General features: G+C 37.1%; 2 protein-coding genes and 2 long non-coding RNA genes across 7 annotated transcripts; 3 read left to right on the plus strand and 1 right to left on the minus strand.

The window, feature by feature from the left end:
- Positions 1-48,688: 48,688 nt before the first annotated feature.
- LOC138856036 (uncharacterized) lies at positions 48,689-56,637 on the plus strand (the record flags this gene model as incomplete). The annotated part of the gene is made up of 2 exons (XM_070106481.1): positions 48,689-49,134; positions 54,683-56,637. Coding segments are annotated over 2 exons (1,335 nt in total), but the record flags the coding sequence as incomplete, so codon positions are not given.
- Positions 52,933-54,137, plus strand: LOC138856012 (uncharacterized). The gene is made up of 2 exons (XR_011395170.1): positions 52,933-53,062; positions 53,124-54,137. It is a non-coding gene; the product is annotated as an uncharacterized lncRNA (long non-coding RNA).
- A 2,064-nt stretch (positions 56,638-58,701) lies between the features above and the next one.
- Positions 58,702-111,722, plus strand: LOC106623159 (MTOR-associated protein MEAK7). Of its 4 annotated transcripts, none has more exons than XM_036370385.2 (8): positions 58,702-58,720; positions 58,782-58,924; positions 104,290-104,499; positions 104,555-104,870; positions 104,919-105,173; positions 105,224-105,342; positions 110,977-111,168; positions 111,316-111,722. In XM_036370385.2, the coding sequence occupies exons 2-8, from the start codon at positions 58,799-58,801 to the stop codon at positions 111,427-111,429; spliced, it is 1,332 nt and encodes a 443-aa protein (XP_036226278.2). In that variant the 5' UTR covers positions 58,702-58,720; positions 58,782-58,798; the 3' UTR covers positions 111,430-111,722. The 4 variants fall into 4 exon arrangements, with proteins under 4 accessions (XP_036226278.2, XP_036226275.2, XP_036226276.2 ...); XM_036370382.2 differs by lacking the exon at positions 58,702-58,720 and adding an exon at positions 77,190-77,274 and having other exon boundaries at positions 58,792-58,924; XM_036370383.2 differs by lacking the exon at positions 58,702-58,720 and adding an exon at positions 77,190-77,274 and having other exon boundaries at positions 58,792-58,924; positions 104,925-105,173.
- Positions 111,511-118,622, minus strand: LOC138856013 (uncharacterized). The gene is made up of 2 exons (XR_011395171.1): positions 113,083-118,622; positions 111,511-112,422 (listed from the first exon to the last, which is right to left on the minus strand). It is a non-coding gene; the product is annotated as an uncharacterized lncRNA (long non-coding RNA).
- Between the last annotated feature and the right edge of the window lie 25,557 nt (positions 118,623-144,179).

A 144,179-nucleotide genomic window follows, 5' to 3' on the forward strand; every position in this document is an offset into this window, starting at 1 on the left:
TTGTTCCCAGACGAATTTTAGTTTCTCCTACTGCGGCTTCCGCCATCCTAGTGCGCAGTACGGCTACAATCCATCTGCGCACTGGTGCTGCCACACTCCTTTTCTCCAGTGCTCTTAACACGCACTCGTGAGACGTGTTGTCAAAAGCACCTTCTATGTCGAGGAAGGCGCATAGCGTCCCCTCGCCCCCATCTAACGAATTCTGGATCTCTGAGGTTAGCTGGTACAGAGCAGTGTTAGTTGATCTACCTTCTCTGTAAGCATGTTGCTTCTCATGAAGCGGTGAAGCTTTCAGCACCTTCGATCGTAATTCGTGGTCTATGATCTTTTCCATACTTTTGAGTAGGAAGGAAGTAAGACAGATTGGCCTGAACGATTTCGCCAATGAGTAGTCTTTCCTCCCTACTTTGGGTATGAAGATCATCTTTGCGGTGCGCCATGGTTCTGGGATATATGCCAGCGCTAGGCTATCCCTCATCAGCCGAACAAGGTGGGGCAGTAGCACCTGCTCCCCCTGTTGCAGAAAAGCTGGAAGGATACCATCCGCACCCGGTGACTTGTATTTTTCAAAGGAGGCCAGAGCCCACTTGATGGAGTCTGCAGTGAAGAGCTGTTTTGCGACTGTCCAGTCCAAGCGTGACGGCCTTCGTTCGACCATAGGTCGAATCTGGTCTTCTTGAATCGTCTCCGGGAAATGCGCTAGTAGAAGAGCCGTAGCTCTTTCTTCTGCGCTGGACGTATAGGTCCCATCAGATCGTTTGATCGCTAGTACTGTGTCCGACTTGCCTCTAGCCAGAGCCTTATGCAGTCTAGCTGCCTCTGGGGTAGAGAAAACGCTCTCACAGAACTAAGCTCAGTAAAGATAAGATATAAATACACAAAAAAAATATATATATTAGCCAAACTGTTTAACGTACGGGTAATTTCGAGAAAACCGAATACAGTTTGGTGCATTATATACATCCATATATACAATATATATATATATATATAACATATTTATTTAAAAGAAGGCAAAGCCTATACATGCTTACCTTTGTGTATCTAAACACACAAATTTAATAAACACAAAATAAGATAATTTTTCAAGTACTTACTTGACCACTTTTTGCGGCAATACCCCTTATGTTTAATAAATCATAAGCAGGATTGCGCAAAATAAGTAAGCAAGGCAAATTGGAAAAATAATTAAATTCAAACGAAAGAAAAAGAAGGAAAACATACATACATATCTGCACGATTACTTGCCAAGTACATACATATCTATATACTATATATATTACATTTAATATACGTTTATATATACGTAACTAACAAAGTTACCAAGAGAATAATTTTTAACATACATATATACACGAACGATACGAACTAAATATACGGTGATAAGCCGTCAACTTCCAAAGAGCTCAACTCCCCAAAAGCTCTGTCTAATAGTAATAAGTGTCGCACAATTCCACAGGCTCCCCCTATTAACTTAGTAGCATCAGTTAATAATTTGATAGTTATTCCACCTAAAAAGTCTATATTTATTTCGAGACTTGCCAAAGATACCTTGGTGGAGGACATTAAATCTTACATTTCGTTACGTTTAAAAATCGATGATATCAATATACGTAAATTTAACTTCAATTATGATAGAAGTAAATCATCGTTTAAAATAGACGTATCTCTTGAAACATTCAAAAAGATCTTAGATAGTTCATTCTGGCCACCTGGTTCTTTTTTACGCGAATTTAAACCTAAACCTAGGGAAAACATTGTTAAATTACCAAAAGCAACCACCGATATAAAAAACTGATTGGTAGAAATTCGCTAAGCATTTATTATCAAAATGTTAGAGGTCTTAATACAAAATTAACTGACTTGTATTTGAACAGTTCTAATTTTAATTTCCATATAATTGGATTTACAGAAACTTGTTTAAAACCTCACATTTTTTATAATGAGATTTTAAACAGCGAATTTCAAATTTTTAGATGTGATCGACTGAACAGAATCGGTGGAGGTGTTCTATTTGCCGTGCATTTCTCTATCCCATCTGAAAATATTCTTGTTCCAGGGACCGACTCATTTGAATTTAAATGTATTGCTTTATTTATTTAACCCTATCTTATATACCACCCCATTCGGACTTATCTATATACATGCAGCATGCTTCTTTAATAAATAGTGCTACCTCGATGGCAAATAATGCAGATTCAATAATTGTATTAGGTGATTTCAATTTACCGTGTGCTTCGTGGAAACCTTTCGATGACTATATCGTGCCGATTTGCAATCGGTCATGTTTTAATGAGTTTTTCGAAAAAATGTCCGAGTTGGGTCTGAACCAAATTTATTTGATTCCGAATAAATTTGGTAAATGCTTAGATTTAGTATACGTTGATACCTCTGCAAAGTGTTCCGTTATTCAGAGTAATCCTCTTGTTCTACCAGAGGACTCATATCATCCTGCTTTGGAAATATCTGTCGAAATCTCAGGCAATATATGGGATAATAATCATCAAACTTCGTGCTTCTGTACTCGGTTTAACTTTGCAAAAGCTAATTTTAAAAAGTTAAATACAGAACTTTCTACAATAACATGGCCTAATTATAATGGTGACATTGAATTGAGTGTCTCTCATTTTAATAACATTATTATGAAATTATTTGAAAAGTATGTTCCAATAGTAATTGTTAAAAAAGGCAAAAGTATAAGTCCGTGGTTTTCGAAAGAGTTATATAAATTGAAAAACAGAAAAACTCGAGCCTTTAAACATTTTAAAAAAACCGGTTCACTTGTCGACTATTCTAAATATTCTCTATTGCGTCGACAATATTTTGACCTAAACAAAAAATGTTATAATAATTACTTAAATAAAGTAAAAAAAATATTGTAAGTAATCCAAAATCGTTTTATGATTTCGTCAACTCCAAACGCAGGATTTCCAAATTTCCGTCCGCAATGAAATACAAATCTATCATTTCAAGTAAAAATGATATTATATCCAATATGTTTGCAGAATTTTTCAAGTCAAACTACTGTAATAATTCTTCCTAAACTTTTTCTTATCAGCAAGTGCTGTGTTCGAATACTTTAATTAACGCTCCAATTATTTATGAAGAAGACGTCCTACTTAATTTAAATAAGTTAAAACCATCTTTTAGTTATGGCCCAGACATGATACCCTCATGCTTCCTAAAAAATAGTGCCAAATATATTTACTTGCCTTTGACAAGGATATTTAATTCCTCTCTTAAACACGGTATATTTCCTGCAATGTGGAAACAGTCATTTATAATCCCTTTGCATAAAAGTGGATTTAGATCCAACATTGAAAACTATAGAGGTATCGCAAAACTATCAGTTATACCTAACTTTTTGAAGCTATCATCACTGACCATATAACCTTTTCGATTTCTCCGTTAATTTCCTCATCTCAGCATGGATTTCCTAAAGGGAATTCGACTATAACAAACTTACTTGAATTTGTAAACCATGTATCATTGGGTTTTAGGGAACATAAGCATACGGATGTTATATACACAGACTTTAGCAAAGCTTTCGATAAAGTAAATATCTCGATTCTCATACATAAACTTGATCTGCTGGGCTTTCAGCCAAGATTCCTTCAATGGGTATCTTCCTATCTTTATAATAGAACACAACGAGTGATATTTGAGGATACACCTTCAGATACAATTAATGTTTCTTCAGGTGTTCCGCAAAGTAGTCATCTTGGCCCGATTCTGTTCTTGTTGTTTATTAACGATATTTCTTCAGTAAAAGAATTCTCAAAAATTTTATTATACGCTGACGACGTAAAGCTTTTTAAATCATACACTTCAACTGAGGAAAGGTGTCTGTTGCAAACAGACTTAAACAATTTGGTTGCATGGTGTGATAGAAATGATTTGCCATTGAATCTCAATAAATGTAAGATGATGTGCTTTTCCCGTAGATCTGTGCACCACTCTTCTTATGTAATAAAACACCATTTTCTAGAGCAAGTTTTTAACTATGTTGATTTGGGAGTTAATATGAACCCTAAGCTTAATTTCAGTCTTCATATTGATACCATGGTCTTGAAAGCAAAAGCTGTCCTCAGTTTTGTTAAACGTTAGTCTAAACAATTTAGAGATCCGTATATTACTAAAACACTTTATACAACTTTGGTTAGACCTATATCGGAATATGGCTCTGTTGTATGGAACCCTAGCTACCAAATCCATTCTGACAAGTTAGAGTCGATTCAAAAACAATTTTTACTTTTCGCCTTAGCGCATTTCTGATGGGAGGCTAGGGTAAGTCTACCTCCATACACTAGTCGTTTAAAACTTATTATTCTACCTACACTTTCTAGTCGTAGGGAAATGCTTGGCATAATATTCTTAGTGAAACTTTTGAATGGAACTGTTTGCAGTTCTTTTCTCCTGTCTGAAATTAAATTTAATATCCCGGTTCGCCTTTCGAGGCAGTTTAGACCTTTACTGCTAAAATCCTGTAGATCAAATTTTGAACTAAACGAGCCATTTCGCCGTATATGTCATGATTTTAATTCTCATTCCAGCACATTTGACTTATCTGACTCACTTTTCAAAATTAAAAAGACTTTATTGTTTTCTCTTAATAAATGAAAATGTAACAATTTATTATATTGTAACTTTAGATCTTAGCTGTTGAAATTTTTGTTTCTGTAGCTGAGCAGTTTTAAATCTCAACACTTAAAAAACTCTCTTGCCTTTTCTGACTCGGCTAATTCCGCACGTATGCGGATTGCGCCCCTCGCGTCGGTTGGGCGGGAGGAGGGTAATCGTTGGGTTATTGTGTCAAGACGTCGAAAAAGTGTATAGACAAATAGTCGTACATAAAGACGATAAAGATTTTCAGCTGATTATTTTCCTAAAATGCCCCAATAGTCCACTACGCGAAATTCTATCCTCTGTGACAGAACCTTTCGACCCAGTAGGATGGCTTTGCCAGTTGTGATACAAGCCAAAATCCTAATACAAGAATTATGGCTTGATGGAACCGACTGGGACGAACAAGTAAAACAACTTCGTTTAGAAAAGTGGTCCCAGTTTGCGAGCAATCTAAATGATATCTCACAGATACAAATCCCACGTTGGGTAAAATGTGCTTGGAAAATGCTAGGGAAACTTCCCATGGGAATGGAGAGTTTGGTGCTTGGCCCAGCGACCCCTGCAATAATCCCCTCCTCCGTTTTCGACCCGTCGGTGTACCACTTGATGGTGCAACCCCCCAGCAGCAGGTCTAGTGAAGAGTCCTTCCACTCAGATTTGCTGCCCAGGGTTACTTGGAACTTCCTGCTGAAGTTTACTACTTTGGTAATGCTATCCCTTGGGAGAAGGGCTAGTGGTATTTCCTCACTTAGCTCTTTCATCTGCTGGGATGAGGTTACCTTCCCTTTGCCAGCTCCCTCTGCTGTCATTTGGAGCAGAGTTCGTTTGGCAGTCTGTTTGATTACCAGATGTACCGGTGAAAGTTCTAGCATGGCCTCCAGTGCTGCGGTCGGACACGTTCGCATTGCTCCCGACGCGCAGATGCAGGCAAGTCTTTGCAGCTTCGACAGTTTAAGTCCTACCGAAGTCTGCGATGCTTTCGAACCCCACGATACTGCTCCATACGTGATAATCGGTCAAACAATCATGGTGTACATCCACCTGATAGTGGGAGCACCCCCAGGATTTTCCAGCAAGTCGGCTGCACACCATGAGTGCTTTTGTAGCTTTGGTTAGGGTCTAGTCCACGTGCTGATTCCATCGCAGTGTGGAATCCAGCGTGAGTCCCAGATACTTGACCGTGCTGGACATCTCAACCACTCTGCTGTCCAGGGATATATTCCTGAGGCCCGGCAGTGACCTCCGTCTGGTGAAGGGAATGATTGTAGTTTTAGCGGGGTTGATGTTTAAGCCAACCCCCCTACACCATCCCTTTGCCAGTCCCAATCCCCTCTGAACGATATCGCAGAGTGTGTCTTCAAATTTTCCCCTAGCTAAGATAACAATGTCATCCGCATATCCCTAACAGCGGATTCCATTGCTAGTCAGCCGCTTAAGGAGGTCGTCTACAACTAGGCTCCAAAGTAGGGGGGATAGCACAACGCCCTGTGGGCAACCTCTTGTTGTTCCCAGACGAATTTTAGTTTCTCCTACTGCGGCTTCCGCCATCCTAGTGCGCAGTACGGCTACAATCCATCTGCGCACTGGTGCTGCCACACTCCTTTTCTCCAGTGCTCTTAACACGCACTCGTGAGACGTGTTGTCAAAAGCACCTTCTATGTCGAGGAAGGCGCATAGCGTCCCCTCGCCCCCATCTAACGAATTCTGGATCTCTGAGGTTAGCTGGTACAGAGCAGTGTTAGTTGATCTACCTTCTCTGTAAGCATGTTGCTTCTCATGAAGCGGTGAAGCTTTCAGCACCTTCGATCGTAATTCGTGGTCTATGATCTTTTCCATACTTTTGAGTAGGAAGGAAGTAAGACAGATTGGCCTGAACGATTTCGCCAATGAGTAGTCTTTCCTCCCTACTTTGGGTATGAAGATCATCTTTGCGGTGCGCCATGGTTCTGGGATATATGCCAGCGCTAGGCTATCCCTCATCAGCCGAACAAGGTGGGGCAGTAGCACCTGCTCCCCCTGTTGCAGAAAAGCTGGAAGGATACCATCCGCACCCGGTGACTTGTATTTTTCAAAGGAGGCCAGAGCCCACTTGATGGAGTCTGCAGTGAAGAGCTGTTTTGCGACTGTCCAGTCCAAGCGTGACGGCCTTCGTTCGACCATAGGTCGAATCTGGTCTTCTTGAATCGTCTCCGGGAAATGCGCTAGTAGAAGAGCCGTAGCTCTTTCTTCTGCGCTGGACGTATAGGTCCCATCAGATCGTTTGATCGCTAGTACTGTGTCCGACTTGCCTCTAGCCAGAGCCTTATGCAGTCTAGCTGCCTCTGGGGTAGAGAAAACGCTCTCACAGAACTAAGCTCAGTAAAGATAAGATATAAATACACAAAAAAAATATATATATTAGCCAAACTGTTTAACGTACGGGTAATTTCGAGAAAACCGAATACAGTTTGGTGCATTATATACATCCATATATACAATATATATATATATATATATAACATATTTATTTAAAAGAAGGCAAAGCCTATACATGCTTACCTTTGTGTATCTAAACACACAAATTTAATAAACACAAAATAAGATAATTTTTCAAGTACTTACTTGACCACTTTTTGCGGCAATACCCCTTATGTTTAATAAATCATAAGCAGGATTGCGCAAAATAAGTAAGCAAGGCAAATTGGAAAAATAATTAAATTCAAACGAAAGAAAAAGAAGGAAAACATACATACATATCTGCACGATTACTTGCCAAGTACATACATATCTATATACTATATATATTACATTTAATATACGTTTATATATACGTAACTAACAAAGTTACCAAGAGAATAATTTTTAACATACATATATACACGAACGATACGAACTAAATATACGGTGATAAGCCGTCAACTTCCAAAGAGCTCAACTCCCCAAAAGCTCTGTCTAATAGTAATAAGTGTCGCACAATTCCACAGGCTCCCCCTATTAACTTAGTAGCATCAGTTAATAATTTGATAGTTATTCCACCTAAAAAGTCTATATTTATTTCGAGACTTGCCAAAGATACCTTGGTGGAGGACATTAAATCTTACATTTCGTTACGTTTAAAAATCGATGATATCAATATACGTAAATTTAACTTCAATTATGATAGAAGTAAATCATCGTTTAAAATAGACGTATCTCTTGAAACATTCAAAAAGATCTTAGATAGTTCATTCTGGCCACCTGGTTCTTTTTTACGCGAATTTAAACCTAAACCTAGGGAAAACATTGTTAAATTACCAAAAGCAACCACCGATATAAAAAACTGATTGGTAGAAATTCGCTAAGCATTTATTATCAAAATGTTAGAGGTCTTAATACAAAATTAACTGACTTGTATTTGAACAGTTCTAATTTTAATTTCCATATAATTGGATTTACAGAAACTTGTTTAAAACCTCACATTTTTTATAATGAGATTTTAAACAGCGAATTTCAAATTTTTAGATGTGATCGACTGAACAGAATCGGTGGAGGTGTTCTATTTGCCGTGCATTTCTCTATCCCATCTGAAAATATTCTTGTTCCAGGGACCGACTCATTTGAATTTAAATGTATTGCTTTATTTATTTAACCCTATCTTATATACCACCCCATTCGGACTTATCTATATACATGCAGCATGCTTCTTTAATAAATAGTGCTACCTCGATGGCAAATAATGCAGATTCAATAATTGTATTAGGTGATTTCAATTTACCGTGTGCTTCGTGGAAACCTTTCGATGACTATATCGTGCCGATTTGCAATCGGTCATGTTTTAATGAGTTTTTCGAAAAAATGTCCGAGTTGGTTCTGAACCAAATTTATTTGATTCCGAATAAATTTGGTAAATGCTTAGATTTAGTATACGTTGATACCTCTGCAAAGTGTTCCGTTATTCAGAGTAATCCTCTTGTTCTACCAGAGGACTCATATCATCCTGCTTTGGAAATATCTGTCGAAATCTCAGGCAATATATGGGATAATAATCATCAAACTTCGTGCTTCTGTACTCGGTTTAACTTTGCAAAAGCTAATTTTAAAAAGTTAAATACAGAACTTTCTACAATAACATGGCCTAATTATAATGGTGACATTGAATTGAGTGTCTCTCATTTTAATAACATTATTATGAAATTATTTGAAAAGTATGTTCCAATAGTAATTGTTAAAAAAGGCAAAAGTATAAGTCCGTGGTTTTCGAAAGAGTTATATAAATTGAAAAACAGAAAAACTCGAGCCTTTAAACATTTTAAAAAAACCGGTTCACTTGTCGACTATTCTAAATATTCTCTATTGCGTCGACAATATTTTGACCTAAACAAAAAATGTTATAATAATTACTTAAATAAAGTAAAAAAAATATTGTAAGTAATCCAAAATCGTTTTATGATTTCGTCAACTCCAAACGCAGGATTTCCAAATTTCCGTCCGCAATGAAATACAAATCTATCATTTCAAGTAAAAATGATATTATATCCAATATGTTTGCAGAATTTTTCAAGTCAAACTACTGTAATAATTCTTCCTAAACTTTTTCTTATCAGCAAGTGCTGTGTTCGAATACTTTAATTAACGCTCCAATTATTTATGAAGAAGACGTCCTACTTAATTTAAATAAGTTAAAACCATCTTTTAGTTATGGCCCAGACATGATACCCTCATGCTTCCTAAAAAATAGTGCCAAATATATTTACTTGCCTTTGACAAGGATATTTAATTCCTCTCTTAAACACGGTATATTTCCTGCAATGTGGAAACAGTCATTTATAATCCCTTTGCATAAAAGTGGATTTAGATCCAACATTGAAAACTATAGAGGTATCGCAAAACTATCAGTTATACCTAACTTTTTGAAGCTATCATCACTGACCATATAACCTTTTCGATTTCTCCGTTAATTTCCTCATCTCAGCATGGATTTCCTAAAGGGAATTCGACTATAACAAACTTACTTGAATTTGTAAACCATGTATCATTGGGTTTTAGGGAACATAAGCATACGGATGTTATATACACAGACTTTAGCAAAGCTTTCGATAAAGTAAATATCTCGATTCTCATACATAAACTTGATCTGCTGGGCTTTCAGCCAAGATTCCTTCAATGGGTATCTTCCTATCTTTATAATAGAACACAACGAGTGATATTTGAGGATACACCTTCAGATACAATTAATGTTTCTTCGGGTGTTCCGCAAAGTAGTCATCTTGGCCCGATTCTGTTCTTGTTGTTTATTAACGATATTTCTTCAGTAAAAGAATTCTCAAAAATTTTATTATACGCTGACGACGTAAAGCTTTTTAAATCATACACTTCAACTGAGGAAAGGTGTCTGTTGCAAACAGACTTAAACAATTTGGTTGCATGGTGTGATAGAAATGATTTGCCATTGAATCTCAATAAATGTAAGATGATGTGCTTTTCCCGTAGATCTGTGCACCACTCTTCTTATGTAATAAAACACCATTTTCTAGAGCAAGTTTTTAACTATGTTGATTTGGGAGTTAATATGAACCCTAAGCTTAATTTCAGTCTTCATATTGATACCATGGTCTTGAAAGCAAAAGCTGTCCTCAGTTTTGTTAAACGTTAGTCTAAACAATTTAGAGATCCGTATATTACTAAAACACTTTATACAACTTTGGTTAGACCTATATCGGAATATGGCTCTGTTGTATGGAACCCTAGCTACCAAATCCATTCTGACAAGTTAGAGTCGATTCAAAAACAATTTTTACTTTTCGCCTTAGCGCATTTCTGATGGGAGGCTAGGGTAAGTCTACCTCCATACACTAGTCGTTTAAAACTTATTATTCTACCTACACTTTCTAGTCGTAGGGAAATGCTTGGCATAATATTCTTAGTGAAACTTTTGAATGGAACTGTTTGCAGTTCTTTTCTCCTGTCTGAAATTAAATTTAATATCCCGGTTCGCCTTTCGAGGCAGTTTAGACCTTTACTGCTAAAATCCTGTAGATCAAATTTTGAACTAAACGAGCCATTTCGCCGTATATGTCATGATTTTAATTCTCATTCCAGCACATTTGACTTATCTGACTCACTTTTCAAAATTAAAAAGACTTTATTGTTTTCTCTTAATAAATGAAAATGTAACAATTTATTATATTGTAACTTTAGATCTTAGCTGTTGAAATTTTTGTTTCTGTAGCTGAGCAGTTTTAAATCTCAACACTTAAAAAACTCTCTTGCCTTTTCTGACTCGGCTAATTCCGCACGTATGCGGATTGCGCCCCTCGCGTCGGTTGGGCGGGAGGAGGGTAATCGTTGGGTTATTGTGTCAAGACGTCGAAAAAGTGTATAGACAAATAGTCGTACATAAAGACGATAAAGATTTTCAGCTGATTATTTTCCTAAAATGCCCCAATAGTCCACTACGCGAAATTCTATCCTCTGTGACAGAACCTTTCGACCCAGTAGGATGGCTTTGCCAGTTGTGATACAAGCCAAAATCCTAATACAAGAATTATGGCTTGATGGAACCGACTGGGACGAACAAGTAAAACAACTTCGTTTAGAAAAGTGGTCCCAGTTTGCGAGCAATCTAAATGATATCTCACAGATACAAATCCCACGTTGGGTAAAATGTGCCCCAGAGCACAAAGTCGAACTACACGGTTTCTGTGACGCCTCTGAACAAGCATATTGCGCCACTATATACGTTCCCACACAAAGCGACATTGCGACCACAAGCCAATCACTAGTAGCAAAAGAAAAAGTGGCTCCTTTAAAAACAGTCTACCACGACTTGAACTATGTGGAGCGCTACTACTAGCCAAACTAGAGTCCATCGAACAAACAAATTTAAAAATGACACAATATAAATTATATCTTTGGTCCGATTCCGAAATTGTACTAGTGTGGTTAGAAAAACCACCACATGCATGGAAGACGTATATTTCCAAACGAACGTCTTAAATACTTGAACTAGTAGGATTCGCCACTTGGCGGCACGTAGCCAGTGCTGACAATCCTGCCGATCTAGGTACAATAGGGAGCTAACTCCTGCATCTTGCCAACACCACCTTCTGGTGGAATCGCCGCTGATGGTTAACAGAATCTCCCGATTCTTGGCCACAATCGGCCAAGCGCAATGTAATCGCCCCAGAAAGTCGAAAAATCGACTCTTTTCATGCAACGTTGGATAATACTAACATCCTGGAGCGATTCTCATCATTCCCCCGAGCCCATAGAGTAGCCATTTCTGGACACAAAGGGTTTGCTTCATGCGAATGGTCGGCTTGTCAACTCCAGCCTGACATACAACGAACGCAGTCCCATAATCATACCAGAAAAAGCACTGCTTGCCACGTTATATCTCAATTATGCCCACCTATTAATGCTACACTCCAAAATACAAATAGTTCGCCAAGAGTTTTATATTCCCCGTCTTAAGCTTCAAGTAAAGAAGTGCATTTACATGTGCAAGGTTTGCACAACGTACAAGCAAAAAGGGCAGCACTTCACAACAATAGTTTTCGATTTTGCTGGGCCCTTCCAGATAAAGGCTTCAATGTTAAGGTTTCCACTTTAATGAAAGAATATGTGACAGTTTTTGTTTGTTTTTCCACAAAAGCTGTTCACTTTGAACTGTGTACAAATCTTACGACAGAGGCCTTTCTCGCGGCATTCGCTCTCTTCGTCGGACGATATTACCACAAAAATAATGAGGGACAACGGCAAACCGAAAAACAGTTTGTGGACTTTCTCAAACACGCCCCACCTGAGAAGTACGCTTCCTAAGGCATTAATTGGCAGTTTATCCCCCTAAGCGCTTTTCATATGGGTGGTTTACCGTAAAAAGCTGCAAATACCACTTCAAAAAAAGAGCTGAAAACTACAAGTTTAATTATGAACTCCTGGGAATTTTCTTAAATGAGCACCCATTCTGGCCATACCTGAGCCTGATGTAGTGTCGCTATCCTTATTAAACCGATGGGAAAGAATCAAAATTCTCCATGAAAATTTTAGCCGCCGATGGAAAGAAAATTATCTAAAGGACCTTCACAAAAGGAAAGCTCTCCGGCTTGTCTCCGGCCGTATAGAAAACCTTCACCATGGCTCTGACGGTGACTCCGCTCGACTAGACCGCTCGAAAAGCTATGTTTTTACCCACAGCCGATAATACCGAGCAAACGTAAGTAATAACCCGATAAGAAGAAAAAAACCGCCACAATTAATAAATCATAAAAAATGACAAAAATAAATCCGGTAAAAGGTCGATCAAACTAACGACCCATTTACGCTACATAACGTGTCACAAATATCGAAATCAATCATGCGACAAACTTATAATCTAAATAACTTTTTTCCCATATAAATAATTATGGACGGAGATGCACCAACGCCAAGGCCAGCAAAACGTTCGGCCATTAATGTGCCGCGCCCTGGGGCAAATCCAGTACCCCGAACTACGACTATCACGGTGGCACGCGCCCAATAACCACATCAAAATCGCTGTCCGCGGAGCAGCACCGCCTCTGATGCCGTCGTAGCCACGCTGCAATAACTTAGGCGTCTGCTAGGCTAATACTCGCCTAGGAAGCCGGGATGGCTAAATGGCAGGGCTACGTTGTCCCTGAAAACCATCAACAAACACAATCTACATCGCACATCAACGACACGCAACATTCACCGCATCACCTCACGTAACATACACCTCATACAAAGACACCACCATCAAGGATAACACAACACACCTGAAGATCACCCCACCAAACATCGAATACATGAAGTATTTTTATATCAGCGGAACTGATCCGGTTAATTTAATTTTCTTTGTAAATATATACTCATATATATTTGCCCAGCGTCGGAAGTGACTTTTTATTGAGTGGCTTTTAATATAATTTCATTGTGAATAAAATTGTACAGCGTTATAAACAGAAAAAAGGATGTTAATGAATTAATTTCCTAAAGTTGGAAGAAAAATATACACATATCTTAACAAAATTATTCTGTTTTTACACTCAGTTGAAACGGAAAGAATTACAAAACATAATGCAATATTCCTGTCCTATTTTGTATTATGTTTTTTTTTATTGTTGTTGTATTCTGTTTTCACAACAATTTTTTTTCAACTCTTTCTACATACATATGTATGTCTTTTTCATGTTATTCAGTAAACCGGCAACTTGGTACACATGTTTCTTAGCACCAAAATTCAATAAATAGCCATAACTAAGCTCCACAATAAGATTAAAAGCTGTTATTTGGTATAACAAATCGCATTAAATAGGGGCATCCGCCCTTAAAATTTTTTGAAAGAGTGAGCGTGACACCGGCCTCTAATAGGTTTAATGTTCATATATTAAAGCGTTAAAACTATAGCAACCAAATTCACACAGGACCAATAATTTTAGCACCCCTACTGACGGTGTAAAAATGAGTAAAATAGGATGACTACCCCGCCCACTCCTCATAAAACAATTTTGTTAAAAGCTACTTATAGTGCGACAAATCTATATATACTTGTAAATACTTAAGAGACATAAAATCTTACACCCGAGACGGTACAAGAGAGTTTTATTAAAGCCGCTGTCAAAATTGGACATTGGGGTGCCACCGCCCACATTAACGTGGAAACCCATATCTCGGGACCTAATTGACCGATTTTAAGGAAATTCGGTAGGTAACATTATTCTGATATTTTTATATTACGAAGATGAGCGAAATCGGACTACAACACGCCTACATGACCCCAATCTCTATTGCGAACGTTTTATCGATGTCGTAATATCGCACAAAGATATATTATAGAAATTCTGAAAGAATCCTTTTCGTTTAATAGTATGCCGGTGTATTGAATCAAATTACTAATTATTTTAGTCCCCATAAACCTAATAGAAAAATTCCAACTTCTGGCTGACTTTATACCCAATATATCGGCCAATATGTAAACTATCTTAAATAAATTGAATGAGCGTGGTTTCTGCTAACAGTGCATCTATGTGACTAAAATGTATCAAATCGGGTAAAAACTTGCACTACCGCCCAATTAACTAATATCAGTGGTTAAATGAGTAATTCAACATATCATCCCACACACATTCCACACCAACCCTACCACCACGATCACCCCACACATGAAGACACACTACACACCACACCGAAGGAGTTAAAAAAGGGGCCGACGAGCGACCACCAGCCTCTTTGCGCAACGTCATCGTATGGAATCGCTATCTCCGCTACCGACCGTCAAAACTTTCTGGTATTAATTTTTTATCAAATCAGGTGTTAAACCAATAAAAAACTTGTGAAACATTTAAAAAAAAAATAAACAATTTAAACCTTAAAAGGCGTTTGTGAAAAAAAAGGAAGTAATAATGTCATTGGTGAGTGTTAACATTATAGCAAAATAATCATTGGTCCTTCGAGCCTTACGGAAAGGCACTATTAGGAAAAAAATAATAATAATAAACAATTAAATTAAATAAAGTGCGGAGATCAGATACTTACATATAAAATACATATACCTAAAACAAAAAACAGTGTACAGTGAAACAAGCAAGCGCGGTACAAGTGAATATACATATTATGTACAAAAAAAAAAAAATCAAAAGTGTTCAGTGAAACAAACAAGTGCGGTACAAGTGAATATACATCTTATTTATATAAAAAAAAAAAGTATCGAAGACAAAAATATACATGTATATACATACACAGTGCCGTAAAAATAAATACATATACACAAATTGTGCGGAAAAATATATATAAAGATAAGATATAAATACACAAAAAAAATATATATATTAGCCAAACTGTTTAACGTACGGTTAATTTCGAGAAAACCGAATACAGTTTGGTGCATTATATACATCCATATATACAATATATATATATATATATATACATATATATACATATATATGTATATATAAAACATATTTATTTAAAAGATTGGGTACAATATTTAAAATTATTTTAGTTAAAATTATTGCTAATAATAAAAGACCTTAAACGTAATAATAACAAAATTTCCGAACACTAAGCGTTGCGGTACATAAGTAGGAATTATTAAATTTTTAGACAGAATTAAAATTTATTACAACAAAAAACAAGGGCGCACGAACAATCGGTTTAACAAACGAAAAAACAACGACAAAGTTATACTTGATGGGAATCGCGCATAACTAGTACACACTCAGTTGTACATATATTCAAAGACCGTATCGGCACTTTTCTGGCAATACGCCTTGTTCTTGTTAAAACACCAGCAAGCAAAAAAAAAACCGAGACTAAGAAAAACGAAGTACGCGTTTGTTATTGGCGAAGTCCAGATACAACAAAAAAAAAATAGTATTTATCTAAAAGGAAATCTCTTCATTTATCCAATATCATCAGTGTACACTGAGAGAAAAAAAATAAAATATATCTAAACAAAACAAAAATTAAATTTTGAATTTTACTTTCATCTTTTTAAATGAACGCAGATTCTAAGAAATCTAAAGCAATTCAACTTCTAAAAGTACCAAAAATGATTTCGGACGAAAAGAGTCCATGTACACCTGCAGAAGCTACATGCTCAAAGCAAGGTGCTACAAAACAAAAAAATATAAAAGACATATTATATACCAAATTCATTGCAGAGAGTGACAGTCTAATACGATACTGCACTCGATTTTCATCTTCGCCGATTCAGGACAATTCTGAATCGGTATTAGAAATTAAAAAAGACAATCTTGACAATTTTTGGACACGTCTCCAAGCTGCATATGACGCAATCGTAGAATCTGACGACTCAGATCTACCTGAAAATTTCAAATCTTCGGCTTACGCCAAAAATGAAACTGCTTAGACCAGTTCGAAGAAACAAAAGCTATGATTTCTGACCAATTAAAATTAATCAAAGCAACTGCACCTACTCCACAGCCAAGAGTAGAGCTGCCACAAATCCAATGCCAAGAGGCAAGTTCAGGCATCCATCTGAAGGTGCGCGCATGTGACACAGAAATCTTTCATGGTGGTTATGAACAATGGCCGTCCTTCCGAGACATGTTAACTGCCGTTTACATAAACCATCCAAAATTAACAAATGCACAAAAATTGTATCACCTCCGATACAAAACAAAAGGTCAAGCAGGCGTAATAGTAAAACAGTTCGCATTAAATGACGATAATTTCAATTTGGCTTGGGAAGCTCTTAAATCAAAATTCGAAAACGAAAGAATATTGGTCGATAAACAAATATCGTATTAATGAACTTGCCAAAATTCAAAAGGAAACAAGTGAAGAATTTATAAAACTTCAATCCACTGTTTCAAATTGTTTGTCGGTTTTATCGACACAAAATATTCCCACAGACAGCTGAGACCCTATACTGGTAAACATATGCACTGCCGCATTACCAGAAAAATCATTACTTCTATGGGAGCAATCGCTATCATCACGAAGAAAATGCCCCACGTGGCAACAAATGAAAGACTTCCTAACTACCCAGTACGAAATCGCAGAAAGGGTAGATAAAAAAATGGTCAGAACGAAAACTGTTCAACACAACAAATTAAATAGAAGCTTCTTCAGAAATCAAACGTTCACATCCGAACAGTGCAAATAAACGTCATGCGAACTGTGTACAGGGGGGCATAAGCTCAAAGCTTGCGAGAAATTCAAAAAAATTAATATCCCTCAGATTTGCCAGCCCTAACTCCAGGGCATTTTCTCAAAGTAACACCCATTCTGGTCATACCTGAGCCAGGCGTGGAGTCGCTATCCTTATTAAATATCCACAAGAGGTACCGATGGAAAACTCCAGAAAAAGCGCCAAAGCTTGGAGATTGCGTCCTAATCCATGATGATTGTCTCCCCCCCACAGAATGGCGGCTTGGCGAATAGTAGATCTCCGCACGCAATCGGGAACGCTAACCAGACCGCTCGTAAAACTATGCTTCGTGCCCACCGACCGTACTACCGAAGCTAAAATGATATCCAATTCAAATAAATCGAGTCAATAAACCCGCAAATAAATAATAAAAAAACGTTAACAACAATCACAAACCAAACAGAAATGGTCGATCAATATGCCGACCCACGCGTGCCACATCACGTAGCACAATTGCCCATATTCAATTATATGCCACAAACATATACTAAATCTAATCTTTTCATACAGATTAATATGGACGAGGAAATGCCAACAAACCCAACGCCAACCGTTCGATTGGCTATTAATGTGCGACACAACCTGGGCCGATTCCAGCGCCTCGAGCCACCGCTGCAACAACTGTCCCATCTGTCGCGCGGAACACAGCACAACCACCGCCAGCGTCGCCATTGATGCCACCGGAGCCGCACCGCACGCGATCTCCGCTGTGTCGCCGCTCACACCGGCTACAGCACTGTAGCATCTTAAAATCGAAGCAACCCAGTCAACGTCAGCGGGTAGCCCAGGCGCATGGACACTGCCTCAATTGCATAAGTGTCACCCATACGACGCAAGAGTGTGACTCGGAGTGTTCGCGTCAATTGTGAAGGCTACACCATACGTTCCTTCACCGCACCTCCAGGCGCGACGTTCGGCGACCACCCGCACCACGCAGTCGCGGCGCTGCCAGGCCGCCCAGCCACCCGATGCAACATCAACGCCCAGCTGCCGCTCCACAGTACCGTCCAAGGAATGAAAGGAACGAAACACCTGCACGGCGCCAACGGCCCAGACTATCATCCCGCCGCCCCACTGGCCTCAGCAGTGTTGTAGCAACGTTGCATCAACTGCAGAATTTGCTAGGCTAAATATTTGCCTAGGTGGGCCGGGATGGTTAAATGAGTAATTCAACATATCATCCCACACGCATTCCACACCAACCCTACCACCACGATCACCCCACACATGAAGACACACTACACACCACACCGAAGGAGTTAAAAAAGGGGACGACGAGCGACCACCAGCCTCTTTGCGCAACGTCATCGTATGGAATCGCTATCTCCGCTACCGACCGTCAAAACTTTCTTGTATTAATTTTTATCAAAAAAGGTGTTAAACCAATAAAAAAACTTGTGAAACATTTAAAAAAAAAAATAAAGAATATTTCAATTTAAACCTTAAAAGGCGTTTGTGAAAAAAAGGAAGTAATAATGTCATTGGTGAGTGTTAACATTATAGCAAAATAAACAATCAGGATTTTTAAACATCGGGTTGAATTTACTCCTTATACATGTATGTGAGGTACCTTAATGAACTCAGAGAGCATCTGTTTCTGTAAATAATATGTAGCAATGCTAAAAATAGATAAAATTTGGTCAATACTGCACCTATCTCCCATATGAAAGAGCCCTATATCGTATATATCGGCCAATTTGTAAAGTATCTTTGTCAAATTACTTGAACGTATAATATTGGATATAACGGGTGTTCTTTTTCGAGGTATAGAACTTTAAGTTGGCATTACTGTTCAAGACGGCGACCAAGATCTTGTGATTTAACACCGCTAGACTACTTTCTGTAGGGTTATGTAAAGTCATTGGTCTATGCGCATAAGCCACAAACCTTAACCATTTGGAAGACAACATTCGCCGTGTTATTGCCAATATACGGCCACAAATGTTGAAAAAAGTCATCGAAAATTGGATGTCCAGATTGGACTACATCCGGGCCAGCCGTGGCGGTCATATGCCAGAAAGCATATTTAAAATGTAATGTCACAAGATTATCTTTCGGATAAATAAAATTCATGTCAATCGAATAATTCATCGTTATTTTATTGCAATTTAAAGTTCTATACCTCTAAAAAATACCCGTTACTTTAGTTTATTGCTTAAATATGTGAAATCATATTATACTAGCATTTGTAATATCTTGTTTGGGACGCTCATTTAAAATGAATATATTCGGAAAGGCAAAATTTAATGTTGACTTAATATCTTTGAAAGCCATATAAACTTCATTTGTAAGTATTCCATTGCTTTCAAGTTTGCAAATTTTATCTGTTATAGGTTCCAGTAGTTTTATACAATTTTCTACCATGGTTCAAAACTTTAAATCCAAAAAATTTAACTTTATTTCGTCTGAAATAGTGGCATCTTCCTGAACCGCTAATGCCTGTAATGCAACTTAGAATTTTTTTAACTTTTAACTGCCCTGCCCTTTCCGCTGGCAATTTTAATGTTTCACCTCAACCTTTTTCTTTTACAATCTTAGCTAATAAAGCGCTCATACTTTGGTTTGTTGTTATTGCTTTTATCAATCAAAAGTTCACAAAACAAAATCCAACTCATCAATTAAACCAACAAAATAGCATAAGTGCGCACAGTACGAAGCCAAAACAAAGTGTGAGATTACTTGAATGTGAACTTGTGAATGTTTAAAAATTTAAAAATAATTTTAAAAAAAGTTGTAAATGTAAAATCGGACTCCAAAGTACAAATATGTAAACTTCTAAATAAATTTTCGATGTTTTCATTTACAAGGTAACAGGTGACTGATATATTAGTCAGTGGTAATCAATATCTAAAAATATAACCTATCGACAGTGACGAAGTAACCGAGGCGCTCGATCGGTATGTGTGCAAGTGAGGTTTACTCGTGTATGGGCTTGTGTGCATACGAATCCATGATGTTATTCACTGCCACGTGCTGATAATAAATGCTGGCGGAGCAGGTAGACGATTCAACATTCTGCACAAGAAATGACGAAGCCCCTACCAGAATTATGGGCACCTGTAACAACTCGCTTATATAAGTATCGCTAGAGGTAGTGTGATAAACAGCACTACCTGGTGACCTTTACTAACTAGCGAAACAGGCAACCTGCCCATAATAATCTCGGTGGAGAAACCCCCAGACCTCATTTATGTGGACAATCGCACCTACGTTAACTTAAACAAAGCTTACTAGGTCGGCTTCACACAGTTCATTAAGAGCACCTTCATCGCACTACCCATTTAAACCTTAAAAGGCGTTTGTGAAAAAAAGGAAGTAATAATGTCATTGGTGAGTGTTAACATTATAGCAAAATAAACAATCAGGATTTTTAAACATCGGGTTGAATTTACTCCTTATACATGTATGTGAGGTACCTTAATGAACTCAGAGAGCATCTGTTTCTGTAAATAATATGTAGCAATGCTAAAAATAGATAAAATTTGGTCAATACTGCACCTATCTCCCATATGAAAGAGCCCTATATCGTATATATCGGCCAATTTGTAAAGTATCTTTGTCAAATTACTTGAACGTATAATATTGGATATAACGGGTGTTCTTTTTCGAGGTATAGAACTTTAAGTTGGCATTACTGTTCAAGACGGCGACCAAGATCTTGTGATTTAACACCGCTAGACTACTTTCTGTAGGGTTATGTAAAGTCATTGGTCTATGCGCATAAGCCACAAACCTTAACCATTTGGAAGACAACATTCGCCGTGTTATTGCCAATATACGGCCACAAATGTTGAAAAAAGTCATCGAAAATTGGATGTCCAGATTGGACTACATCCGGGCCAGCCGTGGCGGTCATATGCCAGAAAGCATATTTAAAATGTAATGTCACAAGATTATCTTTCGGATAAATAAAATTCATGTCAATCGAATAATTCATCGTTATTTTATTGCAATTTAAAGTTCTATACCTCTAAAAAATACCCGTTACTTTAGTTTATTGCTTAAATATGTGAAATCATATTATACTAGCATTTGTAATATCTTGTTTGGGACGCTCATTTAAAATGAATATATTCGGAAAGGCAAAATTTAATGTTGACTTAATATCTTTGAAAGCCATATAAACTTCATTTGTAAGTATTCCATTGCTTTCAAGTTTGCAAATTTTATCTGTTATAGGTTCCAGTAGTTTTATACAATTTTCTACCATGGTTCAAAACTTTAAATCCAAAAAATTTAACTTTATTTCGTCTGAAATAGTGGCATCTTCCTGAACCGCTAATGCCTGTAATGCAACTTAGAATTTTTTTAACTTTTAACTGCCCTGCCCTTTCCGCTGGCAATTTTAATGTTTCACCTCAACCTTTTTCTTTTACAATCTTAGCTAATAAAGCGCTCATACTTTGGTTTGTTGTTATTGCTTTTATCAATCAAAAGTTCACAAAACAAAATCCAACTCATCAATTAAACCAACAAAATAGCATAAGTGCGCACAGTACGAAGCCAAAACAAAGTGTGAGATTACTTGAATGTGAACTTGTGAATGTTTAAAAATTTAAAAATAATTTTAAAAAAAGTTGTAAATGTAAAATCGGACTCCAAAGTACAAATATGTAAACTTCTAAATAAATTTTCGATGTTTTCATTTACAAGGTAACAGGTGACTGATATATTAGTCAGTGGTAATCAATTGGTAGCTAAAAATATAACCTATCGACAGTGACGAAGTAACCGAGGCGCTCGATCGGTATGTGTGCAAGTGAGGTTTACTCGTGTATGGGCTTGTGTGCATACGAATCCATGATGTTATTCACTGCCACGTGCTGATAATAAATGCTGGCGGAGCAGGTAGACGATTCAACATTCTGCACAAGAAATGACGAAGCCCCTACCAGAATTATGGGCACCTGTAACAACTCGCTTATATAAGTATCGCTAGAGGTAGTGTGATAAACAGCACTACCTGGTGACCTTTACTAACTAGCGAAACAGGCAACCTGCCCATAATAATCTCGGTGGAGAAACCCCCAGACCTCATTTATGTGGACAATCGCACCTACGTTAACTTAAACAAAGCTTACTAGGTCGGCTTCACACAGTTCATTAAGAGCACCTTCATCGCACTACCCATTCCTACGGACGTTCTCATTGGCAAATGTCAATTCCACAAGATGATCGCTACTACAACTGTTCGTTCCATTCCCGCAGGCAGAAATCAAGAGCAACGCCGAAATCAACCTGCTAAAGCAACAATTTTAGCAAATGGGCGCGACTCCTAACGCCTAGTCGATCTGCATAAGGGATCTCAATTTGGAGATTCGACAACTGGTAGATCAACATAAGCGGACGAAATGGATGGAACATCTGACGTCATGTAATCTCCCTGCCGGAGTGGATAAGCTTTGGACTACTGTCAAATCCCTGTCCCAAACGGTATAAATATGCTGACGTTAAAACACCTAGACTCGTCGGGAGTAAGCAATGTTACCAAGTCAACTTGTCACTGACCACCATTCACATACCAAATGTGTGGAAGGGTGGTCCCACAGCCAACTTAGAGAAGTCTTATCGCCCGATAACTCTACTTTCCCCAATAGTGAAAACACTTAAGGAATTGCTACTTGCCTAGCCGAACACCAGCATGGCTTCCGTAAAAAGCAGAGCTTTACCACTGCACTTAGCGTCATATACGCCCAGAGCGCTCGTGCATTGATCAGAAACCGCCCTTTGAGAGGACTGTCCTCGTAGCGTTGAACTTGTCAAAAGCTTTTGACACAGTCAACCATACAACTCAGCTTGAGGACATCGAACAAACTACGCTCGCTCTAAGAGATGTACCATGAACTATCTGAACGGTCGACAATCATCGGTATTGTTTCGAGGTGAACAATCTAAATTAAGGAGAATTAAACTGGAGATTATTGTACGATAATGAGGTCAGGCAATGGAATTGATGACATATGTTCAAAAGTGAATGACTATCTTCTAAAACTTGTTCACTGTAAGGAGCCTAAAACTCTCCCCTATAAAACTTACCACCCTATCTACAAACTAGGCAAAGGAGTACAGACTAGACCTCAGCATTTACGTTGACGATAACAAAATTCCGACGATAAAAAACCGTAAAAGTTTAATTGTTACATTCGACAGTCTGCACTTTGCACACAACCGCGATGGTTACGCAGCCCCAGCATAACGTACTTCTTTCCAAGCAGTTTCTGAAGGGGGAATGTTTTTTAACACGTCGGACATGACCAATTTGAGATATTTCGATGACAAATAGTCAAGGCGATGATCGCTTTTAGCTAAAGAGTAACAGATAGAATTCCAAGTTAGTGAGCAAATTAGAACAGCAAAATATATGTAGCCTTTGCTAAAGCATTGAGAGTAAGATAATTAGACCAAAATGTAGTAGAAAAGGCTAAAACAAAAGTAAGCTACTGAATAAAAAATGCATTAATTACTGGTTACTACATAAATTAGCGGTAATAGGCTAGCTAACCTTTACCTGTCTTGTAGGGATGTTACTGGTTATCTATCGGTAATAGGTTAGCTCATTTTTACCAGAGAATGTTAATAAATAGCGAAGGCGCAAATGTTAGCTGTGCTAAAATGTAAATAATTAAAAGAGAACATCGAAAATGTGCAAATTCGAAAGTTCAATTACACCACGTCAAAAAGGGACCTTCCCTCATGATAATCGAACTCAACAAACTACACCACTCTAAGAAGGTACCAAGCAAATTTTCCCCACCTCATAAAGGAACGGCTAATATATGCATGCGCAGATGTTCTCTGGCATGCGTGTTAAGGAAAATTAGAATAACTAAAAGAAATAATAGATTTTAGGGAACATTTATATAATGAGCGAAAAATTAAAATTAAATTAAAATAAATTTAATAAAAAAGGTTTATAAAAATTAAAAACGGAATAAAACAACATCTGTGCTAGGATGTGAACTTAGACAATATATTTGATGTAAATTTGCAATAAGGAGCTGTGCTATACAAGCAGCACCACAAACAGAATATTTAGATATTAGTGTAATACGTGGACATTATCATTTTTTATTTGTTTCAAATAATCATTTTTGTATGTGAATATTCTCGAAATTAACTTTCCTTCATCCTCATGTCTAAATATATTTCCTTATATGTACACATTTGTATATATGTATGTACATATGTCCCTCAATATGTCTTTTGTAAAAAAATCAAACGTTCGCGCAAGCGATAAAAAAATCGCAGACGCACCATCATCGACCAATAAGATTCGAGCAATAAGTGCGATCGTTTATAACTCTGCACTGCGCTCTTTTGCTGTGCGCCTAGTCAACCAAATTTGGTTTTCATATGGAATTCCTACCGAAAATGATGTTTAAATAAAAAGGAATGAAAATTAAATTGCATGTATTCATCAAAATTTCAATTGATAGGATGTGAACTTAGACAATATATTTGATGTAAATTTGCAATAAGGAGCTGTGCTATACAAGCAGCACCACAAACAGAATATTTAGATATTAGTGTAATACGTGGACATTATCATTTTTTATTTGTTTCAAATAATCATTTTTGTATGTGAATATTCTCGAAATTAACTTTCCTTCATCCTCATGTCTAAATATATTTCCTTATATGTACACATTTGTATATATGTATGTACATATGTCCCTCAATATGTCTTTTGTAAAAAAATCAAACGTTCGCGCAAGCGATAAAAAAAATCGCAGACGCACCATCATCGACCAATAAGATTCGGGCAAGCTCGCGCTATATTTTTTAAATATTTCATATTACAACGCCAACAAATTCATTCATAAAGAACGCCCGTATGCTACAAAGCGAAGTGCGATCGTTTATAACTCTGCACTGCGCTCTTTTTTCTGTGCGCCTAGTCAACCAAATTTGGTTTTCATATGGAATTCCTACCGAAAATGATGTTTAAATAAAAAGGAATGAAAATTAAATGGAATGTATTCATCAAAATTTCAATTGATCCTACCATTTCCCTCGCATTTATATGTTGCCAACAAGCTGCTTCCTCGCGATGATACTAAAAATCAGAACTTATAGAATTTGTCTGATGTTCCCTTCAGAAAGGAGAATTGACAACATGACCTATTAGTGACATGAAACATTATTTTAATTTATTTCATATTATGCACTATATATGACATTATACAATATTATAAAATTTATATAAAATTGCCATATACATGAAATCCTTTATTACTACTATATATTCTAAGCACACTGCATATATTACTTTTATATGTTTACTTATAATCATTATTTCATAGTTTTTCGATGTAGCCCATTTTATCTAAATACGACGCTATGAAAATGCATCCCAATCGGTAGTCGTAGTATTTCAAAAGAGCATAAGTCAATTTTTAATAGCAAAGCACTGACGACATTGTCGCAAAATTGTCGGTTCAAACAAATTTTGTCAACTCCGTGACGATGCGCAAAATTCGGCATCACTAAGTATGCGAGTTCGTATATGTTTGTCGGCATAGTTGCCCCGTCTCCGCGCGAACTCCATGGCGTAACATCATTTTCGACGTTTCAACGACGGATTTATATCATATTATTATATTGCTTATTTAGTATTGAGAAATACTGATATCTTAGGGCTTATTTACGCAATATTATAATATTTACGTAAAAGATAAATACTCATAAATACTGTTTTATTGTTATCCTTTGCCTATTAGATATTGTTCATCTAACGCACAAAACTGTGTTGAAGAATTGATCTATAAATTAAAATTAATTATAATATAATTTGAAGATTTATTTTAAGGTAAAATAATAATGATTTTTTGGTAATATGCAAATGTAATTCATTTAAGAACATTATTTTTGTCTATTTAGAGCCTTTTCCCCGTTTCGATCATTGCGTGGTGTATTTCAAAAGGTTCGAAGTTGTATTTTTCGATGTTCCCTCTTGTGAAAAGCTCAAATTAGTGCCACTGTATAAGCCTACAAGTAACCAAAGAATCAGCTGTTTTCCGATGTGTGTGTCACAGCTGAGATCACCTGATCCAATCTGCCTTTTTTAGACACAGAGATATAAATAAAAGGAATGTAGTTTCACAACTTGTTTCCGTCCCTCCGTGCAAACTGTAACTTGAGTAAAAATTGAGATATCTTTATGAAACTTGGTACACATGTTTCTTGATACCGTAAGACAGTTGGTATTGCAGATAGGCGTAATCGGACCACTGCCACGCCCACAAAACGCCATTAATCAAAAACAAATAAATTGCCATAACTACGCTCCGCAATAAGATACAAGACTGTTATTTGGTACACATTATCACATTATGGAGGGGCATCTAAGGTAGAAAAAATTTTTACAAAGTGGGCGTGGTCCCGCCCCTAATAAGTTTAATGTGCATATCTCCTAAACCGCTAATGCTATAATAACCAAATTCACTGAGAACAAATATTTTTATCACCTCTATTGACGGTGTGAAAATGTGTGAAATCGGGTTACAAGCCCGCCCACTTCCCATATAACGGTACCGTTTAAAACTACTAAAAGCGCGATAAATCAAGCACTAAACAGGCCAGATACATTTAATTTTTTCTCAGGGATTGTATAAGATGACTTTATAGAAACCGCGTTCAAAATTACACAGTGGGCGTGACACCGCCCACTTTTAGGTGAAAACCCATACCTTGGGATCTTTTAACCCGATTTCAACCAAATTTGGTGCATAACATTCTTTTTATAATTCTATGTTATGATGCGAAAATGGGCGAAATCGGATTACAACGACGCCTATTTTCCATATGACACCATTTTAAATTCCACTTGATTCTTTCACTTTCCACTATGCAAATCAAGCAACAATGATTGTATCGGAGTAAAACTTTGCGTGAATAATGCATTTAAAGTATGCCACCTTGTCACCAAAAATTTTCTAAATCGAACTAAAATTGTTCAAGCCCCTAGGTACTGAATATGTGGACCCCAGTACCTATAGTTGACTTTTTACCGTAAATATCGGCCATTGTGTAAGATATATAATTGAAATTCATTTAATAAAATAAATAAATGAAACTATCGATAATAGTATGTCTCTGTTTCAAAAATGGGTTGAATCGGATCAATAGTTCTTGTAGCCCTCATATATCTAATATAAATATTTTTGAACTTCCGCGTGACTTTATACCGCATATGTGAGTTATCTCAATGAAAATTGTCTCGTCTGACTTTACTACATTTGATTGGTGATGGTATGTGAGGAACCTTAATGAAATAGTGGGATCATTTTGTTAGTCTGTGGCATGTTAGTAGTATGTGGTATTGGAAAAAATTAATAAAATCGGGTTAATACTACCCTCAAATTCCATATACTACTTATAATGCTTTTCGTTATTCTAACCAGTTTTATGTCGAATATGTCGGTCAGTGAGTATTAATATTTTTTTTTATATATAAAATTGTTTCAAAATATGTTCTCGAGTATAGCTGAGCAATGTCAAAATTAATATATTTCTCTATCCCCAATATATATATGATTTCCGTCTTTTCACCGTTCCGGAGTGGAAAATGTTTCTTAAAAACTATGTGGTTTGACGCTGAATTAGAATGAAATTAGTATATACTAAGTGTAAACCTCACACCTTCATATAATGAATTCCGATTCTCTGGTTGACGTTTGCCACCTAAGCTTATAATATAAAATTTAGCCACTTTGGTGGAGTTAATATCACATTCATACTTATGTATATCTCACTTCAAGCAATAAAACTGAGACTAAGTTTATGGCCTTTAATATAAGTCAAGAAGATACCAAATTTGATTGTAATTTAATCACGATATCATTTAATATTGGACGTTTAGTTCTTTCTGAACATTTTTTAATATAAGGTTTGAAGGAATTTCCTGGTCTTTGATTTTCCCAGCTCACATGTACTACTTATGGTATAATTTTTTTCGTCAATTTGATCAAAATAATGTATATCGCTGTATATGAATGAAATTGGTCTAGACATTTGGTTCAGTTTATATCACATATACCATGTTTGAGTTAAATAGCTTCTTTTTATAAAAGTTGACATTTCGGAGAAAAAAATAGTATTGACACAAAATAATCTATGATCTATAACATAAGTTAATACGATACCAAATAATAATCGAGTAATGAATGTTGTTCTTTCGCAACATTTTTATACTTTCGCGACATGTTGCAACAGAGTATAGTTTTGTTCACCAAAGGGTTGTTTGCATCACCTAAAACTAATCGAGATAGATATAGATTTCTATATTCATATATTTCTTTTAATATTTGGTGATAATCAGTGGTTAGGTATATTTTCTCACCCATCATGTTGAACTTATTACAAAATATACCAGACAAAAATGTAAAAAAGTTTCTTAGAGTGCTGGACTTTGTATCGAGCAAAAAAATCTTTCTAGAAAAAATTGCATGAAATAAATATTAGTAATGTAGTATCAGAAGGGCTAAAGACCCTTTTTATGTGGTTATAGATAAGCTGCGACTCCATCGGTTTACATGCTACTGTCTAATATTTCAGTTTTGCGACACATTTTAATTTGAAGGTCATGAGGTGAACTGTAAACTCAAGAAAATTACATATTATATTTACCTAGTGCCGTTGGCAGCTTATGAAAGGTTTAGATATTAAGACAGAAAGAAGAAAATCTACATACCTGCTCAACATATGTGTATACCATACTTTATATGTAAGTTATTGTTAATTTAGCCTTCATGGGTAGACCCTTCAAAATAAGTACCATAGATCTCCCTGTTTTAGAAAGGGTTTAACAAAAGCAATTTACGGAGGGGATTTCTGAGTAGTATACAGTCGCGAGCAAACACGTATACATATGTGCACCAGTATACCATAGTACCTATACACTGAACAGGAAAAGGGTCATAGCAAGGACTTACAGTGAAAGAGAGCAGCACCTAGGATCCAACTTTTAACACCCGGACGGACTAATTAATTATGCCTAGATTAAGTAAAAAATCGATATTACTAAGTCGTCTTCAGAGTAGAAGACGTATGAGAGTAGGTAGGAGGGAAGAAATTTTGAATCAGAGACGTCTTAGACAAGGTCAAGTTCGTCTTCGTAGAGATAAACCACTCAATAGGCAAATTGAAAACCAAAGGCAGTCCCAACTAATCAGATTAACGAGAGAAAATAATGTTATAGAAACTGATAATAGTGGCAATTTAACAGATTTCAAAAACATTTATTTCCAAAATATAAATAAGGGCCCTACTGAAATATGTATTTGCTGGTGCGGCTAAAGGGTTTAACAATAAGTTCGCAAATTAAATTTCGAAACTATTGCACAAGGTCACTTGAATGCTGCATCCGCCTTCTTTTTAATGCAAAAATTTCCTTCAGAAGATGGAAATTACAATTTTTGTGCTACTTGCAAGAATGCGATTGTTAAAAACAACGTTCCAAACGTATGTTTAGCTAACGGTCTAGACTTTCCTGAAATACCGGATTGTTTGAAAGGTTTGACCCCAATTGAAAAACGTCTCATAATGCCTAGATTGCCTTTTATAACAATCAGTCCATTAGGATATAAAGGTCAGAGTTTGCTCAAAGGTGCTGTTGTTAATATACCAATTTCTGTTAACAATATTGTGACATCTCTATCAAGGTCCTTTGATGAGGCTCATGTTATACAAATTCACTTAAAAAGGCGTTGGAATACAATCATGATTACATGATCGATACCATACGCCTCGCAAAGATTATGGAAGCTTTGCAGTTCTTAGTGAATACCCCTCTGTATCGTGAGCACAATATACGTATTAATGAAAACTGGATTTCAGAATTTAGTAACCAAGAAGAAGTTCCGTTTGTTACATCTGCAGAGGATTCCCGATTGGTTCAATCTTTTCATGCGGCACAAACTTCTCATGATAATCCCTCAGGTAATAATATTCCCACGGGTCTTTTACCTTCAGAGCTAAATTCAAGCGGTCAAGAAACTCTTTTGGACAATATTCCTGTAGAAAACTTAGACTACAACCGTTTAGTTATATCGCCAGGTGAAGGACTAAGACCAATTGACATAATTCAAGATAATAATTCAGAAGAGTTGTCATTTGGAACAATATACGTTGGGCAGAAGCGTACATGCTCTGAAACGTATAGCAAGATAATACGTTCTGAAATTCGCCGTTTTGACAGAAGAGCGTGTACCATTCCAAAGTTGTTCCATGATTACAAAAAATTAGAACTGCTACAAATTAAGAATAGTACATCCATTTGCCTTAGAAAGTTTTCAGGTCGCAACCGAGTTACGGCCCAAAATCTATTAAACGAAAACTTTGTTCAAAACTTGATTCAACACTTTGATGGTTACAAGGTTTTGAAAGGTGTTAGATCCTCACCTGCGCACTAGGAAGCTGAGAAGAAAAAGGCAATCGCTATGATTCGCCAATTTGGGATTCCAACCTTCTTTATCACTTTATCGCTGCAGAATCTCAGTGGGTTGAGCTTTTGGTCATCCTCTCTAAAACTGTTGATTCTAAAGATATTTCGGAAGAGGAAGCCAACAGTTTAACAACCCAAGATAGATATCGCTTAATTCGGTCAGATGCGGTTACTTGTGCTAGATATTTTGACTACCGCTATCGACAAACTCTTAAGCTTTTTAAAGATAATGCCGGCATTTTTGGAAAGCATTTTGTTACAAATTTCTACTGGAGAGTGGAGTTTTAACAGAGAGGTTCCCCGCATGTACATGGCGTGTATTGGCTTAATAATGCTCCCAGGATCAACTTTCAAGACCCTCAGACATTCCCTGATGTCATTAGTTTTATTGACAATTATATTTCTACAGATGGTTCGGTCAGCCACTTAGAAAATTATTTGGATTATCAAAAGCATAACCACAGTCGGTCATGTACTAGGGAAATAATATAAAATAATAAATAATAACAGTTTTGTCGTTTTGGTATACCATATCCACCAATGCCTTCAACGCAAATACTGTTACCTCTTACAGAAACAAGTCAAAATTCAGAAAGACACAAGGAAAACTCTTTCAAAATTCAAAACGTTTTAAATTCAAATATGACTACAGAAGACATTTCTAATATAAACGATTTTGAACATTTCTTGTCTGGTAGTAGAATAAATATGTTTTTTGATGACTATTTGTTAGCCCTTAGATCAAGTTTAACAAAACCCAAAATTTTTCTAAAAAGAAAATTACAGGATCGTTTTATAAACGCTTATAATCCTCTAATTTTGGAACTCCATAGAGCAAATATGGATATCCAATATATACTGGATGCATATGCTTGCTGTTTATATATAATTATAATTAATTATATTAAAAAGTCTAACAGGGGAATTAATAGGCTCTTAAATGAAGCTATATCAGAGGTAAATGCTGGAAATTATACTGTTAAGCAAAAACTTAAACATATAGGTCACAAATTTATATCAGGCACAGAAATAACTGCACAAGAAGCAGTATATTGCTGCATTGGGCTCCATCTTTCGGAAGCAAGTAATGCAGAAATATTTATAAATACCTCTCGACCTGAGGAACGTGTTCGAATGCTAAAACCTAGAGCGGAACTTCAGAACCTTCCTTCAGCCGGTATTTTAGACCGTTATGTTCAAAGATCCGATCAGTTAGAAACTCTTTGTATAGCTGATTTTGCTTCCAGGTATAAATATTTTAAATCTAGTAGAAGAGCACAAGACAGTGATCATGAAGAAGAAGAGAGGGAAGACGATAATTTACAAGAAATCGGGGTTGTCATGCCTCTTAAAGACGGTAGTGGTTTTGTTAAAAACCGTACCAAACCTGTATAATTCGGTATAGAAGGTTTAACCCAGATTTGGCCACTCTTAGAGAAAGGTGCTCAAAATGAACTACTTATCGTGGAAAATGAGTTCAGAGTGTTGGCACTTCCAGAAATAAACTCAAATATAAATTTGCTGGACTTGCATGGCGAAAATTCAACAGATAATGGCACTGAATCTGATTGCAATATTAGACTTATTAAACTACCCCCTTTAATTCCAGTTGAGGAATTATGTTCTTTATTTCAAAGTCTAAATACTAGCAAGCTCGCGCTATATTTTTTAAATATTTCATATTACAACGCCAACAAATTCATTCATAAAGAACGCCCGTATGCTACAAAGCGAAGTGCGATCGTTTATAACTCTGCACTGCGCTCTTTTTTCTGTGCGCCTAGTCAACCAAATTTGGTTTTCATATGGAATTCCTACCGAAAATGATGTTTAAATAAAAAGGAATGAAAATTAAATTGAATGTATTCATCAAAATTTCAATTGATCCTACCATTTCCCTCGCATTTATATGTTGCCAACAAGCTGCTTCCTCGCGATGATACTAAAAATCAGAACTTATAGAATTTGTCTGATGTTCCCTTCAGAAAGGAGAATTGACAACATGACCTATTAGTGACATGAAACATTATTTTAATTTATTTCATATTATGCACTATATATGACATTATACAATATTATAAAATTTATATAAAATTGCCATATACATGAAATCCTTTATTACTACTATATATTCTAAGCACACTGCATATATTACTTTTATATGTTTACTTATAATCATTATTTCATAGTTTTTCGATTTAGCCCATTTTATCTAAATACGACGCTATGAAAATGCATCCCAATCGGTAGTCGTAGTATTTCAAAAGAGCATAAGTCAATTTTTAATAGCAAAGCACTGACGACATTGTCGCAAAATTGTCGGTTCAAACAAATTTTGTCAACTCCGTGACGATGCGCAAAATTCGGCATCACTAAGTATGCGAGTTCGTATATGTTTGTCGGCATAGTTGCCCCGTCTCCGCGCGAACTCCATGGCGTAACATCATTTTCGACGTTTCAACGACGGATTTATATCATATTATTATATTGCTTATTTAGTATTGAAAAATACTGATATCTTAGGGCTTATTTACGCAATATTATAATATTTACGTAAAAGATAAATACTCATAAATACTGTTTTATTGTTATCCTTTGCCTATTAGATATTGTTCATCTAACGCACAAAACTGTGTTGAAGAATTGATCTATAAATTAAAATTAATTATAATATAATTTGAAGATTTATTTTAAGGTAAAATAATAATGATTTTTTGGTAATATGCAAATGTAATTCATTTAAGAACATTATTTTTGTCTATTTAGAGCCTTTTCCCCGTTTCGATCATTGCGTGGTGTATTTCAAAAGGTTCGAAGTTGTATTTTTCGATGTTCCCTCTTGTGAAAAGCTCAAATTAGTACCACTGTATAAGCCTACAAGTAACCAAAGAATCAGCTGTTTTCCTATGTGTGTGTCACAGCTGAGATCACCTGATCCAATCTGCCTTTTTTAGACACAGAGATATAAATAAAAGGAATGTAGTTTCACAACTTGTTTCCGTCCGTCCGTGCAAACTGTAACTTGAGTAAAAATTGAGATATCTTTATGAAACTTGGTACACATGTTTCTTGATACCGTAAGACAGTTGGTATTGCAGATAGGCGTAATCGGACCACTGCCACGCCCACAAAACGCCATTAATCAAAAACAAATAAATTGCCATAACTACGCTTCGCAATAAGATACAAGACTGTTATTTGGTACACATTATCACATTATGGAGGGGCATCTAAGGTAGAAAAAATTTTTACAAAGTGGGCGTGGTCCCGCCCCTAATAAGTTTAATGTGCATATCTCCTAAACCGCTAATGCTATAATAACCAAATTCACTGAGAACAAATATTTTTATCACCTCTATTGACGGTGTGAAAATGTGTGAAATCGGGTTACAAGCCCGCCCACTTCCCATATAACGGTACCGTTTAAAACTACTAAAAGCGCGATAAATCAAGCACTAAACAGGCCAGATACATTTAATTTTTTCTCAGGGATTGTATAAGATGACTTTATAGAAACCGCGTTCAAAATTACACAGTGGGCGTGAATCCGCCCACTTTTAGGTGAAAACCCATACCTTGGGATCTTTTAACCCGATTTCAACCAAATTTGGTGCATAACATTCTTTTTATAATTCTATGTTATGATGCGAAAATGGGCGAAATCGGATTACAACGACGCCTATTTTCCATATGACACCATTTTAAATTCCACTTGATTCTTTCACTTTCCACTATGCAAATCAAGCAACAATGATTGTATCGGAGTAAAACTTTGCGTGAATAATGCATTTAAAGTATGCCACCTTGTCACCAAAAATTTTCTAAATCGAACTAAAATTGTTCAAGCCCCTAGGTACTGAATATGTGGACCCCAGTACCTATAGTTGACTTTTTACCGTAAATATCGGCCATTGTGTAAGATATATAATTGAAATTCATTTAATAAAATAAATAAATGAAACTATCGATAATAGTATGTCTCTGTTTCAAAAATGGGTTGAATCGGATCAATAGTTCTTGTAGCCCTCATATATCTAATATAAATATTTTTGAACTTCCGCGTGACTTTATACCGCATATGTGAGTTATCTCAATGAAAATGACAGAGCGTGTTTTACTCATAACAAGATAAAATCGGGTGAAAATTTTCCTTAGCCCCCATGTAACTAATATCAGGATTTTCGAACACTCGTCTGACTTTACTACATTTGATTGGTGATGGTATGTGAGGAACCTTAATGAAATAGTGGGATCATTTTGTTAGTCTGTGGCATGTTAGTAGGATGTGGTATTGGAAAAAATTAATAAAATCGGGTTAATACTACCCTCAAATTCCATATACTACTTATAATGCTTTTCGTTATTCTAACCAGTTTTATGTCGAATATGTCGGTCAGTGAGTATTAATATTTTTTTTTATATATAAAATTGTTTCAAAATATGTTCTCGAGTATAGCTGAGCAATGTCAAAATTAATATATTTCTCTATCCCCAATATATATATGATTTCCGTCTTTTCACCGTTCCGGAGTGGAAAATGTTTCTTAAAAACTATGTGGTTTGACGCTGAATTAGAATGAAATTAGTATATACTAAGTGTAAACCTCACACCTTCATATAATGAATTCCGATTCTCTGGTTGACGTTTGCCACCTAAGCTTATAATATAAAATTTAGCCACTTTGGTGGAGTTAATATCACATTCATACTTATGTATATCTCACTTCAAGCAATAAAACTGAGACTAAGTTTATGGCCTTTAATATAAGTCAAGAAGATACCAAATTTGATTGTAATTTAATCACGATATCATTTAATATTGGACGTTTAGTTCTTTCTGAACATTTTTTAATATAAGGTTTGAAGGAATTTCCTGGTCTTTGATTTTCCCAGCTCACATGTACTACTTATGGTATAATTTTTTTCGTCAATTTGATCAAAATAATGTATATCGCTGTATATGAATGAAATTGGTCTAGACATTTGGTTCAGTTTATATCACATATACCATGTTTGAGTTAAATAGCTTCTTTTTATAAAAGTTGACATTTCGGAGAAAAAAATAGTATTGACACAAAATAATCTATGATCTATAACATAAGTTAATACGATACCAAATAATAATCGAGTAATGAATGTTGTTCTTTCGCAACATTTTTATACTTTCGCGACATGTTGCAACAGAGTATAGTTTTGTTCACCAAAGGGTTGTTTGCATCACCTAAAACTAATCGAGATAGATATAGATTTCTATATTCATATATTTCTTTTAATATTTGGTGATAATCAGTGGTTAGGTATATTTTCTCACCCATCATGTTGAACTTATTACAAAATATACCAGACAAAAATGTAAAAAAGTTTCTTAGAGTGCTGGACTTTGTATCGAGCAAAAAAATCTTTCTAGAAAAAATTGCATGAAATAAATATTAGTAATGTAGTATCAGAAGGGCTAAAGACCCTTTTTATGTGGTTATAGATAAGCTGCGACTCCATCGGTTTACATGCTACTGTCTAATATTTCAGTTTTGCGACACATTTTAATTTGAAGGTCATGAGGTGAACTGTAAACTCAAGAAAATTACATATTATATATACCTAGTGCCGTTGGCAGCTTATGAAAGGTTTAGATATTAAGACAGAAAGAATAAAATCTACATACCTGCTCAACATATGTGTATACCATACTTTATATGTAAGTTATTGTTAATTTAGCCTTCATGGGTAGACCCTTCAAAATAAGTACCATAGATCTCCCTGTTTTAGAAAGGGTTTAACAAAAGCAATTTACGGAGGGGATTTCTGAGTAGTATACAGTCGCGAGCAAACACGTATACATATGTGCACCAGTATACCATAGTACCTATACACTGAACAGGAAAAGGGTCATAGCAAGGACTTACAGTGAAAGAGAGCAGCACCTAGGATCCAACTTTTAACACCCGGACGGACTAATTAATTATGCCTAGATTAAGTAAAAAATCGATATTACTAAGTCGTCTTCAGAGTAGAAGACGTATGAGAGTAGGTAGGAGGGAAGAAATTTTGAATCAGAGACGTCTTAGACAAGGTCAAGTTCGTCTTCGTAGAGATAAACCACTCAATAGGCAAATTGAAAACCAAAGGCAGTCCCAACTAATCAGATTAACGAGAGAAAATAATGTTATAGAAACTGATAATAGTGGCAATTTAACAGATTTCAAAAATATTTATTTCCAAAATATAAATAAGGGCCCTACTGAAATATGTATTTGCTGGTGCGGCTAAAGGGTTTAACAATAAGTTCGCAAATTAAATTTCGAAACTATTGCGCAAGGTCACTTGAATGCTGCATCCGCCTTCTTTTTAATGCAAAAATTTCCTTCAGAAGATGGAAATTACAATTTTTGTGCTACTTGCAAGAATGCGATTGTTAAAAACAACGTTCCAAACGTATGTTTAGCTAACGGTCTAGACTTTCCTGAAATACCGGATTGTTTGAAAGGTTTGACCCCAATTGAAAAACGTCTCATAATGCCTAGATTGCCTTTTATAACAATCAGTCCATTAGGATATAAAGGTCAGAGTTTGCTCAAAGGTGCTGTTGTTAATATACCAATTTCTGTTAACAATATTGTGACATCTCTATCAAGGTCCTTTGATGAGGCTCATGTTATACAAATTCACTTAAAAAGGCGTTGGAATACAATCATGATTACATGATCGATACCATACGCCTCGCAAAGATTATGGAAGCTTTGCAGTTCTTAGTGAATACCCCTCTGTATCGTGAGCACAATATACGTATTAATGAAAACTGGATTTCAGAATTTAGTAACCAAGAAGAAGTTCCGTTTGTTACATCTGCAGAGGATTCCCGATTGGTTCAATCTTTTCATGCGGCACAAACTTCTCATGATAATCCCTCAGGTAATAATATTCCCACGGGTCTTTTACCTTCAGAGCTAAATTCAAGCGGTCAAGAAACTCTTTTGGACAATATTCCTGTAGAAAACTTAGACTACAACCGTTTAGTTATATCGCCAGGTGAAGGACTAAGACCAATTGACATAATTCATGATAATAATTCAGAAGAGTTGTCATTTGGAACAATATACGTTGGGCAGAAGCGTACATGCTCTGAAACGTATAGCAAGATAATACGTTCTGAAATTCGCCGTTTTGACAGAAGAGCGTGTACCATTCCAAAGTTGTTCCATGATTACAAAAAATTAGAACTGCTACAAATTAAGAATAGTACATCCATTTGCCTTAGAAAGTTTTCAGGTTGCAACCGAGTTACGGCCCAAAATCTATTAAACGAAAACTTTGTTCAAAACTTGATTCAACACTTTGATGGTTACAAGGTTTTGAAAGGTGTTAGATCCTCACCTACGCACTAGGAAGCTGAGAAGAAAAAGGCAATCGCTATGATTCGCCAATTTGGGCTTCCAACCTTCTTTATCACTTTATCGCTGCAGAATCTCAGTGGGTTGAGCTTTTGGTCATCCTCTCTAAAACTGTTGATTCTAAAGATATTTCGGAAGAGGAAGCCAATAGTTTAACAACCCAAGATAGATATCGCTTAATTCGGTCAGATGCGGTTACTTGTGCTAGATATTTTGACTACCGCTATCGATAAACTCTTAAGCTTTTTAAAGATAATGCCGGCATTTTTGGAAAGCATTTTGTTACAAATTTCTACTGGAGAGTGGAGTTTTAACAGAGAGGTTCCCCGCATGTACATGGCATGTATTGGCTTAATAATGCTCCCAGGATCAACTTTCAAGACCCTCAGACATTCCCTGATGTCATTAGTTTTATTGACAATTATATTTCTACAGATGGTTCGGTCAGCCACTTAGAAAATTATTTGGATTATCAAAAGCATAACCACAGTCGGTCATGTACTAGGGAAATAATATAAAATAATAAATAATAACAGTTTTGTAGTTTTGGTATACCATATCCACCAATGCCTTCAACGCAAATACTGTTACCTCTTACAGAAACAAGTCAAAATTCAGAAAGACACAAGGAAAACTTTTTCAAAATTCAAAACGTTTTAAATTCAAATATGACTACAGAAGACATTTCTAATATAAACGATTTTGAACATTTCTTGTCTGATAGTAGAATAAATATGTTTTTTGATGACTATTTGTTAGCCCTTAGATCAAGTTTAACAAAACCCAAAATTTTTCTAAAAAGAAAATTACAGGATCGTTTTATAAACGCTTATAATCCTCTAATTTTGGAACTCCATAGAGCAAATATGGATATCCAATATATACTGAATGCATATGCTTGCTGTTTATATATAATTATAATTAATTATATTAACAAGTCTAACAGGGGAATTAATAGGCTCTGAAATGAAGCTATATCAGAGGTAAATGCTGGAAATTATACTGTTAAGCAAAAACTTAAACATATAGGTCACAAATTTATATCAGGCACAGAAATAACTGCACAAGAAGCAGTATATTGCTGCATTGGGCTCCATCTTTCGGAAGCAAGTAATGCAGAAATATTTATAAATACCTCTCGACCTGAGGAACGTGTTCGAATGCTAAAACCTAGAGCTAATTGTTGGAGATTTTAACATTTGTTTAATGTCTACAGGGACTGCAATAAGAAATTTACTCCAAGAAAAAAACTTTAGTTCCCTGCTTGGTGCAGAATATTCAACTACACCTGCCGGTACACAAATCGATTGGGCATTTTCAAACATGGATCCTTCCCGTGTAAATGCAATTACTTTTGAGACAGTACACAGCTATCATGACAGTATTTGTGCCTCTATTTCGAACTAAAGTTTTCAGACTTAATGTAATAGTTCTTCATTTTTTTTTCCAAATATAATCGAATTGGAATGGTATAGGAATTTTGACAGTAGTTTTTAAGACAATTTTAAGAAAAATATGTAAATAATCTAATTAAGAAAATTTAAATTATATATATAATTTGTTATTATATAAGACATTATTGTATAAATACATGATAGAAATTAAATAGTATAAGGAAGAAAGATATATAATTTGGATATATGTATAAGAATCTCTACAAAAATGTATGTTTAATGTTGTAAATATTATATACAAATTAATATAATAATATTATATCATTTTTAAAGTTGTTAATATTTATTATTTTTAAGCTAAACATGTATAATAATATCGATATAATAAATAAAAAATGTTATTCATTGTCCAAAAACGATTTCTTTTCATACTTCTCAATACAGTTGTAATGCATTCTATATAAAATCAATTATAAGCGTCTACAAAAAGCACAAGAACGATTTCTCATAATTTAAGTAAATTTAGTTTACAAATTGCTCTAATTATTTTCACTGTGAGTGAAAAGTAAATAACTAAGGCAACAGTTCCTACTTCTAATTATTAAAATATATAAAGGAGTCTCAAACGAATATACCATTTAACTTTGCGAGACTATAAAATGTTCGGATACATCCGAACTTAACGCTTCCTTACTTGTTTAATGTATTTTTTGGGTATTTTTCGGTTTCCATTTTACAGAAAAATATACATAATTAAAATTAGTTTAACAAGCTAAATATCCTATATGACGTCTAAATATATGTACATGTATATTTTAATCACAGAGGATTTTCAAATAAACTTTTAAAACTCAATAGAAAAAAAAAACTTGATATTATAAAACACTTACACACCAAACTATATATATACGTTGACTTTTGATACTGTCAAATAAAACACTACTCTGCGACAAAATACCCGTTCTTTCTTAAAAACAAAACTATATTAAATCTCTTTAAATAAAGATTAGAAACATACGTAAAAGACACGTAAAAATCGTATCCCATAAATAATCCACTGATTTCCCAGTTTATATCTGCGAGATTCTCAGTGGTTGGTTGTTTTGCTTGTCATCTGTTCAGTAGCTCATGAGCTTTCAGTGCTGCCAAAGTAAACCACGAGATCATCAGATTTCTCAAAAAGCATAGAGAGGAGTTTCGTATCATAATATCCATGGTATATAATAGTTTCGTAACATTCATTAAGCCTACAAGGAATCAAAGATTCAGCTGTTTTCCTATCTGTGTGACACAGCTGAGATCACCTGATCGAACCTTTCGATACAGAAATTTAAATAAAAGGAATGTAGTTTAACATATTGTTTGTGAACATGTATTTGTAATGGAACATATTAATGAAAACTTTCACGAATATATTCGAAACAAAAGGTTATTAAATATTTATTGCTTTTCTTTACCAGCTCTGAGGTTGCAATATAGGAGTGCTACAGATATTTTTGGGTGTATAAGTTGAAATTTTGAACTTGATTTAAACAATAACGAAAATAATTGTATAAAAGTCAGGTACAATTCAATTGAACAAATGAAGTAATATAAGTGAAAACAATATACTTGTATTAACTTTAACAAAAAACAAAAAAAAAAATATATGTAATAAAAAATTAGGTATAATTCAGGAACAACAATAATTATAAACAAAACAATGTTTTAATTAATAAATAATATTTACAAAATATTCTAAATACGATATACTTATTAAATGTAAATTTAATCTTTAAGAATCTTAATAATCGAAAACTATTTGAAAATGTACTAAAAACATTCTAAAATTTTAAAACATAACACGGCAACACACTGTAGCAGATTTGAGTCAATTGCACGTTTTAGTAGTAGAATATTAGTTAGAGCCCGTACCAAGTGTGACTTAAGAAGTAGAATATAAGTAGGCAACCCGTACCAAGTGTGACTTTAGTAGTAGAGTTTTGGAAACCCGTAACAAGAGGGCCTTTTTTGCGTGTGTGGATTAGTGAAAATCTTAGGATCGGTTAATTGTAGATTTATACAATGTAGAGGTGTCCACTTAGAAAATACATATATGTTTTTTTTTCGATGCAATATATCGAGGCTTTGCATTGCTGTTTTCCGATGCATCGATTAGAAACATCGATATTTTCTCTACATCGAGTACTTTTTCTAACATTGCAACACAAAGCCAAGAATGAAATGATGCGAGACTCTTTGAATCGAGAGAGAGCTGTCAAAACCCAAATTTTTTATAACATTTTCCAATCATGCCACTGTCGAAAGAAAAAGGATTGGGTATTTTAAAAAAAACTTTTGGGTATTTTGCATACCGATATTATATTTAGTTGCTCCGTCCCCGAGTAGGCCTATATAACGCATATACATCCCTATATACGTGTATTTATATTATAAAATTTTTAAAGAATTATATAACATAAAAAAATAGCATATAAATAAAAAAAATTATAACAAAGAAACAATACAAGTCATAATAAAAGATCATGGTTTTATGATGAACGTTTTAAATTAAATTAACAAATAAAATTTAATTGCACGTTATTCAAAAGTATTTGTGTCGTTCCTTGAAATTTCGTTTCGCACTGCTTTTGTTAGCTATTTTTAGCGGGTTTATTTCTGGCATCCCGCCTTTTTTGACATCAGCTGTTCGAAATTCCCTGATTTTAATAATCAGGGAGAGAGAATAACAGAAAAATCAGCGCAAATGAGAGAGTCTCGCATCATGTCATCCTTGACAAAGCTGTAGTCAGCAATATAGGAATCTGCGTAACTGAGAAATAAAAAACGCTGATTCGCTTGTTGTTTATTTGAAAAATAAAGGCAATGTGACAATTTTCGGTAAATGTATAGTTAACCCCAACTAATTAGGCCTCAAAAATTAATTTTTTTTTAATCGTCTTATTTTGTGGAGAATATTACAAATCCGTGAGCGGTAAGTGAATTTTTTCAATAATTCTATTTATATAAAAAAAAAAATCAAAAACAACGTTCTTGAAATTTTTTTAACACATATGAATTAAAAATATAAAATTTTGATACATTAAAATTAATTCTTTTATTTTTTCCGCTGCTGAAAGTTTGGTGCAAAAGAACTATGAACACCCCGGTGTTGGACCGACCAGGGTAATTTTTTTGAAGCGCGGCCGAAAGCCGCCAGTACAGAAAGGAGTTTGACGCGATTGAATTATGAACACCCCGGTTTCGTAACGATCAGGGTTATTTTTTTAAAGCGCGGCCGAAGGCCGCTAGTGCGGCGAAAGGAAATTGTGACTGTTTCATTTTTTCAGTATTTTTTTTTTACAAGAAAATCTTTAACTGGCTGAACTGGTAATCACAGGTAATTGATCAGAGTTCTGAAAAATTTTACCGCTACAACAACTAAGTGACTTGAAAAATATGTGCAAAGTGCATTAAATATATTTGTAAATATATACATAAATTATTTTAAAAATTCACTTTCCGCTCACGAATTTGTAATATTCCCGTCAAAATAAGACGATTTAAAAAAAATTTTATTTTGAAGCCTCCTTAGTTGGGGGACCTAAACTATACATTTACCCAATTTTCTTTCTTATAATTACAAAAAGTGCAAACAATATCCAGAACTCTGATCTTCGCAAAAATCATCCGCAAGTATAGAAATGCCGGTATTAAAGTCTTATACCTAGTGTTCTTTTGGAAGACTGCAAAAACAAAAGCTTGTTTAAACGTTTTTCTTTCAATCTATATCGTTGCTTCATCAATCATTTGCGCTGCCTTAGAAAATAAACGTTCAGATGGTGCTGAAGTTCCCACTATGGTCAAGTATTTGTAAGCATGTGTATAAAGCTTAGGAAGCTGAATTTTCAGATCATTCCAAATATCCAATGGGTTCGCATTCAGTCTTCCTATTGGACTTCGCAAGTAAATGGACAGCTCATCAGAAATATCATCGTCAGACTTCGCCGCTTTCTAGCTCTGGTGGATCGCATTTGTGGTGATCATCCCACAAAGAAAAATTATCTTTTGGTTTGTCAGAATGATCTGAAGAATCAGATTCCACTGTCTCATTGTGTATTGTAGTTGTCATAAATGCCACAGTTGAAGAGCAAGCAATTGGATCCGTAAAATGAATTTTTTTGAACCTTGGATCTAATATCGTGGCTATAGCAAGGGGAGACACTGTCTCTATAACACCCATTAAAAGAATGTCAATCTCTTTAAGAATCAGCGACTGCATTTCATTGGCAAGAGATTTTTCGAGTTGAAGAGGTCTAATTTTTAATAGAAGGCAAAGGATTATTACCTTGCTGCTAGTACAATACTTATCACCTGACACTTCTTTGGTTGCAGCTTCGATCGGTCGCAGAACGTATAAAACCGATGAAAGACTTGATAGTTCTGATGCAATAAGCACGAATGATTATGTCATTAACGATGATGCGAAGCTCCAAAAGTCTTTCGATCATATAATATATATTATGCCATCTGGACCTCTTGAATCAATTTAGTTTATTTCTGGGATGATTTACGTAATTCGTTACTGACTTTATTGCTTTGTTTAAACCATGTCACAATATCTTTGAATTTGGTTATCAAATTTTGTGCCACTAAATTCAAAGTGTGGGCAAAACATGGAATATGTTTTTTGCTAAAATCCAAATCAACAGCCTTTACCATGTTGGCTGTGTTGTCTGTCACTACGGCCGAAACTTTATCTCTATCAATACCCCATTCAGTACAGGTTTTTAGCAGCATTTCAGCAATGTGTTCTGAAGAATGACGTTCATCTGGTTAGGTTAGGTTAGGAGGTCGATCCCAGAAGGGATCCCACTTGGACAGCTTAAGACGCCAGTTCGTTGTGATACCTACAAACTCCTATAATCCGGATCAAAAGACCCTTACAAGTCGACAAGACGTCTTGTGCTGACTACATACTTGTTAAGACGGCCAATATCCATTTCGGATAAGTATTCAGGTCCGCCAAACGTGTGATTTCCGAGATATTTCAATCGCAGCCTAGCGAATGCCGGATATTGGAGGAGAAAGTGCTGGGATGATTCCACCTCGCCCTCCTCCATACAACTTTGGCAACTGGCATCGGGTATTACACCAAGCCGTACCGCATGAGTGCCTATGGGACAGTGTCCAGTGAGAACTCCTACAATAGCGGCGAGATGCACTTTGCTCAGGGTGAGAAGTTCCGCCGACCTCCTGCGATTCACTCTTGGCCAGAAGGATCTCGCGGTCGCACAGGACCTAGTCGTCGACCAGCGTCTGCTGAGTGCACGCGAGGTCCATTGATCCAACGTTAGAGCGCAAGACGCTAACGGAGATCCAACCCGATCCCATTCCGATGTGAGTGGGGCAAAAGTGCCCCCCCTGGCTAGCTCATCGGCTTTGCAGTTTCCAGCAATTCCGCTGTGACCAGGCACCCAAACGAGCCTGATGTTGAAATAGCCAGACGCTATCTCTAAAGAGGACAGACACTCCTTGACTAGCATTGATTGCACGGTACGCGCGCTCAAAGCTAGTATTGCTGCCCTAATATCAGAGTGAATGCTCACTTCTACAAACGAGGCTGCACTACGCAGCAGTACTTCTACCGCCGCCTTGATAGCAGCCACTTCCGCCTGAAAAGCACTACAGTGATCCGGTAGCCTGAACCTAAGACTGGCGTAGAGCTCCTTGCAGAAAACCCCCCCTCCAACCTTCCCTCCTAGCCTCGATCCATCCGTGAAAAAGCTCGCCGCGCCTCTTCTCCAACGGCTTCTTCCCATCCACATGTCCCTCGTTGGAATATGAGCGGAGAAGGAACCGCCTCGAGTAGCTTCAGTGACGCAGTGATCTATATTTTCCGGGATGCCGCTGAAGGAGGAAAGAATTTCGGAGTGCCCTTGTTCGGACCTCTTCGCAAGCCCAGCTTCCCTGAGCCTTAGAGCACACTTCGCGGCAATGCACCTACCGGCAATGTCCACAGGTGCTATGTTTAAAATAGCATTAAGAGCTGGTGTCGGCGTGGTCCGCAGTGCACCGGAGATTCCGATGAGCGCCGCTCTTTGGACCCTTTCAAGCTTTTTAGCCAGTGTGGATCTCTCGAGCGCCCTCCACCAGACGAACACACCATAGAACATTATTGGCTTAACTACGGTTTCGTAGAGCCAGAACACCACCTTTTCCCAATAGCCCCTTTGCAGCAGTATAAGGCGACCGAAGCCTTCTTAACTCACTCCTCAATATTTGGCCTCCAGGAAAGTTTTCTGTCGAGGATGAGCCCTAGGTATTTCACTTTCTCAGCAGGTTAAAGAAGTGAACCCTCGAAAGAGGGGAGAGGCACATTTGGTATCTTATACCTCCTAGTGAATAAAACCAATTCGGTTTTACTTAGGTTGACGGCTAGGCCGCTTTTATTTGCCCAGCTAGATACCACGTTCAGGTACCCCTCGGTGAGCTCGTAAACGGTATTCAGGAACTTTCCCTTAACCATAAGAACCACATCATCAGCGTATGCTGTCACCCGACAGCCTTGCGTCTCGAGTTCTATAAGTAGGTCGTTAACCACCATTATCCAGAGCAGTGGGGAGAGTACTCCCCCCTGCGGAGTTCCCCTATTCACTTTTCTGGTAGCCTTGGCACCACCCCACTCCGCTGCGACAGTTCTGTCGCAAAGAAGACTAAAAATAAGGTGCTTGAGGTTAGATTCCACCTCAAACTTTTCGAGGGCTTTAACCACCGCCTCTGGTCGCACATTGTTGAAGGCCCCCTCGATGTCGAGGAAGGTGCCCACAGCAAATTCCTTGTGCTTGAGAGCTATCTCCAGCCATGACACTACATCATGCAAAGCAGTATCGACTGACTTGCCTTTGATATATGCATGTTGCGCCCGTAACAGTTTACCCCTCGGTATTCTGCTCCTAATGTACAGATCCATAAGCCTCTCCAGTGTTTTCAACAGAAACGAGGATAGGCTGATGCGTCTGATGGGGGCCTGCCAGCTCAATGACATCTTGATCGTACGCTGTAACTGCGCTGGAATAATGCCATCGGGCCCCGGGGACTTAAAGGGCTTGAAGGATTTCAACGCCCAAGTAAGGTGACGATCGTCCAGAAGGCTGTACAGCCCTCCTGCAGCTCCCCCAGTGACACTTCTTCAGCAGAGTGATTTAGTGGAAAATGAGCATCCAGGAGTAGTTTCAACGACTCCTCGCTACTCGTTGTCCAACTACTATCTGCATTTTTTAGATACCCCACTGGAGTAGGATTTTTTGCAAGAATGCGCCTGAATCGTGAGGACTCATGACAGCCCTCTACACTACCGCAGAAGGCTCTCCACGAAACTCTCTTCGCTTTCTTCAACTCGGACTTGTACAACGCCCAGTCGTCGTTAGAGCCGCTTTTACGGGCTTTGTTGAAAAGTCTTCTGCTCGAAGATCTGATCTCCGTTAGCTCCGAAGTCCACCAAGGGGGTTTCCCTTTGATTTTCTGAGTTTTCAGAGGACAGGAGCTGTCAAGACCGCATCCGCCGATAGGATCGAATCCCTGTCGGGTGCGGGTGGAAGAGCTGATCGAAGCTTCCTGCAGTACCGGACCCAGTTGGTATTCCTAAAATTTCTATAGGTTTTGAGTTCCGGGCGTGAGGCTTTTAAGCTGAAACCAATATATCTATGATCCGAGAATGAATGGTCGTCTAGAACCCTCCATTCCGAAATCAAGGGAGCGATTTCCCTAGAGGCTAGCGTAATGTCAAGGACTTCCGCCCTGCTAGCAGTAACAAAAGTAGGGCTGTTCCCCCTGTTACATATAGAGAGATCTACACTACAAATAAAGTCAAAAAGTGACTCACCTCTTGTGTTAATGTCCGAGCTCCCCCAGACGGTGTGCCTTGAATTTGCATCCGAGCCTATTAAGACTCCGGCCCCTTTGCGCCTGGCCTCTGCCAGAGCTCTTCTCAGCAGGTACGAAGGTGGCTTCACCTCGTCGTCGTGCGGCATGTAGGCTGAGACAAGCCAGAGTTCTCCAGCGCTGTCCTCCAGTCTAGCAGCGACGACATCCTCGTTGCTGAAATTATGTAAAAGAAAAACGTTAAGTTCGTTTCTGATCAACAAGCAGGCTCTGGTTCTACCTGTACTGTTTGCCGCCAGGAACTTGTGGCTCTTTGTCCTTAGACCAGAGATACCGTTACTGCTCAGCCACGGTTTCTGGATAAGGACAACGTCGTAATTGAAAATAGTTCATTACCGACACCGAAGTGTGCTGTTATTCATAAAAAACTTCTCATGCTCATTGTTTCAGACCACATATCAGTGGTTAGAGTAAGGTTTTCAATAGTTGACAAATTTTTTTTGTAAACTGTTGATAATGCTGCGTATCTATCATCAACCCATCGAGTCAATGTCGTCTTACTAGGAAGTTTATAATGCGGCACAATAACTTTCATCAAATTACGAAAGCCTTCATTTTCGACAAATGTAAATGGTTGATTATCTTTACATATCATATAAATTAAGGCATTTCTTATTTTCAATGTTTTATCACCACTTGCCGAAAACGCATAAATTTCTTCAAAACTTGACATTATAGACTTTTGACGTTTTGGCGTTGAAGGAACAGATCCAGCTTCTTTAGTCAATTCAATTCCAGCAGAAGAGCTCGTTGACGGTTGTAAAGCAGCAACTTTAAGGCCTGATTGTGTACTTTTATGTAAAAATTTAATTTATTGATTTCAGCCAAATCATTCAAATTGTTTGTGTCGAAAAATTGTTTGTCAATTCCCACAACCGCCGGTTCTTCGTTACCGGAATTGACAAGGATTTTATCTGGCCAAGGGCTGTTATTTCGGCGATCTAACCCTGTTTGGATCGGTAAGTGTTAGTTTAAGTTTGTCGTCAATAGAGCAACACCTAGCAGCACCGTATCCTCTTGACACGTGCTGTCATCGAGTCCAACCCGGGCCCCAAGGAATTCCTTTGCTGCATATGCGCTAAAAGGCTCCATCCAAATTCCACCTCGGTTAGGTGCAATACATGCAATGGATGGAGTCATCTTAAGACCTGCTCAGGCCTTAAGACACATAGGGAGTGGACCACAAGTTACGTTGCTCCATGCTGCCAACGCAATACTGCGACACCAGCCTTAACGGCTGTGCAATCTGCACCATGTTCCCGCACTGTGCCGCCACTCCAGTCGCCAAACGCGACTCTTAAAATTCAACTGCAACGGACTCCAGAGTAAGACCGAGGAGATAGTTGCATTCATTAGCCGGGAATGCGTATCGATAACTGCGGTCCGAAAAACCGAGTTAAGCAGCCGCTCAGATCTTCTGAGTTGTGTAGGTTTCAACGTTTTGCGTAAGGATCGTGAGCAAGATAATGGTGTAGGCCTAGCCTTCATACTGCACAACACCGTGCAATATCGTTTAATTGATGATGACATCGATCGCAGGGACACTGCCCTTGAATGTCTGGGTATAGCTGTCCGGTCAGGCGATGTCGAGCTCGAGATATTCAATATATACATCGCCCCAGTTACATGTTGCCCAGCAGGATATCACCCGAATATAGGTGTGCTGCTTCGTGGTAAAAATCGCTTGGTGCTCGGTGACTTTAAGGCGCACCACGATCTTTGGCACTCCTGCCTGTCAAATGATCGTAGGGGGATGAATCTGGCGGAACAGATTGACGATTCGACATTCTGCAGAATGAATGACGAAGCCCCCACCAGAGTCATGGGCACCTGTAATAGCTCGCCCGATATTACCATCGCTAGCGGTACTCTGATAAATAGCATAACCTGGCGACCTATGCCAGCTCTCGCATCAGACCATCTGTCCATAATTATCTCGATCGAGAAACCTTCTCACTTTATTTCTGTGGACAACCGCACCTTCACTAACTTTAACAAAGCTAACTGGGTCGGCTTCACAAAATTTACTGAGAGCACCTTCAACGCACTACCCATTTCTACGGACGTCATCGTTGGCGAGCGTCAATTCCGGAAGGTGATCGCCGCTGCTACTGCTCGCTTCATACCGGCTGGAAGAATCGCGGAACTCCGCCCAAATTTCCCAGCCAAAGCAGCTGTATTAGCTAACGAGCGCGACACCTTACGGAGCGGACAAAATGGATATTGCACCTGAAGTCCTGCAACCTCTCCACCGGTTTAAGTAAACTTTGTACCACTGTCAAGGCCTTGTCTAATCCGATGAGACATGACGACTGGGTTGAAATTCAATTGGACATGCCTCCTCGGACCCGAAGAAGTGAGCGAGCTATTTTAGCCGGTAAACGATGTGTTACCCGACGGCTGCGCAAAATGCCAAAAGACTGCGCACCACTTATTTTCACCGATGGGGAGGTTCAGAATGTCATCAAAAAGGCCAAATCGTCTAAATCCATTGGCCCTGACGGAATAAGCATGCTGATGCTAAAGCATCTAGACTCGACTTGAGTAAGATACCTCACCAAGGTCCTCAACTTGTCGATGTCCACTCTTCAAATACCCGATGTGTGGAAAGTCGGAAGAGTGGTCCCACTACTGAAACCTGGGAAACTCGCCAACAAAGGGGAGTCTTATCGTCCGATAACACTCCTTTCCCCAGTAGTGAAGACACTTGAAGCCTTGCTACTCCCGACATTCACTCACCACCTGAACATCAGCATGGCTTCCGAAAAGTGCACAGCACCACCACAGCACTTAGCGTCATAAACGCCCAGATAGCTCATGGCCTAAACCAGAAGCCACCCTGCGAGAGGACGATCCTGTCAAAAGCTTTTGACACAGTCAATCACACAACGCTAGTTGAGGATTTGGAACAATCAACGCTCCCTCCAGGGTTGAAGCGGTGGACCATGAACTACCTGAGCGGTCGGCATTCATCCGTACTGTCTCGAGGCCAAAACTCCAAACTTAGAAGAATTAAACAGGGGGTTCCACAGGGCGGTGTCCTCTCCCCGCGGCTGATTAATTTCTACATTTCGAAACTCCCCCAACCACCATCGGGAATTTCCGTGACCTCGTACGCTGATGACTGCACGATATTGACGTCGGGCAATGGAATCGATGGTATGTGCTCATAAGTAAACAGCTACCTCTCCGACCTTTCTCGCTTCTTCTCTGCAATGAGTCTGACACTTTCCCCCACTAAATCCACAGCGACCATATTCACAAATTGGAAGAAGGAGTACAGACTGGACCTGAACATTGCAGTCGATGGCACAAAATTTTCGACGGTTAATAACCCTAAAATTTTAGGCGTAACATTGAACAGTCTTTGCTCCTTCACTCCTCACACGACCATACAAGGCAATCGGCCGGCCGGTCCTAAACTATGCATCACCAATATGGTCGCCTGGATGTAGTGAAACGCAGACGAAGAAGCTTCAGACTTGTCAGAAATTTTCGTAGAAACTACCCCTGACGTCGTCTGCTTGAAGCGGAACCGTCTCCTAGGAACATCAAGAAGTCTTTCCTTGATTACGTCGACGACATTAGACAGTACGCCGACCAGACTTCGGACGCAACGAACTTCAGAGGAGCACTGACCGCCATTCACAGTGGAGCCACTAACACCTTCATCGATTTCCTCTCAGTGAATGGTGTACTAGGGGTCAAACTACCACCCATAGCAGACGTAGAGCTCGAGTGGGCTCGCGAAATCAGAGTGACCCTCACGCAACTTCGTTCTGGATATTGTAGCAGGTTAAACTCCTACCTATCCAGAATAGACCCTGACATACCAAACACATGTCCTGCGTGCAATGAGGCTCCGCATGATACTAACCACCTCTTGGCATGCCCAACAAACCCAACTCATCTAACACCCTTTTCCTAATGGTCCGACACCATCGAAACAGCCTGTTTCTTGGGCCTGCCGTTAGATGACCTCGACGACAACCAAACTATCACTTATCATCCAAGCGGGGACTAGATAACCGTTACAACAACAACAACAAATTTTTTGTTAACCTATTATCAAAATTGTGCAATTGACCTATGTTTTCGCTGAAATTTATGCAATAAAATATAAATAAAATCTGTCAAGAAGTGTCTTACACATAACAAAGTATCTTCTATTTATTCTGTCAATCAGTCAATTAAAAATTATTAACTGTCACTATTGTTACGTGAGAATAAATGAGTTATCCTAACCTTACTTTATTACTTTACTTACCTGCCGTATCGATGATTTAAAGAAACGATATGCGATAATGAGTATATGATATCCAACTCGAATCACATATGTTCTCTGGTATAACACGCTGCCAAATTCACGAATTTCACGCCAGCCCGAAACAAAATGTAATTTAAAGTTTTTATTCAAAGATCATCCTGACCGCAACACCACAGAGACAAAACAAACAAACACTTTTTTTTCTCTCACGCGCAATCAGTGTTGTCAATGCCAATTCTGTCTCAAAGGCCGACAGCAGCCAACTAGCGAAACCAACAAAAAAAATATAGTTTGATTTCATAACTTCTAAAGTATATGAGATTAAAAATAAGAAATAAATAGGAACAACAATAATTAGCTGGTTACAATTGATTCGATGTTTTATGAGAATACATCGAGTGAATCAACCGTTTTTTAAAACATCGGATAGATTCGATTCATCGAACTATAAGCATCGAGTGAATTTGATGCATCGATGTATATCGAATATCCCTAATACAATGTTTCGTGCTTAACTGAGCACATGTGCATTGTATAAATCTACAAGTAGCCAATCTTAAGATTTTCACTAATACACAATCAAAAATATCCCACTTGGTACGGGTTGCCTCGAAAATTCTACTACTAAAATCACACTTGGTACGGGTTGCCAACCAATATTCTGCTACTAAAACGTCCAAATGACAGAAATCTGCTATAATGTGTTGCCGTGTTATGTTTTAAAATTTATAACTTTAAGAATGTTCTTATTACATATTCAAATATTTTTCGGTTGTTTTAATTCCTAAAGTTTAAATTTACATTTTATTATTTAAATTAATATTTATTGTGTTGAAATATTATTAAATGTTTCCAATTTTATCAAATATATTATTTTATAATTGAATTGTACCTGATTTTTATTTATATTTATTTTCGTTTTTGTTTAAATCAAGTTGAATATTTCAACTTATATTGTTAATGCTATTGTTATTCATGAACCTGATTCATGTACCTTATTTTATGTATAGGTATATCTTTTCGAGTTATAATTGTTATGAAAAGTAGATTGTTTTAGAACTGTATATATTAAATGGGTGAATATAGGCCTCCTGGGTAACCGAACAATCAAAAGAGATCGGTAACGCGCCTATATTGCAACCTCAGAGGTGGTGAGGTAAAGCAATAGATATATAATAGTCTTTTGTTTCGAAAATTTTCTTGAAAGTTTTCATTATTATTTTCATAACAAATACATGTTCATAAACAAATTGTTAAACTACATCCTTTTATTTAAAACTCTGTGTCAAAAAAAGGCATATTCGATCAGGTGATCACGGCTGTTTCACACACATAGGAAAACAGCTGATTCTTTGGTTACTTGTAAGCTTATATAATGCTCACGTGAGAATTGATATTAATTTCGTTAGTCGATTTAAAACAAAACATTTTAATATAAATATAGGATAATTTAACATCAAAATGGGAAATCAGCATGGAAAGAATGAACAAAAATTGCACTTTACAACCGATCAAATTAAAATACTGGAATCCTCCTTTCGAGCTTGTGGAATACATTCGGAAAAATTACAAAAGGAGAAGTTATTGGTAAACAGTAAGAGGATAAAATATCAAACAAAATTGTCACATTATATACATATAAGCAAAATTAAACAAAGGGTGCTTGAGATTTAGAATAGCATCCTCCGAATTCGGGGTTAAAATGGGTATGAACGGATAGAGTCCAGATTAACAAAATATTTACATTAGTTGCCGCTGACTAATGGGATTTAAGATATTTGCATATAAAGTTCAAAAATTCAACTATTTTATGCCGAAGGCCGCCAACGCAAAAAGGATTACTACAAGAAAGAACCGAGCACACGTCGGTATTGGACCAACCAGAGTTATTTTTTGTCCTGTGTTTGACAGATCAGGATTATTTTTTTGAAGCGCAGACGAAGTCCGCCTGTGCGGAATATCTAATAATGTGTTATTTATTTCTTGCTATTGCGGTATTATCTGTTTTCTTTATTCCTTTTTAAAAATATATAACGCTGATTATATCATTAAAGTCATTTTTGCGCCATTCAATATAAAATGAATGTGTAGAGACGAATTTGTGAAGTGGATATAAAAGTAAAAATTCATTATAAATTAAAAAAACACGTACCTTAAATAGTGATCGATTTAAATTTAAATCTGTCAATATGGAACCTATTTGTTATTGTGCATATAACGAAAATTGTGTAAAAATAAAATGCTATTTTAAAGCAAATATTTCACTTATTAATATAAAATAAATATGTAGAAACATTGTAGTGGTGTGTTAGTATATAATAAGTGCATAATATAAAAGAAGAGTTAACCAAAAATCGAGAAACTGTAATATAAAATTTTCAACTTAATATGTAAATATCTCGAAAACTAAAGGTTTCCGTCGGCAATAATTATAATAATAATAAATATTATATATATATATATTCGTGATTTTGAGGATCGTCTCTATTCAACCATACCCTCTTAACCCTGAAAGCGTGGGATGGTATACTAAAGTTTCCCATCACCTCTATACGTATATACAAAGGGTTAAAGTTACTAGAAACTGGATTGCTTTGTATAAAAAGCATCTAATTGAGATAGGAAGAAAGACAGGGCTTACTCAATTCCCACAACAGCCGGTTCTGCGATACCGGAATTGACCCGGATTTTATCCGGCCAAGGGCTGTTATTTCGACGATCTAACCCTGTTTGGATCGGTAAGTTTTAGATTAAGTTTGTCGTCATTGGAGCAACGCCTAGCAGCAGGGTTGCTCCGTATCCTCCTGACCCGTGCTGGCATCGAGTCCAACCCGGGCCCCGAGGAATTCTACTGCTGCGTATGCGCAAAAAGGCTCCATCCAAATTCCACCTCGGTTAGGTGCAATACATGCAATGGATGGAGCCATCTTAAGACCTGCTCGGGCCTTAAGACACACAGGGAGTGGACCACGAGCTCACACAGACAGCATAACTCCAAATCAGGCATTCCTGCCTGTCAAACGATCGTAGGGGGATGGAGCTAGCGGAACAGATAGACGATTCGACATTCTGCACAATGAACGACGAAGCGCCCACCAGAATTATGGGCACCTGTAATAGCTCGCCAGATATTACCATCGCTAGCGGTGGTCTGATAAATAGTATAACCTGGCGACCTATGCTAACTCTTGCATCAGACCATCTGCCCATAATTATCTCGATCGAGAAACCTCTTGACTTTGTTTCTGTGGATAACCGCACTTATGTTAACTTTAACAAAGCTAACTGGGTCGGCTTCACAGAATTTACTGAAAGCACCTTCAACTCACTATCCATTCCTACGGACGTCATCGTTGGCGAGCGTCAATTCCGCAAGGTGATCGCTGCTGCTACTGCTCGCTTCATACCGGCTGCAAGAATAGCGGAACTCCGCCCTAATTTCTCAGCCGAAGCAGCTGTATTAGCAAATGAGCGCGACACCTTATGCCATGCCGATCCCTGTGATCCCCGAATAAGGGATCTCGATTTGGAGATTCGGCAAATGGTAAATCATCATAAGCGGACAAAATGGATAGAGCACCTGAAGTCCTGCAACCTCTCCACCGGTTTAAGTAAGCTTTGTACCACTGTCAAGGCCTTGTCTAATCCGAAGAGACATGACGACTGGGTTGAAATTCAATTGGACATGCCTCCTCGGACCCGAAGAAGTGAGCGAGCTATTTTAGCCGGCAGTTTACATAGCACCCTTCGACCGACAAGGCCAAACGATGTGTTACCCGACGGCTGCGCAAAATGCCAAAAGACTGCGCACCACTTATTTTCACCGATGGGGAGGTTCAGAATGTCATCAAAGAGGCCAAATCATCTAAATCCATTGGCCCTGACGGAATAAGCATGCTGATGCTAAAGCATCTACACTCGACTTGAGTAAGATACCTCACCAAGGTCCTCAACTTGTCGATGTCCACTCTTCAAATACCCGATGTGTGGAAAGTCGGAAAAGTGGTCCCACTGCTCAAACCTGGGAAACCCGCCAACAAAAGGGAGTCTTATCGCCCGATAACTCTCCTTTCCCCAGTAGTGAAGACACTTGAGGCCTTGTTACTCCCGTCATTTACCCACCACCTGAGCCTAGCAGACCATCAGCATGGCTTCCGTAAAGTGCACAGTACCACCAAACACACAGATAGTTCATGGCCTGAACCAGAAGCCACCCTGCGAGAGGACGATTCTCGTAGCGTTGGACTTGTCAAAAGCTTTTGACACAGTCAATCACGCAACGCTACTTGAGGACCTGGAACAATCAACGCTCCCTCCAGGGCTGAAGCGGTGGACCATGAACTATCTGAGCGGTCGGCACTCATCCGTACTATTTCGAGGTCAAAACTCCAAACTCAGGAAAATTAAACAGGGGGTTCCGCAGGGCGGTGTCCTCTCCCCGCTTCTGTTTAATTTCTATATTTCAAAACTCCCCCAGCCACCAGCGGGAATTTCAATGACCTCGTACGCAGATGACTGAACGATATTGACGTCGGGCAATGGAATCGATGGCATGTGTTCAAAAGTAAACGGCTACCTCTCCGATCTTTCTCGCTTCTTTTCTGCAAGGAACCTAACACTCTCCCCCACTAAATCCACAGCGACCATCTTCACCAATTGGACGAAGGAGTACAGACTGGACCTGAACATTTCAGTCGATGGCACAAAAATTCCGAGAGTAAATAACCCTAAAATTTTAGGCGTAACATTGAACAGTCTTTGCTCCTTCACTCCTCACACGACCATACAAGGCAATCGGCCGGCCGGTCCTAAACTATGCATCACCAATATGGTCGCCTGGATGTAGTGAAACGCAGACGAAGAAGCTTCAGACTTGTCAGAAATTTTCGTAGAAACTACCCCTGACGTCGTCTGCTTGAAGCGGAACCGTCTCCTAGGAACATCAAGAAGTCTTTCCTTGATTACGTCGACGACATTAGACAGTACGCCGACCAGACTTCGGACGCAACGAACTTCAGAGGAGCACTGACCGCCATTCACAGTGGAGCCACTAACACCTTCATCGATTTCCTCTCAGTGAATGGTGTACTAGGGGTCAAACTACCACCCATAGCAGACGTAGAGCTCGAGTGGGCTCGCGAAATCAGAGTGACCCTCACGCAACTTCGTTCTGGATATTGTAGCAGGTTAAACTCCTACCTATCCAGAATAGACCCTGACATACCAAACACATGTCCTGCGTGCAATGAGGCTCCGCATGATACTAACCACCTCTTGGCATGCCCAACAAACCCAACTCATCTAACACCCTTTTCCTAATGGTCCGACACCATCGAAACAGCCTGTTTCTTGGGCCTGCCGTTAGATGACCTCGACGACAACCAAACTATCACTTATCATCCAAGCGGGGACTAGATAACCGTTACAACAACAACAACAAATTTTTTGTTAACCTATTATCAAAATTGTGCAATTGACCTATGTTTTCGCTGAAATTTATGCAATAAAATATAAATAAAATCTGTCAAGAAGTGTCTTACACATAACAAAGTATCTTCTATTTATTCTGTCAATCAGTCAATTAAAAATTATTAACTGTCACTATTGTTACGTGAGAATAAATGAGTTATCCTAACCTTACTTTATTACTTTACTTACCTGCCGTATCGATGATTTAAAGAAACGATATGCGATAATGAGTATATGATATCCAACTCGAATCACATATGTTCTCTGGTATAACACGCTGCCAAATTCACGAATTTCACGCCAGCCCGAAACAAAATGTAATTTAAAGTTTTTATTCAAAGATCATCCTGACCGCAACACCACAGAGACAAAACAAACAAACACTTTTTTTTCTCTCACGCGCAATCAGTGTTGTCAATGCCAATTCTGTCTCAAAGGCCGACAGCAGCCAACTAGCGAAACCAACAAAAAAAATATAGTTTGATTTCATAACTTCTAAAGTATATGAGATTAAAAATAAGAAATAAATAGGAACAACAATAATTAGCTGGTTACAATTGATTCGATGTTTTATGAGAATACATCGAGTGAATCAACCGTTTTTTAAAACATCGGATAGATTCGATTCATCGAACTATAAGCATCGAGTGAATTTGATGCATCGATGTATATCGAATATCCCTAATACAATGTTTCGTGCTTAACTGAGCACATGTGCATTGTATAAATCTACAAGTAGCCAATCTTAAGATTTTCACTAATACACAATCAAAAATATCCCACTTGGTACGGGTTGCCTCGAAAATTCTACTACTAAAATCACACTTGGTACGGGTTGCCAACCAATATTCTGCTACTAAAACGTCCAAATGACAGAAATCTGCTATAATGTGTTGCCGTGTTATGTTTTAAAATTTATAACTTTAAGAATGTTCTTATTACATATTCAAATATTTTTCGGTTGTTTTAATTCCTAAAGTTTAAATTTACATTTTATTATTTAAATTAATATTTATTGTGTTGAAATATTATTAAATGTTTCCAATTTTATCAAATATATTATTTTATAATTGAATTGTACCTGATTTTTATTTATATTTATTTTCGTTTTTGTTTAAATCAAGTTGAATATTTCAACTTATATTGTTAATGCTATTGTTATTCATGAACCTGATTCATGTACCTTATTTTATGTATAGGTATATCTTTTCGAGTTATAATTGTTATGAAAAGTAGATTGTTTTAGAACTGTATATATTAAATGGGTGAATATAGGCCTCCTGGGTAACCGAACAATCAAAAGAGATCGGTAACGCGCCTATATTGCAACCTCAGAGGTGGTGAGGTAAAGCAATAGATATATAATAGTCTTTTGTTTCGAAAATTTTCTTGAAAGTTTTCATTATTATTTTCATAACAAATACATGTTCATAAACAAATTGTTAAACTACATCCTTTTATTTAAAACTCTGTGTCAAAAAAAGGCATATTCGATCAGGTGATCACGGCTGTTTCACACACATAGGAAAACAGCTGATTCTTTGGTTACTTGTAAGCTTATATAATGCTCACGTGAGAATTGATATTAATTTCGTTAGTCGATTTAAAACAAAACATTTTAATATAAATATAGGATAATTTAACATCAAAATGGGAAATCAGCATGGAAAGAATGAACAAAAATTGCACTTTACAACCGATCAAATTAAAATACTGGAATCCTCCTTTCGAGCTTGTGGAATACATTCGGAAAAATTACAAAAGGAGAAGTTATTGGTAAACAGTAAGAGGATAAAATATCAAACAAAATTGTCACATTATATACATATAAGCAAAATTAAACAAAGGGTGCTTGAGATTTAGAATAGCATCCTCCGAATTCGGGGTTAAAATGGGTATGAACGGATAGAGTCCAGATTAACAAAATATTTACATTAGTTGCCGCTGACTAATGGGATTTAAGATATTTGCATATAAAGTTCAAAAATTCAACTATTTTATGCCGAAGGCCGCCAACGCAAAAAGGATTACTACAAGAAAGAACCGAGCACACGTCGGTATTGGACCAACCAGAGTTATTTTTTGTCCTGTGTTTGACAGATCAGGATTATTTTTTTGAAGCGCAGACGAAGTCCGCCTGTGCGGAATATCTAATAATGTGTTATTTATTTCTTGCTATTGCGGTATTATCTGTTTTCTTTATTCCTTTTTAAAAATATATAACGCTGATTATATCATTAAAGTCATTTTTGCGCCATTCAATATAAAATGAATGTGTAGAGACGAATTTGTGAAGTGGATATAAAAGTAAAAATTCATTATAAATTAAAAAAACACGTACCTTAAATAGTGATCGATTTAAATTTAAATCTGTCAATATGGAACCTATTTGTTATTGTGCATATAACGAAAATTGTGTAAAAATAAAATGCTATTTTAAAGCAAATATTTCACTTATTAATATAAAATAAATATGTAGAAACATTGTAGTGGTGTGTTAGTATATAATAAGTGCATAATATAAAAGAAGAGTTAACCAAAAATCGAGAAACTGTAATATAAAATTTTCAACTTAATATGTAAATATCTCGAAAACTAAAGGTTTCCGTCGGCAATAATTATAATAATAATAAATATTATATATATATATATTCGTGATTTTGAGGATCGTCTCTATTCAACCATACCCTCTTAACCCTGAAAGCGTGGGATGGTATACTAAAGTTTCCCATCACCTCTATACGTATATACAAAGGGTTAAAGTTACTAGAAACTGGATTGCTTTGTATAAAAAGCATCTAATTGAGATAGGAAGAAAGACAGGGCTTACTCAATTCCCACAACAGCCGGTTCTGCGATACCGGAATTGACCCGGATTTTATCCGGCCAAGGGCTGTTATTTCGACGATCTAACCCTGTTTGGATCGGTAAGTTTTAGATTAAGTTTGTCGTCATTGGAGCAACGCCTAGCAGCAGGGTTGCTCCGTATCCTCCTGACCCGTGCTGGCATCGAGTCCAACCCGGGCCCCGAGGAATTCTACTGCTGCGTATGCGCAAAAAGGCTCCATCCAAATTCCACCTCGGTTAGGTGCAATACATGCAATGGATGGAGCCATCTTAAGACCTGCTCGGGCCTTAAGACACACAGGGAGTGGACCACGAGCTCACACAGACAGCATAACTCCAAATCAGGCATTCCTGCCTGTCAAACGATCGTAGGGGGATGGAGCTAGCGGAACAGATAGACGATTCGACATTCTGCACAATGAACGACGAAGCGCCCACCAGAATTATGGGCACCTGTAATAGCTCGCCAGATATTACCATCGCTAGCGGTGGTCTGATAAATAGTATAACCTGGCGACCTATGCTAACTCTTGCATCAGACCATCTGCCCATAATTATCTCGATCGAGAAACCTCTTGACTTTGTTTCTGTGGATAACCGCACTTATGTTAACTTTAACAAAGCTAACTGGGTCGGCTTCACAGAATTTACTGAAAGCACCTTCAACTCACTATCCATTCCTACGGACGTCATCGTTGGCGAGCGTCAATTCCGCAAGGTGATCGCTGCTGCTACTGCTCGCTTCATACCGGCTGCAAGAATAGCGGAACTCCGCCCTAATTTCTCAGCCGAAGCAGCTGTATTAGCAAATGAGCGCGACACCTTATGCCATGCCGATCCCTGTGATCCCCGAATAAGGGATCTCGATTTGGAGATTCGGCAAATGGTAAATCATCATAAGCGGACAAAATGGATAGAGCACCTGAAGTCCTGCAACCTCTCCACCGGTTTAAGTAAGCTTTGTACCACTGTCAAGGCCTTGTCTAATCCGAAGAGACATGACGACTGGGTTGAAATTCAATTGGACATGCCTCCTCGGACCCGAAGAAGTGAGCGAGCTATTTTAGCCGGCAGTTTACATAGCACCCTTCGACCGACAAGGCCAAACGATGTGTTACCCGACGGCTGCGCAAAATGCCAAAAGACTGCGCACCACTTATTTTCACCGATGGGGAGGTTCAGAATGTCATCAAAGAGGCCAAATCATCTAAATCCATTGGCCCTGACGGAATAAGCATGCTGATGCTAAAGCATCTACACTCGACTTGAGTAAGATACCTCACCAAGGTCCTCAACTTGTCGATGTCCACTCTTCAAATACCCGATGTGTGGAAAGTCGGAAAAGTGGTCCCACTGCTCAAACCTGGGAAACCCGCCAACAAAAGGGAGTCTTATCGCCCGATAACTCTCCTTTCCCCAGTAGTGAAGACACTTGAGGCCTTGTTACTCCCGTCATTTACCCACCACCTGAGCCTAGCAGACCATCAGCATGGCTTCCGTAAAGTGCACAGTACCACCAAACACACAGATAGTTCATGGCCTGAACCAGAAGCCACCCTGCGAGAGGACGATTCTCGTAGCGTTGGACTTGTCAAAAGCTTTTGACACAGTCAATCACGCAACGCTACTTGAGGACCTGGCACAATCAACGCTCCCTCCAGGGCTGAAGCGGTGGACCATGAACTATCTGAGCGGTCGGCACTCATCCGTACTATTTCGAGGTCAAAACTCCAAACTCAGGAAAATTAAACAGGGGGTTCCGCAGGGCGGTGTCCTCTCCCCGCTTCTGTTTAATTTCTATATTTCAAAACTCCCCCAGCCACCAGCGGGAATTTCAATGACCTCGTACGCAGATGACTGAACGATATTGACGTCGGGCAATGGAATCGATGGCATGTGTTCAAAAGTAAACGGCTACCTCTCCGATCTTTCTCGCTTCTTTTCTGCAAGGAACCTAACACTCTCCCCCACTAAATCCACAGCGACCATCTTCACCAATTGGACGAAGGAGTACAGACTGGACCTGAACATTTCAGTCGATGGCACAAAAATTCCGAGAGTAAATAACCCTAAAATTTTAGGCGTCACTTTGGACAGTCTGTGCTCTTTCACTCCTCATACGACCGCGATAACTGCCAAAGTACAGAGCCGCAACAAAATCCTCAAGTCGCTTGCCGGCAGCTCATGGGGAAAAGACAAAGAAACGTTGTTGGCAACATACAAGGCAATCGGCCGCAATATGGTCGCCTGGATGCAGTGACACGCAGAATAAGAAGCTTCAGACTTGTCAGAACACTGCACTCCGGACTATCACGGGATGCCTCTTGATGTCTCCAATCGAACACCTACATAGCGAGGCCCGTATGCTTCCGGTTAAGGAACATAACGAGCTCCTCTCCAAGCAGTTTCTGCTGGGATGTTTTCGCAGAAACCACCCCTGCAGTCGCCTGCTTGTAGCGGAGCCGCCTCCTAGGAACATCAAGAGGTCCTTCCTTGACTACGTCCACGACATTAGACAGTACGCCGACCAGACTTTGGACGCAACTAACTTCAGACAGGCACTGACCGCCATTCACAGTGGAGCCATTAACACCTTCACCGACTCCCTCTCAGTGAATGGCGTAATACGAGTCAAACCACCACCCATTGCATACACAGAGCTCGAGTTGCCTCGCGAATCTAGAGTGACCCTCGCGCAACTTCGTTCTGGATACTGTAGCAGGTTAAACTCCTACCTATCCAGAATAGACCCTGACATACCAAACACATGTCCTGCATGCAATGAGTCTCCGCATGACACTAACCACCTCTTTGCATGCCCAACAAACCCCACTCATCTAACACCCCTCTCCCTATGGTCCGACCCCGTCGAAACAGCTCGTTTCCTGGGCCTTCCGTTAGATGACCTCGACGACAACGAATCTAGAATTTATCACCCAAACGGGGATTAGACAATCGTTACAACAAAAACAACAACAACAGGGTTTACTTAGATTTGACATCGGAGTCGAAGTTTAATAAAATATTGGGCGAAAATATAAGTGAAATTTTTTGTAGGTCGTAGATTTAATGATATACGGGTTCATCTATATCTTATTTCCCAGCGTGTATCCACGGTGGCTATATATACATAGTTCTGTAAATATTAGCGAATAATACGCCGAATGAAGAACATAATACGCTTTTGATTTATATTTAGACAGCAGTCATAAGACCATATATAATACCCAAAATAGGTTTAATGTGCATATCTCCTAAACCGCTATTGCTATAATAACAAAATTCACTGGAAGCAAATGTTTTTAGAACCTCTACCTACAGTGTGAAAATAGTTGAAATCGGGTGGCAACTCCGCCCACTCCCCATATAACGGTACTGTTAAAAACTACTAAACGCGCGATAAATCAAGCACTAAACACGCCAGAGACATTAAGTTTTATCTCTGGGATGGTATGAGATGACTTTATAGGAACCGCGTTCAAAAGTAGACAGTGGGCGTGGCACCGCCCACTTTTAGGTGAAAACCCATATCTTGGGATCTGCTTAACCGATTTCAACCAAATTCGGTATAACGTTTGTATAACGTTCTTTTTATATTTCTATGTCATAGTGCGAAAATGGGCGAAATCGGACTACAACCACGCCTACTTTCCATATAACACCATTCCATCTGATTCTTTCACTTTCCACTATGCAAATCAGGCAACAATGACTGTATCGGGATAAAACTTTGCGTGAATAATGCGATTAAAGTAGGCCACCTTGTGGCCAAAAATTGTCTAAATCGAACCGAAACTGTTTAAGCCCCTAAGTACTAAATATGTGGACCCCAGTGCCTATAGTTGACCTTCTACCGAAAATATCAGTCAATCCACAAAGAAATCTCAAACGAGTATACTATTTGACTTTGCGAGAGTATAAAATGTTCGGTTACATCCGAACTTAGCCCTTCCTTACTTGTTTTCAATTCATTTACAAAAGATGTCAATAGGTAACACACGTCATTTTGCAAATCACAAAAATACGTACGGGATGATAGAACAAATTCGAATCAACGACAAATTACCAGAAGCAACTAGACAGCGTATTCGTAGTTGCCAGAATGTTCTAGAGGCCAAGCAGCGAAAGACCTGGACGTGCGTATGTCAACACGGGTGTCCTCACAGTCAAAGGTGTTGTCACAGTTGGAAGAGAAGGAAGCGTGTGAACCAGTAAAAGGGTCCTCACAGTCAGAAGAGCAAGAAGCTTGTATATCAGCACAAGTGTCCTTACAGTTAGAAGAGCAGGAAGCGTGTATACCAGCAAAAGTGTCTTCGCAGTCGGAAAAGTAGAAAGCGTGTGTACCAGTACAAAGATTCTTACAAGAAGAAGAGCAAGAAGCTTGTATAACAGCACAAGTGTCCTTACAGTGGAATAGCAGGAACAAATTAAACCTGAAACGGATGACCCTTTGCAAGAAGGTCCAGAATTGGAAGGTGTACAACGAGTGGAGAAATAAATTCAGAAAGCTCAGTCGCAAAAGCATATTGGTCAGAGCGGAGCAGTTTAAAGTGTTTGTGTGGCTGCTTGCATCGAGTATGGAAAAGCGGAAATGGTCAAACCTCCCGAGTACTTATGGTTGTTCCAAAAGTTAGGATTCCTGAAGTCCTTAACGTGCAGTACAAAGGTCCAAGAGGAGGGTACTTGAGAATCACGAAAACCTTGGAGAAATTGAAGCAAAGGTTTTATAAAACTGGTTGTCGTCAATCAGCTATGGAAAGGGTTGCGAAATATGCTGAGTACATTGTAGCAAAAGGATCAAAGTCCAGGAGTCGTGGCCAGATGAAACAGTACAATTCCAATACAATAAAGATGCTCCATTTCCCACCAATAAATAAGGAAATGGTCATGTTTTGGTAGTCAAGTATCATTCAACGAATGGCCAGAATTATACCCAATTCCTAATCAAGAGGCTGAATCAGTGGCGAACTCATTTATCAACAAGTGGGTAGCGAGATTCGGTGTTCCAATGGAATTACGATCTGACCAAGAATGGTATCTCGAGTCAGCTTTCAAGTGATGTATCAGAAACTTTGTATTCGGAAAGCGGATGGAATGGACTGCAAGAAGAAAAGGACGGCTAAGGAAGTTAACACCAACCGTTCCCACGACAGTCGGGTCAACGTAACCGGAACGGATTTATTCCGGCCAAGGACTGTCAACTCGGCAGAATTCTGCCGATACAACAACAACAACAAGTTAACACCAATCTAGAAGACGAGATGGGGGACATAAAAGCTTTGTGTTTGGTACCGCGAATATGTCTAATCGTTACGATCAGACTTAGGTGAAGAGCAGTGTGACGAACACGGATGATAGAACAAAATGGAATCAACGATAAATTGCCAGAAGCAACTAGACAGCGAATTCGTAGTTGCCAGAATGTTCTAGAGGCGAAGTTTTGTTCAATATCTATTATATAAGGGCTGCCAGATTGTTCTAGTTAGAGTGTTGTCGTGTCAAGAGCAAGTGAGATATAAGCAAGAAGTTGCAAGCTCGGATAATAAGTAGTTAGGCGTTAAGTCGTTGGAATTAGAAATAAAGATAAGTGATAGCCAATAAATTGGGACTTTTATTTAACAAACCAGTGATCGAACTTAAAAGTGAATTGTAGGTAGACGATTTATAGAGAAATCCGTTACAATATCAAACAGCGTGACTAGAAAGAAAAAAATTATTTTGAATTATAATAAAAATGGAGTTACTTTTACTTTTATATTTACATAAAATATTAAGATGCTTTCATATTTATTTTTTTTAACCGCAAATGATTTAGCTCGAATATCATTTTTCAATTTATTTAAAACAAGAAATGGAATTTATTCATAAATGCTTTGTAATTAATTTAATTTGGACTACAAAAATTACGGCTTTTTAATTATTCCCGATAGTTTAGGAACTTCCCGTCATACATTTGGTCTTGAAAATATTAATAGCGGGTATTCAATACATTCTTATGAATCAGGGAATTCCCGTCGTAAGATTTCCTTTCAAAATATTAATAGCGGATGTTCTAAATATTGTTCTACCACTTTCATGGTAATTCTTTGTAAGCAAAATATGATTTGCACAATTTTATTAAAAGGAACGACAGTAAAACTCGACTCGAGTTGCTAGACTCTTTAATTTCTATTGCGTACTTTTTACCGAAAATATCAGTCAACCTGTGAGATATGTATATTATTGAAACTTGAAAAGAGTTTTCTCAAGCTTTGATACTTGCAAGTTGCAAGAGTATAAAACGTTCGGTTACACCCGAACTTAGCCCTTTCTCACTTGTTCATTACTACAATTTGCTTTATGTCCGAGATGTTTACATTAAAATCCACTTAATTAACTTTGATATGTGACATAATTTCAATCAAAGAGGCAAAATTTAATAGAGTTTTGTGTACAGCAGAAAAATATTTACAAAAGAATGAAAATGAGTGTATTATAACTGTGACAGACATACTTGTACAACAATACACTTGTATCATGGTATGTTTTTACTACGTTGATGACACACATTGAAATGTAGTACCATAAATCCAAATACAACTATCTGTTTCGTTGGCAATAGAATTTTAAAATAGTAAGGAAGGGCTAAGTTCAGTTGTTATCGAGGATTTTATACTCTTGCAACTTGGAAGTATCAAAGGCGGCGAAATATCTTCAGGTGTTGGGAAAATCTATATTAAACAAGTAAGGAATTAATAAGTTCTGCTGTAACTGAAGATTTCATACTCTAGCAACTTGCTAGGATCAAAGCCGGGGAAGTACCTTCAGGTGTTGGCAAAACTTTATCGAAGTCGTGAATGTATTACAATAAAATTTGGTATCTTATTAACTTTTATTGAAGATCATTGACTAAATTAGTTTTATAACAATATTTTACTTCCTTTCAGCGAAAATTATATTAAAATCGTCCTCAAACAAGACGTATCTAACATAAACTAAATCGAAGAGACTAAATTTAATATAATGATGTGATGTGCAAAACATCAACCAGAAGATTGCAATTCATTACGCTAGGGATATCAGACCAATTCCATTCATATCCAGCACTAAACCACATAATTTAGCAAAGCTTATCACACGTTATGAACAACCTAAATGGTTTAAAGACAAGTGGATAGTCGTTAATTCTTATATGGAGTATATTGGGGGCCGAAAAGATCTGCACAAACATTTGATGTCACTCAAGTATACTCGAGGACGTATTATATTTTCAAGCAATTTTATCTAAGGGATGGCGTTATTGTCCACAGTACTAGTGTTACGTGTCGCATCATGTCATACTATACGGCGCTGAAAACGTGTTTATTCGCGCTAAAAGTTTGTCTTTGACAGTTTTTCGATTGATTTACTCAGTTCGTTTTGAGCGCTCGTCAAAGATGGACACCAACAAAGAGAAAATTCGCCATATTTTACAATTTTTCTTCGATCAAAGCGAAAAAGCAGCCAAGGCGGTTGAAAACATTAGTTTAGTTTATGGGCCCGATACTGTAAACGAACGTGTAGCACAAAAGTGATTTGCTAGGTTCCGTTCCGGTAATTTCGATGTTAAAGATACACCACGCGTCGGGAGGCCTGTCGTCGAAAATTGCAATAAGATCATGGAAATAGTGGAAACAGACCGTCACGTGAGCACTTATTTAATAGCTGAGGAACTAAAGATAAGCCAGAAAACCATTTGGAACCATTTGCATAACCTTGGATTCAAAAAGGAGCTCGATGTTTGGGTGTCACACGAACTAACGCAAAAAAAATGATCGCCAGAATCTCCTGGAGCTCGGATGGGAGGTTCAAATGCACCCACCTTATAGTCCGGACCTGGCACCAAGTGATTACCATCTTTTCCTGTCCATGGCGAACGCGCTTAATGGTGAGAAGTTGGCCTCAAGAGAGGCCTGTGAAAATTGGCTCTCCGAGTTTTTTCGCAGTCTTCTACGAGAGGGGTATAATGAAGTTGGCATCTCGTTGGCAACAAGTTTACGAACAAATCGGCGCATATTTGACTTAAATCGGACAAATGTACACAAAGTTAGGCGAGTTCAAATCCGGGTGATACTCTGCCCGTTCTATTAAAATCCCCGTTAAATCTAATTCTAACTGTAACGAAATTAGGTTTATAACATTATTATAACATTCCCATATTACGGTGTGCGAATTCGGTCTACAACCACACCTATTTCTCATATAAAACTATTTTAAACTTCTGATGCTGTCACTTCACAGTATAGAAATTGAGAGCCAATAAAGATATCAGGTTAAAACTTTGCAAAAATAGTGCCGTTTAGATGTGCCATCTACCTTGTTCAAAAATTACTTACAGTAGCTATGTGTTATTTTATTTTTTTTAAGTAATGAAATATTCAAATTATTCTTACATGAGTTTTGAACACATGCTTATGCTTTGAAATATACTTTTATTATCTATGAATTGTTTTGACTTTTAACAAAAAAAGTATCTCTGTTCGTCTCCTGATTCTTATCTACCTCCCCGCCAATTTTCATACAAATCGGTTCAGCCGTACTTGAGTTATAAATAGTGTAACTAACACGACTTTCTTTAATATACTATATACAAATATTGCAAAATCTACGGTAATTTTTAAAAAGGGCCTTTGTTAGGACTTCTGCAGGAAAAAACGAATAACTGCAAATTTTCAAGTCTTTTCGTGCTGTGGTTTGGACGTTCTACGGGTACATAACGAAATAGCGTTTCTTTTTATATATAAGATACCTTAGACTTAATTAACATTTAAATATGGTATATAACTCATACACTGACCGACATCAGCTTTGTTAGAATAACGAAAATCATTATATGTAGTATATGTGAGTTTGGGTAGTTCGTTGACCAATTTCACATATTTTCGGCATTAAACTATAAAATATTCCGTAGTATACGTTCAGATAATTTTGCTAACATATACGGTATAAAGCCAACCGGAACTTTGAAAATCTTATATAAGATATATTGAATAATATAGAAGGGGAGAAATTGGCCCGATTTAATCTATTTTTGACATTACTACATATTATTAACAGAAAAAGATGCTCTCTGAGTTTTATTAAAGTACCGCACATATCAACACCAATATATGCGGTATAAAGTCACCTAGTTGTTTTGAAAATCCTGGTATTAGTTATATGTGGTCTAAGTTGGTACATCTGTCGTGAGAACACATATAAAGTTACAAGCCATTCTGTCAATTAATTCTTTGTTTACAAGCCATTTGAAGTGTCAGAGTATTTTTTTAATATGGAAAAGATTGAATATCGCGAAGTGATCATATTCTTTGTTTTGAAAGATTTAAAAGCAAACGAAATTAAAGTCATTAATATTGTTAGTACAGATCCAAGTTTGACTAAGCATAAAATTGCTAATGCCATAGGCATCTTAGATGAACGAGTACTTCATATTTTACATGGAGAATTACATATGAAAAAGCTGTCGCACACGTTAACAATTTAACAAAAACTGCATCGAAAACAAATTTGTCAGCAAAATTTGGACCGTTTCAAGCAGAATAAAACCAAATTCTTGAGTAATTTTTTAACTATTGATGAGATTTGGATCTACCACCATGATCCTAAATTGAGACAAGAACGTTTACAGTGGACTCAAGCTGGTTGTTCAGCTCCAAAGCAGGTGAAGTCACAACGATCAGCAAAGAAGGTTATGGCATCAGTTTTTTGGGATGCAAAAGGAATTTTTTTGATTGATTATCTGCAGAAAGGTAAAATAATCAACTTTGAATCTTATTGCAGCCTTTTGGATTAGCTGTGTTTAAATAGATACACTATTTATTGAGGATCACACACCACAGACTTATAATTAAAGTCGCTTTATTTTAAAGAAAAACTCCGTATCTCGATATATAATACGTTTTGATTTATTCCGTAATATAAGAACAGTGTTTTATAATAATAATTTATTTTTTTCGGCGCTCTAACCCTGTTTGGATCGATAACTATACTCTCGCAACCTGTTGCTACAGAGTATAAAAGTTTTGTTCACCTAACGGTTGTTTGTATCACCTAAAACTAATCGAGATAGATATAGGGTTATGTATATATAAATGATCAGGATAAAGAGACGAGTTGAAATCCGGTTGACTGTCTGTCCGTCCGTCCGTCCGTGCAAGCTCTAACTTGAGCAAAAATTGAGATATCTTTATGAAACTTGGTAGACATGTTTCTTGGTACCGTGAGACGGTTGGTATTGCAGATGGGCGTAATCGGACCACTGCCACGCCCACAAAACGTCATTAATCAAAAACAAATAAATTGACAACTAAGCTCCGCAATAAGATACAAGAGTGTTATTTGGTACACAGGAGGGGCATCTGCAGTTAAAAATTTTTTTTTAAGTGGTCGTGGTCCCGCCCCTAATAGGTTTAACCGCTAATGCTATAATCACAAAATTCACTGGAAGCACCTACAGAGTGAAAATAGTTTAAATCGGATGGCAACTCCGCCCACTCCCCATATAACGGTACTGTTAAAAAATACTAAAAGTGTGATAAGCCAAGCACTAAACACGCCAGATACAGTAAATTTTACTTCTGGGATGGTAGGAGAGACTTTATATGAACCGCGTTCAAAATTAGACAGTGGGCGTGGCACAGCCCACTTTTAGGTGAAAACCCATATCTTGGGATCTGCTTAACCGATTTCAACCAAATTCGGTGCATTACGTTCTTTTTATATTTCTATGTCATAGTCATCGGACTACAACCACGCCTATTTCCCATATAATACCATTTTCAATTCCATCTGATTCTTTCACTTTCTACTATGCATATCAAGCAACAATGATTATATCGGGGTAAAACTTTGCGTGAATAATACGTTTAATGTATGCCACCTTGTGACCAAAAATTGTCTAAATCGAACCAAAACTGTTCAAGCCCCTAAGTACTAAATATGTGGACCCCAGTGCCTATAGTTGACCTTCTATCGAAAATATCAGTCAATCCACAAAGAAATCTCAAACGAGTATACCATTTGACTTTGCGAGAGTATAAAATGTTCGGATACATCCGAACTTAGCCCTTCCTTACTTGTTTCTAGGTTAAGTTTGTCGTCAATGCAGCAACTCCTAGCAGCAGGCTTACTCCGTATCCTCCTGACCCGTGCTGGCATCGAGTCCAACCCGTGCCCCGAGGAATTTTTCTGCTGCGTTTGCGCTAGAAGGCTCCATCCAAACTCCACCTCGGTTCGGTGCAATACATGAAATGGATGGAGCCATCTTAAGACCTGCTCAGGCCTTAAGACCCATAGGGAGTGGACCACAAGTTACGTGGCCCCATGCTGCCAACGCAATACTGCGACACCTGCCTCAACGGCTGTGCAACCAGCACCTTGTTCGCGCACTGCGCCGCCACTCCAGTCAAGTGGCCAAGATAGGACCTCTACAGCCCTAAGGAGCTCACACAGGCAGCATGACTCCCAGTCTGACCAACCCCCCTCTACCTTCATCCCGCTCTAATCCTCGCGCGAGAAACACTCAACAACTGGTTCCTCGCACAGTCTGTTCCGTGTGTCATATCGTAATACGTCGGAATGTCACATTAGTCAAATGCAATTCTTGTACTGCTGTAGGAATCTGCCCCGCAACCACATACAGTGGCGTCGCCATTCAACACCACAGTGCAACAACCGCCCATGCGGATATTAGAGCTGCATCACCACCTACACGCATCCCCCTCACCCCTAGGATCACAACCAGATACCGGCACCTGTAATAGCTCGCCAGATATTACCATCGCTAGCGGTGGTCTGATAAATAGTATAACCTGGCGACCTATGCTAACTCTCGCAAAAGACCATCTGTCCATAATTATCTCGATCGACACCCCCCGACTTTATTTCTATGGATAACCGCACCTTCATTAACTTTAATAAAGCTAACTGGGTCGGCTTCACAGAATTTACCGAGAGCACCTTCAACGCACTATCGCACATTGCTACGGTCGTCGTCGTTGGCGAGCGTCAATTCCGCAAGGTGCTGCTACTGCTCGGTTCATACCGGTTGGAAGAATCGCGGAACTCCGCCCAAATTTCCCAGCTGAAGCAGCTGTATTAGCTAACTTAACTCTTATCGTCCGATAACACTCCTTTCCCCAGTAGTGAAGACACTTGAAGCTTTGCTACTCCCGACATTCACTCCCCACCTGAGTCTAGCAGAACATAAGCATGGCTTCCGAAAAGTGCACAGCACCACCACAGCACTTTGCATCATAAACGCCCAGATAGCTCATGGCCTAAACCAGAAGCCACCCTGCGAGAGGACGATCCTCGTAGCGTTGGACTTGTCGAAAGCCTTTGACAAAGTCAACCACATATGGTGGACTATAAACTACCTGAGCGGTCGGCATTCATCCGTACTGTTTCGAGGTCAAAACTCCAAACTTTGAAGAATTAAACAGGGGGTTCCGCAGGGCGGTGTCCTCTCCCTACTACTGTTTAATTTCTTCATCTCGAAACTCCTCCAACCACCAGATGGAATTTCCGTGACCTCGTATGCTGATGACTGCACGATACTGACGTCGGGCAATGGAATCGATGGCATGTGTTCAAAAGTAAACGGCTACCTCTCCGATCTTTCTCGCTTCTTTTCTGCAAGGAACCTAACACTCTCCCCCCACTAAATCCACAGCGACCATTATTACGAACTGGACGAAGGAGTACAGACTGGATCTAGACATCTCACTCGATGTCACCAAAATTCTGACAGTAAACAACCCTAAAATTTTAGGCTTTACATTAGACAGTCTTTGCTCCCTCACTCTTCACACGACTGCGATAACTGCCAAAGTATTGGGGAAAAGACAAAGAAACGTTGCTGGCGACATACAAGGCAATCGGCCGGCCGGTCTTAAACTATGCAGCCCCAATATGGTCGCCTTGATGTAGTGCTACGCAGACGAAGAAGCTACAGACCTGTCAGAACACTGCACTCCGGACCATCACGGGATGCCTCTTGATGTCCCCGATCGAACACCTACACAAAGAGGCCCGTATGCTTCCGGTTAAGGAACATAACGAGCTCCTCTCCCAGCAGTTTCTGCTGGGTTGTTTTCATAGAAACCGCCCCTGCAGTCGTCTGCTTGCAGCGGAACCGCCTCCTAGGAACATCAAGAGGTCTTTCCTTGATTACGTCGACGCCATTAGACAGTACGCCGACCGGACTTCGGACGCAACAAACTTCAGACAGGCACTGACCGCCATTCACAATGGAGCCGTCAACACCTGCACCGACTCCCTCTCAGCAGATGTAGAACTCGACTCTCCTCGGCTCCTACTTATCCAGAATAGACCCCGACATTCCAAATACATGTCCTGCGTGCAATGAGTCTCCGCATGACACTAACCACTTCTTTGCATGCCCAATTCCCTATGGTTCGACCCCTTCGAAACAGCTCGTTTCCATTAGATGACCTCGACGACAACCAAACTGGAACTTATCACCCAAACGGGGACTAGTTAACCGTTACAACAACAACATAATAATTCGTTATAATTTCGTTAAAATAAAAGGTAGAAAGTAACTATGTTGGCGGGCGGAGCGTTGTGAATTGAATTAGCTGTCGAATTGTGCAAGCGAATGAGGTAAAGCGCTGGATCGCGTTCGTATTGAATGTTGTGTTGACGCGGCGCAGTGTACAAACTAAAGTTGATCCTCTGATATGGGCACCATCCCTTTTGTTACTTGGCGGTATTTGGTGTCGTCGTGTGGTGACATCTTGCTGAGTGTGGTGTGTGAGGGAGGCTTAACTCATTTAACCATCCTGGGGCCCCTAAGAAAATATGTTGCCTAGTTTTACGCATATTTACTAAAATGGTATATGTATGTATTTCGGCATGCTGCTTCCGAAGTAGCCGAGGGCGCGGGGAAGGTCACATGATGATGGAGTAATGCTATATACATATTGACATATGTGTATAACTTGGCTTTGATTTTAAAAACATATTTGGTATGCATTTTGATGTGCATGTAAGTGCTTTAAGGTAGCAACTTCATTTTGCGGGTTTGTGAGGTTTTAGTTGCTTTTCGTGCTTATTATATTTGCGGCTGTTTCTTTCATAATTTTATATTTTGTATTGCTTGTTTAAAATTTCTTTACCATCGGCTTATTACGGTTAGCGACTCCACGCCTGGCTCAGATATGGTCGCCCAGAATGGGTGCTCCTTTGAAGAGGGATCTTGCAAGAGTGAGATTTGTGATTTTCGCTCACTTTATTGAAGTGTGATTTGCAACAAGTATTTCCCATAAACTACACATATGATTAGCGCTTAGATAGATGTGATAAGTGCGACTTTTGCTTTTTGTAAGTCTGGGTGCGTCACTGTACCACATTGGAAGTATGGTGATCCCGACTATAGTAAGAGAGGTGTCGATTTTTCGACTTTCTAGGACAATTATATTGCGGATGATATTATGTATGGAATCGGGCAATTGTGGCCGAGAATCGGGAGGTTCTGATATCGTTTAGGTTGTTTGAGAATTGTGACCATTTTTTCGCTACCTATTAGAATATCTATTTGAGCTGGCGTGTTGCAGTTAGGATCTGCTAGCTTTAGGTGTGAAACCTTTTTCCAATGCTTGCTATTTATGTGATAGCTTGGAAGCATGTTAGTAAGTTGCGGTAGGACTATAGCTTCTGCTACAATTCGTTTATCCGCTTGGGGGCAATTTTTGGACTATTCTTCCGCCCATTCCCGTAATTTTGATTGTTTTGCTGGCTGTTTTAGCCCATTTTGTGCCCTAGACGCTATAAAAGATCGTTATGATCCTTGGTCTATTAAGGCCCCAAACCTAAACAGTTCTCCTCGGTGTTCGATGGAGACTACTGCTGTGGGTAGTAGTACTCTACTTTGATTTTCGCTGTGTAGTGTTTGGGTTTTTAATGACTTTGAGCAGCATGGTGCTTTTTGGGACTTTGGTTTTTGGGAGTTGTTGTTAACACTAAACCTGTTGTTCTTTTTGTATAAGCGCTTCTTTGGGGTGAAAAGTTCGCATAACGTATGTTTTTTCTGTTCCGATGTGAACGATTGCGTTTTGTAAGAGCTTCTGTTTATATTGTTGTTGCTTCTAGCTTGGGGTCTATTGAAGCTTCTATTAAGGTTGGTTTGATCGTTTTTGGTTTTAATAATTTTTGTGTCTACCCTTTCAGAGATTTCATACTGGGTAGTTAGAAAATCTTTCATTTCTTGCCACGTTGGGCATTTTTTTTCGAGATGAGAGCGATTGCTCCCACGAAAGTACCGATTTTTCTGGTAAAGCGGCGGTGCATATATTTACCAGTATTGGAGCCCAGCTATCTAGGAATATTTTGTGTCGATAGAACTGACAAACAATTTGAAACAGTGCATAGTAGTTTAACAAATTCTTCACTTTTTTTGTTTTGAATTTTAGGCAAGTTTATTAGTGTCTTTACTTGTTTAATCCAATATTCTTTCGTTTTCATATCTAGATTTTAGAGCTTCACAAGCCAAATGGAAATTGTCGTCATTAAGTACGAACTGTTTAACATTGCGCCTGCTTGACGTTTTGTATTTTATCGGAGGTAATACAATTTTTGGGCTTTTGATTATTTGGGATGGTTGATGTAAACGGCTGTAAACATATGCTCGAAGGACGGCCGTTCTTCATAACCTCCATAAAATGTTTCTGTGTCACATGCGGACATCTCGAGGTGAATGCCTGAACTTGTCTCTTGATTTTGTATTTGTGGCAGCACTATTTCGGATATGGAGTAGGTGTAATTGCATTTATTAGCTTTAATTGATCAGAAATCATAGCTTTTGTTTCTTCGTACTGGTCTAACCAGTGATGATTTACATTTGTGTGGTAGATCTGAATCGTCAGAATCTACTATGGCGTTATGAGCCGCTTGGAGACGAGTCCAAAAATTGTCAAGATTTTGTTTTTTTTTATTTCTAATAACGATTCATAGTTCTCTTGAATCGGTGAAGATAAAAATCGAGTGCAGTATCGTATTAATCTGGCACTCTCAGAAATGTGCAGAAATATCTTTGCCTTTTATTTGCTTTATAGCAACCTGTCTTGCACGTGTAGCTTCTACAGGTGTTTTTATCCGTCAAAACGAATTAAATCTTCCTCAGTGTAAACTAATTTATGTATATGAAGCGATAAATGATAATTTTTGCCTAATACTCTTTTAGGCGAATAAGAGTTTGATATTTCGGATTATATTTTAAAAACGAGTATTTAGTGTTAATAATACCGTTTTGTATGTACTTGTATATATTTTTATTATTTATCTTGATGGTAAATTATATTTTGTTAATTTAATTATTAAGAACCGCACTTTAAATTTTACAATACTTTTTATGTCCTTATGTTGAGGTATTAAGGAAAAACCCTAATACACGGACTTGTATGTATATATTTATGTGCTTGTGCAATTAAGAGCTCGTTGAAGAGATCAATGCACTTTAATTTTTTGTACGTAATCCTGCTTGTTTGTTACAAGGGATATATGCCAATGTGGACTTTGAAAAGATGTACAACTACAATTGTATATGTTTATACTGTTTAAATTCATAATTTTGCTTAACCACGGGCTATTTGTATGTTTGTTTTTTAATAAATTATTTATTATTTTTTAATAAACTATTTATTATTTTTAAGTAATATTTTTTATCACTGGACCGTCTATTGATTGAATTGACCCAATGTGTATAGGGTATATAAGCATATTCATAATTAGGCATTTTTCATAATTTTTGTTTAACCACGGGCTTTTTGTATGTTTGTTTTCTAATAAATTATTTATTATTTTTTAATAATTTAGTTGTTTACTGGACCGTCTATTTATTTTAGAATATGTAATTTTTTCAACAATTTTGGGAAATTTCTATACCGAATTGACCCAATGTATATAGGGTATATAAGCATAGGCAGATTGTATGCCGTATGTATGCATATGGAAAATATGTGTTCGCATTGCAAAGAGAGCGCGAAAGCGAAGTGAATAATGTGCAGGTATTTTCCAGTATGCACTTAGTAAATATATTTTTGTTTATTAAAAATATATATTTAACTATATATATAGATGCGATATGTAAGTGTAAATTCGATATGCATGTATGTATGTTTATTTTGTTTTTATTTATTTCTTTGTCTTTTTCTAGGTTTGCTATTTTGTCTTTGCTTACTCATTATATGCAATCCTGCTTATGGCTTTTGTTAAACATAAGGGTTATTGCCGAAAATATTGCAAGTAACTACTTTAATTATGTTTTTGTTTTTTGTGTTTGTGAAATATGTGTTTGAAAACGCAAAGATAAGCTTATAGGCATACAATAATTATTTACATACATATATATTTAAATATATTTATTGTACCAAACTGTTTTTAATGTCAGTGGTATTTCGATTTTTAGTATTATATTAGTAAAAACGGATTTACTGTTACAGATTTTATGTTATATAAAATCTTATTCAAACATATATATTTACATACATAAAATAACTTTGGTTTTGCATGGGTAGGGTTTGTATGTGCGCATGTACCTTTATGCCTTGTGCGTTTTGTCTCAGTGTCTATCCTCTTCGGTTTTCAGCTGGCTAGCTCCTTGTGCGTGTTTATTGTTTTTTTGTATGTATATATGTCTTTAAATCCGCGCACGGTTATTTGTTCTATTTATGTTTTGTAGTTAGGTATTATAGTTTTCGCGCCCGATTTATGTTGTATTAGTTTATTAACCCCTGTTTTTTGTTTTAACGCGCACTTTTTCTTTATATATCTTTATGTATATATATATAATATAATTTAGTATATTGTTGTATATGTTGTTAAATGTGCTTTAATAAATGTAGAAATATCTTTTTAACACGCTTATATTAGTTTCACTTGTATGTCTGTTTGTAACTAAAAAACTAAACTCAACACGATTACAAAGTATGCGCAAAATGTTTGCATACTTTTTAACACTCTTTTATTAGCTTCATTTCTATGTGTGTCTGTCTGTTTGTAATCAAACTAAACCCAACACGACTACAAAGTATGCGCAAAATATTTGCATACTTTTAGGCATATTTTGGCATGTCAAAGGGAACAAATCAACTGAACGGACAACAAAAATGATTAAATTTCATATTTTGGTCTGCCGTTCTGTCCGTTCAGTTGATTTGTTCACTTTGAGATGCCAACATATGCCTAAAAGTATGCAAATATTTTGCGCATACTTTGTAGTCGTGTTGGGTTTAGTTTGGTTAGCCCGCGATGAAAGCTATTAAATAGTTTAAAAAAAATTGGTTGAGAGAATCATAACATGAAAATAAAAATTGTAATGCAAAATACATTGTTTTCAATATTTATTGAAAGTAAGATAAGTGTTGCGATGGCTATCGAACAACTATCACTTAATATACAATAAATATAGTTATATCGAACTAAAACTTAAAGAGTAAAAAACGCTTTTAAAGAATATTGAACTAAAAAGTTGAAAATAAATATAGTTTAAAAAAACTAAAGACACACGCTTTTAAAGAATATCGAACGAAAAAGTTGAAAATAATTTTAAAAATAAACTTAAAAAAATAGTATATAAAAAATACTAGTATAATTGAGGAAAAAGCGTGGGGCGTTCGATATACGAAAATTATGGCAAAAAGCGCCCTAAGCCTTTTCCTCAATTATACTAGTATTTTTTATATACTATTTTTTTAAGTTAATTTTTAAAATTATTTTCAATTTTTTCGTTCGATATTCTTTAAAAGCGTGTGTCTTTAGTTTTTTTAAACTATATTTATTTTGTTTTTGGTGTCACTGCACTTGTTACCGCACTTTATATATAATATAAACTTTGTCTTGTTTTTTAAAATCCGAAGGTGCCTTTCGGTAAGGCTCGAAGGACCATGTTTATATAGATACACTATTTATTGAGGATCACACACCACTGACTTATATTTAAAGTCTCTTTATTTTAAATAAATAATCCGTATCTCGATATATAATAAGTTTTGATCTATTCCGTAATATAAGAACATTGCTTTATAATAATTTGTTATAAAATAAAAGGTAGCAAATAACTATGTCGACGGGCGGAGCGTTGTGAATCGAATTAGCTGTCGAATTGTGCAAGCGAATGGAGGTAAAGCGCTGGATCGCGTCCGTTGACGCGGCGCAGTGTAAAAACGAAATTTGATCCTCTGATGTGGGGACCATCCTTTAAATTGCTTGGCGGTATGTGGTGTCGTCGTGTGCTGACATCTTGCTGAGTGCGGTGGTGTTCTCAGGTGTGGGGTGTATTAGTTGGGTGCGCGAAGGGTAGAGTGGTGTGTTCAGCAACCTGAAACAATTTCTTCGTGGAAAGCGCTTTTCGTCGAATGAATAAGCTATTACAGTCGTAGATGGGTATTTTGTAGAGCTTCTGGAATGTCATTATAGTGGTGGCATGAAATTATTGGGGCATCATTGAAATATATGGAATAAAAAATATATTTCGTACCATTTCATTCGAGCGCAGAAACTTTTGAACCAACCTGTATACTGTAAAGTGAAATAATCAGATCGAATTTAGAATGAAGTTATATGGAAAATAGGCGTAGCAAAATGTTGCAAGAGTATAAAAATTGACAACAATAAATATGTAGATACGTGTAATGAAGAAATAAGTAATATTATTTCAAATATTCTTAATATTACCCTAAGCTAGCTGAGTGTCAACGGTAAGGGCGTCGGAATTATTGGCGATAGATTTAACAGATTTGGTAGTTTATACTTTGAATTGTTTATCGGTCAATTCTGAGAGTGAAGTGGATGTTTGTCTATACTGTATAGTCAGCAAAATTACCAGTTTATGCTTTATAGATATCGATCAATTTCGTCAGTTGGAACGGATGTTTATTTTAATAAAATATATTCATGTTATTGAACTTTAACAATGTTGCAATGAATATTGCTAGGAGGCATATGGTGATCATGTTCTATCAGAAGCAACATGCAAAAGATGGTTTCAACGGTTTAGAGATATTGATTTTGATGTGAGAAATGAAGAACATGGAAGACCACCATAAAAGTTTGACCGAACTGCATGCAATAGTGGATGAAAATGATACTTTGAGTCAAAAGTAAATGGCAGCCATGTTAAACAACAAACAATTTCAGATCGTTTGAAAGCTATGGGAAAGATTCAAAGTGTTGAAAATGGGTGCCACATGAATTGAATGAGAGACAAATGGAAAACCGGAAAAACACCTGTGAAATTTTGCTTCAAATACACTTAAGAAAATGAGTTTTGCATCAAATTGTCATTGGCGATGAAAAATGGATTTGTTTTAAGAATCCTAAGCGGAGAAAATTATGGGTTAATCCGGGAGAACGATCAACATCGACTGTAAAACAGATCGATTCGGTAAGAAGGCACCTGGTGAAACTGTTAATACTTCGCTACAGACAACAAATGATCAATTGGAACCACGCATTGATCGAAAAACGACCACAATGGGTCAGAAGACACGTCAAAGTAATTTGTTGCACGGCAATGCACCTGCACACAAAGCAAAATCAGTTCGGGATACAATCAAAGTACTTGATACCTTTCAATTACCATTTGTTTTCATCGACGGGAAACACATTGACTGAGCAGCACTTCGATTCCTACGCAGAAGTCGCAAATTGGGTGTCTGGTACACCTGGTACACGTTCTGCTATGAATATTAATATAGTGAAGAGTCACAATGTCCTTTAAGCGTATTTATATAATATTATGTTTGCCACGATCTTTGTATCACCCAGAAGATAACGTCGGGGACCCTATTAAGTATATATATAAATGATCAGCGAGACGAGTTGAATCGGCTTAGGCATGTCCGTCTGTATATGTTGTACGCGAACTAGTCCATCAGTTTTTAAGATATCGGTCTGAAAATTTTCACACGACCTTTTCTCCCCAAAAAAGCTGCTCATTTGTCGGAACCGCCAATATCGGACGGCTATAGCAACTGTGAAGGGTGTTAAAGTTTCCGTGCAGCCGAAGTAAACGTTTTTTCGTTTTAAAGTTCCTTGGCACTATAGGAGGCACAAAATGACATTAATCAAAAAGACATAAATTTACATTATTAAGCCGCAAATTAGAGCAAACAACGAATCACATTAAGAAGGGGCATCTGTGGTTATAAAAACTTTGAAAAAGTTCACCTAATAGGTTTAATGTATATATCTCCCAAACCATTCCAGCTATAACACCTTAATTTACACAGGATACATCATTTCGATAACTCTTACGACAGTGTGAAAATATGTAAAATCAGTTATATTAAAAATTGTTAAAACTGTGATCAACCAATAACTAAAACCGTCAGACATTCGAATTCACACCCAGGAAGGCTTAATAGGAACCGGTGTCAAAATTGGACCGCCACATTTAGGTAAAACCACATATCTCGCTAGATAACATTATCCTAACATTTCTATCACGGAGCAAAAATAGGCTTCAAATCAGACTATAACTACTCCGTCTTCACATATAATAAAACTTTGAATTCCATCTGATTCTTTCCCTTTTCAAGAAAATGTTTTGAATCAGGTCAATACTTTCCTCCATATACTAAAAATGAAGATTTTTTTTCGCTGACTTTATACCGCATATATCCGCCGATATGTGAGTTATCTTATTAAATCTGAAAGGGCGTGCTTTTCTAATAACAGTGTATCTTTCTGCCTACACTGGATTAAATCAGGTGATGCCCGAGCAAACATTATCAGGAATTTCATACATCTGGCTGACCTTCCCAAATACTATATTGGTGATGGTGTGTGGTACATTTAGCATCTTTTTCTATTAATAATATTAAGTAATGCCAAAACAAGGTTTTCAAACTTTCGGTTGGCTTCATACCGTATACATCGGTCAATATGTAGATAGATCTTAACTGAACGTAAAATTTTGGATATACTATAGTTTCATGTCGAAAATATGTGAGTTTAGTTTTCGAATTACTCAGACTCTCATATACTACATATAATAATTCTAACCTAACTAACCTTATGCCGAATATGTTGCTTAGTGTGACAAAAATATACGAATTAAGTTTTCGAATTTCCCCAACTCCTATATATTACATATAATAATTTTATTCTAACTAACTTTATGCCGAATATATTGCTCAGTGTGTGAGTTATATATATATATAAAATTGCTTGAAAATATGTCCTCAAGTATACCTGAGCAAATGCAAACAGGGTAAAGGGTATATTGAGGACAGATAATAGGATGGCTCTGCCCTCAATATACCTATATAATGACTTCCGACTTTCCAGCTGAGCTTAAACCGGTGTGGTTGGTCAAAATGTGTGATATGTTAATGATATTAAAGGGGAGAAGTTTTCTAAAAAATGTTGTGCTTTAGCATTGAATATGACTAAAATTTGTCTAGACCTTGGTCCAAACTTCATATCCCTAATATAATGTACCCCTATCCGTTGCCACGTTAACTGAATATATTAAATTTAGCCCCTTCATTTGAGTTTATATCTCATTTGATGATGATTTTAATATTATAGTATGACATGATGCGACACGTAACACTAGTACTATGGACAATAACGCCATCTCTTAGATAAAAACCAACCGAATGAACTTGAAAAAAAAAAACAAATTGAGTCTATGACCTTCAATATAAGTTAATAAATTTGATTGTAATCCATTTACAATGAATGTTGTATTCTTTCGCAACCTTATGCCAATACCTAAAGGTATTTGCCCGGCTTCAATCCTTCCAAGTTGCAGGAGTATAAAATATTCGGTACTACCGAACTTAGCCCTTCCTTACTTGTTTCTAAATACGAAATTATTAAAAATAATACATAACTGACAAGCAATTTAATCTACATTTTACTGATATTTTCGTATTCGAAGCATGTATGTACATACTTATGTATATAAACAAATTAATTTCCTTATAAAAATTATAAAATACTTACTAATAAGATACTGTCTGCCTAATACGTACGCGTCGTTGGGGAAAGCTGGTCTTCAACTTTAAAAACTAAAAACTCGCTACCGGTAACATAGAGAATCCTTACAGTTATTTTTGATTGTGTGTATTAAATTATTTTAAAGTAATTCAATACAAAATATGTGTATATAAGAAAAAATGAGAAAAGAAAACACTCGAATCCCTTTGAAATTGGGAGCACCAATTAAGATAAAGATGTGACAATTGAATGGATATTTAATATTTTACTGTAAATTCGTTATTTAGTTTCATATAAAAGGAAGTGCCTAAAAAAATTGCTACATTATATCCATTAAAACTTAAATTTTTATGTTTTATATCATGAATATTATAACGTTGTAATTATATAATTTTATTGTTAATCACTGAATAGGTGATCTTAATAATTTAAGTGTTGTTTTAAAGTATATTTCAAGTCAATCTTTCATTGAACATTTGTAAATTACTTAAAAAGTATTTTTTACATCATTTTGAAACACAAATTTTCACTTAGCGTCGTTTTTTTGGTTAATATTTGCACGAGTTAATCAGAGTACGCCTGAAAGAGGAGAGTAATAAAACTTTATAAAAGTAAAGGGTAAAGACGTATGCCTAGTTAATGTACTTTTCGAGGACGTTTGTTGAATTTTAAAGCTAGAAAACTTTTAAAAATATGTACTTCTTCACGCTGTTTTGGAGCCTTCCAATTTATTTTACTCAAGAATCGAAAAAACTATTTCACCAGTATTTAGAAAATATAGCATCAACATAGAGAAGAGTCAAAACTGAGCGCAATCGGTCTATATCTTACCTTGGATCCTATTTGCGGACTATATAGATTTGCATCTTTCCTTACGAATTTATATATATCGGTAAAAAATTGCACAGTGTGATTTTGTGCTGAAAATATATTATATAGGAACAAAACTTCCCCTAGACCCTATTGGATACCAATATTGTAACATTAAATTTATAATTTAAAATATTTTCTGCAGATAAATGTTTCGTTAATTTTTATACTCTCGCAACATGTGCAACATAGAATTTAATAGTTTTGTTCACCTAACGGTTGTTTGCATCACCTAAAACTAATTAAGATAGATATGAAGTTATATGTAACTGTATACATATGTATGGTATATAATCAGGATGACGAGACGACTTGAACTCCGAGTTTTTTCGTCCGTCTGTCCGTGCAAGCGATTAAAATTTGAAGAACTTGGCATTGCAGAGGGCGTAAACGGAAGATTGCTACGCCGACAAAATGCCACTAAACGATCACTTATAAAGTGCCATAACTACTGTAAGGGCAACTGCGGTTCAAAAAATTTTGAAAAATAAGGCGAGGCCTTGCCCCTTAATATGTTTAATATATGGTACATATGTATCTCCCAAACTGTTGAAATCAAAGCGACCAAATTCGCTCAGGGCAATTGTTCTCGGTATCTAATTCGACAGGACAACTACGCCTCCATTTCATAGGACACAATTTTAACTTCCATATGATTATTCCACTTTACTGTATTCAAATCAAGCACCAAAAAAAAAAACTGGGATAAAACTTTGCACATATAGTGCTTTTATGATATGCTATCTCAAGTCTTAAATTGATCATAATTGGATCATAATTCTTAAGCCCCCAGATACCAAATATGTGAACCTCAGTGCCTGTTAGTGATTTTTTACCAAATATCAGTCAATCTGTGAGATATTATAATTAAGTTTTGGGAGAGACTTCTGATAATAATATTAGGTCAAGTAAAAGGTTCGTTCGGTTTTTATCTAAGAGATGGCGTTATTCTCCATAGTACTAGTGTTACGTGTCGCATCATGTCATACTATACGGCGCTGAAAACGTGTTGTTTCGCGCTAAAAGTTTGTCTTTGACAGTTTTTCGATTGATTTACTCAGTTCGTTGTGAGCGCTCGTCAAAAATGGACCCCAACAAAGAGAAAATTCGCTATATTTTACAATTTTTCTTCGATCAAAGCGAAAAAGCAGCCAAAGCGGCTGAAAACATTAATTTAGCTTATGGGCCCGATACTGTAAACGAACGTGTAGCACAAAAGTGATTTGCTAGGTTCCGTTCCGGTAATTTCGATGTCAAAGATGCACCACGCGTCGGGAGGCCTGTCGTCGATCATGGAAATAGTCTAAACAGACCGCCACGTAAGCACTTATTTAATTGCTGAGGAACTAAAGATAAGCCAGAAAACCGTTTGGAACCATTTGCATAACCTTAGATTCAAAAAGGAGCTCGATGTTTGGGTGTCACACGAACTAACGCAAAAAACATGATGGACCGAATTCCCATCTGCAAATCGCTGCAGAATCGCAACAAAATCGACCCGCTTCTGAAGCGGATTGTGACTGGCGATGAAAAATGGGTCACTTATGACAACATCGAGCGTAAACGGTCGTGGTCAAAGCTCGGGGAAGCGGCCCAGATGGTGGCCAGGACCTGATTGACGGCCAGGAAGGTTTTGCTGTGTGTTTGGGGGGATGGGCAAGGAATCATCTACTGCGAGCTGCTCCCCTATGACCAAACGCTCAATTCGGCCCTCTACTGCCAACAACTGGACCGCTTGAAGGCAGCACTCATCCAAAAGAGGCCATCTTTGATCAACAGAGGCCGAATTGTGTTCCACCAGGACAACGCCAGGCCACACACGTCTTTGGTGACTCGCCAGAAGCTCCTGGAGCTCGGATGGGAGGTTCAAATGCACCCACCTTATAGTCCGGACCTGGCACCAAGTGATTACCATCTTTTCCTGTCCATGGCGAACGCGCTTAATGGTGAGAAGTTGGCCTCAAGAGAGGCCTGTGAAAATTGGCTCTCCGAGTTTTTTCGCAGTCTTCTACGAGAGGGGTATAATGAAGTTGGCATCTCGTTGGCAACAAGTTTACGAACAAAACGGCGCATATTTGACTTGAATCGGACAAATGTACATAAAGTTATCATCTTTTGAAAAATCAATAAAAACCGAACGAACTTTTCACTTTACCTAATATATCCTCGTGCCAAAAATGCATAAGCTCGGGTCTATATTTTCTATCGCCCCCATATACCTAATATCAAGAATATAAAAGCTTACAGTTTTCTTTATACTGTATATATACATAGGTCAATCTGCGAGCTTTCTCATTGAAATTCACAGAAAAAGAATATGTTTTTCTGGTACTATCATATCGTAATGACAAAAATTGATTAAATTGGGTCATCCTTTACTCCTAGCCCCCATATACGCAATATAAGGATTTCAAACTTACGTTTGCCTTTATACCGTATATATCGGTCAATATGTAAGATAAGATATGAAAACAAGTAAGAAAGGGCTAAGTTCGGATGTAACCGAACATTTTATACTCTCGCAAAGTCAAATGGTATACTCGTTTCAGATTTCTTTGTGGATTGACTGATATTTTCGGTAGAAGGTCAACTATAGGCACTGCGGTCCACATATTTAGTACTTTGGGGCTTGAAAAGTTTTGTTTTGATTTAGACAATTTTTGGTCACAAGGTGGCATACTTTAAACGTATTATTCACGCAAAGTTTTACCCCGATATAATTATTGTTGCTTGATGTGCATAGTGGAAAGTGAAAGAATCAGATGGAATTGAAAATGGTGTTATATGACATAGAAATATAAAAAGAACGTTATACAAACGTTATACCGAATTTGGTTGAAATCGGTTAAGCAGATCCCAAGATATGGGTTTTCACCTAAAAGTGGGCGGTGCCACGACCACAGTCTAATTTTGAACGCGGTTCCTATAAAGTTATCTCATACCATCCCAGGAAAAATTTAATGTCTCTGGCGTGTTTCGTGCTTGATTTATCGCGCTTTTAGTAGTTTTTAACAGTACCGTTAGAGGTTCTAAAAAGATTTGCTTCCAGTGAATTTTTTTATTATAGCTTTAGCGGTTTAGGAGAAATGCACATTAAACCTATTAGGGGCAGGACCACGCCCACTTAAAAAAAAAAATTAACTGCAGATGCCCCTCCCTAATGTGATCCTGTGTACCAAATAACAGTCTTGTATTTTATTGCGGAGCTTAGTTATGGCAACTTATTTGTTTTTGATTAATGGCGTTTTGTGGGCGTGACAGTGGTCCGATTACGCCCATCTGCAATACCAACCGTCTCCCGGTACCAAGAAACATGTCTACCAAGTTTCATAAAGATATCTAAATTGTTACTCAAGTTAGAGCTTGCACAGACGGACGGACGGACGGACAGACAGTCACCCGGATTATTCTCGTCTCTTCTTCCTGATCATTTATATATACATAACCCTATATCTATCTCGATTAGTTTTAGGTGATACAAACAACCAATAGGTGAACAAAACTATTATACTCTGTAGCAACAGATTGCGAGAGTATAATAAGCAAACGTATAATAATAGATATATTATAAATGGTGTTTTTTTTACATGTGATGTTCAAGAAAAAATAAAACACATATAATTTATTGTTATGACCAAAAAGTTAGCTTTATTATAAAGGTAAGGAGACGCTACTATGTTTTAAACTGAGTTCGGGTAAGTGACCGCCGCGGCCGACTCGAATAAAGTTTGCAGCAATTAAGGCGGTATGTTAGCAATATCGCGTCGAGTATTCTCTTACGAGGCGTCAATCGTCTCGGGCTTATCTGCGTAGACAAGCGACTTCGTACCCCCACAAAAAATAGTACAGAGGTGTCAAACGCGCACGATCGGCCATGACGCGAGATAATGCGCTCACCAAAAATTTCCTTAAATAAAATTATTGTTTCGTTTGCTGTATGGCATGTAGCGCCGTCTTGTTGAAAACAAAGGTCAACAACCTCCAATTCAGACACGAAAAAGTCATTAATCATGGCTCTATAGCAAAGCTGACACGGTGCGTCGCGCAAATCAAACCATTATTTCCAAACGTTATGTCGAAGTAAATCTATTCATTAGGCAAACCAAACGTAGTATCACTTAACAGCTGTCAAAAAGACCAATCAGTCCAGACCTTCTAAACACAAATTCACCCGATATAATGGTTTACGGCTTTCTTGCTGACTTTAAGCCGTTTATGTGGGTCAATATATGTGATATTTCATTGTTTTTATAAACATATTGTGGTTTACCGCTGAATATGCTTGAAATCAACTTAGACGGTGGACTAAACCCCTTATGGCTAATATAATGATTTCCGTTTTACTGGTCGATTTTTTCCTCTATACTCAATACCATACAATAAAATTAGTCTCTTTGGTTGAGTTTATATCACAAATATCTCATTTGAGTTAACTAGGTTTATTTTAGTACCAATATCCCGGATATACAGCGGGTATGAAGCTAAGTGAGTCTACGACTTATGGTATTATTTAATAATATACCAAACATGATTGTAATCAATTCACAGTTTAATTGAATAGTTATTATATAATTCTATCGCTACATTCCTTAATATAAAATTTTGCCCACCTGAAGGTGTTTCCCCGGTTACACAAAAACTTAGTTCTTTACTTGTTTTATTTATTTCTAAGATATTTTTAATCTTTTTTATATAAAGCAAAAAAAAATGTTAACCAATACAAAAGATTCCTTAAAGAATTTGATTTTTTACTGATTACTGAGATTGCCGCGTTATCTCGGATAATAGCCCATGCCAAATTTTTTAAAGTTATCTCGTCAAATGAAAAAGTTTTCCAGCAGCTATATGCTATAGTGGCCCGATATCGACACTTCCGACAAATGAGCAGCTTCTTGGGAGAAAAAGGCGTGTACAAAGTTTCATATCGTTATCTCAAAAAATGAGAGTCTAGTTCGCGTATATCTGTATAAAGACAAACGAACACACAGACATGGCTGAATCGACTACCTCGTCATGCTGACCATTTTTTTTATATATGTTTTATAGAGTCTCCGACACATCCTACTGGGTGTTACAAACTTCCTGGCAAACTTAATATACCCTGTTCAGGGTTTAAAAATGTAAAGAATAATTTAGTGAAGTGTTAGTTTTAAATTTCTGATCTTTAAATACAAATATATATTCGAATTAGGGGTTAATAAGAGTAAGGGCTGAATGAGGCGGTTCTCTAGACTAAGAATTAATAATATAAATTTTTTTTTATAGCCGACGTTTATCAATCATGTTTTTTTTTTGCCGTAAAGCATTTCAGCTGACCCTTTTTAAACAATTTTATCATTTTAATGGCGTTCAGATTTTCTCTGAAGCACCTCAAAACTCCATATCCATGAACAGATAAGCATCTATAAACATGCACTTAATACTCCTTTGAATAAATGTTTGTCCTTTTTTAAGCCAAACATGGGGTTAAACAATACAAATGTTGACTCATCTGTAATTATTACATCCAATAACAGTTGATGTTTTCCTGGGCTCAATACAACCCTATTTTAATGTGAGTTTTTGAAAGTAGGTGTTTGAGTACAGTACTTGCGTTTGATACCAGAATTATCTAGATATATATCTAATCTCTTTGTAAACTAAATTTTTTAACTTCTTTTAGGCGAAGCAGTGGTTTCTTCTCAAAAATAATAATAATAACCTAACGATTACCCTCATGGCGCCCAACTGACGCGAGGGGCGCAATCCGCATACGTGTGGAATTAGCCGAGTCAGAAAAGACAAGAGACTTTTCAACAGCTAAGATTTATAGTTACGATATTATAAATTGTTACGATTTTATTTATTAAGAGAAAGCAATATAGTCTTTTTAATTTTGAAAAGTGAGTCAGATTAATCAAATAAACAGGAATGAGAATTTAGATCATGACATATACGGCAGAATGATTCGTTTAGTTCGAAATTTGATCTACAAGATTTTAACAGTAAGGGTCTAAACTGCCTCAAAAAGCGAACCGGGATATTAAATTTAATTTCAGATAGGAGGAAAGAACTGCACACTGTTCCAATTAATGATTTTCACTAAGAATATTATGCCAAGCATTTCCCTACGACTAGTAAGTATAGGTAGATTTATAAGTTTTAAACGGCTAGTGTATGGAGGTATCTCATCGGAAATGCCCTAAGGCGAAAAGTAAAAATAGTTTTTGAACATACTCTAACTTGTCAGAATGGATTTGATAGCTAGGGTTCCATACAACAGAGCCATATTCCAATATATTGTAGGTCTAACCAAAGTTGTAAAAAGTGTTTTAGTAATATACGGATCTCTTAATTCTTTACACCAACGTTTAACAAAACTGGGGACACCTTTTTCTTACAACACCATGATATCAATATGAAGACTAAAATTAAGCTTAGGGTCCATAGTAACTCCTAAATCAACAAAGTTAAAAACTTGCTCTAGGCTATTGTTTTTATTACATTATTATTTAAAAAGCTACCCCTTAAAGAAATTTTGGCTGAAAGCCCTGAAGATCAAATTAATGTACGAGAATGGAGAGATTTACTTTATCGAAAGCTTTGCTAAAGCCTGTGTATATAACATCGAGATGCTTATGTTCCTTAAAACCCAATGATACATGGTTTACAAATTCAAGTAAATTTGTTAGATATCCCTTTACGAAATCCATGCTGAGAAAATTAAATTAACGGAGAAACCGAAAAAGTTATATGGTCTGCTATGATAGCGTCAAAAAGTTTAGGTATAACTGATAGTTTTGCAATACTCTTATAGTTTTCAATGTTGGACCTGATGCAAAGTGATTATAAATTGCTGTTTTCATATTGAAGGAAATATACCATGTTTAAGAGAGTAATTTAATATCCTTGCTAAAAGCAAGTAAATATATTTAGCACTATTTTTCGGGATAACAATAGCTTTGTCCTCACCTGATTCCTCCTTCTTCCTGGCTTCTCATCTACGTTTGCAGTTTCTCCATAATAGTCTGACCACCTTTTTACAAATGCACAACGAGTATTTAATATTTTCATAAACAGTATTTAATACTTTCTGGAGTTTTATTAATAGTGCATTTGAGACCTTTAGCATGCTTCTTTAGAAAGGCTGCTTCAAAACTTTTCTTATACTGAGCACTCATTTTCCTTATTTGACGGCACGACGCGACATATGAAGATTGAGGAAAACTGACCAATTGTACGAATCAGTGATCGCAATTGAACTTGTGTTAATTTTTACTAAAATAAAAACGCGCAAAGGAAAAACGTTATTTTTTGAACGCATTGTACACACATATATAGCCACAACAAACTTATAGTTTCTACGCTATTTATATATATGGAAGATATATACATATATATTTATTATACAGGCATTGCTTTCGCAATCCTAATTAAAAGTAATTTTAAAAATGCAACTCCGTCAAATGGTAACAAGAATTAATGAAGCTCTTTCCTTTTTCATCATCAACTCTCAACCGACACGGACGTGCCTTTTCCTCCATCCTTACATACACATAGCCAATAAAGTCTGCGTTCACCCGACACTATTTTTTAAGTGAAGTAAAAACACAATGTAAATAGGTAATTCAGTTCAAATTTTCTACATGTATTTCAAAGTTAACTTTCACCATTTTTATTATTTTCCGTTCTTCCCGGGCTGATAATATTTTCAGACGGCCAGATCGCGGTTTTGACGTTAAAATAAATATGTCGGGTGAACGCAGATTTTATTGGCTATGTGTATATATCATAGAACTACATGAGTGCCTAATTTTCTTACTCTAAGTATACTTGCTTTAAAATCGGTGAAATGAATACTCACACTCATAAACATGTATGTTCTGCAACTTTCTACTCTTAGCAATACAATCTTGTACGAGGAGAGAAGCAGCTGAGTATCTCCCGTATTTGCAATTGCGTAGTATTTGTATTTATTTTACACACTCTTCGTTTTTATTTGCACAGACTTGTGGACTTATCAAAAAATGTATAAGTGAAAGAAAAACTCATGACAGGAGTAAGCAGACAGACAAGCAAAAAAATACACAAGATCAGAAGCCGGTGTACCTATGTACAATATTAGCAATTTATTTATGTTGTATTATTCGAGCCGGATGGACATAAGTTACGACGATACAGTGCAGGGAAGTAGGCATGAGAGACACGTTGGAACACCTCCTATGTCTCTGTCCAGCGTTATCAAGGGACTAGATTAAGTATCAAAATTAGATATCAAGTCGCACTTAAAGTTCGCAAAACACGATGATGTCCTGTATGACGAATACTTCAGCTCAATTTAAACTCAACCTCTATTTCGCATAACTAATGACCAGTAGATCTATGTATGGCGTGACAGCCGGCCAGTATAACCTAACTTAACCTTTTGTACGCTAAACGCGTTTGCAAATTCTATTCTTCTTAGAGTACTTCGATTAACTATTTTTGTTAAATTGACAGATAATTAATTTTTATACTCTTGCATCATGTTGCTATAGTGTATAATAGTTTTATTCACCTAGCGGTTATTTGTAATAGTTAATTAAATAATACTCGAGTTAAATATAGGGTTATGCATATATAAATTATCAGGATGAGATGAGTAGAATTCCGAGTGACTGTCAGTTTGCTCGTCCATCTCTTTGTGCAAGCGATAACTTGAATAAAAATTAAGATATCGTAATGGAACTTGGTACACTGGTTTCTTTGCAAAAAAGTGAGGACGAATTCGTAGATGGACGTAATCGGACCACTGCTATGCCAACAAAACGCCATTAATCGAAAACCTATAAAATGCCATAACTGAGCTAAGCTGATAAAGATATAAAATGAAATAATTTCGTACAGGGGATTGCATTAGCAAGGGGCAACTGTGGGCTAATTAAAAAGGGCTTGGTCCCGCCCTCAGAGGTTTAGTATACATTTATCCTAAACTACAAAGGCTACAATAACCAAAAACGCTGAGGACAACCCTAACCCTACCGACTAAAACTACTGAAAACGCGATAAATCAATAACTAAATGTGCCAGAGACATTAAATTTTACAGCCAGGATAATACAGGAAGGCCTTATAGGAGTAATTGTGAAAATAAGCGCAATCCGACTACAACTATGCCTACTTCCCACATAGCGCAATTTTAAAATCAATATGATTCTTTCACTTCGCTTTCCAGTACAGAAATCAAGCACCAATGAATACATTCGGATAAAACTTTTCACAAATATATGTGGCTGACTTTTTGCCAGTCTGTGAGATATGTTATTGAAATTCGGGAAAAATGTTTTTTTTTTAATAATTTACTTTTGTGGTATTGTAATATATCTAATATAAAGATTTTCGAACTTCCGGTTGACTATACCACATAATATGTCGATCAATGTGGGAGTTATTTTAATGAAATTGAAGGAGCATGTTTTTTCAATAACAGTGTATCGTTGTATGACTGGTATTCAAGATTTTAAAACAACCGGTTGACTTTACTCCATATATATGCTTGTATATATACAGGTTTTTCCAATGAGAGTGATATGATGTAATAAAAAAAAGGAACACACTAATTGTTAAGGAAATTCAAATGTCAAATTTATTAAATGCAAACCACAATCGATACAACTAAGTTCTGGATATAACACGACTCCACGATTTCTTTTGCAGGAACGATTTTGATGAACCCAATTTTTGAGTACTTTTTCCACTAAGTATGTCATGAATAGAACGTTCAATATTGACTTCTAAAGCTTGAAGAGCGTCTGGTTTATTGCTCAAGGCCAATGACTTCAAATAACCCCACATGAAGTAGTCTAATGGGGTTAAATCACAACTTCTTGGAGGCCATTGACTGTCACAATTTCTTGAAATTATCGAATCTGTAAACTTTTCTCGCAATAATTCGGTTGTTGCACATGCTGTGTGGCACGTAGCCCCGTCTTGTTGAAACCAGATGTTGGCAAGATCGACTTATGCTAGTTGCGGTCATAAAAAAAGTTGATTATCATCGATCTATACCACTCCATTGAAAGTAACGGTGTCACCAGCTTTATTTCGAGAGAAGTACGGATCAATGATTCTACCAGACCAAAAGCCACACCAAATTCTCAATTTAAGTGAATATAATGGTTGTTGTCGAATAATTTCGTTACTTTCTTCGCATCAGAATCGACAATTTACTTTATTTACCGCACCACTCAGATTAAACATTATGTAAAGAAAATGTACGCTCGAAATTTTCAACGATTCGACGAATAGCGAGCACAGGTGGACGATTATTACGACCATAAAATGGCAAAGCGCATGAAAAGTCACAATTGAAAACGATTATTTGGATAATAAAATTTAATAATTTCTTAACGTTGTTTTTGCGTATATCTTTCCATGATGAAATTGTAAATATTACTGAATACAATGAAAAAAATTACAGATCATGACATATTAAAAATGGCCAAGACGACACTTAGAAATCATATCATCCGTATTGGATATATAAAATTGCTTGAACGACTATTCGGTTAATATTCGTACGAACAGTAAGCCTAACTTTAAAGAAACAGTTCAGGTTTATATAAACAGAGACATACATATTTCTATATGAGACCAACTTGTGTGTAATCCCTTAGTCTAATATTTAATAAATAAATATCTTTATTACTGTTTACCAATTTTTGTTTTTCAAATCCACTTTGTTTAAATAAACACTCTGATGCAAAATTATAAGACCGATCAAATTTTGGCTGTTACGTCTAACAGTTTTTTGAAGAAGGTTTTTTCTGACAACTCTAAATTGCATAGCTATAAGACCGCTACTACTTTCTTCTGTTCTGCGGATTTTCATGCATTTTTTTTATTGACTGCTTTTGGATTAAAAGTGATAAATAATAATTTTTTTAAAATGCTTAAGGAAGAAATCTTTAATGAAATTCTGAAAAGGAAACTTTTTTGGCTTAAAAAAAACGAATGCTTTAGAGCAGTGATCGGCAGCCCATAGCCCGCGGGTATTCTCTGAGCGAGCTTTGAGTATACGTGTGTTTCACACAGACTTGCGACATTAATTATACCGTAGATACAATCACAGTGCCAGTTGCTTTCTGACTACTCAGCTAGCAAGACGTGTGCGGAGAGTATAAGCATGTATGTATGTATGAAGCAAAAATCATACATTTTATATGCCATTTAATATTAAGTGGGAATTCGATTGTTTCTTTGTAGAACATTTAAATATATCAGAAATTTTTTTGATATATCAGTTGTTAATTGTTCATAATTCAAAATACAACTATTTCTATTTTTCATTAATTATATTTAGTTTTAAATACTTGTAAAATTATAAATAATTGTGTAGTTAATTGTAGAAAATATTTTGCACACTATTTTCATACAAAACCGATTTAAATGAAACCAGTGATGATCCCAATTACACTTTAACTAAAAACCGTACCACTGTGAGAGTTGAGTCGATCTCCGCATGCGAACGCTCAAAAATAAAACGTTCGAATGTGTAAGAATGCCGACCACTGCTTTAGAGTAAGCGTCGTCGCATCATAAATTAGACAGTCACTGTGAGATATCCATATATTTAAGAAATCCATCTACGACAGTAATAAAAGCAGTAGACGTAAAAGAAAGATGTCAACGTAGGATGCAAAATAATATTGTTCCATACATTCTAGCCTTGCCAACGTTAGGTTAGGTTAGTCTGGATGGAGTTCAGTTACGAGGTCCATGAGAAGTAGTCAGCCTTTACGATGTCTGCGTTTGACGCGAATTCAATACATAGACTCTGTGACTCTGTCTATTTCTATCGATACCTCTTAATTGTCTTATATCGTGGAGACCCCGAAATGCTGAAAGCGTAGCCTTGTCAATGCAGGACAAGTGCACAAATGATGTTTTACTGTTTCTCTGGTGTTTTGCCCTTGACATTTTCTGCAGTCTTCTCGATCTGTCCGCCCCATTCTGCAGGCGAGTGCCGGCACAAAACAGTGATCAGTGAGTATTCCTACAGTCCCTTCTATCGAGTGCAGTAGGAAATTTGTATACTTCAATACCATTTTTGTAGAACGATTTGTTTTTTTTGCCTCAAATATTTATTTTTTAAAATCAGTTTCAGTGAATAACCTCTTCATTCGAGCGAAATTTCTTACCGGCGAACATTTTTTTGAGGTCTGCGAACAACCAATAGTCGCTAGGAGACAAATCTGGAGAATAAGGTGGATGCGGTACTAATTCAAATTGCAATTCATGCTTCATGCTGTTTTGTCATTGTTTTGATTGACTTGTGACACGATGCGTTGTTTTGATGAAACAAATTTGTTTCTTTGCTATATGAGGTCGTTTTTTTTAAATTTCGGACTTCAAACGTTCCAATAACGCTACATGATAGTCACTATTGATGGTTTTTCTACTCAAGGTAGTCGATGAATATGGCATCTTTCATATCCCAAAATACCGAGGCCATAACCTTTCCAGCTGTGCTTTCGGGCGCTTTGGACGAGGTTCACCAGCTGCTGTCCATTTAGATGACGATCGTTTTGATTTCGGAGTGAAGTCATGGATCCAGGTTTCATCCATTTTCAAATATTGACGCAAAAATTCTGGTTTGTTATGTTTAAAATGGCGAAACACAGCTCAGAATCATCAAGACGTTGCTGTTTTTGGTCAACAGTCAGCGAACGCGGAACCCACTTTGAACAGAGCTTTCTCATGGACAAATGCTTACGCAATATAAAGCCAACACGTTCTTTTGAAATCCTTACGATGTCTACTATATCATAAAACTTTAGTTTCCGATCATTCAGAACGATTTTGTGGATTTTTTTTATGTTTTCTGGTGTTACAGTCTCACTGTGGTTTGCATCATTGGTGGCTCTACGACCACGTTTGAAGTCAGCAAACCAACGATTTATTGTGTTTTCTGATGGTGCTGAATCCACATAACACTTTTCAAGGCACTGCTTCGCTTGAACGGTATTTTTTCCCATCAAGTAGCAGTGTAAAATTAAAACACGAAATTGTTTATCATTGTTTTAATTATAACAAAAGTAGCGTAACTCTTAGCACAATAAGTCGCAAACTAATGAATAAATGAAATTTTAACAGCTGTCTTTAGAAGGTTAGTACTAACTGAAAATGAGGTGAATTCAATAAGGCTGGCGCCATTTATGTGTGAGGCCCAGGGGGGTTTAGAAGGGATGAAATTAATTAAGTACACTACTAAGTACATTGCTACAAGACTGCACGTATGAATTTATCCTAGTACAACGTCTCAACCATTTCGGCCTCTGTAAGTGATACTCTTATATTATTATACTTCCAGACAATATTTTCGGATGAACAGAGTTATTTTTTTGATGTTACAGGAGTTTTTAATGGATACTGGTATGATATGAGTTTTTGTACTGGGAGCGATTTCCTCCACGAAAAAATTATAACTAGTTTTGTTCTAGATGAAATTGTAGCGATTCTCCGAATCAGTCTTGTTTCCTTCTTAGCTTTTAACTAAGAAAACATTTAATATGTCAGCAAAACAATGGCGCAATTCATGCAAGTAGGCAACTAAAGATTGGATGTCCACGAATTCAATATACTTACTCGAGTCACCGATAGGCTCCCAAGAAGTCAATTCAATTGAAAACATCTGGGAGATTCTCGTGCACCATATTTCTGCTGGAAGTCGCAATATTAATAATGTGGAAGATCTTAAAGCTGCCATAATCAATGAGTTGTAACAGTTGTACTTTAATTTGTAGTAACTTAATTTATCGGTTTTTCCTGAAGCATTTTTAATAAATAATTATTTAAGATTTTTAATTCTAAATCCCACTCGAAATAAACAAAAATTCACAAAAGCCCGCAGAACAGAAGCGGTAGCGGGTAGTGGCGGTCTTATAGTTCTGCAATACGTATGTTATGCATTTGTTTTCGAAATCTTTTAAGTTGTACAGTTACGGTATTAAAATTGTTGTCGAAGTACTAGAGTTGTCAGTATACAAATTTTACAGAAAAAAAATGTCTTCAAAAAACTTACCTGTTAGATTTAACAGCCAAAATTTGCTCGGTCTTATAATTTTGCAACAGAGTGTATATGTACATACTTGCTTACTTGTGTATTTTTCTTATTTATGTATCCAAAACGATCGGACAAATAAGAACAAAGTAATAAATGTGCTCAATTCTCGAAGAGCTGCTACAATTGGATTATACCATATACTCTGAACGACTTTACTGTGTTGTTGCTCAGCATAAATAAAAACATAGGTGGAAGTGTGTTCAATAAATACAAATACACATTGAGCTAAGTAAAAGGATTCTATGATGATTATCGATGAGTGCGCTGAATGTTCTTCGAGCTTTGCTAGTTGATTGGCGTAAACTTTTGAGTTAATTCCTCGAAATTAACTATTCACCAAACTACGCGCGCAATGTGTCCATGTTTAGACGTAAAACATGATGCGGCGCATCGCCTTGTTGGAAATAGAGATCGTTCGCGTCGATTTCATCAAATTCTGATAAAAAAATCGGTCAACATCGTGCTATAAAGCTCGCTATTGATGGTAACGCAATTTCCTGCCTCAACTCGAAAGAATAAAGCCCGATGATGCCGCCGTACCACAATCCGCGCCAAACGGTACATTTTTGGGGATGCGTTTCCTGGACCACACGAGGATTTGACTCACCCCACAGTAGCCACCGGAAAACGTAAATTTGCGTAATAATCTTGGACAATTTCCAAGCTTTGTATGGCGTGAAACGTGATTTGATGAAATAGGAAACCTTACTGAACGCACTGACAAAATTTCACACATATCTGTAAACACACATGGCCGCCACGAGCTGTGAAAATAACGTCTTCCCTAGTGGAAGACGCTTTTCATATACACATATATATATATATTATATATCTACATTAGAGCGAATTGATTTACAGGGAGCAAAAAAAAAGGAAAAATCGCTGGCTAAAAACCGGTTTTAGACCCAAATCCTTCGTCCAAGCACGAGTAAATCGTATCTCAAACACCTGTATACAATTTCATCAAGATCAGTTGAGTAGTTTTCGAGAGCTTTTGACAACCGACTGTGAAAACACAGTTTCGTGAAAAACGCGTTTAATGTTTTAAGTGGCTATATAGCTGACTTCGAGCGCGCAACTTTTCAAAGCTGTATCTCCGAAACTATTATTCGGATCGACTTAAAAATTTAGGAAAATATTTTTGAGATGTTGTAGAAATTAATAAGCAAAAAATAAAAATTAAGATGTCTTCAAAATGTGGGAATTATTGCATAACGTTTTTGATAGGTCTACATAAATGTGATCAAAATTAATAAAGAATACGTCAACAAAACAACTCTTACATATTGGCCGTTTTATTTCGTATTAAGTCTATCAGGTTGACTTTAAATAGAATAGAATAAATTGAGGTTTGCACAGCGCCCTGATTCGGATAAATAGAAAGAAGAATATTGGGTGCGTTCGAGATGGCAATTACGACAGCAGTGTTGCGAATTTGTCAAAGTATCACGTTCTGCGTGAATTTTTGGAAACACTTGCAACAGCATCACGTTCTACTGTCACTTTTTGCACGCAATTTATACAAATAATCGGCAACACAAAATTTTTTTCTGCACATCAGCAGAGTATCAGCAAATATGCAACACAGTAGCTGTTCTGCTGCAATTATTATGCAGCTTGAATGCACCCATTGTTACTGCGTCTGCGCTTCGCAAAACCGGTAGTTTGCAGAAGATACCCGTACCATACCCATATTTAAAAGGTTTGAGCCTGCAACCACCAGTCTAGAACTTCCTTTACTGAACGATATGTATCGAATAAACTAAACCCGAAAGAAGAACGTATTAATAGATTTCATACATTTTATATATGAGTAAAAACACGTCAAGTGGACTCCCCATTTTCCACTTGATCATCGAATTTGAATGTGAGTATTTTTTCATAAAGTAGTCATCATGAGCAAGTAATCCCCCGCTCAGTTTTTTTAAATTTTAATTTTAACAACAATTTTTTTTTTAATTGAAAATTTTTACTACTTTTAGTTAAAAAAATAATAACTAGAAAAGTATTGGTGATTTTTAAATGAAATTTTCAGGAGTTATAGTTCAAAACTTTTACTTTGAAAAAATATGTATGAATTTAAATAATTTTGTTTTTTCAAATTGTTAATTAACTTTTAAGTTAAGAAATGAAAATTTTAATGACTTCTCCCTCAAAAACTTAAAAAAATTTTTTTTAGTATTTTGCAATAAACATTAAAGTAACGAAATCCGCAAAAAAATTTGACTGATCGCGATTAGATTAAGCAAAAAAAAATTTTTATGACGGGCGGTCAGCGCTGCCGGTATAGCGCTGCAGGTATAGCGGTTCGGCAACGCAACACTTAGAGTGTGTTGCATATTTCATTTGTATGGTGGGATGATGGTCTCACATTTTGCTTGCAGTGAATTAGCATGAATGTGGTAGAACAATATGCATAATACCTACCCGCTTAATAGTTTAAAAGAAATACTTAAGACGGGAATTCCCTAATCCACCAGAATGTATTGAATACCCGCTATTAATATTTCAAAGCCAAATTTTTAACTGGAATGTCCTATTCTTTAAGAATTTAAAATCCATAATTTTTTTACCCCATATTTTTTTCTATTCATTATAAAACATCCAATTAACATTTCAATACTTGTTTTAAATAAAATGATATTCGAACTAAATCATTTGCGGTTAAAAGAAATAAATATGAAAGCATCTTAATATTTTATGTCCCAGTATCTACAAGTATGTGAACAACAAAGGAATATCTCGATAATATTTCGTTGATAATTAATCATGAGACTCGTTAAGAAATGCTGCAATCCATTTAATTGGATATTAAAATGGATAATTAAAAAATCTGTTGAGGATGGAGAATTTATCGTTTGCCTTGATTTTTCTGAAAATTATACTTTTACTGTTCAAAATGCCATCCAATCTCATCATTGGAATACCAGTCAGGCTACAATTCACCCTTACGTTGTGTACTATAAAGAAAACGAAGAAATGAAACATATAAACTACGTGGTAATTTCGGAAAAAGTTAGTCACGACGCGAGCTCAGTTCACCTTTTTAATTTTAAATTGATAAAATTTCTAAAAAATAAGTTTGGAGCGGATAAAATAAAAATGATTTCCTATTTTTCGGACGGAGCTGCTTCTCAGTACAAATATAAGTATAATTTTGTGAATTTAATGAATCATAAAAAAGATTTCAACGTGGACGCGGAATAAAATTTTTTTGCTACTTCTCATGGGAAAGGAGCATGTGATGGTTTGGCAGGTAGTTTTAAGAGGCAAGCTTTTCGTGCAAGTCTTCAACGGGAAAGCGATAAGCACATAACCAATGCAACTTCATTATTTGAATGGGGTAAGAATGCAACTAAAACAATTAACTTTGGTTTTTGCTCTCAAGAAGATCATGACTCCCATGAGAAGATGTTTAAATTACGTTATGACCGATGTGTGACCATAAAAAATACCCGCCAATATCATCATTACAGAGCTGAATATATGAGAATATCATCATTACACTCGATTGCAAAGATTTTGCCAAAGACATTAAAATCGTTACCAATAAAGTTAAAAAAAAAGAAATAAAGCAATATGTATAAGTTATAAGAATTAATTTAAGAATTATTTAACTTCTTTTTTTTATTTATGAAAAACTATTTAATTTATTATCTATCATTTGTTGAAATAAAATTAATCATAAAATAACGATATTTTTAATTAAAAAATGAAGTATTATTCTTTATTTATAATTACTAAGTAACTCTAAAGATAAGTCAATGACTAAGATACTCAAAAATATTCAATTTAAAGAAATTATGAATTTTTAATACTTAAAGAATAGGACATTCCAGTTAAAAATTTGGCCTTGAAATATTAATAGCGGGTATTCAATACATTCTGGTGGATTAGGGAATTCCCGTCTTAAGTATTTCTTTTAAACTATTAAGCGGGTAGGTATTATGCATATTGTTCTACCACATTCATGCTAATTCACTGCAAGCAAAATGTGAGACCATCATCCCAACATACAAATGAAATATGCAACACACTCTAAGTGTTGCGTTGCCGAACCGCTATACCTGCAGCGCTATACCGGCAGCGCTGACCGCCCGTCATAAAAATTTTTTTTTGCTTAATCTAATCGCGATCAGTCAAATTTTTTTGCGGATTTCGTTACTTTAATGTTTATTGCAAAATACTAAAAAAAAAATTTTTAAGTTTTTGAGGGAGAAGTCATTAAAATTTTCATTTCTTAACTTAAAAGTTAATTAACAATTTGAAAAAAAAAAATTATTTAAATTCATACATATTTTTTTAAAGTAAAAGTTTTGAACTATAACTCCTGAAAATTTCATTAAAAAATCACCAATAGTTTTCTAGTTATTATTTTTTTAACTAAAAGTAGTAAAAATTTTCAATTAAAAAAAAATTGTTGTTAAAATTAAAATTTTAAAAAACTGAGCGGGGGATTACTTGCTCATGATGACTACTTTTTGAAAAAATACTCACATTCAAATTCGATGATCAAGTGGAAAATGGGGGTCCACTTGACGTGTTTTTACTCATATACTGTAGATGTGTGATTGTTCGACGTTAGAAGCACTATAACTAACATTTAAATTTTAAAATACAAGTATTATTTTAATTTCAACGCTTTTTCACATTGCTCACCCAATTAGTAACAAAAAAATGATTATGTTAAGTTCTCTAAATATTATTATATAAAATTGAATTTATATTAGTATTAACGCTAACTGAATAACATTATCCTGACAACTTTACTTTACAGTGTGAAAATGGGCGAAATCGGAATACAACCACGCCTACTTTCCATATAATAACATTTTAAATTCTAACCGATTCTTTCACTTTACGGTATGAAAAGGAATAAAATTTTGCACAAATAGCGCCCTAAGGTATGTCACATCACGGTTAATAGATCCCCATACCGAATATGTAGACTTTAGTGCTTACGGCTGACTTTTGTTTTTACCGAAAACCGGTCAATCTGTGGGATACAACAGTGAAACTTAGGAAAGGATAATATATTCCTGGTAATAATGTGTCCTGTTGCTTAAAAAAGGGTAAACTCGGGTCAATGCTTCCCATAGCCCCATATACTTAATATAATGATTTGCAAAGTTCTGGTTTACTTTATACCATGTATGGTACATCGGTCAATATATGAGTTAATGGACTCAAAGAATATCTTTTTCTATGCCTTGATTTCAAAAATGGTTAAAATCGGGTAAATACTATCCGAAGTCGCCGGTTGGCTTTTACTATATGTTAATAATATTATATATTGGTCAATATGGAAGATAAGATTACAAAATTAAGCGAACGTATAATATTGGATATATTACACTGGTCTACAGTGGTTTCATTGCCTTAGATATAGGATCGATTTTGGATATATTTGGGCTAACAGTTCATGAACTATCACTGGTTTTTTAAGATTTGCTCTCGTTTATTTTTAAATCTTTATTTTAATTTTACTTTACAAACATCAGAAAACATAAACTAAAATAACTGAGATCTTTGTAATGTCAGTTTTGTTTTGAAAAATAAGAATGTATCGAAAAAAAATTTTATATTTCAATAAAACGCCTTTAATGAACTTTTATTTTATAATTTTCAAGTCGTCTCTCTTTTTTTAAGAACTAGCAAAATTTATTACGGAGCTAGTTAACTTGATATTCAAATTTGCTATTACAGTTTGTCAGACGATTTTGCACAATTTCTTCATAATTTGGTACTTAGTGGTTACCTAGGGACTTTTCGACTATCAACACAAAAATTCCGTTCCTCTGGTTGAAGTTTTCCACATCACCTCAATATATTAAATTTCAGTTGAGTTAATACCAATATATCTCATTTAAAGGTGTTTTTAATATAATTTTAGCTGACGCGAACTAAAATATAGCAATAAAACTGAGTCTAAGTTTATGGCCTTCAATATAAGTCAAGAAGATACCAAATTTGATTGAAATTAATGTAAGATTTCATCGAATAATAGATGCTTAATTCTTTCGCAACATTTTTTAATATGAAGTTTTCCCAACACCTGAAGGTATTTAACGGGCCTTGATCCTTGCAAGTTGCAGGAATATAAAATGTTCGGTTACGCCCGGACTTAACCCTTCCTTACTTGTTTAATATAAAGTTTATGTCTATAAACATATTTCACCAGCAAATCGCGACAGTATAGAGGGTTCGGTTACACCCGAACTTACTCCTTCCTTACTTGTTTAAAATGTTGGTCAATTACCTTATTTCATTATAAATATTTGTTGAATAATATTTTTTTATAAACTATCACAATATGGTTTTGTTCATATATTTTACAATATTGTTCTAATCCTTAGGAATCTTGGTCAAACGTTATAGATCCTCATTTGGCCCAATGCACTGCAAATTTTCTTTTCAAAAGGATACATCTTCCAATTACTCTTGGCCGGTATGCCGAACCATATTATATAGTGGAGAGTGGAACAATCGATGATAAAGTAAATTTTTTAACCGCGTCTCTGGAGCAAACAGATACAAATCAGTACACAACAAAGGAATTGGAACATGTAATATTCTGAAGATTTTTTATTGTGCAAGTAAATTTAAATATTTTGTTACCAGTATATTGCAGCTGTTCTAAAAAGTTATTTAAAAATCGAGTCCCATCACTGCACGGAAGCATTTGAAAGTTGTAAGCTACATGGGTACCAGTCGGCGGATCGAACAATATTTGCATTTTCAAAAGGACTTATTCGCAGTATGTGTCAAGATCATGATCACTACTTTAATTTAAGTCAGCTGGAAGAATGGCTGCAGATAAATCCCACATTTCTAATTATATGGAGGGAAGTATTTAATGGCTTATATAGCAGAAATTCAGCAAAGTCTCTGAAATCAAGCTGCTTTTTTTCCTCTAACATCTTACCAGTATTAGAAGGTAAATACTAAATTATAATTTAAAAATATTTCAATATAATTTTCCTAGGACTAGCGGTTGGCACAAATTATACTCCAATCTTAGACATTCCACATGTGATATTTATAAATAGCAATTTGCCAAATGAATATCGAAACAAATGGCGTTTCTTATTCTCATCGAAAATAATGGGCGAAAGTTTTTCGACGATGTTAGGAAAGATTTTGAACCGAGGACCTACGCTTTTGGTTATTGAAGACGAAGATCGGTATCTGTTTGCTGGTTACAGCCCAGAGTCTTGGGCATTAAAATCACATTTTTTTGGTATGATATAATTTACATACATTTCTAATAATTTACACTTTTTTTTTAAGGTAATGAAAGTTCACTTCTTTATACCTTAAGTCCTGCAATGCGATGTTTTAACAGCACAGGTTATAATAACCATTACCAATATTTAAATTTAAATCAGCAAACTATGCCCAACGGATTAGTAAGTAACTTTGTTTGTGATATAATCTTTGATAATATATGAAAAAGCTTAGGGTTTTCAACTCCAGTCACTTGAATAGAAATTAAACGAATTCAACTTCAGATCAACCAACCTCTTTTTAGGTATTAGGAACTTCAACTATTTTAAATCGAAGTTTCATTAGTGTTGCCAACCTAGAAACTGATTATTTGACAGATAATTAAACACCTGCAAATATTTAAATGAAAAATCAAAACAAATCAATACAGCTTATGAAAGGTTGAATAATTAAAACGGATATAAGTTTTGATTTATAGTACAATAACGAAAATGTTGGGGCCAAAACTGACGTGCTGCGCACACGAAAAAGCCTTCTTGAGTAGTGAAATTTATTACAAGTTCCCAACACCAAGTAAGCTAATTATTGACTTGGCTTTAAAATAATGTTTGTTGCAAATTCGTTAAAAAAGTTATTTTCGTTCAACCCTTTCTGGGCAGAGTTGTATTTAAAAATTCAAAATAGTTAAAGCAATTTTTTTGCTTATTCTGAAGAGTGGCTAAAAAAAAATATGTACTGTCAGTACCGGATTTAATGATTTTTCGCCTGTAGGCTTATCAACTTTTGTCGCCTCTAAATTTTGAGACTTTAGTATACCATACATTCATGTAAATTACATTCTCTCTAGATAGACATAAACTTTATACGTATGTTTAGTGTCATTACGAACAAATTTACCATGTTAATCCTAGACTACTTTCATAATAAAGAATTATTTCAGATTCTGAGGAATATCTTCAATTATTATTGTTATAGATAATTGCTCCTCTGCCAAAATCACAAATATGGGGTTTCTTAAAATCAAGCTGTTTAACAACAATGGTTTTTGGGAGATAACAGTGTATACTCGTATATTCGTATCAACTTTGAAGCTTAAAGGCTTAACTTATTACTTTCACTTTCACTTAAAAAAACTGTCAGTTTGCGAATGATCTCTTTCTGTTTGTTTATTTTAATTTTTACTTCTTATATTCCGCTTCACTGAGTATCTTTCTTACAACACTCATTCCAACAATTTGAAATTTAATAACTGGAACAAAACAATATTGAATTGAAAATTTCGCAAATAATTACGAGTATCCTACGTTCAGATTTTAGATTTGATATATGTATATGTAAATATATACTTTGCTTATAAAGTTTATTGTTTTGTTACGAATATATTACCATAAAATTATCTATTGAAAATAAACTTTTATTGTACATACTATTGATTGATGTTAAGAAATTATTCACAAAATCCACGAAATACTTCTAAAAGCAATACAGTATCATCCAAGTCATCATCCAAAATATCTTTTCTCTAGTTTTTGAAGTAAATGTGCGACGCAAATGTCGTGTGTATCGTTTTTTGTTGTTGTATCAGTTTCCTAGGGTGGTAAGTTTCAATTTGGTTGTCGTCGAGGTCATCTAACGGGAGGATTGCCCGACGTCAATATCGTGCAGTCATCAGCCTACGAGGTCACGGAAATTCCCGCTGGTGGTTGGGGGAGTTTCGAAATGTAGAAATTAAACAGTAGTGGGGAGAGGACACCACCCTACGGAACCCCCTGTTTAATTCTTCTAAGTTTGGAGTTTTGACCTCGAAACAGTACGGATGAATGCCGACCGATCAGGTAGTTTATAGTCCACCGCCTCAGCCCTGGAGGGAGCGTTGATTGTTATAGGTCCTCGAGTAGCGTTGTGTGATTGACTGTGTCAAAAGCTTTTGACAAGTCTAACGCTACGAGGATCGTCCTCTCACAGGGTGGCTCCTGGTTTAGGCCATGAATTATTTGGACTTTTATGACGCTAAGTGCTGTGCACTTTTCGGAAGCCATGCTGATGGTCTGCTAGACTCAGGTGGTGAGTAAATGTCGGGAGAAGCAAGGTCTCAAGTGTCTTCACTACTGGGGAAAGGAGTGTTATGGGACGATAAGACTACCCTTTGTTAGCGGGTTTCCCAGTAGTGGGACCACACTTCCGACTTTCCACACACCGGATATTTGAAGAGTGGACATCGACAAGTTGAGGACCTTGGTGAGGTATTTTACTCCCGTCGAGCCTTGATGTTTTAGCATCAGCATGCTTATTCCGTCAGGGCCAATGGACTTAGATGATTTGGCCTTTGTGATTACACTCTGAACCTCCCCATCGGTGAAAGTAAGTGGTGCGCAGTCTTTTGGCATTTTGCGCAACCGTCGAGTAACACATCGTTTGGCCTTGTCGGTCGAAGGGTGTAGTGTAAACTGCCGGGTAAAATAGCTCGCGCACTTCTGCGGGTCCGAGGAGGCATGGCCGGATTAGACAAGGCCTTGACAGTAGTCCAAAGCTTACTTACATCGGTGGAGAGGTTGCAGGACTTCAGGTGCTTTATCTATTTTGTCCGCTTATGATGATTTACCATTTGCCGAATCTCCAAATTGAGAATCGTAAAATGTTCCGTTACCCCCAAACTTAGCCCTTCTTGACTTGTTGTTAATTATAATTATTGTTTTTATTATAATACTTTATCTAAACTTAAAAAGAAATCAAATGAATTTTACAAAAGTAAGGACTCAGGAGCGTTTTAAATCAGAGGAGGGAGAAGTTACAACAAGAGCTCCACAAAATACCACTTTTTGCCAATATATTGCATAATATTTCCAAGCCGTTATGAAAATGCTTAACGTGAACAAAGAAGTATTCTTTACATACAATACATTATCGTATAATTACCCATCGACTTTCTTAGGTATTTTATTATTTAATAAACATATTCAACTTCAAGGTACAAATCATATTTCCATAATAGCTTGGACTATTGTAAACAACACAACAATGTATCGAAAAAAAGCAAAAGTGAACTTGTAATCAAAAATGTAAGATAAGCAAAATATAATTTATAGAATTAGTTAAGATAATAATTCTTATATTCTACTGTATAGAACTAAAAAAATTGATATAATTAGTCCAGAATAAAACTCGATATCTAACTATTCGGTCATTTATTCCAAAACTCGCGCAGTTTATATGCATCAGTACCGGTCAAATCTGTTCTTGATAAGGCCATCCGTTTTTCCCAACATAATGCATTTTTATATTTCTTCAATTATTAGCTAATGGATTTGGATAATCCCGGAGTTTAAGTTCATTTTTATTTCTGCTGTTCTCTACTTCTTCTGTATTTTCATTACGAATGTACCATTATCGCTCTAAGGATCTTTGACTGAAACCTCTGTATTATTTCAATGCACAGCTCGTAGCGTTGTATAACGAAACTATATTTTAAAATTTTTTAAGTGATTTAATGCCTGAACTAGATCTCGAATGCTTTTCTGATTTTGTTAATAATTATATTTACTTATTCTACAGCGCCATGTTTTGCATTAAACCCGAATTTGTGCTTTGGAATTATACTTTTTTGGAAAGGAGTCACCTTTAATAGTGTAGTAACACTTTTTGAAATATTTTGGAAATGTTACCAAGCAGGGTGGGGTACTTTTCCTACTGCTTTGGATCTTGGTGGTTAACGACCTACTTAAAGAACTCGGATACGAGGATGTCGGGTGATAGCCTACGCTGACGACGTTGTTCTTATGTTTAGGTACAATTTCTAAATACCGTCTACGAGCTCATGGAACGGTAACTCAACGTGGTATCCCACTGGGCGAATAGAAGAGGCATAGCCGTCAACCCAAGTAAAACTTTAAGGGTTTTATTTACTAAAAAGTACAACATGCCTCTTTCGGAGACTCACGTCTTCAAGAAAGATAGATAGATAGAATAGTTTTGAAGTATGCACCGCGACCTATGGTCTATTGTGCCCTCCCCGTAGTCATATTGACTCATCTAGCACCAGCATGTTGACAAACTCCAATATTCTGCTGGGTGCTAGTGAAGCGATACAATCCCTGTTTGGAAACATGGATCCCAGGGCCTTGATTCTGCGTCTGCAGACTGCTTCATTAGCAGATGTTCTGGGGTTTCCGGCTCCATGTCACAGAACCGGCAGTTTGCAGAAGAGGCTAAGTCCATGTTGAAGAGATGCTTCTTGAGCCTACAATGGCCGGTGTAGAACGCGACAAGCAGCCGGAATTTGTTCCTCGGGAGATTGATTACGGCTTTAAACCGTTTGAGCTCGAAACCCCCCATTAGCAACCTGGCATGGCGCATGCCTTGAAGTTTTTGCCAATGTCTCTCCCTGCCTGCTCTTTCCTCCCTACGGAGAAGCTCTTTAATGGTATGTGGAGGCTGCAGAGCGGGCCAACTCGTCAGCCAGTTCGTTCCCGGCTATACCCCTGTGGCCAGGCACCCAAATAAGGTGCACTCGGTTGTGGTCTGATAGGCTGTTCAGCCGTTTTATACACTCCTGCACTAGAAGCGATCTAACCTCATAGGCAGAGATCGCTTTTACTGCCGCCTGACTATCGCTGAGTATAGCAATACTTTTATTGCGATAGTTGCGTTGAAGGTTTATCTGTACACACCGACTTATAGCATAGACTTCGGCTTGGAAAATGCTCGAAAAACTTCCCAACTGTATTCCTGAAAACTTTGATGATTGCGTCGCAAAGGCCACTCGTGGCGGCGATTTTTCTGTTCACCGACGAGGACATTAAGATGGGGAGGAGTCGCTTTTTCCCGGATGGGTCGAAGCTAGGAGGGAAGGATAAGTTTTCTGTAAAAACCTTTCCGTCAACCTTAGCTTTAGGCTACCGGACCAATGTAATGTTTTCAGACAGAAGTGTCTGCTATTAAGGTGCCGGTAGGCACACTGTTACGAAGTGCATCCTCTTGCAGGGAGGTGATCATTCACTCCGACAGAAGAGCGGCAATAAGTACTAGCGCTGGGCTCACTAACTTATTAAGGGTGTCTGTCCTCACTAGAATAGCATCAAGCTACTTCTTCATCAGACTCGTATGGGTGCCGTTGGATCTTAAGCGCTTTAGGTACAGCAGCTTGCTATTGCATCTGAGTAAAAGCACAGCGATTTACCTGCCATTCACGTCTAGATCACCTATTGTTTAGCACATTCTCGTAGACATCTAGTCATATCTATATTTTATTTGGACCGCTTTTGGATGCGGGTATGTCTGCGTTTTTGGAAGGGAAGTTGCGCAGTGCAATCAATTAACGATCGCATATTAGCAGACTGCCTTTATCGTTGCTTTGTTCCATGATACAACAAAAATTGTAGTCTATTCCTAAAAGGCGCTGTCCCAAAAATTGTTAATGGTCAACTTATAATGAAAGACTAACACAGAAAATCGAAGCGTGATTGTCCGTATAGACGTCCCTCAGCGGGCAGGGGTTAGAATTTGCCCGCGGTAAGGTATGCCTGTCGTAAGGTGCGACTAAAGACCATATGCATTATAACTGATATTAAGCTTTGCCACGTTTGCCATATTGCGTTTTTGGAAGGGAAGTTGCGCAGTGCAATCAATTAACGATCGCATATTAGCAGACCGTGAATTAAAAGGCAGTAGGAATTTCAAAGGATCGCGTGGGACGTGCATTACATACAAAGCCATAAAATGAGAAAGCTATCGGCGTGACAGTTGCCGATTGCTAATTGGGAAACATGGTTAAATTAAAATTATTTAACATTTTTTAAAATTTTAATCTTTATCTTCAGGGAATCGGCGGTCAGTTTCATTTTTGGGGATTATGGATTGATAGTGACTATGGAATAGGACAAAGTAGCGAATCTTGTACAACCTATCGTGACTACGTGCAACTTAGCAAGCGTAAAGACTATAAAATACGTAATATTGAAGTTTGGGGAATTGGCGACGAACCTAAAGATGAAGACTCTGAAGAAGGCGAAGTGAGTATTTTAGTATTTGTCATTGATTTGCTATTTACCTGATAATTCTTCTAAATATGCCTTAATTTATATTTAGAAAGAGAAAAAATATAATTTAGTATGCATGTATTATAACGCTGTTTCTACTAAATAAATTAATTATTCTAGGGCTGTGGAAAGAATTCAATACTGGATAAAAATTTAGAGGATAGAGTTATGCTTCAGTTGGCTGGAAAAGAAATGCATTCGGAAGGCCTGCGTGAACCGGACATGGATTTGTGAATATATATAAGGATTAAGCTGAAGCAAAAATTTCTTTATTTACAATTTTTTGTAAGGGTTTAACATTTACCATATTAAAAATGCATATATAAAATCTGCTTTATTAATGAACCCAACGTGGCAAACCACGAATGAAATGATAATATGAGCAATTGATATTGGAAAAAGCATTGCGAAGCTTAAAATCTAGGGTTGTTTTTTTCCAGTTTGTGATGTTCTATATTTATAATTTGAATAAGAATACATGTGTAAGTTACATTAATAAATTTTTATATCATAATTTTTTTCAACTACCTGATATTTTTTAATATCATAACTATTAATTCTCTACTTCCTTTTTGCAATAACTACGCGAACGTGTAACGAAATTCCCGTCGGATATCAGTGAAGACGTGGTAAGTATATATTATAAAAAGAAGAGATGACGAGATGAGTTGCGCGGCAAGAAAACGTCCGCCGATGTGGGATGATCGCAAATCGAAGTAAAAAGGAGCCTATCCGCTACGAGGACAGAGGTTTTGTTTGTTGAGCTGTGTAGAGTTATGTTGTGCTGGTATCCTGCGTTGTGTTTTTTTCTATAGATACGCCAAAGGTGGGTGTAAATCTTCCAAAGATATTGATGGCCTCTACCATGAATGCCCGATTCACTGTACAATATAAAGTGTACAGCGCAGGTCAGGTATTATATACAATAATGCTCCTTTATTTGTATTCCCTTATGTGGACGTCTTAATTTTGTCTTATAGTATCTCGGGACTCCACTCTGGGTGTTTCAGCAATTTAATCTTCGCGGGCCTTTTGCATAGTATACGTTGTTATGCCACATACTGTACCGCAGGCAATTTGGGAGGATAGCGTATGACCCACAACGTTAGTGAAACATATTGGAAGAAGTTTCCCTAGTTTCTCAGAGAATATTCGAATTGCTGAACTGATAGTGCGCTTCTGTTGTTCTAAGATAAAGTTGTTTTGATGATTTTTCTTTAATGTTTACTGAAACATAAGGTTGTGGTTAAAGGTTAAAGTATTAACTCTCCCCTCTCTTGTAAAAAATAGATCTCCTAATCTATACTTGAGTCTTGAGTAGATGAGTCATCCCTACACGTTCTATGGTAGTGTTGTAGTTTCTCAGATATACAGATTTTTGATAAATTATATATAGTTTGAATATTACAAATATACTTAATCCTAGGACTACAAGTACTCTTATAGTTATGAACATATTTTTGATTGGGTGTTCTTCAAATGGTATTTAATATTTAATTTTTTAATGTTGTCAAATTGATATTCGTTTTCTGATTCCAATATTTCAAGAATGTGAATTATTTCGTTTCCATAAGCTATAATATAATCTTTAATTTCTTGTTCCTGGTTGTGGAATATTTCTGAGTCAATAATAATTGTTTCATTAAATTGGATTAAATTCAAGTCAATTGAATTTTCGTTTAAAATATGTTTTCCTTGTAATACGACATTACCATGTCCTAAATCTATAATAGGTGCGTTATTTTCTTGGGTAACATTACAATGGGCTTCGTAACCTTCGGTCATTGGTATTGTACAACTGTCATTAGGTTCTTGTTTACAAATATATTTACTTAAATTATTTTAACATTTAGATGTTAATATTAATTCATCTTCACATTTACTTACGATTTTATTCATATCCAAAATGCCTTGACGATAGGATAATGGAGTAACTTTGTATGTTGTGCATTTCTTTTCAATGACTGGATATTTATAAATTACAATGAAAGTGTCGTCTAATCTACCTACATGCGTGTCTGCATATTCGAGTATGTCAATAACCGGTATACTAGTTTGTTCCTTTTCTAATATCCTTTCAATCTCGTCCGTATTTATTGCTGCTGAATAAAAATTTCCGTTCTTCGCGAAATTAATTGTCGCAGTTAAGTCAAATAACTCCTTGTACAATTCTTGCAATATAACCTTTTGTTTAATCGTCTCAATATTAAATGTTTGCATCATTAATTTAAAGTTGGAATTAATTTGTCTTTGCTTGTTATTATTTTCAATTATGTCGTTGAGTATTGTTTTAATTTCAATCAGGTCGTCGTGGTCTGGGACTGCTGTGATAAATTTCAAAATCGATCCTAAGAAATCAAGAGATCGTCTGGCTCGTCCATTATTCAGTAGTTGTTTTCTAAGGATTTCTATTCTGTTGAACAATGCTGTTTCTGTTGCGTCTTCACTAGGCATCTCTCCTTTATGTTCGTCGATCTCGCAGTATGGTTTAAGTATTTTGCCTAAGTTCGTCATATGGAATAGGTACTTATGTTCTTGATACAAAAATGATGGGTCAGTCTCGGTTAACACGTACTTCCGATCTTGTAAGTCGGTTATTTCCTGAGCTAAGGATGTTGCTAGGATTAATGTTAGCGTTATCTTCATCATTGTTTCTGAGGTTGTCCTTGTGTACGATCTTCCCCTCCGTTGTTAAAACTGTTTTCTTCAAATAGCGTGGATTTGTTTTATTTCGTCGGTTTTGTTTCACATAAACTGTTTGTCCTGTTTTATATTCCTTTTGTGTTCGTTTTTTATTCTGGTATGATAGCATATACTCCTGCTAATTTTCGATCAGTTCTTTTATTCCTTCAGTCTTGCTCCTTTCAAAAAATAATTCGATAGGTTTCCTTTTTGTCCTATTGTTTTCCTTGATTGCCTTGAATAGTTCTTCAGTCGCGGTTAATTTATTTTGTTCAATGCGAATTCTTGTAATTTACAGAATGGTTGAATGCAACCGTTCAACTTGAGCGTTCGATGTTGAATGGTTTTTTTTGCGGTCATTGAATGTTCAATATATAGCCGTTGGAATATTGCTGCTATGCTTTCAAATATAGTCTCGTTATCTGTCCTTAGTTTATTACAAAATGGGAATATTTGTATGAATGCTTCCTCTAATATTTTCTAGAATTCGCTTTTGTCGTTTAATTTTCTCATATATGCGTATTTTGAGTATCTATCTATGCATGAGAGATACATTGTTCCATCGATTTCAAATATGTCCATTTGTATATGTGTGCCTGTACCTCCCTGTTTTTTGCAAAAACTTGTTTTGTCGGGAGGCGTTCATATTTGTTCTCTTTACAAATGCTACAATTTCTAGTTAGTCGGATTACATCATTTTTTAAATTTGGAAAATAGCAAGTTTCTAGTATCTCTAATGTATTATTTTTTGCGTTGCTATGTGCTCTTTCATGCGTATGTTTAATTATATTTTCTCTATCCTCTTCACTCGTAATGTCCTTTAATGGATTTTGACAAAAAACCTTTTTCTCTATATTAAATGAAGAGTTTATAATATCATGAATTTCATACCAAGTTTCTAGTGTAATGTGAAATGCGGTCGTGATATTAGGTTTGATAACTTTCGTTAGTGTATCTATCAAGTCTTGTGGTGGGACGTAATTAACATAAAATCTCTCATGGTTTGCAAATGCTGGTTGCTCTTTCTAATGCATTTTGTTCACATTTTTTTTATCACAATTTGTGTTTTAAATTGGTTCAGTGGAGCGCTGACATCTTTAATTCTGATTGACGAGGATGATTCCTGCGAGTGTATTGAGTCGTTCGTAGTTACGTTTACTTCACGGCTGAATGCGTCGGCTACTACATTTAAATCTCCTTTAATATATTGAATTTTTGCTCCGTATTCTTCTATAAAATTTTTTAATCGTTTTTATTTGAATTTGGGTTGTCCTCTGATATTGAAAAAATTAGGGATTGATGATCGGTGTAAATAGTAGTATTACAAGTGAGACCATACAGATAATTCCTTGAGTGCCCAAACGATTACTAACATTTCTTTTTGATTTGTTGAGTAATTTTGTTCACTTCGCATTAATGTACGTTAAGTGAATGCTATAGGTTTCTTGCCTTGTGACAATACAGCTCCAATCGCATGATTGCTTGCGTCTGTAGTCAAATCAAATCCTTTTCCAAAATCTGGTTGGAATAATTCTATTTGTTCTTTTAGTTTATTTTTTAGTGTTTCAACTGTTTTAAGTGCTTCGTCATCTAATTTTACATGTACTGAGCTACTTTTATTTTTTGAAATATTACCATTCTCTCCTCGTAGGCAGAGTGTTAATGGTTTCGTTATGGATGCAAATCCTTTTATAAATTTTCTATAATATGAGGTCATTCCCAAGAAAGATCTTAAGTCTTTCAAATTTGTAGGGGTTTTGTACCTATCTATAGCTTCTATTTTTCCTGGATCTACTGTAATTCTACCGTTTTTAATTATATGTCCTAAAAATTCTGTCTGTCCTTGAAAAATTTTTGACTTTTCATCCGAGATTTTCATGTTGGCTGCGTGTAAAGTGTGTATTATATTTATATCTTTCATATGTTGTTCAGGGTTAGCTGAATATACTTGTATTAGGACATCATATATATACACGTATGCGCATACTCCTATGAATGGTCTAAAGATGTCGTCAACGCATCTTTGAAATATCGACGGTGCGTTTTTCAGTCCAAATGGTAGTCGTAGAAATTCATATTTGGCATTATTTATAGAAAATGCTGTTTTTTCCCCGTCTTCTTTTTTTATTTTAATTTAATAAAATCTGACTCCAAATCTAACGGCGTGAAGTACTGCGCTTCTCCTAAGTTTTGGAGCATCATGGTGATGTCCGGAACTGGATATCTATCAGCGATTGTTTGCGCATTTAACTTCTGGAAGTCATAACCATGCGTCTTTTTGGGTTGCCTTGCTCGTCATTCCCTTTTTTAGAAACTGTCCATATGGGTGAATTGTACGGGCTTTTTCTTGGCTGTATTATTTCATTATCTAATAATTTTTTTGTACTGTCTGACCCAAATAGGATTATTTGTTCCTGTTCTGATTTTTGCCTCTACTGTAGTTACGTAGGGCAATGTTTTACTCTGCTCATTTCTTTTCATTAATTCATTTATTTCTTTTTTATACATTTCTTCTCCTATCATATAATTTATTCTTTTTCACAATTAATACATTTCTTTCTGTATCTATCATTGCTTTCATTTGCTTTAAACCTTTAATTCCTATCAAGAAATCGAAATCTTGCAAGGTATCGAGTTCTAAAAATTCTATACTGAATCCTATTATATTCACTTTATTTTTATATTTAAATAATGATTTACCGTGTAAAGTAGCGGCTTGGTTTTTACTTTCTACCTCTATCCTTTTTGCGTGAGGGAATTTTGGATTTACATAATTTTCTTTTGCACCACTATCAATTAAAATATACACTGAGTTACCTTCTTCTGTGGTCCTTACAAGCGTTGGTAACCCATGCCTTAGAATAAAAAAATATTCTTCCTGTTCATATTCTGTATTTGATTGTTGATCGTGTGTAATATTAGCATGACTTGTATTATCACGTTCTCGTTTGTATCCCAATACGCCTGCTACTTTCTTAAATGGATTTTGATATTTCTGTCGAGGCTGCGGATTTCGTGGTGGTTGTTGCTGATTCTCGTTGTAATCACCATTAAATTGTGTTATTGATTTAAACATATTCAGATCCACTTCTTCTGGTCTGGTGTAAGAACATATTTGTTCTGTTCGTTGTGGAAAGGTTGCACTTCTTCCTAATTGTAGTTCGGATAACTGTCGTTGCAGATCGGACCAAGGTTGCGTAGGTTAATGCCATTAAATTTGCTTGTTATGTCATCTTGCTGATTTATTTGTTGATTTATTTTACTAAAGATCGGTCTCCAGTTGTATTCTTGGAGCGCTGCTTGATATGGTATTCTTTCTATGAAAGCGTGTTGTTTGCCTAGGATGGTACATTGATCCTTTACTCTCAATTTGTTGTCGTATTAGGATTTTTATTTGAATCCATTTTGATTGACGTTGTGTGGGATGATGCACTGGTAAACTTCTTGAATGGTTTAAATTAATCCTTTTTTGTTTCCAGGGACTAGGCTCTTCCCTTTCAGGCAAACTGACTAAGGATATTATTGATGATCATTTTTTGTTGCTGCCCCGAGTTGGGCGCCAGTTAATTTATTTACTCGTTAGGAATAAAATAAATATATAATTTTAAGTCAGCCAATGAGATTGGTTCTGACTGATCCTTTATTTGTATAATATTTCACCGTATACACATGTACTTCAATATTGAATATATTATATTACACTTAAACTGTACAAGTGTTACAAGTGGTAACTTGTTACTCGGCAGTCGATAATGATAAAGTGACCCCGAGGCTATTGTTCCAGTTGCTTATATAGGCTATGCTTATCGCTGCTCATACTATTGAGATGCTGGTTGTTTACTAGTAAATAACTATAGCTAACTATAGGGTTGTTATTGTTTGTTGTACTGATAGTGCGCATCTATTGTTCTAAGATAAAGTTGTTTTGATGATTTTTCTTTAATGTTTACTGAAACATAAGGTTGTGGTTAAAGGTTAAAGTATTAACTCGCGCGTTGTAAGTTTGATTAGCATATCCTGAAATTGTGTAAGAGTTAGGCTGGGGGCAGCGTAGCAACTAAAGAAAGCATATACAAAGCCGTTATCTTGACTCTTGAAAGCTTCTTCAAGTGGTAGATTGCTAAAGGTTTATAGCCCTGTTTTTGATTTTAGTCTTTAGTCCTCTCCGCATCGGAAATAAAAGCCAGTAGGATCTCTAGTGTTTTTACAGTTGCGTAGTTTTTACACATGCTAATGGATTAGGACAAAATCTCCAGGCTTTGGCGCCTATTCGGGAGTTTTATGAAGGTCTTTTAAATATTCTTCTTTTCATCGGCGGCTGAAGACATGATGGAGAATTTTGATTCTTTCCCATCGATTTAATAAGGATAGCGACTCCACGCTCGACTCAGTTATGGCTTGAATGGGCGTCCCTTTGAGAAATGCCCTGGAATTAGGGCTGTCAAATCTGAGGGATCTTGTGAGAGTGTCATTAGTGGCCGTGAATTAAGAACGGCTTCAATGCGAATTAGTAATGTTGTAAATTTGTAATTTCCAGCAACTTTTTCAAAGTGGGATTTGAAGCTTTTTACAGCTGATTCCTATAAACCACCCATATGAGGAGCGCTTGGGGGGATAAATTGCCAATTAATGCCTTGGGGGGCGTACTTTTGTACAATCTCAGGTGAGACTTGCTTGATAAAATCCACACACTTTTTCTATGGCTCTTTGAGCTCCGATAAATGTTTTGCTATTGTCGCTCATGAGTTCGATGAAGAGAGCAAATGCCGCGAGAAAAACATCCTTTGTGAGACTCGTACATAGCTCAAGATGCACTGCTTCTGTCGTAAAATAGACAAAGACAACCACATAGCCTTTAATGAGGAAGCCTTAACATGGACACCTTTAACTGAAAAGGCCCAGCAAAATTAACACCTATAATAGTGAAAGGCAGAGCAAAGTTCCAGCGTCTTGGAATGTAATACATTTGGCGGACTATTTGTTGCATGAGGCGATGTTCTGCGCGTAACAAGAGCACTTGGACATAGTTAAGATATACATTGAGAGTATACTAAGATTACTTCCTTAACTTTAATTTTGAGTCGCTCTATGGACTTGAGCATGCTAGCGATTACTCTGAGGGCTCGGAGGTACAACAAAGGAATCGGAAGATTCTGTTAATCATCGGGGCCATTACACCAGAGCGTGGTGTTGGCAAGGTGCAGGGGCTTGCACCTTCTTGTACCTAGATCAGCAGGATTGTCAGCACTGGCTACATGTCGCCAAGTGGCGGATCCTACTAGGTCAAGAATTTGAAACGTTCGACTGGAAATATACGTCTTCCATGCATGTGGTGGTTTTTCCAACCAGGCTAATTCAATTTCAGAATCGGACCACAGATATAATTTGTATTTTTCCATGTTTAAATGCATTTGCGCCACATCGTTCAAGTCGTGGTAGACTTATTGTTTTTAAAGGGGTCACTTTGCTTTTGCTACTAGTAAGTGGCCTGTTGTCGCAGTGCCGATTGTGGGCAACCATATATAGTGGTGCAATATGCCTTTTCAGAGGCGTCACAGAAGCTGTGCAGTTCGACTTTGTGCTCTGGGGCATAATTTACCAATCGTGGGACTTGTATCTGTGATACATATATCATTCAGATTGCCGGTGAACTGTGACCACTTTTCTTCACTTGTTCGTCCCAGTCGGTTGCGTCTAGCCATAATTCTTGTATCAGGATTTTCGTTGAATTGTAATTTGCGAAAGCCATCAGGGGTTCGAAAAGTACTGTCACAGAGAATAAAATTTGTCGCTTTGTTATTGCGGATAATGCAGATGTTGACACTGTAGTGTATTAAAACTGGTCAGATATCGATATTCCGTTGGATTTCCAGAATTTTTTTTTGTACTTTCCTTTTTGGATTAAAGGAAATTATTTATTAAAATATTGGGGTAGTCCGTCGTTAATTTTTTTTGCGGGAACCCTGCGGTTTTGAGGGCTTGTGTCACTGGTGCTAGTGACTCGTGTGCTTTCGGAAGACTATGACTTCCGGACAGGATATCGTCTATAAGAGCACAGTTGACGCCAATAGTAACTGTTTTTAATTTATAGTCGAGTAGTGGACTATTATCTTTATGTACGACTATTTATCGATGCATTTTTCAACGTCTTTGTATATATGCCAATTTAAAATAAGTAACGTTAAATCTGGTTAGAAGGTAGAGGTAGAGTGGCTGTTCAACGACGCACCTAGGCCTATAGGAAGCCCATTGTGATACCACCGGGACTAATGTTCCCTCATTCTATCGTCTCCTCTCTGAACCAACCTGTGCTCCTGATGAAGTTCATCAGTACAAATAATTTTATATTAGCAACTTCTGATACGTCGTCAAGGAATCCACGACCGATAGTTGCGATTCTTTTCCTATATAGAGCTTTAAATTCGCATAGAAGATGCTTTACAGTCTCCTCTTCTTCTACTTCTTGACAGCTTCTACAATAGTCGTTGTATGGTACACCTAGCCTACTGGCATGTCTACCAATTAGACAGTGACCTGTTAGTACTCCTATCAGAGTTCTTATATCATTCCTTTTAAATTTTAGTAGTCGGTTTGTGCAACTCACGCTCCATTCCTGCCACGTTAGTCTGCTGGTTGAGCAGGTTATTGCAGTCTCCACCGAGACTCAGCTATATTTATAGCATGTTTGCTGATTAAGTGTTTGCAAGTTGCCAGAGGCATAAAAATACTCTCTTTTTCAGGGGTTAGTTGCAAAGTGGTGCCTGTTCTGGCTAGTTCATCTGCTTCGCAGTTACTAGGAATATCACTATGTCCTGGAACCCATTGCAGGTTTATTGTGAAATAGGATGTCAGATCCTCTAATAGGTCAAGACAATCTTTCACTAGCTTGGATGACACTATTGGAGACTTGAGTAATTTCAAGGCCGCTTGGCTATTCGTATATATATAGGTATATGCTCCTTGTTGTGAGCACATTTTTTGTCAATACCACAAGGCTTTCTTTAATTGCTGTGATCTCCGCCTGGAAGACACTGCAGTGGTCTGGTAAACGGAAGGCGATGTTGGTGTTCAATGTTGCGCAAAAGACACCACCTCCCACTCGATTATCCAGTTTGGATCCATCCGTGTAGATGCTAATTCTTGTATTCTTGTCCACCTCGTCCCTTTTCCACTCCTCTCTTGGGGGGAAGGCAATATTGTGGACCGAATTTAGTTTCCGTTCTATTGGATTGCGGAAATTCGCGGTTTTGGGTAGGAACGGGAATATACTGAGTATCCTTGAATGCCCCTTGTTGCATGCGACTAGTTGGGAGGATTCCCTCAGTCTAAGAGCTGACTTTGCTGCTACTTGCTTACAGAACAGGTCTGTTGGCAGTAAATGTAGAATGACTTTTAGAGACTGGCTTGGCGTTGTTCTAAGAGCTCCACTAATGCATATACTGGCTGCTCTCTGTATACTTTCCATACGCTTTACCGAGTATTTCTTTTCCATTATTGGCCACCATACCAATATACCGTAAGTCATGATTGGTCTGACAACTGCTGTATAGAGCGAATAAGTTACCCGAGGTGTAAGCCCCCATTTGGGGCCCACCATCCTTTTACAGGTGTAGAGTGCTGTGGCTGCCTTCTTCACCCTAGCTTCCAAGTTTTGTTTCCATGAAAGCTTCCTGTTTAAGATTAGTCCCAGGTAGCTTGTCTTATCTCCAATTGTTAGTCTGCAACCATTTATTAGTGGCGCCGTAACTTCTGGAGCATTATGTTTTCTGTTGAACAATACAAGCTCTGTCTTACCAGCTTTTAAGTTTAATCCGCACGATACTGCCTAACGATTTATATCGTCCAAGATCGTTTGCATAAGGTTTGCGAGAGTATTCGGGAATTTGCCTCTGACCGATACTGCCACATCGTCAGCGTAGGCCACAACATGTACCCCCTTCTTTTCTAGATCCAACAGCAACTTATTCATTGTCAGGACCCAGAGAAGTGGGGATAACACGCCTCCTTGAGGTGTACCTCTTTGGACAGATCTGCACATCGTTGACGCTCCCAGCGTAGAAATTATTGACCTGCTCGTGAGCATCTGTTCAATTAATTTTCTGAGAGGTTTAGAGATGTCCAGATCCTTAAGCGCACTCAGTATGGCCCTAGGCTGGATATTATTGAAGGCTCCTTCTATATCTAAGAAGGCAAATAGAGTGTATTCTTTGACTTCCAGAGATTTTTCAATCTCCGCCACCACAGAGCTTAGTGCTGTTTCTGTGGATTTTCCTTTGGAATACGCATGCTGCGAACCTGCCAACTTTACTGGTGTCAGTTTGTTTCTTATATGTAATTCTATTAGTCTTTCCAGAATTTTTAGAAGGAATGAGGAGAGGCTAATTGGCCTGAAGTCCTTTGGACTTGTATGCGAGCTTTTGCCTGCCTTTGGTTTGTATATTACCTTGACTTCCTTCCAAAGCGAAGGGATATAGTTTAATTGCAGCGCCTGCTTAAGAATGGCAATCTGCCAATTCATTATGTAATTCTGCGACTGCTGCAATTGAGCCGGGAATAGACCGTCTGATCCCGGCGACTTGAAGGACTTAAAGTTGTTTATTGCCCAGCGTACGTTGCTTTCTGACAATATGTTTATAAGAGTGGGGTTCATTTCTGCTCGACTGTCTTGAGTATATTCCGCAGTATGGCTTTCAGAGCTGCCTGGGAAGTGGTTATCCATTAGTATCCTCAAAGACTCTTCACTGGATATCGTCCAACTTCGGTCTGGCTTCTGAAGATAACCGATACTATGCACCGATTGTGCCATTATTTTCCTATGTCGAGACGCTTCCGCCGTGTTCTCGATATCATTGCAAAACAATTTCCATGAATTTCTTTTTGCTCTCCTAACTTCCTTTTTGTATGACCTAAGGAGGTTGTAATAATAATCCCAGTCTGACTCGCCTTTTGATTGCTTAGCTAAATTGAACTGCTTTCTGCATTCTTTCTGTAGCTTTTTAAGTTCTAGAGACCACCAGGGGGTCTTATTCTACCCCTGCTTCGTGTTATTGGACAAGCCACTTCTAATGCTTGCCGGCACGATTCCGTGAGTCGATTAACGAGGATATCTAGATCCTCCTTGCTATTGGGCTGAAACGGTAGAATCATAGGGATACGTTTTTCCAGCTCTTGCATGTGCACCTGCCAGTTTTCCTATGATTCCTAAATTTAATGCCTCTATTGTACATTCAATATATCGGTGATCCGAAAAGGAATGTTCTTCGAGAACCCTCCATTAGGTTACTTTGTCAATTAGTTCTTCCGAAACAAGTGTGATATCCAGCACTTCTTGACGGTTTCTTGTAATAAATGTTGGCGGGCTTCCCTTATTACACTCCAGTAACTTAGTACCTAGTAGGTAATTAAAGAGACACTCACCTCTGTCATTGACATCTGTGCTGCCTCAGATTGTGTGATACGCATTTGAGACGCATCCAAGTATCGTCATGCACTTGGATGCCTCGATATTCCGTACCACCTCTTTTACCTTCAGAGGTGGCACCAGGTCTTGCTCGTATGGCATATAGCACGACACCAGCCGGTAACTGCTTGTGCCCGTTTCCCAGCTTACTGCTGCTGTGTCGTTGTTGCTGTAATTATGTAATATTGATTAATTTGTAGAAGACGCATTAACTATTGTTATATCTGCGTCTTCCTGAGTACAAGCTTGAGAGTCTGGCAGCAAGCTCAGACCCGGAAGAAGAACACTCACCTTGCTCCACACTTTCCACGTCGCTCGAGGACTCCATAGGATCTTCCTCTACTTCGCATATCTCTTTCCCCGATGCCAGATGGTCTGCAGCATCGGCGTCCGACTTGTGAGGCGTTATCCTCAATTTCGTGAACCCGTAATTTATCTCCCCGCCACTTTTCGCCAGCGGTACGATGGTTCTTTCGTTAATAACAGCAGAATCTGCATCGTGGCCCTTTTGGTCTCCACGCCAGATTCTGCTACGCTGTCCTCAAATATCTTGACATACTTCCACCCTTCTGTGGGTAGGCTCGGGTTGCAGGCTCTTATGAGCTGCATAATCTGGTCCGGCTGTGATGGTGTAGCCGGGATCCATACCCTTGCCCTTGGTCTGGATGGTATGCCCTTTTGGTCCACTGCTACCAATTTAGCCCCGGGGTATACCTCTCCCACCTTGGCTATAGCAGCATTGTATAGAGCGACCGATCTCTCGTCGTCGCCAGCAATCACTTTGATCTGGCCCTGGTACCAGCCGGCATCTGTGCATGACGGTGGCGGATCCGGATTGCTTAATAGCACTTCCAGCGCCACATTTGTCAGCGCAGCCTGCACCCATTTCCATTGGGCTCTGGGGATTCTTCCTTCGGGATCTCCCTCATCCAGAACGCCAATGACAATTCGGTTCCGGGCCACTTCTGCAAATGATTTTGCGGGCGTTACGCCCTTTGTCTTCGGCCTCTTGGCTAACGGCTTTGCCTCTTCAGCTGACCTCTGTCGCTTGGCTGCCTTTACCGGCGGCTAGAGCTTGAAGTTGGGTATGACTGCTCTCGCGCAGTCAATCGATGCTTGGAGCTCCTTCGTTAGCTCCACTTTTGTTGGCGGCTTTAGCTCTACCAACCTTAGTAAGTATGCGACGCGTCTTCTCTCCGCATACTTTGCCTTTGCCTGGACCTGCATGATAAATGCAGGCCACTCCCTGGCAGATGCACTTCCAGCAGCAGCCCCTTTGGCATCTCCTCCCTCCCCCTGCTTCTCAGCCGTGTTTTGGATGCAGGGTTTGGGTCTGGCGATACCACTTTCTGTGGGCCAGCTTTAGCTTCTGCCCCTTTATTAGTGCTTGCCTTGTCTTCTGGATCAAGCTTCGCTCCTGTCCTATTAATGTTTGTTGTGGAGCTCGCTCCAAACGCTGCTCTTTTTTGGGAGCAACTAGGCCCCTCCGCCTTTTTTTCTGGAGATCCGGCCTCTCTCCTGGTTCATTGATGGTCCCAGTATGTCCGCTTGCGCATAGCCCCCGTTGCCCAAGTAAGGCTATCTTATTACGGAGGGCGCCAGGTTTCCGAAAGCTCCGTTCGAGACTGGGCTATTTCAGGGCCCCCAGCCAGGTTGATCCTCGGCACGGGTCGCATGACACCTTGATCCAGCCCTTTATAGTACCCCCGACCATGGTAAGGCTCCTTATCTGTATGCTGTGCTATTGAGGAACATCGAACACACAGATAAGAAGTCTAACCTTAGCTAGATTCCTTACGTCTACGGCAGGGGCGGACTGTTACCAGCTAGTTCCCGCTTATGTCGTGTATCTGTGGTATCTATTACCAGTCGGCACCCTCGAGGAGGATTCAGTGGGGGATTTTTGCGAACCTTGGGTCCCATAAATAGGATATAATTTGGGTCCCGTAAATAGGATATAATTTATCTTGAGGCATTAAAGAGAACTCTTACTTTAGTTGATTTTTTGCCTGGCTTTACTACTGCATGATGTGGCAAGTAAAATGAGTAGTATTTGCCGTTGATGACCTTTTTGCATGGCCTTACTTCCTCTATGTGGTCTAAATGGAGGTATTCTTATAAGACCCTATCATATTCTGGTTTCAGCTCACTTTTTTTAAGTAGGTTTTCTTCCATACTTAAAAACTGTTGTATTGCAGAGGGGCGGGAGTAGCTTTCCGTGCTCTGAAACTGTGCAGGAATGACCTACGGCAAGTGTGCGGAGAAAATCTGGCTTTACTGCTGGTCGTACGACGTACCTTCTTCACAATACTGATACTCTGAGGTTGTAATTGAAAATAAGATTTTCTCAACTTGAATTGTCATGGTGGTAAATGGTTCCGTAATTAGTCCTAAATGGACTTTGTGTCAGAAGTGTGTTTGAAATTTTCTCAACACCTTCGAATAATATCTGTCTTATGAGATCGCTGCCTATTAAAATATCTATTTGAGCGGGGGTGTTGCAGTTGGTATCTGCAAGCCTTAGGTGCCCAATGCTCGCTATTTAAATGGTAGCTTGGAAACATAATATTTGTTAATTGCGGTAAGACTATAGCTTCTGCTTGAATTCTCTTATTTGCTTGGTTCTCTTCGGTGTTCAATTGAAACGACTCCTGTGGGTAATATGACCCTATTTTGATTTTCGCTATGTATCATTTGAGTTTTTAATTCCTTTAAGCAACCCGGTGCTTCTTGGCAATTTTCGGGATATGGTACTTCGGGATTTACTGTTGAAATTAAGCCCGTGGCTCTTCTCATATTCGCGCTGTTTGGGGCTGAGCTAGAATTTTTATGTTATGAAGCATTGAATGATGTCGTTTATGACAAGCAGTTTGGACAAAGTCTTTCTGTTTTTACGAAATTATTTCTGTCGATAATATTAAATTTTTTTAACCTCTCGCAAGATTTCTACAAAGTTCGCAAGAGGTATATTTATTCTATTCTGATGAGAATGATGGGGTTTTAAAGAACCTTCTACTTAAATTGTTGTTGCTATTGGCTTGAGGCCTGTGGAAGCTTCTATCGAGGTCGTGTTGCATACCTTTTGGTTTAGTTTTTTTTTCTACCCTTTTTGCGATTTCTTATTGGGTAGTTAGGAAATCTTTCATTTGTTGCCCTGTGGGGCATTTTCTGCGTGATGAGAGCGATTGATTGAAGTAATGATTTTTCTGCTAATGCGGTGGTGCGTATTTTTACCAGTATGGGGTCCCAGCTGTCGGTTGGAATGTTTTGTGTCGATAAAACTGACAAACAATTGAAAATAGTGGATTGAAGTTTAACTTTTTTCCTTTCGAATTTTCGGCAAGTTCATTAATTTCGTTATTTGCTTATCGAACAATATTCCTTCGTTTTCGTATCTTGATTTAAGAGCTTCCCAAGCCAAATTGAAATTGTCGTCATTTAATGCGAACTGTTTGACTTTACGCCTGTTTGACCTCTTATATGGTATCGGAGATGACGCAATTTTTGTGCTTCTGATAATTTTGGGTGGTTTATGTAAACGGCTGTAAACATGTCCCGGAGGGACGGCCGTTTTTCATAACCACCATGAAAAATGCCTGTGACACATGCGGGCATTTGAGGTGCATACCTGAACTTGCCTCTTGACTTTGTTTTTATCGCAGCTCTACTCTCGGATTTGGAGTAGCTGCAATTGCTTTTTATAGTTTCAATTGATCTGAAATCACTGCTTAAGTTTCTTCAAACTGGTCTAAGAAGTTTTCTTATTTAGCGTAAGCCGAGGATTTAAAACTTTCGAGTAGATCTGAGTCGTCAGATTCTACTATGGCGTCATATGAAGCTTGGACACGTATCCAAAAATTATCGAGATTTTCCTCTGTTAGCAATGAATTTGATGTATGTAATGCCTTCCCCCTTTTTTTGTATTGTAGCAGCTTGCTTTGAGCGTAATCGCTTGATTGTAACGCGTAATCTCTTTTATATAAATAGGATAATTAGTAATTTTTTTTTGTTTTTAATCGGATTAAATAAAATAGCGTGTTTCGTTTATATTAATCTTGGAAAGAGTACAGTATTTATTTATTATTTGTCTCGATTGTATATTTTATCTAAATAATTATTAAAAATCGCAATATATATATTGTGTTCGTATGCCTTATATGATATATCTATAAGCGAATTAGTTGTATGTACTACCTATGTGCAAATAAAAGCTATTATAAGAGATGAATGCACTTTGTACATACGTATGCAATCCTACTTGTTTTTTGGGGTATTGCCGGATATGTGCCTATATGGGCTTTGAATATATAAGTATTATATAATTGTTTATTTTGTATGCAATGCTACGCCAATTTGGAATATATAATATAAAATTGTATAGAGATCAATATGTATAATATAGTTCACAATTTTTATACTCTCGCAACCTGTTACTAACGGTTGTATGTATCACCTAAAACTAATCGAGTTAGACATAGACCAGGCTTTTTCACACCAGTGTGCCGCGTAATTTTTCAAGTGTGCCGCGACGATGATTAATTGCAGTCATAAAAAAATATTTCGAAAAACATAAGACGCGTAGAGCTTGAGTAACAGAGCGAAGGATACGGAAGGGCGCGAAAGGGCGCGGGCGGGTGAAGCGGCGTCCGCCGGCCGTCCGCTGCTTGTCCTTGTTTTGTTTCATTCATTCGTCCACTTGTCGTGCTTTCGCGCAGTCTTGTACTCGTGTCACTTGTTCTTTGTTGGTCTCGCTGCATTATATCAAACTCGCTGTGTTTAGTGTGTGTATATTTGGGTTCTAACGAGACCTTCAACATGGATAAATTCGTAACCCATACGTCAACTGATGATCAACCGTCATCGAGTCAACCCGTCGTTAAAAAACAAAAAGTTATGAATACCAAACGGCACTACGATGAAGACTATTTAAAGTTGGGGTTTACTTGGACAGGAGACAAAGACGAACCAAACCCTTTTTGTCTTGTTTGCGGCCAAAAATTATCAAATGAAGCAATGGTCCCTAGCAAATTAAAGAGACACCTCTCTACAAAACATTCTCATCTCTTGGACAAGGACTTACAGTACTTTCAACGTTTGCTGAAATCTCAAGCCCAGCAATGTACAAGTCTTACCAAGACAATGACTATATCTGACAAGTGTCAAGAGGCAAGCTATCACGTGGCGGAGCTTATAGCAAAAAAAATTAAACCACATACTATAGCAGAAAATTTAGTTTTGCCAGCTTGTCGTCAGATTGTGAAGACTTTATTTGGAGTTAAAGCTGAAAAGGAGGTGTTGAATATTCCTCTGTCAGATAACACCATCAGCAGGCGCATAGAACACATGTCAGAAGATATTGAAGCACAAGTAATAGAAAAACTACAGTCGTTGAAGATGACTTTATTGAAAACTTGTTTTGTTGCAAAGAACTGCCCGAAACAACAAGAGGTGAAGACATATTTAATGTTTTGGATGCATATTTGAAATCCTCTGATTTATCATGGACCGATTATTGTATTGGAATATGTACCGACGGAGCACCTTCAATGACTGGTTCTGTAAAAGGGTTTGTTACTTTGGTGCAAGAAAGAAATCCAAATATTGTACTGACCCACTGCTTTATTCATAGGGAAGCATTGGTATCAAAAACTCTACCGAATGATTTCAAAACTGTTTTGGAAAATGTAGTAAGGGTTATAAATTTCATTAAGAGTCGGCCGTTGTAATCTAGATTATTTAAACAAATTTGCCAAGACATGGATGCAGCCCACTACACGTTGCTTCTTCACACCGAGGTAAGATGGCTCTCAAGAGGACGTATTTTGTCCCGCGTGTATGAACTTGAGGAAGAGTTATTAATATTCCTCACATTGGAGTCATCAAAGTTTGTTAATTTATTCAGCGACGATACATGGTGCACAAAATTGGCATACTTGGCAGATTTATTCGCATATCTTAACAAATTAAATGCAGGTATGCAGGGACGAAATGAGAATATTCTGACGTCATCTGATAAAATAAAAGGTTTCGCAGAAAAATTAACGCTATGGAAAAATCATATTTGTCAGGGCACTCTGTCCATGTTCCCGCATACAGCGTCAAGAAATGTGGATTCTAGATCATTGATCATTGATAAGGGATTCATTAGAACTGTTAGAAAAAAAGATAAACAAATACTTTCCCAACAAAGAGGTTGAAAATTTTGATTGGGTGAGAGACCCGTTCAATGTTTCACTCAGTAGCTTGGTTGGTTTTGAATTGGAAGAAAAAGAACAGTTTTGTGAGTTAAAAAATTACCGCACTTTGCTATTAAAATTACAGGAGTTGAATGTAAATAAGTTCTGGTTATACGTTTCAGCAGAATATCCAGAATTAAGTAAAAAAGCTCTCATTGCCCTTTTGCCGTTTTCGACATCTTACCTATGCGAACAAGGGTTTTCAGCATTGACAAATATAAAAAGTAAAAATCGCGAACGTCTGCTATCTGTTGAAGAAGAGCTTCGAGTATGTTTGCCGACAATTCGCCCAAGAATAAAAAGCCTTTGCTCCACACGCCAGGCTCAAATATCGCATTAATTGATTATATCATGTTATTTAAAACTTATTAATGTAATTAATAATAATATTATTAAAACTTTATTTTCTCGAAAACATTTTATTTATTTATCTCAGTACATTACCTTGACAGGCTTAATCTAATTCGGTAGCATAACATGAATCAAGGCTAGAGGCCTTATACCTACGCCTACCGAATTTTTTATTGGTGTGCCGTGAAAGTTTACTGAAACTAAAAGTGTGCCGGCGACAAAAAAAGGTTGAAAAAATCTGACATAGACATCTATATATAAATGATCAAGATGAAGAGACGAGTTGAAATCCGGGGGACGGTCTAACCGTCCGTCCGTCTGGGCAAGCTGTAACTTGAGTGAAAATTGAAATATCTTGATGAAATTTTTTTTGTTTTAAGTGGGCGTGGTCCCGCCCCCTAATAGGTTTAATATGCATATTTCCTAAACCGCTAAAGCTATAATAACAAAATTCACTGAAAACGAACGCTTTTAGCATCTCTATCGACAACCCCGCCCACTTCCCATATAACGGTATTGGTAAAAACTACTAAAAGCACTAAACACGCCAGTGGCATAAAGTTCTATCTCTCATATTTCTATGTTATAGTGTGAAATCGGATTACAACCACGCCTATTTCCCGGGGTAAAACTTTGTGTGAATAATGCGTTTTAAGTATGCCACCTTGTGACCAAAAATTGTCTAAATCGACAGTTGTAATGTATAATGTTGTATAAATCAATTATAAGCGTATACAATAAAACACAAGAACGATTTCTTATAATTTGAATAAATTTAGTTTCGAAGTTGCTCTAATTAATTTCACTGTGAATGTAAATAACTGAGGCAAGAGTTCCTACTTTAGTTATGTTAAAATATATAAAAAATTTCAAACGAGTATACCATTTGACTTTGCGAGAGTATAAAATGTTCGGTTACTTAGCCCTTCATTACCTGCTAATAGCTAGATTTTAGTTTTGAGCTTTTACATTATGAAAAATTATAACTACAAAACTAAATCTGTGAAAAATCGTGTATACAAATAGAACAATGGCAACATTTGTGAAATTAAAACAAAAGAAAACAACTGATTTCTGCGTTGTAACTACGGGCACAACAAATTTGGTTTGATACGGGTAAGTACGGAAGGGAGGAAGTACGGATGTCGGTGATTGTTTGAAGCATAAGCGTGCGTACGTTATTTCTCAGGGCGCGTAAACGTAATTGAAAAACTAAATTAATCGTATGTGTACTTCGATTCGTAAATGTGCACCTTCGGTATATCAAGTTAATATGTACGTATATATGAGAGTAAAATATATTGATAACGTACATATGTATATTGATGCTCTTAATATGATCAGTATATATGTATGTATGTATTTGTGAAATTAATTTGTATATTATTAAACTAAGGTGTATATATGTATGAATATATGTCTTAATTACATTCATTACTTTTTTCTCTCTCTTCGTCGCTTTTTTTTGTTGGTAAATTATATTGAGAATATACATATGTATTTGGATGCGCTCAAGATGATGAGTTTATATATGTATGTATATGGTATAATATAATATATGCGAAACATGTAAATGTGTATATATATTAAGAGATTGTGCATATACACTAGGTAGAAAAAGTCTCCGCTCACTGGGTACAAACTTTTTTGAACTATTGTAGAATAAAAGTTTGACCAATTAAGAAATATTTTTTTGTTATTAAATCATATCTTTTCGCTTAAAAAATTTACTTTTTTTTCAAATTATTCAATAAACAAAAGCCACAGAGCTCATTTTCATTTTAAAAACAATTAACTTAAACAGAAAAAGTCTCCGCTGATCAACCAGAACACAATAATATCAAGTAATTATAAAAAGTTTAATTGCTGGAGGGGTAGCCTCGGAATTTTAGAGCTTCTGCTAGACGTTTAGACATGGAATGTACTAATTTTCTCGTATCCTGGGCTGACATTTTACTCCATTCGTCCAATATAACGGTCTTGAGCATTTCTTTGCTGGTAATCGTATGTGTGCGAATTCTGCGCTCCAATAGAGCCCATAAATGCTCAATTGGATTGAGGTCATGTGATTGTGGAGGTGAATGTAGCTGTTTTGTAGCATTGTAAGGAAGCCAAAGGCGAACAAGCTCCGCCGTATGCTTAGGGTCATTGTCCTGTTGGGAACAAAACACGTTTAGCAATCCTAATTTGTCAGCACTTTGCTTCATTTGTCGTTTTAAAATATTTAGATAAACAAATTTATTCATTATTATTATAATATACTATATTTGGTCTTATCGGACCATATAACTGATTCCCAGAAAGATATAGGCTTGGTTATATGTACGTTTGCGAATGCAATGCGCTTCATACGGTATTTTGATTTTTATGCCTAGTTTACTGAAAATTTTGGCAGTTTCACTATTCTGCTCTTGCTCGATTTTGCCGCCTTCGCTCGTTTGAGCCACATTTTCAAAAATTTTTGTTGGTACAATAGCGGTGGATTCCTCATTTTTTATATACATAGTTGGTTCTAACAGTTTATCGTCGATTCTGTTCTGTTCTGAAATTTGTTTTTGAAACACTGCCCTCCACCTAAGTCTGATCGTCCCGATTAGTCATATTTGCGGTACCAAACGCTGCAAGTCGTTCCAGATGAGCTACCTTCATTTTATTCCTTGGTCTTCCAATGGTCTGTATGCGATAAACTACATTGGTCAGTCGTTTAATAACCTGGTATGGTCCTTAACTCTGTAATTTGGGAGACAGGTTATATAAAAATACCAAATCACCTTCAATAAAACCTTCAGCTTTCATTGCGTTGTCGTATTTTGTTTGAATTTTATCGCTCATAATTTTGATGTGCTGTTTTACCATAGCATGTATATCGATACGATAAGCTATCAGGAACAAGCATATATGGGTATCCAAACATTTTGAATCTTGTCCATAATTTTCCTGAAATGTTCTTCTAAAGTTCAATTGGATCATTCTACCATGCAATCGGACTATGCATTTAGTGTATTTGCACGAGTTTTCTGGATACCCAGTTTCTAGCACATCTTCTGAATTAGAGCTGATTCAATATTTCTCCCTTGGTGACCTCGGCCCTTTAGCAGCAATGCACTCGACACAATTACAGGGACGGGGGAACATCGCATCCGCATTTCACTGACGATTGCATTTGCGATGTCCTATGGAGAAGTCGTAACTTTGGAGTCTCTTAATCCACCGTGCACTTCACCAACGCCAGGAATTCCCTCCGAGTTACACAATAATTTCTCTCTGGCTTGCTTATTGATCAATGACCATCAATGACTTGTGATCGAACGCCTCGAACTGCAAACCTACTAGCATCTGTATCCAAAATAAACGCTGATCCTGGGGCTGGGTATGCTAACATTGGCGCAGTACTTAACTGATTCTTTAAAGTTTGGAAACCGACTTCCTGTTTATTATTCCATTCAAAAACACTATTCTTTTTCATGAGTTCATGGAGGCTACTAACTAAGCTGGCAAAATTTGGAACGAATTGTCGATAATAAGTACACAGTTCACGGAAACTCCACAATTCATTCAAAATTTTTAGGAGTGGACCAATCTTTTCCTGCCTCTATCTTTTCTTTAGTTGTGCAAGTGCCCTCCGTTGTCACTTTGTGTCCTTAGTAGCTCACTTCCTTTTTGAAAAGGGAACACTTATTTGGGCTCAGCCAAGACCAGTGCCAGTTATCCGTTGAAAAACCTGTTCCAAGTTGTTAAGGTGCTCATCGAAGCAATCTGGTGATATCGTCGAGGTGGTCTTGGTCCATAAATCTCTCAATGGTAGCAGGTGCATTTCATAATTTAAATTTCATAAAATAAAAAACATAAATAAAATTACGGTGAATTGCAATAGACCATCTCTAACGTTGGAAGCGTCTTTTATTTGTCTTCTTTGTTTACCTGCACTTGCCAATAACCAATTTTTATACAAGTGTTGAGAACCATTTAGTGCCTGATAATAGAGTCCAGAGTGTCATCGATTCTAGGTAGTGGAAAACTGTCTTTCTTCGTTATATCATTTAACCTTCTATAGTCCACAGAAAAGCTCATGTTAACATAATTTTTTTTCACAAGTACTACAGGTGAACTCCATTGACTCGCTGATGGTTCGATTATGCCGCTTTTGCTTATATCACGTATGATCTGGCTTACAACTTTACGTTTTGGTAGTGAAACGCTTCGAGAAGCCTGGCGGATTGGTATTGCATCACCTGTGTTAATAAAATTTTTCACAACTTTGGTGCTTTCTGGTTTGGAATCATCTTTATCAAATGTGAATGAGTGTTTGGGATGGAGTTGTTTAGCCTTATTTTGATGGTTTGCCCCTAGTTCCTCGGTCCATGCGTTAATTTCGCGCGATATGTCATTTTCCCATGTCACGGCCTCAATATCTTGACACTGTCCTAATATAACTCCTCTGGAAAGTTTAATTAGTGTCATGAACTCATTAAGTACTCTTATTGGAAGACATTTATCTTGTCCTGTCATGCCCAAGTTTGATGTTGATTCTTCTATGGCTTCAACTACCCACAACTTTTTTGTCCCATAGTTTCCATCTATTTCTGCCCATATAACTGTTTCTGACTTTGGTGGAATCTGTTGGCTCTCTGTTGTTATCACGATAAACTACTACAACGAACTAGATAGCGAAATTCGTAGTTGCCAGAACATTCGAGTAGCGAAGTTTTGATCACAATCTAGTATATAAGGGCTGCCAGATTGTGCAGCCCAGACAGTTTTAGTTAGAGGTTGTCATATTAAGAGCAATTGAGACATAAGCAAGAAGTTGTAAGCGCGAATAACGAGCAATAAGTGTTAAGTTGTTGGAATTAGAAATAAAGATAAGTGTATATCCATTAAATTGGGACTTTTATTTAATAATCCAATGATCAAACTAGAGCGTGAGTTACAGGGAAGACGATTTATCGAGAAATCCCTTACAATTGGTGTTAGAATGGGATTGTCCAATAAATTACAAAGGAGATAATTATTTGAAAATGGCCAAGGAGCTGGAGCAACGTGGTTTGGCGACAAATGGATTAAAAAATTTATTACAATCACGGTTGCGAGAGGCCATGGGGGCGGAAAACATTAATGTTAAGGAATATGTCTTTCAGTTGGAATTAGAGGAAGAGACAACAAAGATAGAAAAAAAAGGAAGGCACGCGCTCATCAAACGCTATGGCCATAAACATGATTTTGGCTGCAATGTCCCAGATGTCAATGCATATATAAATGGAGATGTTAACGCAAATATCGACACAATTTAAAGAGCAGTTCGCATCGCAAAAAGATGTTCTCAAAGCAGTTGGAAGAGAGGTTCACGAAAGATGCACGTATATCAGCACAAGTGTCCTTACCAGTTGGAAGAGCAGGAAGCGTGTATACTAGTACAAGCGTCCTCACAGTCGAATGAGCTGGACGTCGTAAGTCAGCATGTGAACCAGTAAAAGAGTCCTCACAGTCAGAAGAGCAAGAAGCTTGTAAATCAGCACAGGTATCCTCACAGTCAGAAGAGCAAGAAGCTTGTAAATCAGCACAGGTATCCTCACAGTCGAAAGAGCATAAAGCGTGTATACCAGTACAAGTGCCCCCACCTTCGGAAAAGCAGGAAGCATATATACCAGCACAGGCATCCTAACATGTGGAAGAGCAGGGTGAAATTAAAGCTGAAACGGACGACTCTTTGCAAGAAGAGCCAGAATTGAAAGGTGCAATGCATGAAGTAGAGTTGAACAAACGGACAACAAGTGGAGAAATAACTACAAGAAGGCCAGTCGCAAAAGCATATTGGGCAGAGCTGATGATGGTGTGTGGCTGTTTGCATCGAGTATGGAAAAAGGAAATGGGTAAAGCTCCCGAGTACTTATGGTTGTTCCGAAGTTTAGAATTCTTGAAGTTCTTAACGTGCAGTACAAGAGGAGAGAATCACTAAAACCTTGGAAAAAATGAAGGTACGGTTTTATTGGACTTCTTGTCATCAATCAGTTTTGGAGAGGATTGCGAAATATGTTGTGTGCATTGTAGCTAAAGGAGCAATATCCAGGAGTCATGGCCAGATGAAACAGTACAATTCGGATGCGCCAGTTGAGCAAATAGGCGTGGATGACGATGGTCAAGTTCCCACCAATAAATTAGGAAATAGTCATGGTTTGGTAGTCAAGCACCATTTCAACAAATGGTCTGAAGTATACACAATTCCTAATCAAAAGGCTGAACCAGTGGCGGACGCATTCGTCCACAAGTGGATAACGAGATTCAGTGTTAGGGCTGCCAGATTGTGCAGCACAGACAGATCTAGTTAGAGGTTGTCGTGTTAAGAGCAATTGAGACATAAGCAAGAAGTTGTAAGCTCGAATAGCGAGCAATGAGCGTTAAGTTGTTGGAATTAGAAATATAGATAAGTGTATCGCCATTGTTGGGTCACCGATTGAGAACCAATGCATTATACGGTCATATGTTCTAATACACTTTTTGCTATTTCTTGTTCTCTATTTATTTGCCTAAAATATTCAAGGGCAACCATTAGAAGTCATTCACCTCAATGCAGATAATAATTGTATTTGCATTGTGTACATACTTACATATTTATTTGCTTTCTTGCTTGCTCTTACTTTGTACATTTATGCTACCGCTATGTTTTCGTCCACGCTATTACATGAATATTTGTTTGTGCAGATTAGCTAGTCCCATTAAACATGTACTAAGCCTAATATGTAAGCAGCCTCTTGCAATGCTGCGTTCCCATTTTTTATATTTCTCTTTTTCTTAATAACAATAATATATTATATTAGAAATAGCGTAAAATATGTACTTGGGTTATTCTGCTTTTATGAACTGTTAAAGGTATATAACTTACATACTTATATATATAATATATGCATTGATACAAAACGAAACTATGTATTTAACGGTATTGAAATATTGCTTAGAATATTATTTAAGGAGAAGAGTTTTGCAAATAAAGTTAGTCTAATAGCTGACCACACATAGCATCATTACTCGGCTCTTTGTATTTTATCGCTGTTACAACTTCGCTTAAACTTTTTGCTTTTTGGGACACGAGTGAGTTTTTTGTTCTTTCGCACATAATTTCGGAGTGTGGTCAGTATTAGACTCCATCGTTTATCGTCATATGGCATTATCGGCATTTGGCATAGGAAAATACCGGCATTGGACTTTGTCACCATTAAACTTAGACACCGTTGGAAATCTTTACCATTGGAGTCACCAGCATTGCTCGCACACAGCACAGCACACCAGTTTGCCGCCGCTAGGTCTCGTCGTTACCACTGCCTGCAGCTCATATTTGTATGATCGGTGCATACCTATACATAAGTATAGCTGGGTTTGATTCATTTTTTGCGGTAAAATTAACTAATCACTTATTGCTTAACTACTCACTAAAAGTAGAAGTATTGTTATTTAAAATAATTTTGAAGCCTCTATAAAGCACATACAGAATCTTGTTTTGGAATGCCTTTGGATGAGCAAGACAACAACGCGCCAGCACCAAGAAAAATATTACGCGCATTAAAAATATCGTCGACGCCAGCTTGCGACCAAGTGGAAAGGCTCAGTTGCGGAATACAAATTCCGCTTGGTTATCCTGGAGACCTATTTTAAGAAGATGGCATTCAGCTAAGAAGTTTAAATGATAAGGCTTCAGCTGTTTATGGTTCCTTCATATCGCTAGGTACCGACAGCCAAATATCGCAAGCTATGATTATTCATTTAATTTTGCAGAAGTCTGATGAATAGACCAACAAAAAGTAGAAGGAGTCGCTAGATTTCAGAACGCTGCCGTCATGGGAGGATTGCACCACAGTTTTGGAAAGACACTGCCAATGCCTGTAATCACTGGACAACACGCATGTTAGTACTTCATCAACTCCAGGTGCTAACAATCACCCCACTTCGAAATCAAAGAATCAACCACGAGGCTATACATTTTCCTGCTCCAACATAACTTGTACTTTCTGTTCCAGTAACATTCATCAGGTTTTTAATTGCGCTTTAAGTCACTAAACATAACTCAACGTTTCGATCATGCAAAAAAAATTGGACTTTACATCAATTACCGATCAAAAGGGACATCGTCGTGCCAATTGTCCATCATCACACAGGTGCAAGGTTTGTTCACGGCAACACCACAGTTTACTCCACCGCGGTTCTACTTCAGGCCAATAAACACCTACTCAGGTATTTACAAAACAAGAGGCAGTCACGCATACACACAGGAATAATTCATCGTTGGATAACGTCATCCTTGCAACAGCAAAAATTTTCGTTCGTGACACATCGGGGAGCTACAGATTGGGTACAGCACTGCTAGATTCCTGTTCACAGGTAAATTTTATTACAGATGATTTTTCGCAAAAGTTGCTTCTGCCAAGAAATAAACAAAACATACAGATTCAAGGCATCGGTTCATCGTCAACAAATATTAAGTTCAAAACCTAACTAACATCAAGTCGCAAGTCCCTGGCTTCGAACTTCCATTGACTTTTTGAATTACATCGCACATTGCTTATCAACAATATCCTGAAATCAATATTTCAACATGGAATATTCCACACAATATAGCGCTCGATAATGATACATTTTATATACCAAAGAAAATCGACATGTTGCTGGGTACAGAAACGTTCTTCAGTCTTCTATCTGTAGACCAAATCAATCTTGGATCTAATTTACCCATCTTGCAAAAAACACTCTTAGGCTGGATTGTTTCTGGACGCTATAAGACGGGCAGTTACAACATATCTAAACCATCTTGTTTATTTTTAGCCAATGAATCTTTAGATGCCAAATTCGAAAAGTTGTGGAAATTGATTGACAGAGGCATGGACTCGTGAACAACAGAGTTGCGAGCACATCTACAATTCAACTGTATCAAGAAGACCTTGCGGCAGAATAGTTGTCGAATTAGCCTTCAAGGATGATCCGACGTGTTTGGGCGAGTCATATACTACGGCATTGAGACGATTCAATGCACAAGAACGTCGATTAGCTAAATCACCCCAATTGAAAGCACAATAAGTTGAATTTATGAGCGACTACGAGAGTTTGGGTCATATGAGCTTGGCTCTACAATTCAATGCGAACTTTTTCCTCTTCGTTTTCGATTCCACAGGTTTGTACTCCCTGCCGACATATTCAAGATGTATCGCCAAGTATAAATGCACGAAGATGATCGAAAGTTCCAGTATATTCTGTGGAGGAGTTCACCAACTGAAGATATTCGCACGTATCAACTAAATACTGTAAAGTATGGAATGGCTGCTGCACCATATCTTGCTATACGGAGTTTGTTGTATTTAGCTGAGCAGCATTCAGAACAATTTACAAGTGGCGTAAAAATCGTGAATTCATCATTCTACGTAGACGGCCTACTTTGTGGTGCTGATACTCTAACCGAACTTTTGCAGATAAAGTAAGGGGTAATTAGAATTAGGACAGTTTGAATTAATAAAGTGGCATTCCAATTATCATCTATTCAGAGAAGATGACTCCGTAAAAGATCTAAACGTAGATACATCTATCACTAGTACCCTTGGACTAAAATGGTACCAAAATTTTGATTGTTCTATATTTTCATTTGAAGCAAAACTATCACTGACTGGCCGACTTACAAAATATTCCATCCTTTCTGTTGCATCATCACTTTACGACCCACTTGAACTTTTAGTTCCTGTTATTATAACATGAAAAATTTTGTTGCAAGAAATACTCACACCTACCAAAAAACAATCGTTACCCAAATTAGAACTTTGCGGCGCTCTTCTTCTTGCTCGTCTTTTAGCAAAAATTAAACCAACAATTTCTAACAAATCTTTTAACATTTTTCTTTGGACATACGCACAAATAGTATTATATAGGCTTAAGATGCATTCTGCAACACTTTCGACTTTTGTTGGTAATAGAGTTTCGGAAATTCAAGATTTAACCAAAGGCGACCATTGGAGACATGCACAAACGCATTGTAATCCGGCGGATGCTGCTTCTAGAGCATTTACTGTAAAGGAACTTGCTAATTCAATATGGTACACCATACCAGGGTTTCTATACGAAAACTCAGATAAATGGCCAAAGAACAGCTGCGATGATATCGACATGGAAGTTGTCGATAGGGAGAAACGAAAATCAGCATTCAATACAATTGTTAGCACCAATTACATTTTTGAAATTGTGAATCAGCGGAGTAACTACACCAGCAGCCTTCGATTAATAGCTTGGATGTTCCGCTTCATCAATAAATTTCGACATGGTGCAAATCTGAATGACTCATTAACACTTTCTCCACGAGAGTTACATCACGCCTTTCTTTGCATAATTTGGAATATTCAACACATACATTTCGCTAATGAAATTCATCTTTTACAGAAAGAGCTTACGATAAATGGTCCGTTATTAGATATTCCAGAAGAAAGGAAGCACCCCATGCTGTTGCCTGGTAAATGCGAATTTGTTGTGCATTACGTTCGCCATCTACATCGGAAACACTACCATGTAGAACCAAAGGCACTCGTAGCACTACTGATAAGACTTCAGATTTGGATAGTCAATGTGCACGATTTAGCAAGACTCATAGTCAGATCTTGCACCCATTGTATACGTTACAAGCCGAAGCTGATGAACCAAGTAATGGGACAGTTACCTGTCGAGCGATTAACCCCATCTCGCCTTTTTGCGCGTTGCGGGACTGATTTCTGCGGACCAGTCAACGTATATTTGCGTATTCGAGGCAAAACACCTTATAAACCGTACATTGGGATCTTCGTTTGTCTAGCGACAAAGGCGGTTCACATCGAACTAGTATCGGATCTATCCACGAACGTATGCTTAGCGTCATTGAAGCGCATGATTGGAAGAAGAGGTCTACCCTCTGACATCTTTTGCGATAACGCAATAAATTTTGTGGGTGCTTGCAACAAACTAGCTGAATTAAAGTCATTTTTATTTAAAACCGAAAACAAAGATGCTATTATAAAATATTGTGCTATTTAATTTATAAAATTCAATTTTATTCCTCCTAGAGCCCCTCATTTCGGCGGTATTAAATTAGACAGTGGGCGTGACACCGCCCACTTTTAGGTGAAATAGGATCTTTTTAACCGATTTCAACCAAATTTGGTACATAACATTCTTTTTATATTTCTATGTTATGGTGCGAGAATGGGCGAAATCGGATTACAACCACGCCTATTTTCCATATGACACCATTGTAAATTCCACTTGATTCTTTCACTTTCCACCAACCAAGCAACAATTATTATATCGGGGTAAAACTTTGCGTGAATAATGCGTTAGAAGTATGCCACCTTGTGATAAAAAATTCTCTAAATCGAACCAAAACTGTTCAAGCCCCTAGGTACTGAATATGTGGACCCCAGTACCTATAGTTAAATTTTTACCGTAAATATCGGCAATTGTGTAAGATATAAAATTGAAATTCATATGATAGAATAAATAAATGAAACTATCGATAATGGTATGTCTTTGTGTCAAAAATGGGTTGAATCGGATCAATAGTTCTTATAGCCCTCATATATCTAATATAAATATTTTTGAACTTCCCTTTATAGCGCATATGTGAGTTATCTCAATGAAAATGAGAGAGCGTGTTTTACTCATAACAAGGTATCTTTGTGCCTAAAGTGGATCAAATCGGGCGAAAATTTTCCTTAGCCTCCATGTAAGTAGTATCAGAATTTTCGAACATTCGTCTGACTTTACTCCATTTGATTGGTGATGGTATTTGAGGTACCTTAATGAAACAGTGGGAGCATTTTATTAGTCTGTGGCATGTTAGTAGTATGTTTTATTGGTAAAAATTGATAAAATCGGACTATTACTACCCTCAACTTCCATATACTACTTATAATGCTTTTCGTTATTCTAACCAGTTTTATGCCGAATATGTCGGTCAGTGAGAATTAATGGTTTTTTTATATAAAAAATTGCTTCAAAATATGTTCTCGAGTATAGCTGAGCATTTTCAAAATTAATATATTTCTCTATCCCCAATATATATATGATTTCCGTCACCTGACTTAACACCGTTCCAGTTGATCAACATGATATTTTAACGAAGAGATTTCTTAAAAATTATGTGGTTTGACGCTGAATTAGAATAAAATTAGTATATACTAAGTCTAAACCTCACACCTTCATATAATGAATTCCGATTCTCTGGTTGACGTTTGCCACCTAAGCTTATAATATAAAATTTAGCCACTTTGGTGGAGTTAATATCACATTCATACTTATGTATATCTCACTTCAAGCAATAAAACTGAGACTAAGTTTATGGCCTTTAATATAAGTCAAGAAGATACCAAATTTGATTGTAATTTAATCACGATATGATTTAGTAATGGATGTTTAATTCTTTCTCAACATTTTTTTATATAAGGTTTGAAGGAAATTCCTGGTCATTGATTTTCCCAGCTCACATGTACTACTTATGGTATAATTTTTTCGTCAATTTGATAATTTAATGAAATTAAATGCACAGTTTTTGTTAAAAATAATGTATATCGCTGCATATGAATGAAATTGGTCTAGACCTTTGTTTAAACCTTATAGCCCTAATATACTGATTTCCGATCCTCTGGTACAACAGCTACCTCATATACCCCACATATTAAATCTAACCCCTTTGGTTCAGTTTATATCACATATACCATGTTTGAGTTAAATAGCTTCTTTTTATAAAAGTTAACATTTCGGAGAAAAAAATTGTATTGACACAAAATAAATCTATGATCAATAACATAAGTTAATAAGATACCAAATAATAATCGAGTAATGAATGTTGAATTCTTTCGCAACATTTTTATACTATCGCAACATGTGCGAGTATAGTTTTGTTCACCAAAGGGTTGTTTGCCTCACCACCTAAAACTAATCGAGATAGATATAGATTTCTATATACATACATATATTTCTTCTAATATTTGGTGATGATCAGTGGTTAGGTATATTTTCTCAGCCATCATGTTGAACTTATTACAAAATATACCAGACAACAATGTAAAAAAGTTTCTTAGAGTGCTGGACTTTGTATAGACCAAAAAAGTCTTTCTAGAAAAAATTGCATGAAATAAATATTAGTAATGTAGTATCAAAAGGGCTAAAGACCCTTTTTATGTGGTTATAGATAAACTGCGACCCCATCGGTTTACATGCTACTGTCTATTATTTCAGTTTTGCGACACATTTTAATATGAAGGTCATGAGGTGAACTGTAAACTCAAGAAAATTACATTTTTACCTATCCCCGTTGTCAGCTTATGAAAGGTTTAGATATTAAGACAGAAAGAAGAAAATCTACATACCTGCTTAACATATGTGTATACCATACTTAATTATATGTAAGTTTTTGTTAATTTAGCCTTCATGGGTAGACCCTTCAAAATAGGTACCATAGAGCCCCCTGTTTTAGAAAGCGTTTAACAAATGCAATTTACGTTGGGGTTTTCCGAGTACTTAATTTCAATACAATGAAATAAACTACTAATTTCTAAAATATAAATATAACTAAATATTATGTATTATTATGTTAGTGAATAGCTAAGTAATATATACAAGTAGGTACACAAAAGTACGTAAGCTGTACCAACATGTTGCAAAAGTATAATAAATATCAGTACACTGTGTTTGTAGTTTCAGTTACACTAGATGTCTTTACCAGCAAAATGCTTTATTCAAACTTATTTTGGTGTATTAGTTATATAGTGTTTAAAGTATTATTATATAAAGTGACGAGCAAAACCGTATTATATACAGTGGCGAACAAACACGTATACATATGTATGTGCACCAGTATACCATAGTATCTATACACTGAAGGATCCATAGCAAGCACTTACAAGGAATTACAGTGAAAGAGAGCAGCACCTAGGATCCAACTTTTAACACTCGGACGGACTGAATTATATAAGTATTATCTATTAGTATTTTATATATTAATCCATTTATTATTAATTAATTATGCCTAGATTAAGTAGAAAGTCTATATGACTAATTCGTCTTCAGAATAGAAGACGTATGAGAGTTCTTCGTGCAAACTCTTTATATAGATATAGTGAGCAGTCACAAAATACTGTAAGTCACACCAATCGTAGATTAGATTCTGATGTACGTCTGTCCGAACAAATTATCAATACAAATCAACATAAAACCAGGCGGGAAAATCTCGAGGTACGGTCTTTTGAACAAAATTTAAA

The sequence above is a fragment of the Bactrocera oleae genome, chromosome 3 (assembly GCF_042242935.1).
Source record: "Bactrocera oleae isolate idBacOlea1 chromosome 3, idBacOlea1, whole genome shotgun sequence".
Taxonomy (NCBI): domain Eukaryota; kingdom Metazoa; phylum Arthropoda; class Insecta; order Diptera; family Tephritidae; genus Bactrocera; species Bactrocera oleae.

Bases quoted from the DNA above. Each gene is read 5' to 3' on its own strand.
- LOC106623159 (XM_036370382.2), top strand. From the start codon at position 58,812: ATGGAAAGAATGAACAAAAATTGCACTTTACAACCGATCAAATTAAAA. The intron at 77,275-104,289 runs GCAAGTAACTAC...TCTAATCCTTAG, and splicing joins GGGTTATTGCCGAAAATATT to GAATCTTGGTCAAACGTTAT. The intron at 111,169-111,315 runs GTGAGTATTTTA...TAATTATTCTAG, and splicing joins AAGACTCTGAAGAAGGCGAA to GGCTGTGGAAAGAATTCAAT.